Source organism: Euleptes europaea, chromosome 17 (genome assembly GCF_029931775.1).
Source record: "Euleptes europaea isolate rEulEur1 chromosome 17, rEulEur1.hap1, whole genome shotgun sequence".
NCBI lineage: Eukaryota > Metazoa > Chordata > Lepidosauria > Squamata > Sphaerodactylidae > Euleptes > Euleptes europaea.
Genome location: NC_079328.1, coordinates 26,956,649 through 27,100,351, shown reverse-complemented (window position 1 = coordinate 27,100,351; position 143,703 = coordinate 26,956,649). Strand labels below are relative to the sequence as shown.

Below are 143,703 nucleotides of genomic sequence, written 5' to 3'. Positions count from 1 at the left end.
AGAAAATGCTATCAGGCCTGGTTCCATGTTTGGGGGTGGGGCCTGGGTAGAGAGGAGGGTTGCCAGGGGGTTCGTTTCAGCGGGCAATTGTCCGCCAATCCACCCACCTTCTTTACCCCTGGAAGCGCCACATTGCTGCAGTTGCTGTAGCACTTTGGGGGACTGAGTGCTAAAAAGGGTCGCGGCAATGCGGCGCTTCTGGAAGTAAACCTGGAAGTGACATCATCACGTGCACCCCAGCCCCGCCCCTCAAACCTCTCACCGATCGAGAGGGGGGACCTGGCAACCTTAGCAGAGAGTGCCCAGGGCTTCCCCATGCCCACTACCAGGACCCCCTTCTTGCCTATCTGCCCACTTGCCCATATGCGCCTGTGTGTCTTTCCCATGCCCACTTGCAAGCTCTCTTGTCACACTGTGGTCGCAGCTGCCCACACTGCCTATGTGCCTGCTCCCTGATGGAGATAGGCAGCGGGTGCAGCTGGGAGTGCCATTGCCACAGCCACCGGGCACACTTCTGTTGTGTGTACCACCCACATGCCCTTCCTCAGCAGCACCAGGCAGATGAAACCATGGGGGCCAAAGCACTGGCAAGAAGGCAGGGGAAGGATATGAACACGGGTGTCAGAAGATGTGTGGGGGTCAGCAGCAGTGGGCCCCACCAGAAGCTCTGGGCCCCGGCAGCAGCCCAACTCAGGGTATGCTGATGCCAGACCTGAGTTCAACGTTTCATGCTTTAGAATTGGCATTTCACCTTCTGCTTCCTTTCAGGTTATCTGAGAACAGTATTGGACCTGAAACGGTGACAAAGCTGGCTGCAATTCTGCCTTCTGTGCACTCCTTGAAGGTCCTTCAGTAGGTGTCTCAGTTTAATCTGGTATTCATCGAATCCTAGAGTTGGAAGGGACCACCAGGGTCATCTAGTCCAACCCCCTTTACAATGTAGAAAATCACAACTACCTCCCATCCCACACGCACCCAGTGACCCCCACTCCATACACAGAAGATTCTCTCTTAACCTTTTCTTCTGTACCGTTGTGTCACCTCCTCCTACTTACCTACAGCTCTGCTTATTCTATAGCTGGATCGTACACACAAGTCCATCACTCATTGATGGGAACTTCCATTCATGGCCTGAATGTGTGAGTTGTCCAGCAGAAGACTAATCACCAGAAACGCCATTTTCATAAACAGCGAGTGTCAATTCAAGTGTCATTGTTTTTAATAGAGTCAATTCGCACATTCAGCCATGGTCACCCAGTGTGTAGTATTCAAGTGCAGAGAACTCGGGGGATCGACTTGAATATGTGAACTGAACACAGTTAAAGGTGTGCGGGGGAAGGGGGGTTCTCATGTGCAGCAGTTAATGGCTCTGAAGGTGGAGATGCTTCCCTGACCTGTCAAAAGATGCATCCAGGCAGTTCAGTGGAGCCCAGATGAACACTGCAGAGTGGATGCAGATGTGCCAGTTGTACATGGAGAATGCTTCCAGCAAGCATATTTCCTTTCGCTGCTGGAGCAGCACAACTGTGTCTACTCCCATTCTTTCTGGATGTTCTCAGTCCTTTCCCTCCTATACCTTTTGACTGCAGTAGTTCACATAGTGGGTCACACGGGAATATCTCAGCACTCACCACTCAGAATAACACCCCCCAGCTGTTTTTCTTCCAATGGGGGAAAGAAATAGGGTCTGTGTACTTGGGAGTGGGGTGATCTTGAGCGGACAAATGGCAGGAATGGAAAGGGTAAATTAATTCCTCTTCCCCACCACTCCTCTGAACACATGAAGCTGCCTTATATTGAATCAGACCCTTGGTCCATCAAAGTCAGTATTACCTACTCAAACTGGCAGCGGCTCTCCAGGGTCTTAGGCAGGGGTCTTTCACATCACCTACTTGCCTAGTCCCTTTAACTGGAGATGCCGGGGATTGAACCTGGGACCTTCTGCATGCAAAGCAGAGGCTCTACCACTGAGCCATGGCCCCTCTTCACTGGAGCCCTGAAAGCTACTTTTCAGTAAATAAATGGTCAGGAGTCAACAGCATCATAGGTGGCCTGGGAGTGGTATTGCAGTGACCAGATCACCAGAAGTCAGCTGACAGTAGGAGCCAATAGATATCCACTTGGTCACCTCCCAAGTACATTTTCGGCTAAGCAATGGATACCATGTGACAGTCATGTGCGTCTACTGCAAGCCATTTTTTCTTCTTGTCTTCCCAGCCTGTCTTCCTGCAACATTGACTATGAAGGAATTTCTCATTTAGCCAAAGCTCTGTCTGACTGTCCACAAATACAGGAGCTCAGGTAAAAAAAGAAGAAGAAAAAGATGGCTGCCTTTCCTCTTCAGAAGTTATTGGAATAACAGGGTTTTCCAGAGTGCCATTGGTCATTTATGCATGCTCGCTTTACTCTTCTTTATTCCCCGTTTCAGCCAGGATCAAAGCAACCCGGGTTGGGGAAAACTGTATGCATTGGCTGGAATGATCAGGGACGAAACTGTGTGCTAACGGAGGCATGAATACAGAAAAGCAGTCTCCCAAGTTCAAATCAAGTCTCACCCCTTTAAATACTGCTCTGTAATTGGCTGACTTCGTAGTACTTACCCTGAGAGATTTCCCCCCCCCAACCCAACTGCCACATAAAAAAGCATTTTAAGAACAAAAAACGGAGCAATCTGAAAGAAGCCGGGGAGAAATCCAAGCCTTGCTTTAAAAAAGCCTTTCTTTTGCTCAGAAAGAGCTCCAAGGTAGCAGGAAGCACTTGAATCCCTGTCTCTTTACACACTGCTTCGTGGTTGGCTGTGAGAGAAGCCAATCTTCTGTGCTTCCCCTGATTGGCTATCAGCACGCTGTCTTGAAGAGGGGTTTGGAAAAGGGTGGGGCGAAGCTCAACCCAAGAAAGGTGTACGCTCGCTCCGTGGCTCCGAAATGAGCTAGGATCCACGGTTTGATTCAGGCAAGAAGAGGAATGGGGAAAGCCGGGTTCGTTTTGCGTTGAAGCAGCGTTGAGCTTCCAAGAAATGAGGTTACGTGCATACAGAAAAATTTGATCCTGGCTGAAACGGAATAAAGGAGGGTTAAGTGATCATGCATAAAACACCATTATCACAAACTGTAGGGGTTTAACCTTTGAAAGACTGGAGAAGATCCAAATGCTGCTTTTGAGGGATTGGGGAGGGACCCTCATAAATAGCATGAGGGGAAAATTAGGGGACTGTAACTAGAAGGGGAAACTAGTGGAAATTACACTTCTTCTTCCATTATGGGAAAATTTAGTCTGGATCCAAACCTTTAACTTTATTATTAAATTTTAAAAAAATTAAAAAGCAGGCCTACATTTGAATGCTAGTCCTATGCCTTGAGCAAGCAGAAGTTGCTCTTTGGATATTATGTTGGTGTCCTTTCTGCAAACAGCATGTCTCAACTTTGCAAACAAAACTTGTGCTAACGTAATGGCTTCTGCCCTAGTGGATGTGGCCCGCAGGATACACACCATTCATCAGTTTTAAGCAGTGGAAAGCAATTATTCTGGACATGTAATAAGTACTGAAAAATGGGATACATCAACCTGGTCATCTTTGTTGATCTTGCAGTTTGTCAGAAAATCACATTGAGTACAAAGGCATCAAGGCCCTTGCAGAAGGCCTGGCACAGTCTTCACAACTGAGGAAGATTGAGTAAGTCCTTCACTTCAGTAATCTTCTTTGCGAGGAGACAGTATAATTTTGGTCACTTGTCTATAGTTTGCTTGGTATCTCCAGAATGATCCCATCTTTATTTTAGGTGTTTCTGTGTACAGTATATCTTTTGCACTTACATCCTGCCTTTTCTCTAAAAGACCTCTGGGTGGTATACATAGGGTTTCTATTTTCTCCTCACAACCAGGAGCCAGAGTGGTATAGTAGCCGAACTAGGATCTGGGAAACCCAGGTTTGAATCCCCACCCTGCCATGGGAGCGTGCTGGGTGACCTTGGGCCAGTCACATGCTCGCTACCCAACCTACCTCACATAGTTGTTCTCCTCTCCTCCGTTTTATCCTCACAACAACATAAGCTGCTTTGGGTCCCCGTTGGGGATGTAAATAAATAACCCCCCTGAGAAATTGGTTAAGTCAGGCTGAGAGGTGATGTGACTGGCTCAAGATTACCAAGCGAAGGCTGAGGAAAAAAAATCGAATGCCAAGATTTTCTGTTTAGGGCCCTGCACACTAGCCCGAACTTCATACTTCTATCTTCTAGTGCTTATGCCTGCTAAGCAAAGGCTGATAACAGGATGGCAACCATGGAGAGCAAAACTCTAGGGCAGTGGTTCCCAAAGTGGGCAGTACCACCCCCTGGGGGTGGGTGGGATTACCTAGGGGGGCACTAAGAGGGAAGGGGGCAGCAGGGGCGCTAGAGGTGGGCCCCTTCAACTGTGTCGTTGGATAGGGTAGGGGGCGCTGGGGATGAGTTTGTGGTACCAAGGGGGCGGTGGCCGAAAAAGTTCGGGAACCACTGCTCTAGAGTCAGAGGTCACTTTGAAAGCCTTCTAGAAGAAGAGTTGGTTTTTATATGCCAACTTTCTCTACCAGTTAATCAAACCGGCTTACAATCACCTTCCTTTCCTCTCCCCACAACAAGCACCCTGTGAGGTAGGTGGGGCTGAGAGGGCTCTAAGAGAGCTGTGACTAGCCCAAGGTCACCCAGCCGGCTTCATGTGTAGGAGTGGGCAAACAAACCCGGTTCACCAGATTAGCGTCCGCCGTTCATGTGGAGGAGTGGGGGATCAAACCCGGTCTTCCAGATCAGAGTCCACCGCTCCAAACCACCGCTCTTAACCACTACACCACGCTGGCTCTCAATTGCCTCCTTAAAAACCTCTAAAGGCAGCTCCTTTCCCCCCACCTCAAGAAGCTGATTCCATAAGATGAGAACCACTCTAGAGAAAGAACAGGCTGCAGTAGACAGTAAGCGGGGGGGGGGGGGGAACGGGACGGGATAACAATGAATAGGTGGCAACCAAAAGACCCCGCCCCCAACTGGCATTCAGTGATACATGGAGAGAGATGGTCCTTCAGACGTGATATGGCCACGAGTGTCAAACTGGCTCAGATGTCCAACTTGTGTTCTTTTCAGACTGAAGATGTGCAGAATCGCTGACTCGGCGTCCAAGCCCCTTGCCTCTGGAGTTAGCCGCTGTGCTCTGCTTGAAGAGATTGTGTGAGTACAAAGCAGGGAACGCAGGCAGCTGTCTCATGGCTTAGCCGTGGAGCCTGCTCATAAGGTGCTGCGTCAGGAGTTGCGTTCTCACGGCTGCTTCCCTTGAATTCTTGATGCTGGAATTCATCGGCCTACAGGACCATGGGAAAGAATCCGTGTGGTTCCTGTCTTTGGATATTATGGGAGTAATGTGGGAAGCAGCTCCGCAGAAAGTTCTCCCGTGGCATGGTAGCACAACATAGGAACTGGCCTCTAGTTTATCCTCAGGTTCAGCAAGGCAGTGGCATTGGGTGCTACTAGAACCTGTCTCTGACTAGCTTATTCTCACTGCTCTTGGTTTTTCTTGCCCTCTTTAGCCTGTCCTGGAACACACTTGGTGATGAAAGCACCCTGGAACTGGCCAAGATTCTTCCAGGGATGGAGAGACTGAGAATACTGGAGTGAGTAGGAGTCATTGTGAGAGAAAGTCCTGCAGTAATGAAGGGACAGCTGGGCTGCACCACTCACCACTGGATGTTGCACTGTAGCTGTAATCATTTGCACCTCTTTCCCGTACAAACAGTCCAATCCAATTGCAAATGATTGCTGTAACATAACGGTAGTGCAGTATCCAGTGATGTGTAGACGCAGCCCTCGATACCAAGGACCACGGTGGCCAGGAAATTTTGCTGCTCTGAGCAAAAAACACTGTGGCTCAATCCAAGGTGTGCCCCCAACTGCCCCCCCCCCGCTCAGAACCCTTGCAATGTCAAAGTCCATTTAGACATGGTCAATTTTGATGCTTGCTCAAAGCTCTTTTTTTAAAATGCGACTTTAAAAATGACTATCCATGGTCCTGACGCAAAATTCCACCCCCCACACACTCTCCTGCTCCTTTGTTCCTGTTTGCATAGTCGTTAGCATGTGCATAGCTAACGCGCCGCTGTTATTTTGCATGGTTCCTTGAGGAGATTCTTTGGGGCAAACACCAAAGGTCGCGTTAAAGGGGCTCTTAAGTAATGCAAAGCAGGTATGCGCCAGCTTTGTAGTCACTTCCGGAATGACAGTTCATTGTGAAAAATTCAAAAAAATATGCGAGGCAATTCAGCCTGGAACGCGCTGCTAATTACCATACATAAATGGCCCAAGAGTTTGCTGGAACATAATGTTTTGGTGCAGCTTCAGAAATCCTCTCTGGCGTTGCAAGGGGGTTCTTGGGTGCACCTCATGGATTTAGTGGCATTTCTTAAACTGCTGCTGATTAGCGGGACCGCTTGGATCAGTGTCGGGCTGACTGAGCCAGTTATGAACCTTACCACGGGACGACGACCGCCAGATGGAGATAATCCACCCTCCTGAGGTATCTGGCTGTGTAGTGAGATTAGTTTACCAATGTCTGCCCCTTGACCGATTGGAAATGTGAGGGAGCAGATACAGAGGGAAACTGGCCATACTGTGCGGGCCATACAGTATTGGTGACTTCGTTTCTTCAGTGAGTTTCTTTGCCCTTTCAGATGCATATACCAGCCACTCATAGATCCTGCTGATATGCACAGTTGCCACGCTGTGTGATCAGGGGCAGTGCACATATTTACCATGTTCATATAGCTGTAGTACACACAAACTGACCACTGGATTTTTCAGGCTTTGTGTTCAAAGCTAGTGAGGCCACATTTGATACTGTTTAAACCCTGCTCATCTGATAAACAAGGATGTGACTGACTTCTCTTCTGTTTGAAAAGTCTGGACCACAACGAAATCACAGATCGCGGTGTCAGAAATCTAGCTGAAGAGCTTGCGCAGTGTCGAAAGATCCAGTCAGTACGGTGAGTTCACAATGAATGAAGGAGCAGCCTCCCACCATTAGGGGGTTCCAGATTTATTCCATGCTGGCAAACTCTGGTTTGTTATGCCTGTCTGGTAAAGGCTGAATGAATTAACGTTTGGGTGCATGCTGCTTGTTGTTTACAATCCTTTACAGAACTTCTTTTTCTTGTAATGCAGAATGTAAACAAAACTTTGAAGTTTTCGGCTCAAGCTAAGGGAGCTGAGTTCCCAGATAGTCTGCATGACCTCATAGGGGTGTTATGGGAGCAAAATGGAGGAGGGAGCAACCAGCTAGGAGGTGCTGGGGACATGGGGGAGGGGTGGCATCAAGGCAATGGCATTACATCACTTCCGGGGGAAACCCCAGAAGTGACATCATTCCACTCAAGGAATCGCTGGAAACTCTACAGTAAAAACCGGTTGTGATGTAACACCATTGTGTTTCTGTAGTTGCAGCTAAGGAGCTGTGCCTCATAGGTCAAGGGGTGGAGCCTCATGGGATAGGGCAGAACCTAGTGGATCCTGGCAAGAAATAACTCCTATACGTCAGGGAGCAAAGCAAGGCTATGCTTGGTGGCTCGGCATAGAGCTCCCAAAGGTCAAACCAATAACTTGCTTCCTTGTAAAAAAGTTGAAGGTCCCCTTTGCAAGCACTGGGTCATTCCTGACCCATGGGGTGACGTCCTGACATTTACTAGGCAGACTATGGTCATTTTTTCACGGAGGTTTGGCACGGTTTCACTTTTGTTTTGCCCCGCTGCTAAGTTTTGATTTTTCATGAACGCTTCGAATTTTAGCAGAAAAATCGCATAAACCCCGCGTCTTCTCAAACCTCTGTTGGTCCGTTCTTTGTAGTTGCTACGCGGTTTTTGGCTCCATGAAAAACGTTCCTGGGTTCTGACCAATTGTCCCTGCCCATGTCAGCTAATTTCTCCTCCCCTGTGAACGGCGATTGGCTGGGAGAGTTTCATGCCCGGGGTACAGCCTCCCTCCAAGGCAGGACAGATCGGCATGCTGTGAAGGGAAGGGAGAGTGTTTGGCCATTTATGCATGGAAGGTTTTGCCTTGGGTTTGCCACTCTTTAGATGCACATTTCCCCATCCAAATTCTCAAAACTCTGCTTTGGGGGCTTATTGTTGAGTTTTGAAAATTCGGATGGAGAAAATGTGCATCCTGAGAGTGGAAAATCCAAAGCAAAGCTCCCTCCCATCACCCTTCTCAAGAGGGGCAGCTGGTCTGCTTTGGGTCTGCCGGGGCGAAACAGCCACGGCCCAGCTGCCAGGAGGTCCCGCTGCCCGGCGTCAAGGTTGGGGCAGGGAGTGCACGGCTTTCCCTCTCTGTTTGTGGCGCCCCCTCCATTGTTTTCCATCCTACGCATGCTTTCCCTGCCGGTGCGTTCCTGTGTGCGTGTGTTGGGGGGGACATCGTGAGAGCAGCAAATCCAAGGCAAAACTCCTGTCACCCTTCTGAAAAGGGGCAAATCCAAGGCAAAACTCCTGTCACCCTTCTGAAAAGGGGCAGCCAGTCTGCTCTGGGTCTCCCTCCTCTCTAGATGGAAGTTCCTGGCAATGGATGGCCGGAGCTCTACCGGGGTGGGGGGCACAATGATGACTGTCTGTCAAACTCTGGCAAAGTGGGGGCATGGCCAAGTACGGGGGGGGGGAACGGGGAGCATGGTAAATAGACAAGTTATATAAGGAAACCAGAGGGACTGGTGCTTTTTTTTGCACTGGGGCCGTGCCCACAGAGGTGAACCGCACAAGGTAATCCGCTGGGCGGAGTTGGGGCGGAGTTGGGGGCAGGCATAAACCATGAGCTTTTCAGAAGGGGACAGACCAAACCGTTGTAGAATACTGCGTGCTTTGTTCCCATGAAAAACCAAAACTACTTCTGGATTGACGGGGATATGAAAAAATAAATTTAAAGCACGCCCATGAAAAATAAATTTAAATTGCTTTTTTCCCCTCCGCGGCAAGAGAGCATCAAAATCGTCCGTGAAAAGTGGGCCTTTGTTTACGGGGTGGTTTGCCAGTGCCTTCCCCCAGTCATCTTCCCTTTACCCCCAGCAAATTGGGTACTCATTTTACCAACCTTGGAAGGCTGAGTCAAGCTTGAGCCGGCTACCTGAAACTGACTGCTGTCGGGATCAAACTCAGGTCATGAGCAGAGCTTGGACTGCAGTAGTGCAGCTTACCACTCTTGCGCCACGGGGCTCCCTTGATTCTCACCTATATACCTGACTTCTCCTGAAGACCCTAACTAGAAGGCTAAAATCTTGGAACGTTCAGTCAAGATGCTGAATCAGTGCAGGAGGGGTACCCTGACAGTTAATTACTGCACCCACTTGGCTCCACAGGTGGGGCTACATAAATTAGACCAGATTGTCATCCCTTTTCTGGTGGGAGAAGGCCCCTCCCAGTTCCAGCCACGCCTGCTCCCTATGACAGGGAGATTTCAGAGCTGTTGCTCTGCTGTTATTTTTATCCCAGAAGAGAGATGAGAAATCACTAGAATTCTTTCCGTCCCCCGTCTTATTTTTTTAAGGAGGCAAAGGAGCTGGGTTGCTTCATCTAATGCTGCCACATTGCCCCTGAAGCAGACAGATGTTTCACAGCAAAAACGGCTGTGGCAAAGGGCTGAGCTTTAATGAGGCATGGCAGGATGCGTCTCTGAGAGCCAGGGAGCCCAAGGGGCATCAGACTGCAGATAGATCACGTTCCTTAATGCTTCTGTATATTTTTTTTAAGGGACATTCCTCCCTGTAAGTAGAAAACAACACAGCAGGGAAACATGGAGAAATGCTCAACGGTGGTATTTCCTACCTGTAGCTGTCAGCAATGCAGTCTATTCATGCAATTTCATTCACCTGCAGGTTCACAATCAGTTGGTGGCTCTCAAAGAGGTCTTGATCCGTGACTGCATGTGCAGTAACTTCAAGTGTGATCACAGAACACCTGTATCCCATACAGATCACTGGCCCAAATTAGCATCTTTGTACAAGAGAGCCAGCATAGTGTAGCGGTTAAGAGCAGCTGACTCTAATCTGGAGAACCAGGTTCAATTTCCCACTCCTTCACATGACGGCTGCTGGGTGTCCTTGGGCCAGCCACGGTTCTCTCAGAACTCTCTCAGCCCACGCGGAGGCAGGCAATGGAAAAACCACCTCTGAACCTCTCTTGCCTTCAAAACCCTATGGGGTCGCCATAAGTCAGCTGTGACTTGACGGCACTTTCCCCCACCACCAATCACACACAAGCAAGTCCCTGCTTGCTTATGTAAATATAACCCCTGCACTGGAGAAACTCTGTTCCAGTCATAGCCCTGTTCCCGCCTCTTTTTCTTCAAAAAAAAAAAATGCAGCTCTTCTGAAATGGATCTCACTGGAAAGAAGGAAGAGGAACCGACTTGGGAGGGGAATCTAATTGGCTCCTTTTGTCTTTCTAGGCTATGGCACAATAAGATTTCCAAGGAGGTGGAGAAGAATCTGAACAAGGAAGAGCCTCGGCTGCATTTCTCGGTTTAAGGAGGGAGTAAATGAAGTTGCAGGGGGATGTAAAATGGGATAGGATAGCCCAACCTTGTCAGATCTCGGAAGCTAACCTGGGCTGGTACTTGGAAGGGAGACCTCCAAGGAAGACTCTGCAGAGGAAGGCAACAGCAAACCACCTCCGCTTAATCACCTGCCTTGAAAACCCCACCAGGGGTTGCTATAAGTTGGCTGCGACTTGACGACACTTTGCACACACTCACAAATGAGGCTGCATTCCGCTGCACCGTCGCCGTTGAATAAGAGGAAAAGCTACTGCCAATTGCAAAGAAAAGCAGACTATGAACAAAAGGGTGCATCAAAGCACAGAAAAATAACTCCTGTTTATACCATCAGCATAGTTAGGAACAAGGAGCTGACTAGGACAACGCAGAATTTTCACTTGGAAGAGGCAGGATTTGGGCTTTTGCATGATGGGAAGAGTTTGCTGAAATCCCGACCCCATAGGGGTGCCAGGTCCCTCTTCGCCACCGGTTGGAGGTTTTTGGGGTGGAGCCTGAAGAGGGTGGGGTTTGGGGAGAGGAGGGACTTCAGTGCCATAGCCTCCAGTTGCCAAAGTGGCCATTTTCTCCAAGTGAACTGATCTCTATCGGCTGATCAGCTGTAATAGTAGAAGATCTCCAGCTAGTACCTGGAGGTTGGCAACCCTACAACCCCACCACTCGTAACATCATAAGAGAGAACAGGGTTCCGCCAGAGCTGAGTTTATCAAAATTCTTCATCTGGGTAACCCAAACTCTGCCAAGAAAAGCTACATTCTCCAAAGTTGTGTAAAGTTTGCAGATTTGCATGTATTTACTTATTTTATGTAATTTATTTTTGCTTTTTCTAGTTACAGGGAAAGTCAAACAGCCTTTGGAAAGCATGGAAGGTCAGCCCCCCCCCCCCCCGAACACTGGAAATACTCAGTGACCCTTCTGGCTTCTGAGGTTTTGCCAGGATGGGCCCAAATATTTCCCAACTGATCTTCAAGCGTGATAAGGGCTACAAACTTCGGTTTTTTAAAAAAAAGGAACATTGGGATTCTCAGGAAGCTGGCTTTTGTGTTGTTGTTGTTTTTACTGCACTTGCATAAATTTATGCACAAGTTTTAACTTGCTATTCCCTGTAAGGTTTCCCTGTATCCTGATCTAGGCAGCATAGCAATGCAAAACTGAATTATTCAAGGGGGCTTTTCTACAGGTAATAGGATTGCACTGAACAAAATGTCTTACAAATTTACTTGGATGAATGATAAAGGCCTGTGCTATATACTACTGTATATACAGCATAATGTAAGAAAGATCCTACTGTGTAACTTTTGCACTGTTTAATGTGTTAAATTCCGGATTTTTCATCTCACTACAGTTGCTAATTTTCTGCCCCCAGGCATTTCCCCTCTGCTCTAATCATGCTGATTAAAATACAAATTGTACCTTTGCATCTTTTACAAGCATTCTTTACAAACCTCTCCCACGTTCTGACTAGGATAAAAGGACTAGGATCTCCACTTCTATTCTACTGTGTCTGAATGGAGCCTTGACTCTTGAAAGCTTACTTCCTGAAAATCTTCGTGGTCTCTAAGGTGCTACTGGACTCTCACCTAACAATTCCAGTGTGTGGAGCAATTTCCTAACAGTGCACCATTAGGAAATGATCTAATAAATCTAATAAATAATAGCACTTGCATATTTATTTATTTAAAATATTATATGCTGCCTTTCCACAATGTCCAAGGCAGCTTACACAATATACCCATGCACAGTTAAAAACATAGGCCTTTTATGCATGGGTAGTTTCCATTGGATATGCTGCTCTCTCGATGCACAGTATTTGAACTTAAATTCTCAAATCACTATGCACAGGGGCTTTCCCCCCTGAAGAAATTCCCGGAGTACTTGGAGTTAAATTTATGCATCATCAGGGAAAATGCTTCAGAACTGATGGCGACATGTTATTCCCCTCCCTCTTCAAATTTTGCTTTGTGATTGGCTGTAGTATATATTTTTAAAATACATCACCAGCACCCATCAGCCATGTGGCGGGATTCTTTCATTTTAACTGAACTGAGTAGCCACAATTCACCACAAACCCTCCCCCACCCAGACTTTTTCCTCTTTTTCTTTTCCTGGTCACTAACTGTTGTTTAAATCCCCCTTGGCTGCCCTTTTGACCAAGTGCTGCCCTTCTTCAATGCATCTGTGTGCATTTGTGTTTGTGTGTAGGTTCTCTGCTCTCTGTTTGAGTGTCTCCATATCAGCTGGCCTAGGTAAGCCGTTTTCTCACACTTGTCCATCCGGCGGAGGTCTGAAACTGACACAGTCGCTATGGAACTGACCAAATAAGATGCATAGGTCATTTGTGATTATTTTGGTATTCTTGCTAGTTGTAAACAAAAAAGCCTGTTTGATCAAGCTGAGGTCTGAAACTGACCACACTCGCTGTGAAACTGACCAATACGCATTATTCCGGCTTTGAGGGGAGACGTTGGATGGGAGGAAAAGGCAAATGGAGAAGCGAGAATGTGGGCGCACATACAACCTGTGCTCCACCAGCTGCAGTGGCTCCAGATTGAGTTTTGGTACATTTTGGATCAATGTTTTGGTACTTACCTTCAAAGCCCTAAATAATCTGGGACCATTGTATCTGTGGGACCACCTCTCCCGATATACCCCCCAGAGAACATTACGTTCTACTGGAAACAACTGTTTGGTGATTTCTGAGAACTATCCGGCTTTCATCGACAAGGGCCAGAGCCTTTTTGGCCCTGGCTCCAGCCTGGTGGAACTCTCTGTCTAGTGAGACCTGTGCCCTGTGGGACCTAACTCAGTTCTGCAGGGCCGGTAAGATGGAGATGTTCCGCTAGGCATATGGTTGAGAATAGCAACAGATTTGTAGATCAGTTGGCCTCCCTTTCCCTCCTTTTCCCCTCTCTCCTTCCCCCTCCCCATGTTCTTCCTTTCCCCCCTCTTTTCCCTTTCCATTCCATCTCCTTCTATCTTCTCTTCCTTTTCTGGACTTGCAAGTCCTCTGCTGTTGTTGGTCTCCCTATTACCGTCTTCTGGACCAACTTCACTCATTGAGGACAGCCCCACCTATATTGGGTGGCTGCGTAGCTCAGGATGACATTTGTATTTTAGATTAAGAATTAGGAGAAGAGTTGGTTTTTATATGCCGACTTCCTCTACCACTATCAAACTATCTTACAGTCCCCTTCCTCTCCTGACAACAGACAACAGGTGGGGCTGAGAGAGCTGTGACTAGCCCAAGGTCACCCCGCTGGCTTCATGTGTAGGAGTGGGGAAACCAACCCGGTTCACCAGATTAGAGTCCGCCGCTCACATGGAGGAGCAGGGAATCAAACCCATTTCTCCAGATCAGAGTCCACCGCTCCAAACCACCACTCTTAACCACTACACCATGCTGGCCCTCATAAAATTATGGTTTTAAATTATATGTTTTAATCTTATACTGTATATTATTGTATTATTATTATTGTTGGAAGCCGCCCTGAGCCTGGCTCTTCTGGGAAAGGGCAGGGTATAAGTCGAATAAAATAATAACCCCTTCCTGAGATTTTCTTGGTGAAAAAAGCTACAGCCAAGGTGATTTTACTCCCACTGGGGGAAAACTCTGGGTAGCTTTTCCCTAGTGGGAAGAAAAGCAGCTAAGGGTGGCCTTTTCCTGTGAGAAAATGGCAGGGGAGGGCAGGGTTAAAGCAGTGATAATCCGTGGCTGGGGAGCAACGTGTAGCTCTTTTGACATGCCACCGGTAGCTCTTCTGAGCCCTCTGCCCCAATGTGGCATTGACTCCGTGAGCCAGGAAAGTAAGCAAGGCCATTGCCCAGCTGGGAGTGGGTTTGGCAGACTGTTCTCACCTTGAAACAGCTGCCCCCATGGAGACTGGAGGACGGGCAATCTGTGAGTCTCCCTGAGCTACAGGCCTCATGTCAGGGAAGTAAAGGACCCACATCCCGTCCAACAACCCCTCGTCCTCCTCTACAATCTCTGCATTCTCACACAAAGGAAAAGAGGAAGCTGGCCTCTGTGGGGTAGTGGGGGTGGTTCCACTCCCCTTCCTCCATGATCAGCTTCCTCTCATCTGGAAGCCATGGCAAACCCCCTCTCTCACCTGAGCTGCTGTGCCTCGTACTGAAGAGAGAGCAAGAAGGAAGCCCTTCCCCTTGTTCCAGGTACACAAGGGCTGGCTAAGGTTCAACAACCGTACATGCTCGGAAAGCATCTTGAAATTAGGTTATAGTTACGCACTGAATATTAATAGCAGTCTCTTATATCATTGTACGCGCGTGCTTGGTCGAAAAATGCCCAGGGTATACTGCAGTCATGTGGCTCTTTTGGATGAACATAATTGCAAATGTGACTCTGCAATCCACAAAGTGAGGATCGCTGGGTAAAAGTTTCCTTCTGCCCTATGCTGTTCCCCTCAGTAAAAACCAAAACAATATATCCCTATGCTGTTCTTTATTTTTGAGTGCTCTCCTCAGTAAAGCAATCCCAGAAGCTAAAAATCATTGAAATGGTTGTGGTGCTGGAAAGTACTGTTAAATTCCAGCTGACTTATGGCAACCCCATAGGGTTTTCAAGGCAAGAGAAGTTCAGGTGGTTTGCCATTGTCTGCCTCTGCACAGCGACCCTGGTATTCCTTGGTGGTATTCCTTGGTGGACTCCCATCCAAATGCTAACCAGGGCCGGCCCTGTTTAGCTTCTGAGAACTGACAAGATTGGGCTGCCCTGGGCCATCCAGTTTAGGGTCATTTAAAATGAGCACTGAAGAAATTGGACGGTGTGATTTGAAGCCTTACCTACCACATCCCACTAGAGGGAAGCATGCACAGAAGATGTGCCCAAGCTAACATTGCCAAATTATCCCCTAGTTGCCAGAAGCCATTTGAGCATAGACATGTAGGCTATGAAGTTGTCTTGTTTTGGCGTGTCTTAAATAATATACTAGATGAAGCAGAGCAGATGCAGGGCCTTGTTGGGGTTACCACAGGTGGCCTGTGGGGACCCCTTCCAATTCATGTGAATTATTGAACCATCTTCAGCTGGATTTGAAGGATGGGGTGCTCAAATACCAGTCTTAACAGTTAAGTTTATGGGAAGTACGATTGTTTGTGGAGATGCTGGAAAGAAATGTCTCTTTTTAAAAATGATATCAATACCGATTTATTGAAAACATTCATCGCATACAGACCTTCCAGTCAGTGCACAGCAGTTTAAATCTACCATTTATGATAAACACAATATCACATGATAAAAAAAGAAAACAAACTAAATTATTTCACATATTTCTATCACACTTTTTCTAATTATCAAAGCAGCGAATAAAATGTATGCAGATCACGAAAAATAACGCTGAATGATTAAAGCCCAGCAGTTAACTTAGAGCAAGGTGTCAGTCTTAAAACTGAGAGGGTTTGGGGGCAAGTGATTAAGCAGAGGTGGTTTGCCATTGCCTTCCCCTACAAAGTCTTCCCTTGGTGGTCTCCTGTCCAAGCACCAACCCTGTTTAGCTTCTGAGATCAGGCTATACTATACCCTTCCACACACCTCTTCCTTGAAAGTTTATGCTGGAATAAATTTCATTAGTCTTTAACGTGCCACTGGATTTCTGTTTAATTCGTCCAATCAAAGTTCAAGAGTTGGATACGCCCTACCAAACCATACACCTCACCATTCACCACATGGTGGCGCATTCTGACAATATATTAACCTCATTCCATTTACCAGTAACCCGCGGGTTCATGATGCGTCTTAAGTGTGTAGGCAGGCAGTCGTCTATAGTTGCTAGTCTGATTGCATGATTAAATACCAGTGTTACCACCAGGATCCCTCTGCAGCTGTTCAGAAACCCAGGGAAACAGAGGGATGCTTATGATGGGTTTAAAGCACATGGTCGGAAGCCCCAGTCTGCCAGAGGGCATTTCACAGAGTAGCAACAAACCCAGTTGGTCTCCAAGGGGGTTTCTGCCGGATTCTTGTGTGCCTAATGTGACACACACAACTTTGGCCATTTATGCATGGGAGGTTTTGCCTTGGATTTGCTGCTCTCTAGATGCACATTTTCCCCATCCAAATTCTTAAAACTCAAAAATAAGCCCCCATGTAGAGTTTTGAGAATTCGGATGGGGAAAAGGTGCATCTAGAGAGCGGCAATTCCAAGACAAAACCTTCCATGCATAAATGGCCTTTGTCCCCAGCGTGCTGTAGTGGTTAAGAGTGGTGGACTCTAATCTGGAGGACCTGGTTTGATTCCCCACTCCTCCACATGAGCGGCAGACTCCAATCAGGTGAACCGGGTTGGTTTCCCCACTCTTCCACATGAAGCCAGCTGGGTGACCTTGGGCTAGTCACAGCTCTCTTAGAGCTCTCTCAGCCCCACCTACCTCACAGGGTGTCTGTTGTGGGGAGGGGAAGGCCAGTTTGATTCTTCCTTAAGTGGTAGAGAAAGTTGGCTTATAAAAACCAACTCTTCTTCTTGTTGTTGTTAATTACATTTTTAGGCTTGCCCTTAAAAAACATTGGGTGCAGCAGCCCTGAGAGAATGGCCTGTGGCTCCAAGTAGTGTGACTCCATGCCTCTGAAAAACACACGTGTAGATCTAACTGCAAGTTCCATGAGTCTGAATTCCTGTTAAGAGTCCAAGTCCGACAAAGAATCAGTCGGGGGTGGGGAATCCCGTTGTTGTGTTGCTATTTCATGCGGTCCGGGGTTGGATGTCGGTTTCCCTTCCCAACCCACTCTGTACTGGAAGGCCACAAGGTGGGGTTTTGCCCTGGCAATCGCAGAGGGGCAAGTAGCCTGGTCAGTCTGTCGTTGCAAAACCAAGCCCTAGTGGGCATTCGGAAGGCTAACAAAATTCATTTAAAGATGAGCTTTGGTGGGTTGCAGTCCATTTCTTCAGGCCATTTATGCAGGGTGTTTTGAAGCTCGCTCAAAGCTCTTTTTTTAAATGCGACCTTTAAAATAACTATTCACTGTCCTGACAAAGGGAGAAATTCTACCACCCCACACTCACCTGCTCCTTTGTTCCTTCCATTAGCTACTCACCGTTTGCATAGCTAACGCACGGCTGTCGTTTTGCATGGTTCCTTCAGGGGATCCTTCGGTGTTGGGTTAGTTAGAGCAAACACAAAAGATCGCGTTAAAGGGGCTCTTAAGTAACGCGAAGCAGGTCTGCGCCGGCTTCGCAGTCACTTCCTGAATGATGGTTCACCGAGAAAAATAAATAAATAAATAAATATGCGGGGCACTTCAGCCTGGAATGCGCTGCTAATTACCAAGCATATGCCATTTACGCATGGGAGGTTTTGCCTTGGATTTGCCTCTCTCTGGATGCACATTTTCCCCATTCGAATTCTCAAAGCTGCAAAATAAGCCCCCATGCAGAGTTCTGAGAATTCAGATGGGGAAGCTGTGCATTCAGAGAGCGGCAAATCCAAGGCAAAACCTCCCATGCATAAACGGCCATAAATGGCCTGATAGATGTGTGATGGAAAGTCAAACCGGGGAATGTTTATGGGGCAGATTGGGGGGTAGGGGTGGTCAAGGCTTTGTTTTGCCTTTATTCTGCCTGTCGCCTTGCAGGAAATGTGCGCTGCAGCTCTAAGCTCGTTTACTCAGAAGCAAGCACCGCAGCGTCTCCCCTGCCAGCCTGCCCAGGCCTGCAGCCCGATCCGGCGCCGTGCCGAGAAGTCCCGCTGCGATTTCCACAGACCAACTCGCTCAGTAGAAAAGGGCACGAGTCCAGTAGCACCTTAAAGACGAACAAGAATATTTTCTGGTAGGGTATGAGCTTTCGTGAGCCACAGCTCACTTCTTCAGATACAGCTAGAATGTGAATCCATCTGTCTTTAAGTAGAGGAGAGTGAATTCAGACAAGCATTAGTATGTAAATGTGAACAGTATGTCTGGTAGGGTATGAGCTTTCGTGAGCCACAGCTCACTTCTTCACATACAGCTTAGAATGTGAATCCATCTGTCTTTTAAGTAGAGGAGAGTGAATTTAGACAAGCATTAGTATGTAAACGTGAACAGTATGTCAATGTGAACAGCAGGCGTGATGGGATTAGGGGTGGTATGCAGGAGAGTCTATGATGTCCGGGAGAGAGATGGGTGTGGAGAAATCAGCACTGGTCATGAGCCATGAATGCAAGGCCTTTATCCAGCCCAGATCAATGCATTGCCTTGAGTTGGAACATCAACTGTAACTCAGCAGTTTCTCTTTCCAATCTGAAACGCCTTTGTAAAGAGAACTCGCTCAGGAGAGCCTGCGGGGCCGCCCCTTCGCGCGCGCCGTCGGCCAACCCCACCAGGCCCGCTCCGCCGGGGCAGGGGGGCCGCCAGCCGGCTCCCCACGGGCGGCGTGGGCGCCTGCCGGGCGAGGAAAGCGGCCCGAAGCCCGGGTCTTGCGGCCGCCGCGCTGCCGTCGGTCCCGCTGCGGGGCTGGAGCGGGCGAGGGAGGGAGGGAGGGAGGGAGGGAGCGGGCCGTCGGTTCCGCCCCCTGGGCTGGGGCCTGGCTGGCGCCTCCGCCCGACGGCGGACGGGCGGCAGGGGGCGGCCCCCGCTTGGCGCGCCTGCAGCCCGGACGGACGGACGGACAGACGGACGGGGCGGCGCCGCGCCCTGCCCAGCCCAGCCCAGCCGCCGCCGGAGCCGCGGCGAGCCCCCTTGCCCGGCGGGGGGCTGTGCCTCCGGGGAGCCCCGGCGTCCGCCGCGGGGAGGAGTCACCCGCCGCCTCTCCCGACGGGCGGTCGAGCGCTCCATCGACGGCCGCGGCTGCGATGAGCTCCCCGGCAGGGCTCGACTGAAGCGGGCGGGGAAGTCCGGCCGCCTCTCGCCGGGGATGCTGGCGGCGCCCTGACAAGCGCCGGGACGTCGAGGCCGGAGCTCCGGAGCTGTAAGTGGGGGGCCGCGGAAGGGCTGGGGGCGGCCCTGCCCCGCCCCGCCCTGCCCTGCTTCGGGGGTGGCCCCTGCCCCGATCCCGCGCCGGCCTCTCCCTGCCGCCGTCCCCCACCCCACCCCGGGCGCTCCTCGGGAGCCCCGAGGGTCCGGGTGGCGCGCGGTGGCCGGGACTCGCGTTCCCACGTCCCGGGAGGGGTCGCCTGGGGTTTGCCGCTCTCTCGAGGCACTTCTCCCCCCCGGCCACGTTCTCGGAACTCCGCAACCGGCCCCCGGGCAGGATTCAGATGGAGCAGATGCGCGTCTAGAGGGGGGCGAATTCAAGGCCAAGCCTCCCGGGCGTTTCCGCCCCTGGTGTCGCTGGCGGTCTGGCCGCGGAAGAGAGACGGTCGAGCCCGATGCGCGGGTTGGGAAGCGCAAGTGGAGCCCGGCTTGCTGTTCACACGTGTCGTTTTAAAAACCCGTAAAGAACAGGTCGAGGGGGGGGGGATGCTTTTCCTGCGCAAGGCCGTTCTGCTGGGGCCCGTCTGGTCCGCCTGCTGTTTTCCGCGGCCGCTCCGGTTCTGGAGCACGTGAACTCATAGTCGAGAAGAGTGCCTCTGAGCAGGTGCAGAGTATCTCCGCAGTAACTGCAGGCAGCCCCCCCCCCCGGTGTCTGTGGTCATTTATACACGGGGGGGGGGGTTGCCTTGGATTTGCCATTCTTTAGATGCACCTTTGCCCTGACCTGGATGGCCCAGGCTAGCCTGATCTCGTCAGATCTCAGAAGCTAAGTAGGGTCAGCCCTGGTTAGTATTTGGATGGGAGACCACCAAGGAAGTCCAGGGTTGTTGTGCAGAGGAAGGCCCTGGCAAACCACCTCTGTTAATCGCTTGCCATGAAAACCCCCCAAAAGGGGTCGCCATAAGTCGGCTGCGACTTGACGGCACTTCACACACACACAGATGCACCTTTTCCCCATCCAAATTCTCACAACTCAACAATCAGCCTCCATGCAGAGTTTTGGGAATCCGGACTGGGGAAAGGTGCATCTAGAGAGCGGCAAATCCAAGGCCAAACCTCCCGTGTATGAATGGCCTGCGTTAAAGGCCAGGTAAGAATCGGATGCAGCTCATTTGAAAACTCGAGGGGTGGAACCCCCTCCCATTCAGACAAACCTTTTGATTCGCTGCTGTATTGTTACAAGTGATTTTTAAACATAAAATACACTGCTAGGAAAGAAGACCGAGGCGGCAGCAGCCTCCTGAGAGAAGCCAAGAATGCAACTATACAGGTAGCAGCCAAGTTTAAAAAAAAAATGGTTTTATGATGGTGGGATTTTATAGCAAGGGCTGGCGTGAGACCCATCTGCCTCCCCCCAGCCCCACAACAGGCTTGGCAATGGAGCGAAACGTCTCCTAGCGGACACCTGTGGAACTGTAGGCATCTCTTGCCCGCAGAAGAATTGACTTTGCTACTTGGCAAAATTGCCTTTAAAATTACTTTGGGGGCGGGGAGGGGGGGGAAGTACTTACTGTTAGTTTTGTTCTATTTCAGTTCTTCATTTTTTTTCTCTTTTTATAAATGAAACTGCAGGCTGATCCTGGCATTCCGGGATGGAAGCCCAAGGGAGCAACTGTTCAGTGAGGAGCTAACATTTAGCGACATTAGGTCAAGGAGCTGTAAAACGTAGAACGAAATCCTGTCTCGGACCTTAGAGAAGGAACAGCCAGATTGACGCAAAACATTGCGCAGGCTTTCGGGCTCACCAGAACTCTTAATCAGGCTGGATGTTACTAAACAATTTAAAAAGAGGGCAGGATGGGAAGCTGATTTTTCAGGCTGAGATCTTGCAGGCATGCTCTGTGAGATGCAAAGCTGGCAATGAGCTTAACTTCATTTCTGGGGGGAGGATTGACATGCAGCACGTTCGCTGGGAAGCTGTTTCCAGAGGTGATTCACATAAGAGGAAGCGAGGTCTCTGCTGGCGTAGCGCAGAGGAGGGCCAGCTACCCCAGGGGTGAAAGCCGGGTTTCTCATGAACACTTCCTGTGCCTGACAAGATCTATACATATAAAATAATATATGGCATGGTTTCGCTCTCAAAACCAGCCTTTTGGACAGCTTATCTGGTTGATGCAAATCCTCAGCTGGCAGTGGATAAGGCAGAATTTATTTGGATTTGGGTGAGAAGTAGAAAAGGTGTTGTTTATATGCCAATTTTCTCTACCTTTTAAGGAGGATCAAACCAGCTTACAGTCTCCTTCCCTTCCTCTCCCCACAACAGGCCCCTTGTGAGGTAGGCGGGGCTGAGATAGTTCTAAGAGGACTGTGACCGGCCCAAGGTCGCCCAGCAGGCTTCATGTGGAGGAGTGGGGAATCGAACCCGGGTCTCCAGATTAGAGTCCACCCCTTTTAACCACTACACCATGCTGGAGGTCGAGCTTAGGGGCATAGACAGTTTCCTGGTAATCTCTGCTGATTATTCTCTCCCTGGCCATACATATGAGAGACGGGGTAGCATAGTGGCTAGAGTGTTGGACTGGAATCCCCACTTCTACCGTGGAAGCTTGCTGCTTTACCGTGGGCCTGTCACAAACTCTCGGCCTGGCCTACCTCACAGGGTTGTTGTGAGAGAATGGAGGCTGGAAGAATGGTGTTCTAAGACACTTTTGAGTCCCAATTGGGGAGAAAAGCGGGATGTAAATAAATAAAATGCAAATGCATATCCAGTTTGAACTGAGAGGTTTTGTGCTGTTTCTGGAGGTGACCAAGCCCTGGCTTTGGTGAGACCCCGGGGGAAATGGAGGGATAAAGGCAACTGGATGCATCGATGGTATTGGGGAGAGTATTCCTAGTCGGATTGTGGCATTGGGCAGGGAAGGCAGACTCTGGGGGATGGTGGACCCAGGGTGGTGAGTAGAAAGAGGCTGTGGATAGTCAGGTTGTTCCGAAACAAAATCTGGAAAGAGAAGCCGTGTACTACCTTTCATTAAGGCTAACAGCAAGGCTATGAAACAAGGTGTAAACTTGGGAGTTCTCCAGAGCTCTTTTTTTTTTTTTTTTTTTAATATTTTTTTATTATTTTCATAATAAACACAAAAAAAAGAAAAAAAAGAAAAAAAAAGAAATACAAAGTACATATACATTTAAAAAGAATAAAAAATAAAAAGAAAAATTACAAATTCAGCGCACTGTTTCTCCACTAATACAATATTCAAATCTCTCTATAAATCATACCGTGCCCTGAATCCAAACCACATCCCCCCACCACAGTGCCCTCCACCAATTGACTTCCGATGGAGTGTTATGACATATCAGAAAAAAATTCTATTATTATATCATATTTAAAATCATATTGTACTATAATTCGTTAACTATACTTTTAAAATCCGTTTTTGCCACTTTATCCCAATATGCGGTGGCCTTTACCCATATACATTTAAATTCCTCCATATCTTTATCTTGTAAAAATGCTGTAATTTTGGCCATCCGCATATACATCCATAATTTTTCTCGCCACTCTTTGATTGAAGGTTTATTTGTTAGCTTCCATTTTTTAGCAATTACAATTCTTGCTGCAGCAAAGCTATATTGGCATATGACTCTATCACCTTTATCTAGATCTCTTTTTGGAATACCCAAAAGACAAAAGGCGGGGACTCCAGAGCTCTTCATCAGACTGTGTGTTAAACAACAGGGGAGAGGCCATGTGTTTCCAGCTGTGGTGTTAAGGTATCTTTTTGTCTGTGAATCCTGTCGGTAAGATGTCCATAGGATGCTTAGCTAGTTCCAGGGGGCACAGGGTGTGGCTGGCTGGTACCCAATTGTTCCCTGGCTTCCGGGGGTGGGGGGGAGGGAATGGAACCGTTCTTTTAAAAATACAAACACCAGATTAATGTCTCTGTGATGGCACACAGATCCATTAAATGGCCAAGAGCAGCGGGCAGACATGGTCATGGTTGTATGAGTAGTGGGGGAGATTAAGGTTAGTTGGTGCACAGGGCGGAAGGTGAATGGAAGTCAAATTGGATTGCCTTGCTTTGCATGGCGGGGTGGGGGAGCCTGTGCTTTGCATTGAGGTCAGAAGGCAATTGGGTGCAGGATCTGGAGTGGCGATGCGGTCCGAGGATGGAGGAATGGATCCTGCACGCGCCAACGTGGAGTAAAGGATTATGGGAGGGGGTTCTCTTTGCTGCTCCATGGCTTTCTGAGCCCTCTCCCCCCCCTCCAAAATGGGATTTAGCTCTAGAATGCTAATTCGTACAGTAGATCACTGTTTTTTTTTTACTTCCCCCCACCTCAATATGCAACATTACCATCAAATGCCCCCCCAAAAGGATCTGAAACAGCACTCCAACAAAGCAGCTTTATTTTTAGAGGTATCTTTATGATATATAGGCATATGATGTTTGGATCTTTGCATACTTTCAGTGAATCCCTTGTGCCTGGTGATCCTCAGCTAAGCTTGATTCCTATTTGCTTGGTGCTGCTTTTTGAAGGGGCCAGGAGAGGGTGAAATCTGGGACTTTATCCTCAGTGTGGGGTGAGCAGAATGAAACAGATCTTCTCTGCTGGCTGTCGGAAGCCGTTGCAGGCAGGGAGGCAGTCTGGCCAAATACCAAATGCCTTCCAAAGTTCTGAACGCCCCCCCCCCCCGCAAGGTTTGTCAGTCATCCCTGGGTGGGTGTATGCTCCCTCCCCCTTAAGAAGAAGAAGAAGAGTTGGTTTTTATATGCTGACTTTCTCTACCGCTTAAGGCAGAATCAAACTGGCATGCAATCACCTTCCCTTCCCTTTCCCTACCCACAACAGAAACCCTGTGAAATAGGTGGGGCTGAGAGAGCTCTAAGAGAGCTGAGACTAGCCCGAGGTCACCCAGCTGGCTTCATGTGGAGGAGTGGGGAAACCAACCCGGTTCACCGGATTAGAGTCCGCTGCTCATGTGGAGGAGTGGGGAATCAAACCTGGTTCCCCAGATCAGAGTCCATTGCTCCAAACCACCTCTCTTAACCACTACGCCATGCTGGCTCTCAGAATCACTGAATTTAGATCTTTGTGATTATTTCTGTTGTTACTTGAATGTGTGAAATGGATTTAATCATTTTGGGATCAGGATCCCCATACTGGCAGAGGAAAGGGTAGGGACTGTGTAATTTCCAAATGCCAGATTGATCCCGCTCATTTTAGCTTTTAGAGCTTTGAACGTTGGCTGCTTACTGTTGAAAGGTAGGTCAAGGGACTCGGGAGCCATTCATACTTTGCTTTGGGCCAGCTGTTCCCAGACTGTGCACCATGAACTGCTAAATGTGCCATAGGGAAATAACTCTATTTGCATGATAAAAGACTAGTGGGAGCCCAAAACGGTTGAGGAGGCTGATCCATGCAACTCTGCATGATTTACTGCTCTGGCTTGCCTCCTTCCAGTGAGCCTCTGCTGTGGGGAAGGGCAGCAATCCTGCGCTGGATCACTTACAGTGCCATCTTGCACAGAATCACTCCAGTCTAAGTCCATTGATTTCAATGTCCTTAGACTAGGAGTAGCTCTGCAAAGGATCGCACTGTTAGTCGCCCAGAGATGTAAGAATGACCCACCCCAGAGGAAGAAGCTGCCTGTTGCATCTCTGCATGAGTTCTGAGCTTACCTCCTTTCATTGAAGAGGCACACCCATATCAGTAATTTATGCACAAACAGGGTGTGATAGGTTTTCTAAGGAGCAGTAGTTCATTCTGCTCCTTAAAACAAACCTTTTAGGCTCAAGGGGAAACGATACCTTAGCTATATGGAACTCTAGGGAAAAAAATGCTCAGAACGTTGAGGTCTCGGTTTTCTTTTGCATTTGGTCTGATACTGGGAAACTGGTGTCTGGGCTCTGTTTCTTTGGCCCACCAGAACTGCTACTGTCTGTCGCTCCTTTTGTGGCCGGGTTCTGCTTTAGCATTAACCTCAGGTTGTACCAATATTGTCTTGGTTAAATTGCCTCCCCCTTCCCCGTTCTGGAGACTGTTTTTTTTTTTTTCTGTCACTGCAAGGGAGGTGGTTGTAGGAAGGGTTCATAAGAAGCTGTTTGCAACAGGTACGTGTGGGGAGGCCGCAAACCAATCGCCCTTTTCCTCTGCTCTTGCGCTAGCGAATCAGCTGCTCCCCGAGATCTCATGTCCCCGTGAATCCAACCTGCTTTTTCCTTCGTTTCTGGAAAACTGCTGTAATTAACGTTGCTCTCCGCTAGTTATCTGAACAGTATGCAGACAGTTACCCAGATCAATGGCTGACTGGCTGAAAACGGAGCATTTGGAGACGTTTAAAATTATCTTTAATGTTAATGCCTCCCTTTAAATCGGATTCCATTCCATGCTTAGCTGAATGCAGGCAAATCACACCTCCTTCTGCAGCTTGTGGCTGCATTGGAGTCTTTCCCTTTATAAGTGCCTTTCTGAATCTTTCTGGACCATTCTGTTATAGTATAGCCTTATTAAAAAGGTAAAGGTCCCCTGTGCAATTCTCTCAGCGAGAATTTGAACTGGCTCTCTTCATCCCCATTCTAGCATTCTAACCACTATACCAACCCCCCACATACACCTTGTGATTTCTGATCATTGCACAAGCTGTTGAGTAAAGCACAGCTACACAAGTCAATTGAAAAACTGGCAGCCGTACCACCTCCTGCGTAATTGGAAACAAAATCTGGGATAGATACACAAACCCAAAATGTTACACACACACACACACACACACACACACACACAGTTGCCTGTTAAACTCATCTTGGTTAGGTAAAGGTAGTCCCTCTGTGCAAGCATCGGGTCATTCCTGACCAATGGGGTGACGTCACATCCCGACGTTTACTAGGAAGACTATGTTTATGGGGTGGTTTGCCATTGCCTTCCCCAGTCATCTACACTTTACCCCCAGCAAGCTGGGTACTCACCTTACCGAACTTGGAAGGATGGAAGGCTGAGTCGACCTTGAGCCGGCGACCTGAAACTAACTTCCGTCGGGATCGAACTCAGGTCGTGAGCAGAGATTTGGACTGCAGTACTGCAGCTTACCACTCTGTGACACGGGGCTCTTAGTATAGCCCTATTACCTTGATAGAAATGCCTTCCTTATGTGTTTTGCGGAATGATAGAAGCGTTGGGAGCCTTTCTGGCCACCTTAGGCAGGCCATTCCATAAGGTGGGGGCCACAAAAGGATGTGCGAGCATAGGAGGTTGTTGGTCTTACTCATTTGCAAGGTGGCACCGACAGAAGGCCCTGATCAGATGAGTGAAGCTGTCAAGATGGAACATAGGAGGCTGTTGTGTAGATATGACGGGCCAACACCATGAAGGCCTTTCTATGTGACAGTCAATACCCTGAATTGATCCCAATAATTAAGGGCACCCAATGGCATTACTGCAGAAGAAGAAGAAGAGTTGGATGTGCCAGCTTTTTCCACCACTTAAGGAAGAATCAATACTTGCTGGTCAAATGACTGTAAATAGACTGAACTGAACTAAGGAAGAATCAAACCGGTTTACAATCACCTTCCCTTCCCCTCCCCACAACAGACAGACACCCTGAGTAGGTGAGGCTGAGAGAGCTCTAAACTAAGAGCTGTGACTAGCCCAAAGTCACCCAGCTGGCTTTGTGTGGAGGAGTGGGGAAACCAACCCAGTTCTCCAGATTAGAGTCCACCGCTCCAAACCACCGCTCTTAACCACTACACCACACCGGGTGACCCACCCAGCTCCTGATAATAACCTAGCGGTGGCATTCTGCACTAATTGGAGCCTCTGAGTTGACTGCAAGGGCCGACCATGCAGAGTGCATTGTGTGTGTAAGTGCCGTCAAGTCGCTTCCGACTCATGGCGACCCTATGAATGAAAGTCCTCCAAAATGTCCTATCTTTGACAGCCTTGCTCAGATCTTGCAAATGGAAGGCTGTGGCTTCCTTTATTGAGTCAATCCGTCTCTTGTTGGGTCTTACTCTTTTCCGCTGCCCTCAACTTTTCCTAGCATGACTGTCTTTTCCAGTGACTCTTGTCGTCTCATGACGTGACCAAAATACAATAGCCTCAGTTTAGTCATTTTAGCTTCTAGGGTCAGTTCAGGCTTGATTTGATCTATAACCCACTGATTTGTTTTTTTGGTAGTCCACGGAATCCGTAACACTCTCCTCCAACACCACATTTTAAAGGAATCTATTTTCTTCCTATCATCTTTCTTCACTGTCCAGCTTTCAGAGTGCATTACAGTAGTCTAATCTTGAAGTTACGAAGGACTGGATCTGGCTTGGCGATCTTCTTTAGGGAGGGGCTGTGGCTCACTGGTAGAGCACGTGCATTGCATGCTGAAGGGTTTCCGATTTGAGCCCTGGCATCTCCAGGTAGAAGGATCAGGTAGTAGATGATGTGAAAGACCTCCACCTGAGACCCGGAAGAGCCGCTGTCAGTCAGAGTTGGCAAGACTGACCTTAACGGACGTGCGGTTTGACTCAGTAGAAGACAGCTTTGTGTGGTGCGTTCAACATCCGAAGAAATAAGCTCAAAAATAAAAATGGGGACCACTGGACTAGATGGGAGCTGCCTCGGAGTTGGGGGAAGAATGGGGGTACAGGCAGAAATGTTGCCGCAAATCGGGTTGAGCTTTCCCGAGCCCTTTAATGACCTTCATCAGGTGCTGGCAGACAGTGGTTGTTGCTTCCGGGAGAATTTTGAGTAAGAGCGGCAGCTGTGAGCCAATGCGCAGGTGCTCCGAGCGCCGTGTTTTGAGTCTTGGATGTTCTGTTGTGTTCGCTCTCATGGGAGATCAGTACTATAAAAGCCGCTGTTTGCTTTGTATTGTCTGTCCCTCTGGGAGGCAGCTTGGTGGGCGTTTGAGGATACTAGCACAGGAATAGGTAACCCCCCCCCCCCAGCACGCGTACTGAACAGCGGCAAGCCATTTTTCTTGGTATGCAGGGCCTGTTCTCCATACGAAAGGGCACTTTCACAAAACCTGAATAATGGACTTTCAATCCACTTTCAATGCACTTCAACTATTGTTCGCAGGTGGATTTTGCCGTTTCACACAGTAAAATCCAGCTGCAAAGTGCATTGAAAGCGAATTGAAAGTGCATTATTTGGCATGTGTGAACACATTTTTGCATGGTAATTAGCGGCGCGTTCCAGGCTGCTAATTTTTTCATTTTTCACACTGAACCGTCATTCCGGAAGTGACTGCGAAGCCGGTGCAGACCTGCTTCGGATTACTTAAGAACCCCAATAACTCGACCTTTTGTGTTTGCTCCACCCGCAACTGGGAAGAATCCCCTGAAGGAACCATGCAAAACAATAGCAGCGTGTTAGCTATGCACATGCGAATGCCTATGCAAACAGGAATGAAGGAGCAGGCAAGTGGGTTTTTTTTTTTTTTAATTTCTCCTTTTGCATCAGGACTGTGAATAGGCATTTTTAAAAAGAGCTATGAGCGAGCATCAAAATTGACCATGCATAAATGGCCTGAAAGTGCCCTTTAAGACAAGCCCGGGGGGCGAGGCTGGTAGAACTGCTGGAGTTCAGCTAGCGCCCAGCCTATCTAACCCAGTACAATCCTTGTCTTCCACCCGCCCCTGCTTGCTGGCCTGCTGACATCTTTATAGGGAAATGTTGCAGGTTTTTTTTTTTGGCTCTCAGGCGAAGAAGGTTGCCCATCCCTGCCCTAGAGTCTCAAAAAAAAAAAAAAAAAAAAAAAAAGCATGTTAATTGAAGGTCTCTTAAAATAGACTGCTTTGGGCAATAATTAATCTTGAATGTATTCAGGGCTGCCCATCTAATATCACTTCTGCGAATCTCTCCCCCACCTTTAAGCAGGCCCTCAGAGGTAGCAGCCTGTTCAGAACCTAAGCAGTAACCATGCACTTGGAAAGGTCTACAGGGTTTGGCCTTTGCGGTGCACTCCTGACAGCTGTAGTGCTCAGGGTTGGCCGCAGTTGGCAAGCGGCTTACTCTGGAGTCGTGCTACCCACTGGTCTGACGTTGCCGCACGCATGGTCTGTTTCTAGCATCTCTTCAAGGTTCCCAAGCGTTCTTTACTTTTAGAAGGGCTTTTAGCCCATGGATCAAGTGTGTAATTACATTTCACTACACCAGCGTGGTGCAGTGGTCAAGAGCGGTGGTTTGGAGTGGTAGACTCTGATCTGGAGAACCAGATTTGATTCCCCACTCCTCCACATGAGTGGGGGAGGCTAATCTGGTGAACTGGATTTGTTTTCCCACTCCTACACACGAAGCCAGCTGGGTGACCTTGGGCTAGTCACTCTCTCTCAGTCCCACCTACCTCACAGGGTTAGGGTTGCGAACTGCCAGGTAGTAGCAGGAGATGTCCTGCTAATTCAACTGATCTCCAGCTGATAGAGATCAGATCACCTGGAGAAAAATGGCCGCTTTGGCAATTGGACTCTATGGCATTGAAATGCCTCCCCAAACCCTGCCCTCTTCAGGCTCCACCCCCAAAATCTCCCGCCGGTTGAGAAGAGGGACCTGGCAACCCTACACAGGGTGTCTGTTGTGGGGAGGGGAAGGGAAGGTGTTTGTAAGCTGGTTTGAGTCTCCCTTAAGTGGTAGAGAAAGTCAGCATATAAAAACCAACTTCTTCTTCAACGTACAAAAGAAAAAGAAGAAGAGTTGGTTTTTATATGCTGACTTTCTCTTCCACAAGGAAGAATCAAACCAGCTTACAATCACCTTCCTTTCCCCACAACAGATACCCTGTGAGGTAGGTGGGGCTGAGAGTGTGCAACTAGCCCAAGGTCACCCAGCTGGCTTCGTGTGTAGGAGTAGGGAAACAAATCCAGTTCACCAGATTAGTGTCCGCCGCTCATGTGGAGGAGTGGGGAATCAAACCCAGTTCTCCAGATCAGAGTCCACCGCTCCAAACCACCGCTCTTAACCACTGCACTTTGTCAAATGTGCAACCATCAATTGTGATCGGTTGAGGCTCACAGATACACATGGATGTGTTCATGCACATCAGAGCCCCATGAACCACGCAGCAAAAACAAAGTCGACCTGTTGTGGAAATATCTGCCCTTTCCCCTGTATCTTGTGAAATGGCACCAGCCCTGCCGGTGTTCACAGGCTGATCTTTTCAGGCTGGAGTTGCCCTCGCAAAGGCATTCCACTGGTTTCACATCCAACATCCTAATTACAATGCTCTCCTGCCTCCAGGGAGAGAAGCATGCATGCATGCATGCATGTGTTTAATTCATTAATGTCCATTGAGCCTTCAGCACATAAAAGGCATGCTCCGTCGGCGCCAAATATTGTCATTAGCTACATATGAACAGCAGCGCCGTGGTGGAGGGAGTGCTTTGAGCACAGTTAATGAGATTGCGCTTCCTGTTCCTCTGGGGCCTTTCAAAAGCACTTTAAAGAATCAACAAGGTTTGAGGGTGGAACACCTAGAGCCCCCCCCCCCCCCGAATCCCAGAAAAATTAGTAGGAGATGCTTCCATTTCAGTGTGTTGTGTGACTATTGAGCATTAATACAGAGTTGTTGCATAATGCTGCAGGGTTTCATTTCCTTTGGGTGGGGGTGAGAGCACTGGAGACTTGCAGTATTTCTGTCGTATTTGCAGATATGTAATCAGAGCATAGGGGGAAGATCTGGAGGCATTCCAGCGAGGCAGCTACCTACCGGTTTCCTTGCTGTCTTTTCAAAGCTGTTTTATGATCTGCTCCTAGCCGAAGGACCTTGAAGACCAACAAACTATTTCAGTCTATATAAGCTTCCGTAAGTCAAAGCTCACTCATCAGAAACGACAATGGTGTTATCTGTCGAATCATGAACTCTTTATCCACTGGAAACTTTTGTTGGTCTTTAAGATGCTGCTGTACTCAAATGTTGTTGTGCTTCTGCAGATAAGGTTGCCAGTGGCACTGTTAAGTCCGCGTGGGAAGGATTCACGAGGTCAGAGACGGAGTTCAACAACAACCGCTTTATTGTATCTCAGCACAGAACTGGTTAACACAACGAGCAAACCCTGTTTATATGCCCCCCTGGCCGCCTGCGGCCACTTCCCCCTTGATCCGTGATAGGGGGAACATAACCTCCTGGTGACCAATGGTACATGTTGGCTTAGAGACAATGGGGTCCGTTTGCTCAACCAATAGGGCGAGCAGGGGCTAGGATCCTTCGTGCAGAACTCAAGCTCTTCAGTCTCCCCTTGCCTACCACCCAACTATAGACATACACAACAGCCAGGTTGGGACATTCCTGGAGATTTGGAGGATGGATCCAGGGGAAGGTGAAGTTTTGGGAGGGGAGAAACCTCAGCGGTGATGTGAAGCCATAGAGTCCACCTTCTGAAGTTGCCACTTTCTCCAGGGGAGCTGATCTCTGTTGTCTGGAGATCAGTTGTAATTCTGGGAAAACTCCAGCTCCCTCCTGGAGGCTGGCAATCCTAATTACAAACTAGCACAGCCCCCCCCCCATGCACTTTTAGGCTGCTATGCTATATGCGCTTTATGCCCACTGCTTTTGCTGGCTGTTTTGATTAGCATGTTTTTTAATTTAACGTGAGTTGTTTTATTGATACGTTTTTATTGGCGTGGCATTTATTGTTTTATTGTCTGCTTGTTTTTTTTTAATTGTCGTGAGCTGCCCGGAGAGATGACATACCAGCGTTCTAAATAAAGGAATAAGACATTTCTTTTTCATCGTACCTGTGATGGAGTTCATCTGCTGACTTGCTTTCGTGATGAAATCAGAGCTTGTTTCCGTTGTAAGCCCGCTTGGGTGACGTTGTTTGTCCTGATAAGAATCTGTGTGCAGCCAGCGGGCCCATCCATTTTACCATCCTGTTCCACACAGTGGCCAGTCAGATACCCTGGAAGACCTACAGGCAATCATGGCAGGGGCTGTAGCTCAGTGGTAGAGCGTCTGCTTGGCATGCAGAAGGTCCCAGGTTCAATCCCCGACATCTCCAGTTAAAGGGACTAGGCAAGTAGGTGATGTGAAAGATTCACATCACCTACTTGCCTAGTCCAAGGAGATGCAGTTAAGACAGACTCAGGGATGGGGAAAACCATTTGGTCCTTGTGGAACTGCCTGAGGCTAAGGACAAGAGCAAGGCCTGGCAGGAATCACCTGGGGCTCAAAGAGTATAAACTGGATCTTCAGTGAAGGATCTACACACAACAGGGGAGGGACTGTGGCTCAGTGGTAGAGCATCTGCTTGGCATGCAGAAAGTCCCAGGTTCAATATAAACTGGATCTTCAGTGAAGGATCTACACACAACAGGGGAGGGACTGTGGCTCAGTGGTAGAGCATCTGCTTGGCATGCAGAAAGTCCCAGGTTCAATCCATGACATCTCCAGTTAAAGGGATGCGAAAGACCTCTGCCTGAGACCCTGGAAAGCCGCTGCCGGTCTGAGCAGACAATACTGACTTTGACAGACCAAGGGTCTGATTCAGTATAAGGCAGCTTCATGTGTTCACTGTTTCTCTTGAGGTTGCTTCTAGCGCAAGCGTTCATAGGCTAACCACATCCCCCGAATGGAGCAACCCTAGCACCGCTGGGATGGGATGTTAACCAAATACATGTCACATTCAGTTTCCGGTGTGTCAAAGCCCTCGCTCCCATCCAGAGTCGTTTTAGGCAGAGCTGGATTGGCAGCCGTCAGACAGCAGGCTTGTAACTTCTGGGCTTTCTTAAGAGTGCTCACACCCTGTTCTCCTTCATTAGCAGAATGTACACAGTTTTGGCAAGCATGGCCGCAAGGGCAGAGAGAAGCTCTGTGTGTCTCGGGAAGCCTGGCCGCGTGTGATTTCTGGAAGCGTTCTGCCCCTCCACACCCTCCCTCTTACGTGAGCAACTTTTGAGGGGAATGGGGTTGCTACCAGGGTAGTTCCCTTAAGGAACTCGCTACACATTACAAAGTCCTTGAGCTTGTTTGCAGGACAACAGGTGGACTTGTTGTCAAAACATCCCCTCCCCACGGAGGGAGGGGGTCCTCATGTTTGGTGTGGTGTGTCCAGTGTGCAGAGGAACCAGGGGAAATTAGCAAGCCCAAAATGTCAGGCTGGACTCTGCCTACTTTGCTTGAATACAGCCAAAGCTAAATTGGCACCCGTATCTTGAAATACTCATGATTTTGAGACCAGGAGTGAAATTGGAGAAATCTTAATCCTCTAAATCAGTGGTTCCCAAAGTGGGCAGTACCACCCCCTGGGGGGGGATTACCTAGGGGGGCACTAAGAGGCAAGAGGGCAGCAGAGGGGTGCTAGGCCCCTTCAACTGTGTCGTTCACTAATTTACAATAGATCAAGCTATGGCACCATGCCGGCAAATTTGGTGGAAGCTATCAGCATTTTTCCCCCCGAGTTTGAAGAGCTGGTACCACTGGATCAAGTTCCATCAGTTTTGTTGAACACATTTCAACTAGAAAGTATTAATTTGATTTTGAATAGATGTGCAATTAATTGTTACTGTTTTGAAATTTTATTGTTATTATCTTCTTTAGTGCGTCATGCAAACTCCTATTTTGAATGATGCTTTTTATAGGGTAGGGGGTGCTGGGGTTGTGAAACCAAGGGGGCGGTGGCCCGAAAGGTTTGGGAACCACTGCTCTAAATCCATAGTGGGGGTCTATTTAGGACCTTCCTTTGTAGAAAAAAGAAGGGGGGAACCTCTAGATCACATAACACCCCCCCATGTCAGGAATGGAAAAACTTTTTTTATTTTTCATTCCGCAGTGCAATAACACTTGTGTGAATTGTAAAAACCAAGATGAAAAAACCCTTCAAAAACATGCACAAAATTATTTTGGCATGCAGTGGTTTAATCTTGAATGGGGGGTATTTCTCCTTTGGTTACAGGTGTATTACTATTCTACTTTGTATTAAACAACAGGGAGGGTCTTGGCATAAAAAGGGGGCGTCTGTGGACTGAGTGGGTGGCAGCAGTAGCGAGCTGGGTGGGGTGGAGGGTGCGTAGATGTCAAATGTCATTCCAGCACTGTTTGTTCCTGCTGTCATGGTGGGGATGCATCCCTCCCCATGAGGAAGCCACTTTGGAGCACTTTCTCATGGATTGGAAAGATGCCCTCCAGACCACTGGCCATAATAGCCATGCCTTGCAACACTTTATAATATATGGTCTTTCTTCTAAAGTTTCTCTGCTCATTTCATAGAATCATAGAGTTGGAAGGTGATTGCAAGCCGGTTTGATTCTTCGTCAAGTGGTAGAGAAAGCCGGCATATAAAAACCAACTCTTCTTCCTCTTCTCGCTCTTCCTCCTCTTCCTCTAGTCCAACCCCCTGCACAATGCAGGAAATTCACAACTACCTCCCCCCCACCCCCAGTGACCCCTACTCCATGCCCAGAAGATGGCCAAGATGCCCTCCCTCTCATTTGCTGGGTTCTTTCTCCCCCCCCCCCAATTCTTTCATCCACAAGAGTTGCTCTCAAATAGCTCTACTGGATAGCATTCATTAGCTCAGTGTCCCATGAACTGATCTCTATCGGCTGAAGATCAGTTGTAATAGCAGGAGATCTCCAGCTACTACCTGGAGGCTGGCAACCCTATACTGTCTGCAAGTCCTGGGAGAGTTGTGGCAGCCTCTCTCAACCATTCTATAACAAGTTGGAAAAAGCTGGAGCTTGAGGACATTTGAAGCCTTCATGGCACCAGAAGTGGTCTGTAAAACAAGTATCTCAACACCCACTCCTTGAACTTCACCAAAGATCTAGTTCTCCATGTGGGCTACTGAACCCGCAAAAGGGGGGGTGTTCCTGCCTTCTGCTCTGGTCATGAGTGCTTGCTGATTGCCAGGGACTCTGGTTGCAACAGGGGGCTTGTTCAGGTGCCCCAAGAGCCAAACTGGGCAGCCTGTACTTTTTGCCTGAAAAGGTTAGCGTGGGAAGGTGGAGGGTCTCTACAGACTCCTGTGGGGCCATAAATTTACATGTGTGAATGGGGCACATGGAGGTGGCTGCCTCTGTTGCATTTAGTCTGTCCCCAGCTCCCAACAGTGTGTCCTGTCGATCCCGATCCCGACAGGAGTCGGTTTCAGGTAGCCGCCTCAAGGTTGACTCAGCCTTCCATCCTTCCAAGGTCAGTAAAATGAGTATCCAGCTTGCTGGGGGTAAAGGGAAGATGACTGGGGAAGGCACTGGCAAACCACCCCGTAAACAAAGTCTGCCTAGTAAACGTCGGGATGTGACATCACCCCATGGGTCAGGACTCAGGAATGACCCGGTGCTTGCACAGGGGACTACCTTTACCAGCTCCCTACAATTCTAGTGGACTTCAGAGTGGAACTTGCAGATCTGGAGAGCGTGAATTCGCAGTGCAGGTGAGATCTGTGAGTTACTTAAATTGAAGGGAATTGGCGGTGTGAGGATAGTCATACTTCCACATGTTAATCCTGTGCTGGTAGAGGAAGAAGCATCTGGATATCTGATAATGGAAACAGAATGCTGGTAACTGTATGAGAGTCAGCGTGGTGTAGTGGTTAAGAGCGGTAATTTGGAGCGGTGGACTCTGATCTGGAGAACCTGGTTTGATTCCCCACTCCTCCACATGAGCGGCGGATACTAATCTGGTGAACCGGGTTGGTTTCCCCACCCCTACACATGAAGCCAGCTGGGTGACCTTGGGCTAGTCACATTCTTTCAGCCTCACCTACCTCACAGGGTATCTGTTGTGGGGAGGAGAAGGGAAGGTGATTGTAAGCCGGTTTGATTCTTCCTTAAGTGGTGGAGAAAGTCTGCATATAAAAACCAACTCCTCTTCTTCTTGCGCTGAGTATTTCCTTTCTGCTTCTAGGGTTGCCAGATCTAGTTTGGGAAAGAACTGGAGATTTTGTGGGTGGAGCCTGAGAAGGGTGGGGTTTGGGGAGGGACTTTTGCCGGGTATACTGCCATAGAGTCCAGTTGCCAAAGCAGCCACTTTCTCTCGGTGAACTGATCTCTGTCGCCTGGAGATCAGTTGTGATAACAGGAGATCTCCAGCCACTACACCTGGAGGATGGCAACCCTACCTGCTTCACTGGCTGGAGTTTTACGGGGCAGGGATTCTGGCAAGGTGATGATGCCTCATCTCTTGCTTAAGCTTGCCGGTTGTTACAGAGGAGAGGCCAGCCGGCTGCTTTGTGGCTTTGGTCACATGAGCTCTCTTAATCATTGGCCATTAAGGCTAGCTGAGTTGTCTCTTCTTTGAACAACGACTTGACTGGAATGTGTGTGTGTGCCTGTACCCCTCTCTGTCTGGACATACATTGTACCTGGTGAGCAAGTCCTGTCCATCCCTCTCTGAAAAAGGCCTTCAAACGCAGACCTCGGTATTGGAAGCACAGTATCTGGTTTGGTTGGACGGCATCAGATGCGGAGAAGCTGTTACTTGCTGCGGCTTATTGCTATAGAGACCGCCTAGTACCATTCTGATATTTCAAACGAGCGAGAGAATTTATGGAAACATCTTCAGCGCTCGTTTCTATGGCGTGCCGGGAGACTGCTGAAGGCCTCGTGTTCTCGTGGCTTAGACAACCTACTCTCTTTTTAAAAATCAGGTGCTGTGCTCATCTCGGGCTGACAGAAAATTCCATCCATATTATTCATTGATCTGTATGGATCTGCACCCACTGTACTCCGCTAACATCTTTGAAAATCCACTTGTACTGCCCAGGAGAGAATTTTGGGTGTGTTCTAGGCTATGTTGCAAGGGCCTGATCCTCACTGGGCCTGCAACACAACTGGCTGAAGCACTCTTGTCTCCAGTCACGCCTTATCAAGTGAAGAAGAAGAGGAGGAGGAGTTGATTTTTATATGCCAACTTTCTCTACCACTCTCTACCGGCTTCCCTTCCCCTCCCCGCAACAGACACCCTGTGAGTTAGGTGGGGCTGAGAGAGTGAGACTAGCCCAAGGTCACCCAGCTGGCTTCATGTGTAGGAGCAGGGAAACAATTCCAGTTCACCAGATTAGCGTTCGCCGTTCATGTGGAGGAGTGGGGAATCAAACCCAGTTCTCCAGATCAGAATCCGCCGCTCGAAACCAGCTCTCTTAACCACTGCACCACGCGGCACCCTCCCTCACCACAGCTGTGTTGGCACTTCCCCCCCCCCCCTTGGAGCCTGGAGAGGGAGTCCAAGAAGAGCTGTACCACTGGATTGAGCTGGTTGTGCAAACTGACCCTCAGTTCTATAGTAAGGAATCCACAGCTGAGTAGCTTTCGGGTGTCCCGGCTTGCAGTATTGCTCCACTAGCCAGTCGAAGATTGGACTTCTGGACCTTTAACAACGCCCAAATTCACATTCAGGCCTCTGGTGTGTTATTAGTACCGTTGAAAACTCTGTGTTGCCCGGCCACAAGCGGTGATTATCCACTTGAATGCTATAACTCAGCGTTTCCATTGAGCAAGGTTTACTTTTCCTTAATTACATATTGAAAACGGTCCTGAGGCTCCGTTTTCCTTCCCTGCCCGCCCCCCCCCCCCATATCTTTCTTCCCTCCCATGTACAAAGCTTTGCTGGCAGGCAGGCTTTGCCAGGTATGATTCGTGGAGCCTCCTGCCTGCCAACTCGGTTGCCGTTAACTGGTCCAAAAGCTCCTTGACAGCACACGGGGAGGCAGGATGTGCTCCATCTTTAACTTGCAAAAGTCCATTGAGATTGAAGGTGAGTCCTGGAACGCTTGGGTTCCAGAGGAAACAGCCGATTAGCGTGTTGCGGGGAAAATGTCGTAGCGCCTCGAAGAGTTTTAATTCCGGCCCCTTGGGGATGCTTCCCGACCCTCTTGCTTTGTTTCAGCAAAACCAGTGACGCTTGTATCTTCACTCCGGGAGCAGCTTTTGAGAGCTACTTTCTAATCCCTAGTTAAGTCTACAAGCTTGTCTCCTGGGGAGCCAGCGTGGTGTAGTGGTTAAGAGCAGTGGCTTGGAGCGGTGGACTTTAATCTGGAGAACCGGGTTTGATTCCCCACTCCGCCACGTGAGCGGCAGACGCTAGTCTAGTGAACCGGGTTGGTTTCCTTGGGTTAGTCACAGCTCTCTTAGAGCTCTCTCAGACCCACCTGCCTCACAGGGTGTCTGTTGTGGGGAGGGGAAGGAAAGGTGATTGTAAGCTGGTTTGATTCTCCCTTAAGTGGTAGAGAAAGTCGGCATATAAAAACCAACGCTGCTGCTTCTTTCCACAAAATAGACCATATCAATGCTTTTTGTTACACGCCCTAATGTGTGGAATTTTTTGGTTGCTACTGCAATCGAGGTGCTGATTTAGACATTTGATTTAGACAGCCTAATTAAAGCATTAGCTATTGTCATGGCATTTGTGGGGAGGAGGGGACAGTATTAATGAATCTTGTCTGATTTAAGTTCCTGAAATAATGAAGCTACTTTGCATCAGATATCTAGTCTAGGAGTGCCTGCTTCTGGCAGTGGCTATTCCGGGACTTGGGCAGGGACTTTTCCGAGGCCTTCTTCCTGGGATCTTTTAGCAGATAAAGTTTAGGATTGGATCGAGGCCTGATCGTGTACAAAGCAGGCTCTCAGACTTGTTTTACTGATAGTTTCGCTTTCAGATCAGCGCATTCTGATCATTTTTGCTTCCTGGTTTTTTACTAAAATAGCCTAAATCTTCATATCAAACTTCCGGATTCACTCATGCGCCAAGCAATGTGGGGGCTGTAAGCGGAGCCTGGATTTATATTGCGGGTGGAATGGTATCGGCTAGATGTTAGGAAAAATTTTTTACAGCAAGAGTTGTTCGACGGTGGAATCCGCTACCTAGGGAGGTGGTGAGCTCCCCCTCGCTGGCGGTCTTTAAGCAGAGGTTGGACAAACACTTGTCAGGGATGCTCTAGGCTGATCCTGCATTGAGCAGGGGGTTGGACTAGATGGCCTATAGGGCCCCTTCCAGCACTATGATTCTGTGCTGTGTGAGAGAGAGGGGTACAGGTGTCATACCAGCCAACATTTCAAGCTTGCTTACGACTCAGGCCCCCCCAGAGCCCCCCTCTTCCTTGCTATTTTTAGACTTTTTGTTCAGTATTTTCATTGCTCTTTCACATGTGGGTATTCTGCAGCATGATGTTCAACAGGTAGTCAAATTCTTAAGTATTTATGTACCACCATCTCATATTGGTGGGCCTCGTTTGTAGAGGAAGAAGGGATAACGTAGCAAGCACCAAATGCCACACTGGGCAGCATCTGTACTACAAGCATACCTTGGAGATATTGCGGATTTGGTTTCAGACCACCACAATAAAGTGAACATCGCAACAAAGCAAATCACACAAGTTTTTTTTTCATTTCCCAGTGCATATAAAAGTTATGTTTATGCTATGCTGTAGTGTAGACTATTAAGTGTGCAATAGCATCATGTCTAAACAATGTACTGTAATAATAATGAAAAAGTTTGAAATATTGTGAGAATTACCAACATGTGACAGAGACATGAAGTGAGCACATGCTGTTGGAAAAATGGCACAAATGGACTTGCTCAAAAACACAGTATCTGCGAAGCACAATAAAATGAGGTATGCATGTACTTGTATACTTCAAAAGCTAAATTGGGACTGTTAAGTTGTAACTGTCATGGTTTTAGGAGCAGGAATGAATTTGGTGGTACCTCGTTGGTGTTCAATGACACCCTAAGGAATTTCAGAGTAGAGCTGGATGGGGTGTGTGGCTGTTTCCACACAGAGGTCGTGCTCCACCTTGGCTTCCTTCCAGTCACACTGTTTTCGGAAGCATTGGCATGACATTGTCCTCTATTCATCCTCTTTCTGTGTTTTCCCCTACTTTGCTGTGACCTTTCCCAAACCTGGTTTGGTACCTCATTTAGGCTTACCAGGTCCTGTGGTTCCATCGGCAGGAGCTTTTCTGTGGCGTGCGGTGCGTGTGCGCGCCTGATGCGATGCGTGTGCGTGTCCTGCGCGATGCGCTGACGTCACTTCCGGATTTACTCAGAAGCGACGTGGACACTCTGTCAATCTCTGCCCAAACTCTATGGTTTGCATAGAGTTTCTGCAGAGGTTGCTAGAGTGTCTGCGTCACTTCCGGGTAAACCCTGAGGTGGCGTAGGTGCGTTGTGTGGGCGCGCGTGCACGAGTTGCCCGCCGGCCCTCAGCTGGTCGGCGGGCAGCCCGGTGGATTGGCGGAATTTTACCTGCCACCACCAGGCATTTAGAACGTCCCTCTCAATGTCCTCTTGCTCATTTTCTCTTAGACCTTTTAGATCTGGTCTTAGAAAACAACATATTCCGTTTCATCAATCAACTATGCTTACAAAAACACGGCGTGGCGATGGGCTGTGCCTGTGCACCCTCCATTGCCAATATTTTTATGGCCAAATATGAGGAAATGCATATTTTTAATAACAACCCTTATGCATCCCATATTATCTGGAAGCATTACATAGAAGACATTTTTCTGGTCTATTATCCAGCCCACAATTTTCAAGATTTTCTTACTTGGATTAACTCTCAACACAGTAACATCACACTCACTAGTACCCGTGATTTTCACACAATCAATCTTCTAGATGTATAGGTTTATGTTACACAGGAACTTACCTTGGCAGTGAAACCTTTTAAGAAAATCACTGACAAAGGATCCTTATTACATTTTCAGTCTCACCATCCAACACACATCAAAAGAAACTTACCTTATGGACAGTTTCTCTGTTTGAAACGGAATTCCACATGTATCAATGATTATCATAAAGAAGCAGATAGTCTAAGTGACACTTTTAAAATCAGGGGCTTTCCAGACAGTGTGATCCAACATTCTTGCAACAGAGCAAACGCAATACAAAGACCCACTTTATTTTCAGCACAGAACAGGAATAATACAGAACAACGCATTACAAATCTTGCTAATACCATCAGGCACTTGGCAACCCTAATGTGTGATTTTTACTTTTTTGCTTCAGACACAAAATTGTCTAAACCCAGTTTGGGAGTTGTGTGTATGTGCGTTCTTTTAGCACAGCAAGTTCCTTTCTGTAAACCTCCGATTGCCCGTATGGTGGGGGATAACAACCATCTCTTGAAGCCCTGCTGGGCATGTGGTTCTGGTGGCATGGCTTTTTGTGCCACAGAGAAAAAGCAGCTGAAAAGCCAATATTTCCCCTAGAAGAAGAAGAGGAGTTGGTTTTTACATGCCGACTTTCTCTACCACTTAAGGAAGACTCAAACCGGTTTACAATCACCTTCCCATCCTCTCCCCACAGCAGACACCTTGGGAGGTAGGTGGAACTGAGAGAGCTCTAACAGAGCTGTAACTTGCCCAAGGTCACCCAGCTAGCTTTGTGTGTAGAAGTGGGGAAACCAATCCAGTTCACCAATTTAGCCTCCGCTGCTCATGTGGAGGAGTGGGGAATCAAACCCGGTTCTCCAGATCAGAGTCCACTGCTCCAAACCACCACTCTTAAGCACTACACCACGCTGGCAGAAAGCGAGGAGGGGGGAGTGGCTGCTTGTTGAATGGTGCCACATGCGTGACTAAGAAAGAGGCGAGCTGGCCATCTGGAAGTCTGTTATTAAAGCCAGGTGCAGCCCAGCAAATCTGCCAGGCTGTGAGTGAAAAAACATGCTGCCCTATAAAAGAAGAGCACATCCTCCGTGGCAGTGGCTTGTAGCTTTGTTTCTCCCTTTCCTTAAGCGCTGAAAAGGAATTTGGCTGGGGAGACGAATTTGGGGGTGGGGAGAAGAGGTAAAGGAGGATGACCTTGAGGTCCCAACACTTGCGACTAGTGCCTGGTGGGAAGGGGGAGGATTTGTACATGGTGCATACCTGTTAATTCTTCAGAATGTGCACCGGATGCGCCCTAAAGCTGTTGCTGGACTCTAGTAATGTACTGAACTGTGACACAGTGGAGTGTCCTGGAAGAGGAGAAATAGTGCTCCCGGGGTGATCCTACGCAGGCACCACGTCAATGCTGCACCATGCTGACTCTGAGCCTGTTTGCATTGCTGGTGCATGCAGACTAGGGTGCAGTTTCCGCAGTTGGAGAGCATGGGACCGGAAGATTGGTGGTACAGTGTTGGCATAGCCTAAAAGGCCTATGATTTCAAGACCTGTCTACAGAAGTGAAGAGAGGAGCATCCAATGGGGTAGAATGAGAAACTGTCTACTGAACTGTGACTTAAGTCAGGTCCGGAGGACTCTGGTGGAAGGAATCAGTACATAGTTTGAATACATTCGGTTAGTCTGTATAGCTTCTCTTCTGTGCTCATTGGGAGTTGGAGGGGGACAGCTCTCCCTCACCTGCCATGCTTCCAGTGGTGCTGGAGTGCCAGAAGTGTCTGTGTGAACGCATGTTTGGCTTGTTTAGTGTCTGAACAAGGGCTTTTTCCAGGTTTTTGGAGGGGCCTTAGGCAGAGAGTGCCCAGCCCTACCACCAGACCCTCTGCCTGTGCTTCCTCTCTTGCCATCCCAACCTGTTCTCCTGCTTGCAAGCCCCTCCACCCCACTCCTCTTGCTCACAGTCCAGTCCCAGTGCAAAAAGAGCTCCTGTATGCTGATGAGCATTTAGGCGTAACTTGGTTGTAACATTCAAGGCAGCTGTTAAGTAATAAACTACAGATAAAGTAAACAGCCTTATCTTTACCAGACAGCAGATAAATTAAATGGTAATTGTGAGAACAAACAGGAAAGTGTGAAATCAATGGAGTGATAAATGATGATCTTAAAGAAGAATATAAATCTTAACTGAGTCAAAAATGGGTAAGTGTTTCTGTCTTTCCCTTTCCACACGGGCAGACTCTCTGATCTATTGGACTGTCTAAGAATCTGCCAAATAATTCGTTGAGAGGTAAGGCATTGTGTCTGGCCAAGAAGAAAAGTCTTTGAAAGGTTGGAATAGTTACATAAGAACATAAGAAAGGCCCTGCTGGATCAGACCAAGGCCCATCAAGTCCAGCAGTTTGTTCACACAGTGGCCAACCAGGGGCCTCTAGGAAGCCACAAACAAGACGACTGCAGCAGCATTCTCCTGCCTGTGCTCCACGGCACCTAATATAATAGGCATGCTCCTCTGATACTAGAGAGAATAGGTATGCAGCATAACTAGTATCCATTTTAACTAATAGCCATGAATACCCCTTTCCTCCATGAATATGTCCACTCCCCTCTTAAAGCCTTCCAAGTTGGCAGCCATCACCACATTTGGGGCAGGGAGTTCCATAATTTAACTATTTGTTGTGTGAAAAAATACTTCCTTTTATCTGTTTTGAATCTCTCACCCTCCAGCTTCAGCAGATGACCCCGCGTTCTAGTATTATGGGAGAGGGAGAAAAACTTCTCCCTGTCCACTCTCTCCAAACCATGCATAATTTTATAGACCACTATCATGTCTCCCTTTAACTGCCTTCTTTCCAAACTAAACAGCCCTAGGTGTTTTAACCGCTCCCCATTAGGAATTTTAGTTAGGAATTTTAGATAGTCTGGAAGCACTGGAAAAGATGGGGTGTGCTCACAGTCACCTGCACCATCTAACACCGTGCTGGGAGTGCTGCCTCCATGGCTGCCAGAAGTGCTGCTGCCGCTGTGCACTACCTGCATGTCCTCCTCTGGTAGCTCTGAGCATTGTGTTCAGCCAGGAGTCCAGGTGGCACTGGCTCGAGAGCAGAAGCGGGGGGGGGAGAGTTCATGGTAGGGAAGGAAGATAGGTGGGGGAGCAGGAGCCTTGGAGCCTGCTGGAAGTCTTGGGCCCCTGCAGCTGCCCCAACTCAAGGTATGCTGATGCATCAAAGATGGTGACCAAGTCCTATGGTCTGGAAACCAAGTCCTATGAGGAAAGGTTGAAGGAGCTGGGTATGTTTAGCCTGAAGCGGAGAAGACTGAGAGGGGACATGATAACCATGTTCAAGTACTTGAAGGGCTGTCATATAGAGGAGGGTGTTGAGTTTTTTTCTGTTGCCCCAGAAGGTCGGACCAGGACCAACGGCTTGAAATTAAATCAAAAGAGTTTCCGTCTAGACATTAGGAAGAATTTCTAACAGTTTGAGCAGGTTCCTCGGTGGAACAGGCTTCCTCAGGAGGTGGTAAGCTCTCCTTCCCTGGGGGTTTTTAAGCAGAGGCTAGATGGCCGTCTGTCAGCAATGCTGATTCTGTGACCTTAGGCAGATCATGAGAGGGAGGTCATCTTGGCCATCTTCTGGGCATGGAGTAGGGGGTCACTGGGGGTGTGTGGGGGAGGTAGTTGTGAATTTCCTGCATCGTGCAGGGGGTTGGACTAGATGACCCTGGTGGTCCCTTCCAACTCGACAATTCTATCCAAGATATGCATTTGGTCCTCTTTGCATGACAGGTAAAGATCTTGTGCAGACCTGACAGGCATTAGAGCACAGGGCAAGTGCACCAGGCTGAATGGTTGTATTATCACTTGGGTTTTGCTTGAAATGCCAAGATTCTGAAGTATTTCAAACTGGCAAAGGGTCTTGAGCAGGACGGAGGGAAGCTGAAGCTGAAATAGAGCCCCTGTTTCTGTCTGCCAAAGATTTGAGGCTGCTGAAGCCACCTGTTTTTTTTTTAATTCAGAAAAAAAAAGTTTTTGGGGAAAACTGAAATATATGCAGTGCTAGCTTTCCTGTCAAACCTGTGTTGCTGATATAACAACATAAAATGCTTAACTGGTAACTCTGAAGAATGTAAAATTGTATCAATTGACATTTATGGAATGTAAAAGTATGAAGTTTTTAGTTTTCTACAGCCCAGATTACAAATATACCCAGTATCAAAATGAGAGCAAGCGGCAAGCTGGTTTACCCTATGCTGTCTTAGCACATTTTGTGCATTCCAAAGGGGGGGGGGAAGTTTCATAAGAGTTTTTTTCAATGCTGCCTGACATTTCTTCAGACTTTTTCATGCCATATCTTGTTAGTAATTAAAACGTTGTCTTAAAAAAGCATTTCACTAATTTCAGGTGTTTTTCAAAGCATTTTTTCAGCATTCCCCAAAATTTCCCAGTTACCCAAAATGATTTCGTTTTAATACTGTACAATTTGAGAAAGAGAAACCTTGTCTGATAAAGTATTTTTGTAATTCCAAAACCAACAGAAATTCATATGAAATTTGTCCAGTGCTCCCCCAAATTTCCCAATGGAAACTTTTTTTTCCCTTTGGGGGAAAAATGGAGACAAACATACCCCTCCCCCTCCAAATCTTTTTTCCAGTTTTTTCCCCAAGGCCTTCGGATCTCTAACTTCGTGGCAGCTCTCATTCTGGGGAGTAGGCACAATGCATGTGAAATTTGTATATGAACTGGTACTAGGGTTGCCAGCTCTGGGCTGGGAAATACCTGGAGATTTTGGGGGCAGAGCCTGAGGAGGGCGGGGTTTGGGGAGGGGCTTCAATGCTGTAGTGTCCAATTGCCAAAGCGGCCATTTTCTCCAGGTGAACTGATCTCTGTCGGCTGGAGATCAGTTGTAATAGCAAGAGATCTCTAGCCACCACCTGGAGGTTGGCATTCCTGACTGGTACCGCTAGAGGCAAAGCATAGGGGTAATATAGTGTTCATGTGCCCCCTTGCCTTCAGAGGGTTAAATTAATTCAATGTGTTGATGTTCCGGGTTTGACCAAGTACTGTGGATTGAATCCTGCACATCCATTCTACTAGCGTTGTGGCTTCTCCGATGCGAGGGGCTCTTGTGTTAGGGCAAAGCCCCACCATTCGTGGAACAGATCCACGGTGTCAACCCACTAGGTTGCAGATAGCAACCAATACAACCCTTTGCAGTTGAAGTCCAACGAAATCAGTGGGTGTGGAGTGTGTGGGACTGTGCTGCAGGTGACCTTTTGCCTGTTCACCTGTGGTTAGGGTTGCCAGGTCTCCACTGGCCACCGGTGAGGTATGGGGGGTAGCGTTGCCAGATCCAGGCTGGGAAACTCCTAGAGATTTGGAGATGGAGTCCGGAGAGGACAGGGACATTTTATGGCTCTTTGACAGCCTACAATAACCGATTCTGACCGATAGCCTAATATGATTTTTATGCACCATAGGTAGGGATGCCAGCCTCCAGGTGGGACCTGGGGATCCCCCAGAATTACAGCTCATGGGGTACAGTTCCATACTCCACCCTCCAAAACATCAGTTTTCTCCAGGGTAACTGATCTCTGTAGTCTGGAGATGAGCTGTAATTCCGGGGGATCCACAGGTCCCACCTGAAGGCTGGCATCCCTACCTATGATGCCTAAAAATCATATTAGGCCATCAGTAAGAATTGGTTATTGCAGGCTGTCAAAGAGCCATGAAATGTCTGATGCAGGCAAAAATGGGTTAGTTTAAATATATGTAGGTGGATCCGTTTTTCTAGAGTTATTAGCAAGGCTGATCAGGAAGACGTGCCTTCTTGCTGCTGCCCCTCCCCATCATGTTTTTCTGCTGGGTCAGATTCCTCCTTGGCCTGCCCAGCATTCCCTTGGCTCTCTTGCTTGAATTGTGTGTTGCTATTTACCCTGCCCTGCCCTGGCTGGCCCAAACTTGTCAGCTCTTGGAAGCGAAGCAGGGATTGCCCTGGTTAGCACTTGGATGGGATTCCACCAAGGAAGTCCAGGGTTGCTACGCAGAGGCTGGCAATGGCAAACCACCTCTGTTCATCTCTTGCCTTGAAAGCCCTATGGGGATTGCATAAGTTGGTGGCACTTTCCACCACCTGAAACCCTGAAAGCTGCAGATATTTTCTCAGTGGTCTGAACTAAGTGGCTAGATATTTGGAAGGACTGGTGGGTGGACATAGGGTGGCCAGCTCTGAGTTGGGAAATACCCGGAGATCTTTGGGGTAGAGTCTGAGGAGGGCGGGGTTTGGGGAGAGGAGGGCCTTCAGTGCCATAGAGTCCAATTGCCAGAGCAGCCATTTTTTCCAGGTGAGCTGATCTCTATTGGCGGGAGATCAGTTGTAATAGCGGGAGATCTCCTGGAGGTTGGCAGCCTTAGGTGGACAACATGTAACCAAATAGCTTTTTGGTTTCCTTCCAACTTAATGATCTCCCCACATTTTTGGATGAATAATCCTTCCTCTTGGATAGGGTTACCAACCTCCATGTGGGGCCTGGAATTCTCCCAGAATTACAGCTAAACAAGATCAGTTCCTCTGGAGGAAATAGCTGCTTTGGAGGATAGCCTCTACGACATCACATCCCCTCTGAGCTCATTCCCTTTTCCAGACTCTGACCTCCTCAGTCACTGTCCCCAAATCTCCAGGAACCTCCCAAGCCAGAGTTTGGCAGGTTGGCAACCCTAACCACACCCTTTCAGTCCTTTCTCCAAGAGATAAGGTTTATGCCAGTACAGCTGATTTGGTTTTGGTCTGGGCAAAGACAGCATGTGATATAAAAAGAACAGACCTACCTATTTTAACTCTATGTGTGTTATTTTTTTTAAATGTTGGAAACATGTCATGCCAGTGTGGAATATTTTGAGACTTTAATGGGACTGTAAAAATATAGCCCTGCAGGTTTCTCCTAAATTGAAGGGCTGATTGATAATCCTGTGGTGAATGTCATCATCATTTTTTCCCCTTGTGTCATCTATATCTGTATAACCAGTTTTGCTCGGCCTGGCCCCGCCCCCTTTACGAACAAAACCCAAAGGATGGGGAAAACTCGGAGGCTGATTTCCGTGGCTGAAGCTGAAGTTCGGGTGTGGGTGTCATCTGGATTGGGGCCCACATCTCTGACACACCTCTGTTTTCTCTTGCCTGTCTTACCCTGCATGTCCGCACAGTTTTGAATGGTTGCAAGTGTGACCCCACCCCTCCATTGGCCAGAGGTTCAGCTTGTAATTGGGAGAGCCATATTAAAATCCCTCTTTGCCTCCAGACTTTTCATTCAGATCATATGTACTAGCAATCATATGTGCTAAAATTGTTGAGGTGGGGTTTTTTTTTTTTTTTTTTGCAGTCTGTAACACAATAGGAAAAAAGTAAGAATGTGTATTGCTGTTGCTAGCCACTTGATGATTATTTTTCAGTGTGTTGGTTTCCCTGAGCACATCATATCATCTGCATCTAGGGTTGCCAGGTCCCCCCCTCTCCTCCGGTGGGAGCTGATTTGGTGGCCCGGGTGGTGAGCGGGGCTGGGCTGGCCAGCTGAGCATCGGGGCGGCTGGCCGTGGTGGTGGGAGCATCCTGGGGCCGGCGGGTGGTGGAGAAGCCACTGCGGCACCTGTCCTTCCCCGCGGCGGTGCGTAATGGCGTCCAACATGTGCGGGGGCTGGGGCAGGGCTCTGCCGCACCTGCGCTGTCCTCCTGCACTTCCTTGGCCCCGCCCAAGTTCTGTGCTGTGGCGTGCATGCGCGCATATGCACACATATGCACATTTGCTGGCCGACCCTCAGCTGGTCAGCGGGCAGAGGGGCAAATGGCCGGGGGTTTGCCTGCCACCACTGGGCACCTGGCAACCCTATCTGCATCTTCCTTGCATTATTTTTCAGTGTGTTGGTTTTACTGTTTTATCGGTCTTGGGTCTCGGTTTTATGGGAGAGAGGCAGGCCTGCAAGTATTTCAAAAAGAAGTAGAAGCTTGGAATGGAGAGTCCCCTTAAGCAAGTACAGGCTGAGCACAATTCGGCAGAGTCATCTTGGCCAGCTGCCGTATTTGTGTATTTCTGGAGTGACTTCTGGGCAAGCCGTTTTCCCGCAAACCAAACCCTGCTGACGCTTTGCTTCTGTGTCTCGACCCTTTCTTCCCAGCTGAACCATGGGAATGACAACTCTCGGTTGGCAAAATGATTTAAATTGTGACTGGGAGGGCCTGGGTGGTTGGTTGGAGGGCAGCTTGAATAAAACACTGACCCTTAAGAGGATGAAGACCACAGCTGTCAACAGCTGTATGTGTGTGAGTGGCGAGAGAGAGTGAGAGTCAGGGAGTGCGTGTGCTCTTGGCCATTCATGCTTTCTACAAATAGAAAGAAGCTGTAAATCAGGTTTTAATGCTCAGCCATATGGAAGGACACATGGTTTGGGAAAGATGATGCTTAAAATTTTAAGCTGGAGGCAACGGCAGCCCTGTGAACTGTAGTGTGAAGGTTCTTCCAGCTGTCCCTCTGTTGCAAAGATGAAGGTATAAAACAGATCTTGGATGGTCCATGAGAGTGGGTGGCTCCTGCCTCTGGCCTCTTCTGCTAGTCCAGACAGCTGAACAATCTCCACTGCCCACCTGGCCATTGCAGGCAAGGGCACCTGCTTTTTCTTGCATCGCTTCCAGTTGTGGTTAGAGTCTCAAAATAAGATGCGAAAAACCATTCCTTGGAAGAGCAATGAGAATACTTAGGGCTTCTTTGTGTAGTTCATTGTCAGGTGCACACTTAAAAAAAACCCCAAACCTGTGCTTTCCATCCACATCCTTGTAAACAGGAGTATTGTACAAAGCCAAGACTGGTTACCTTGCCTATGGGATGCAGACTTTTGGGGCAAACCCCCTTTGGCACTGCATAATGTATGAAAAATTTAAGCAGTTATGCTTAAAGAAAACATATATTTTGCACTGGCCAGGTCCAGCTGTAAAGATGACCTCATTTTGAGAACAAGCAGGGGAAGCTGTGGGTTATCATGTTAGTCCGCCCGGTGTGGTGCCTATGAACACCCTGGCACCCACAAGTATGTTTTCTCCCCCCAACATTGCAGTTTCTGCAAAACAAACATCCAGTCCTTAATTTTGTATAGTAAGTGCTTTGGACGAGCCCAAGAGGCATCATCTTTGTGTCTACACAGATTTGCCAGGCGGGAGGTTTTGGGGCGGAGCTTGAGGAGGACGGGGTTTCGGGAGGGACTTCAATGCCATAGAGCCCAGTGGCCAAACTGGCCATTTTCTCCAGGCGAACTGATCTCTGTCGGCTAGAGATCAGTTGTAATAGCAGGAGATCTCTAGCTACTACCTGGAAGTTGGGAACCCTATACATGGAGCAACCGTTTGGCTGCCTTTGTCACAGCAAAAAACTTGGCTTGGGACTTCCCAACGTTTTGCTAGTGGGCCCGGCCCCCACAGCAGCCATTTTGGTGCCATGCCCGCTACTTAAAATTCCAAAAGTCCCTGCAGGTTGAACAAGGTTGGGGACCCTGTCAGAACCCCCAAATTAAAGAACTAGTGTCTCAGGGAAGAGTGAGCATACGAACGCTAAGCTCCCCATGTTTGTTCCTGTGGCGCCAAAGAGCAAACCATTATTTCAGTACTCTTTACGACAGCCCTGTAAGAGAGGCCCATATTGTGATCACTGTATTGCATAGCAGAGGCTGAAGAAGAGTTGGTTTTTATAAGCCAGCTTACTCTACCACTTAATGAGGAATCAAACCGGCTTACAATCACCTTCCCCTCCCCACAACAGTTACCCTGTGAGGCAGGTGGGGCTGAGAGAGTGTGACTAGCCCAAGGTCACCCAGCTGGCTTCATGTGCAGGAGTGGGGAAACACATCCAGTTCACCAGATCAGCGTCCGCCGCTCATGTGGAGGAGCGGGGAATCAAACCCGGTTCTCCAGATCAGACTCCACCGCTCCAAACCACTGCTCTTAACCACTACACCACGCTGGCTCTAAGGCTATCAATTTCCCCCAAAAGCTGCCCCCCAGAGTGGCAAAGTGAAGATGGTGGCTTGCCAGAGGTCACCTAATGAGCTTGTAAAGGCACTGAGAGTTGAACCAGAGGCTTTTCTGCTTGTGATTTTGCCCATTTTTAACCACCCCTGTAGCAAGTGCTATGAAATTCTTGGAAGAAGGCATCTCTTAAATGATGTCCTTATTGTTTGACTCCTCCCTTTTAACTACTGTTTGTCTCTTGCAGATTTTCGGGAGCTGCTGCTGCCTGAGCCGATGGCGTACACCATAAGCCCAGCACCCTCTGTGCCCGTGGGGCCCCAGTACTGCGTCTGCAAAGTGGAATTATCTGTGTGTGGTCAAAATCTTCTGGACAGAGATGTGACTTCTAAATCCGACCCCTTCTGTGTCTTATTTGTGGAAGTAAATGGGAAATGGACAGAGGTAAGGCTCCAGAATGTCACTGGTTTTCTTCCTAGCTGGTGTCCTTAGCTTGTCTTTGGTCTGACAAGCAGCCTTCTGTGGTTAAAACTGGAAGCTGGCAGCCGAACGGAGCTTTGGACTTTGAGAATCTGGGCCCTGATCTCAGTACACCTTGGTTTGACCCACCTATTTCCTACTGCTTCTCTCCAGCTTTTCTTCCATTCACAATAATACGGCCTGTGCCCAGTATTTAGGACTGTCTGTAGATACAAATGTTTGTAAAATTTGTGAATCTCTATCCTCTTGCGGGGATTTTGGGGGAGTCCGGCAAGGGGAGGTGTTGGGATTCCTGGGGAGGACACATTCCCGGCTGTCTGACAGAGGAAGAGTGACCCCAGACAATAGGAAGATGGTGTCAGCGGTGGGATGAACAAACTCTCGTGTGCAAAGCTTTACCCCATGCAACTGTAAATGCCACTTGTGGGGGGGATTGACAGCCTTATGCTATTTAATTCTAGGAAGGGGGATTCTTCATTTTACAAATTGTTATAACAATGGTGTGGTAGTAGATGTTGGATTTTTATTTTTTATTTTTGCCTGTGAAGGGTCAGGGGGACGCATCTGTGGCAGTTTCCACATGGAGATGATTCACCGTTCTCCCATGGGCACTGCAAATGCAGGGGCATTTGGAGACGCAACAGAGCTTCCACTTGGAGGTATTTCCCGTAGTATCTTCTCACATCTGCCATTCCTTCCCTCCTGCCACCGGAGTGGATTTTGTTTGCGTTTTTTTTTTGAAAAACCCAGTAATAGCGATATCACTATAGCTTAATGATGCTATAGTGATCTATCTACTATCAAGAACCAGTCAGCAAAAAGCCTGCCAGGAGTATGTGCTTGTGTATAGTGGCGGGGGTAATGGGGCTGGATGTGGGCAGGAAGGTGCAAAAATCTGCTCACCCTTTCCCCAGGCCTGTACCAAAGCAGTGGTGTAGAGGTGTAAGAGTGGTGGTTTGGAGTGGTGGACTCTGATCTGGAGAACCGGGTTTGATTCCCCACTCCTCCACATGAGCTGCGGACTCTTAATCTGGTGAACTGGATTTGTTTCCCCACTCTTCCACACAAAGCCAGCTGGGTGACCTTGGGCTAGTCACAGCTCTCTTAGAGCTCTCTCAGCTCCACTCACAGGGTGTCTGTTGTGGGGATGAGGAAGGGAAGGTGATTGTAAGGCAGCTTGAATCTCATGGTGTCACTAGACGGGATAAACAAATAAATTTCAAGTCCCTTTTTGGTGTGTTTCAGGGCTGAAAGTTTATTCTCTGGGCATGCTCAGGAGCGTTTCAGCTTTTCTTTCGCAGGTGTGTCAGGATCGATAGCAAGTCTGTCACACATGCTTGGAGGAGATTTTGACCCCCTTTCTTTTAAGGGCCAGGAGCATTTATACTGTCGTATCAGCGTGGTGTAGCGGTTAAGAGTGGTGGGCTGGAGCGGTGGACTCTGATCTGGAGAATCAGGTGTGATTCCCCACTCCTCCACATGAATGGCGGAGGCTAATCTGGTGTACTGGATTTGTTTCCCCACTCCTACACACGAAGCCAGCTGGCTGACCTTGGGCAAATTTTGTAGGGGGGAAAAAGGACGTTACTCCAGTCCCTTATGTGGGGCAATATCCCGGCACTCACTTGTTGCAGGATATACCACCTTTGTAAATCAGCAGAGTTAAAAACAGCCAAAAGCTATGTGGAGGAACATTCACAGCACATGTATTTAGAATAAAGACAAGAGTATTTGATAAAAGTTTATAAGGTTCCGTAAATAAACATTTTCTCCTTAAGAGGTTTGTACTACTTTTCTTATATTAACTGAAACATTGTTACTTCTTCTTGAGTGTGAGGCAGAGAGCGAACACAGAGTTACTTGGAGACTTCTGACTGAATCCAAGTGAATCTTGAGTGAATCTGACAGTTGGAAACGTCCGTTAGAATTAACTGCCACCTGAAGGGAGGGGCCGACTCCACAGGAGCACAGAGCCCCCTGCCAATCAAACTAGGCCCAGCGTTAAACCCAACAAGTTACAGCTCTCTTAGAGCTCTCTCAGCCCCACCTACCTCCCAGGGTGTCTGGTTTTTTTTATATAAATATTTTTCTTGATTTTCAGTAATAAATAGGGGTACAGAAGGGAAAAAAAAGAAAAGGAAAAAAAACATTACATAAATATTGTTCAACATTGATATGCCTAGTACTACCCCCTTGTTGAATATAGTAATACATTAACTTACTAGCAGAGTGGATTTGATCTCCAATTTAATCCTGCTGTAGCTCATAGAGTTTAATTGTTATTTTTTGGTTTTAATATATTCATAGAAAGATTTCCATTTGTCTCTATTTTGTTTTTGAGTATCCTTTTGTAATGTTTCAGTTAATTGTGCCATTGTTATGTATTCGTAAGCTTTATCAATCCAGGTCTCAATTTTTGGTATTCTGTTTGTTTTCCATAAAGATGCTAAAACTACTCCCAGGGTGTCTGTTGAGGGGAGGGGAAGGTGATTGTAAGCCGGTTTGAGTCTCCCTTAAGTGGTAGAGAAAGTCGGCATATAAAAACCAACTCTTCTTCTTCTTCTTTAGCAAAACACTTAGTGGAAGGTGGACGAGCATACAACCATGTCACGTTAAAAGCTTGCCCAAAACCTTTGTAGAATCCTGGAGGGGAAGGTTTGTGGCGGGTGGATTTTCAAACTATTCTTGCCTCCCCATAAAACCCCTCCAGCTTATTTTCAACATAGTATAATGTTATACTTTATTGTTGATGGGCCAGTGCTTTGGAAGCTCCCGGGCTCCCCCTCCCTCTTTCCCTTGTCCAGAGCTTGGGGAATGAAAATATCCACATTCCCACCAAACTGGACTTGTTTGTTTGGCCAGTTGTGTTGAAAATACAAACATAAATACAAACTCTAGTTGGTTGTAATGCTGGATTCTTCCTTTCCTGTGTGGGGTGCCAGAGGAGGAGGGACACCGAGCCCGTGGATTTCCAGGTCTCCTTTTCGTAACAATTGAGCAGGATTTACTGCATCCGAATGTAGCCTGAAGCAACCCAGCAAGGTGCGATGGAGAAGGGAGGGAAGATTTTTGTTCCCATCTCCCCATCATATTTGGTTTAGGGTTAAAAGTGGCACACCTTGCTTTACACATAAATTTGACAACATATGCATAGGCTCACATCCTCCTGTTGCTCTCGTTTGACCTTAAATTCCCTCTTCGTGAACCTACTGTTTTTAATACAGGTTAGGGGAGAGCTCAGAGCCCTGTTAAATGCATTAAATGGTAATGTGTTTGGCCTTGAGTTTGAAGAACCCGCTTTTCATTTTATGCCACTGAGAGCCGTTTTTGTCTGCTTCATCTGTAAAAGCTTCCTCGCCGTTAAGGTTTTCAGCTCAATGGCATTACTGTTGGAGAGTCTGCGGCTTGGAAAATGTGTGGTTTTATTTTTGCCTTGTCTATTTTTAGACGATTGCTTTACAAAATAACGCGACACAGAATGAAAGCGAGAGGGGGGAAAAAGAGACTTGAATGGACAGTCTGAGAGAGATGTAGCCACCGCTGGGATTCTGCAGGGAGGTCAGAACGCTGCCGGAGTTAGCCATGGGGGGCGGAGGCGGCATTTACAACTTCGCAGCTAGGGCCTGGCCTGCCTCCAGATTGCAAAGAACAAGGAAATAGCCATGACTTCATCTTGAAAGAAGGCTTTCGTGCGAAGAACCTCTGGCATAGGGGAACCATCTGAAAAGTATGCCCTATTTTTTAAAAGGCTCCCTTTCCTCAATTGGCGTTTGCTATTGCCACATGGATCGTGTGTTTGCTATTTCCATGACAGTCATTCCCCCCCGCACATACACACCTGAGAGATTTTTCAGGTTTAAAAAGTTAGGAATTGATACAGCATTCCTGCAGTCTAGTGCAACAATGTACTAATTCCCAGACTTCGTTAAAAAAAAAGTCTCTAGCCTTTACCTTAACTCTGCACCAATAAGGGCTAGAGACTTACTTAAAAAAAAAAAAGGAAATCTGGGAATTAGTGCATTGTTGCAACAGATCATTAAAATCCTATAGTGATCTAGCAATTTCTGTGTTTAAAAAGGTTCTCTGGTGTAACAGGAGGAAATGGTAGTTTGAGGCAAGGAACAAGCAGTGGAAACAGCAGTGTGGGCACTTAAGTTGTTCCCTCATGGGTAGGGCTGCCAACCTCCAGGTACTAGCTGGAGAGCTTATGCTATTACAACTGAACCCAGCCAATGGAGATCAGTTCACCTGGAAAAAATGGCCGCTTTGGCAATTGGAGTCTATGGCATTGAAGTCCCTCCCCTCCCCAAACCCCACCCTCCTCAGGCTCCGCCCCAAAAATCTCCAGGTATTTCCCAACTTGGAGCTGGCAGCCCTATTCATGGGGACAGGTTTGTAGGGTTTCCTTGTTGTTGGTGCTGGGGCTTCCACATGGAATAGTTGAGCTAGAAAATGAGCAAAGGCAATGTAAATATGGGTAATAAGCCTAAAATCTTTTCATTAATTTTGAGAAATGAAAAAGACAAAATGCAGTTAACCTATCCATGTGCTCGCTGGCCCTTTTTTGCATCATGGCTAACAATTGGGGCATCTCACACGTCCGCTTTTAAGCCAGTTAACTGGATGAATAATGGTGAACTGTCCCTGGTTCTGTTATTAATGTTTTAAGGAGGAAAAGATGTCTCTTGTTTAAACTGTTAGTTCTGGGCAAGCTTTCCTCATTAAAATAGTTTCCTTATTAAAATAGCTTTCACAGAAGCAAATAACAAATGATTCACTTAAGCAGTCGCATATGGGAAGGTAAACCTGTTGCTTCAGGTAAACCTGAAAAATTTCTTCATGCACAAGTGGAAGGGGCTGGAACATATGTTGAGACTTCCTCAAAACTATGCCTAAAATACAAGCCATTTTAAGCCAGCATTATTTAAAAGCACCTAAAATCACCAGGTACTTCCAGTAAGAACATTAGGTTCTGTTTTGTTTTTTAATTTATCCCACTATAGTTCAGAATAGTGGTGGGCAGTGGTGCCTGGAGGTGGGACACCCCCCATCCCTACTGGGTACTTAGCAGCCCTATTGGAGGGGCTGGATTAGTTGCGTTGGTGAGTCCCAGTGCAGGAGCCAGGCCAAGGCATCTTATTTAGAGACTGTGAGACACGTGGTGTAGTGGTTAAGGGTGGTGGTTTGGAGAGCCAGAGTGGTGTAATGGTTAAGAGTGGTGGTTTGGAGCGGTCAACTCTGATCTGGAGAACCAGGTTTGATTCCCCACATGAGCGGCGGAGGCTAATCTGATGAACTGGATTTGTTTCTCCACTCCTATACATGAAGCCAGCTGGGTGACCTTGGGCTAGTTACAGTTCTATTAAGAGCTCTCTCAGCCCCACCTACCTCACAAGGTGTCTGTTGTGGGGAGGGGAAGGGAAGGTGATTGTAATCCGGTTTGATTCTCCTTTAAGTGGTAGAGAAAGTCAGCATATAAAAACCAACTCTTCTTCTGTTTTGACAGCAAAGGTAAAGAAGGTAAACCTAGAGAACAGAAGGTGAAATTGCTCTCCCTGTTGCTGTTGTCATAGTGGGAATTGCACAGTCGTCCCAACATATGTCCGTAACTGCTAAAACAGAATAACAAGAGCATTGAAACGTAGCAGTTTTGATGTCTCTTTCACTGAAAGGCGAATAAGTGTCTCGGGCATTGTCACTAAGCACTGTATGGCTCGTTCCGCATGATCCTAGTATCTGAGCTGGGCCGCTCAGCTTTGGCACCTGGGTGGTTTGCCACATGGAGAAGGCCTGCTTTGGACCATGATAGATTGTCATAGTGAATATGTGAGGTATATGCCACCATCCTGCTGTGTTGGCACTAGGGTTGTGCATATTGATAAACCTGAACTGAAAATAAACCCAAAATTAGCCGTTTCGGTACTTTACGGGTTTTGGGTTTACCAAACGCCAGAACCTGGGGGTTTCCCTGAAGCCGAATAGGTGATTCCCGAAAAAGCCGAATATTCAGCTTTTTGGGTTCAGCTATTCGCCTTTGCTCAGAGGCATGGCTCTGTGCTTTCTCCCATTTTTAAAATATTTTTTGAGACCCTGGAGAGCTGCTGCCGGTCTGAGTAGACAATACTCACTTTGATGGACCAAGTGTCTGATTCAGTATAAGGCAGCTTCATGTGTTTATGTGTTCACATGTATTAAATTGTATACCAGGAGAAAGTACACTGCTCCGCTGCTCGTTCTATGTGCCTTACTTCTAGGTCAAACTAGGGCTACATTTTCCTTACGAATATGGAAAATTTACTCTTTATTTCCAGGAATGTTTTTGACTTGCTGAAAAGCAGAGACAGGATGTTTATCTAGGAACAGCAGTGATGTTACTGTTTGGAGTGAGGCAAATAGCGATGGAGGGTTCTTGTCCCCACGTTCAACCTTTGGGGTTCTGGAAGAATCTGGCTGTGGGAAGCAAGATTAATTCTAGTGTGACACCCATCTCCTTTTGGGTGTTTTAATTGTGTTGAGAAAAAATATTTTAACAGATGGTTGCTTTTCTTTGAGTTTCTTGCTGAAGAAAAGGCAGCTTCTCAATTCTTAAATAAATGTAAACATTTTCTGAGACTTAATTTAAAAAATAACTTGTGCCGGGAGGTTTTTCTTCTCAGTCATGCCTCTGCATGCATTCCAAAAGAACCAGCCGCATGTCCAAATGATTATTACACTTGTTTCTGAAAGCAAGTAAATCTGTCCCTTCTTTCTCCATTTGCAGTGTGGCATGGGGACAGTTTGCACCCACGTTATGGCCATAATCCAGGACAGAATCAGGCGTAAGCCTATACTGAAATTAGTGGCTTTAAGCATGTCTTAAGTCTGGAATTGGATAGTGAGCTGTTTCTTTCCCTTTCTCATCCAGAGTTTATGGAGTGGATGTTGTATTTTAATCCATGGCGGAGGATTTGGCGAGCTGGGATGTTTTCATACAGATTTAAACAGATTTATTTAAAATCATTTTCCAGTACAAAACAAACCGTGTGTAATTGCAAGTATAAAATGTGCCTTGGCTGGTGTGTATGTTATTGTGCTTACTTTGGAATTTTTCCCCTGGCTTAATAACTAATATTAATTTAATTTTTGTGATTAAGTTGCAGCTGATTTATCGTGATCCTGTGTGGTTTTCAAGACCAGAGATGTTCAGAGGTGGTTTGCCATTGCCTGCCTCTGCATCACAACCCTGGTATTCCTTGGAGGTCTCCCATCCAAATACTAGCCAGGCCTGATCCTGCTTAGCTTCTGAGATAAGAGATCAGGCTATCCTGGGGCATTCCAGGACAGCGTCAAAAATCATGAAAAGGGAATCAGATCACTTCTTGGTGATGTGTATGAAATACCTCTTAATCCTAGTGGTGCTTGGCTGTGCGCATGAACTCTAAAGGTGCTGCTTATGCAAAGTGAGTTACATTCTTCAAATTAGCTGTAGCCACCCCTATCCCAATCTCCCCCTCCCCAAAAAAGACTGTAACTCTGTGAGGGCACTCAGAACGTGAAGGGGTTCCCGGGTGGCTTCACAGAACTATAATTCTCAGCATTCCTTCGTTAACGGTGCTGATTAAAAATTAAAATGTAGATTAAAATTAGATTAAACATTCCTCTGTGTCGGGCCACAGTTTCTTTAGATCAGTGGTCAACAGCCCACGAGATGAGACCTGTAGGTGGGTCACAGGGTTGCCAGGACCCTCTTCTCCATCAGCAGGAGGTTTTGGGGCGGAGCCTGAGGAGGGCAGGGTGTGGGGAGCGTAGGGGAGGGACTTCAATGTTATCGAATCCAATTGCCGAAGCGGCCATTTTCTCCAGGTGAACTGATCTCTATAGGCTGGAGATCAGTTGTAATAACAGGAGATCTCCAGCTAGTACCTGGAGGTTGGCAACCCTAGCAGCTATGGAGCTGTCATTTTTCTTTTCTTTTGCAGTTTTGTTTGTGGCTCGTGCACACGCACTAGCTGGCACCCTGGCAGGAGAGTTCAGACAAGCAGTTTGGCATTGTGACAGTGTTGAAATTGTGTCACTGTGTTGAGGTGACACTCTTGGGTGAATCCTAGAGTGTTGTGCTGACCCAGTGATGTCTCTTCCAGTTTCATACCAGAAGTGACATAGGATGCCAACCCCCATTTCCCCCTGAGGCCCTGCCCTCAAGCAAGTGGCCCGATGTCACCCAGTAAGCTTCCATGGCAGAGTGGAGATTCGAACCTGGGACACCCAGATCACTTTTTACCACGGGCAGGTTCAGAGACGCCCCCTCCACACAAAAATAAGCTGTCCTTTGTTTGTCTCCCTGTGGCCTGACCACTGCGGTCACATCATTTGCCTTGTGCTTGCAACATGGAGCTCCCCTCCCTACTGCTGAACTCCTTATGCCGTCCTTTCCTCTTCCTTGCCCCAGTATCAGTATGACTTCCTGTCATCCGGAAGTTGCTTAATGGGTCCTAGGGCCTGTGAGGTTGCTTTATATAGGATACAATGTGGCCATAGAAAACACTTTTGAACTTGACAAGAAAGTATTAAACTTTGGCCTCTCTAAGGATACCTTATTAGGTATGGGGGAAAGTGAATCTATATTAACCATCAAGAACGATATTAAAAAAATTAGATTACTCCAGCTCTATAATGCGTGCTGGGAGAGTATGCTGTACCCCAGGGGTGTCAAACATAAGGCCCAAGGTCCAGATCTGGCCCCTTGAGAGCTCTTATCCAGCCCGCAAGCCAGCCAAGGCAGCCACTCTCAATCTGGGCTGGCCTGTCCCAGCCAAGTGACATTTATGTAGGGTTGCCAACCTCCAGGTGGTTGGAGATAATAAGCAGCACCACGGCTCACTTGATAATATAAAAAAGAATAATATTAGTACAATTTTGAAGATTAGTTATGAGGTAAGTTTGTATTTAAATGCAGAAAAGCAATATCATACACTTTTGTAATGAACAGAAAATAACAACTCAATCAAAGACCATTGAGCAGAGTCCAAACATAAATAGGTTATTTTCACCAACAAGATATGCGCAAAAGTCTTTTCAACATGGAATAAGTCCCAAAACTTAGAAGTCAGTCATGGAAGATCCAAGGAATATTTGAAAAACAAGCTAATCTATCCGTTCTCACTAAATGGTTCCGTAAAGACTTAGTTTTTCTTATAGAGATCAGTTCCCCTGGATAAAATGGTTCCTTTGGCAATTGGACTATGGCATTGAAATCCCTCCCCAAACCCTGCCCTCCTCAGGCTCCGCCCCAAAAACCTCCTGCCCGTGGTGAAGAGGGACCTGGCAACCCTACATTTATGTCACATCTGGCCCTTGTAACAATTGAGTTTGACACCCCTGCTCTACCCAGTTCTTGGTTATCCTTCCATCTTTGCGAACTCCAGCTAATTTTAATACCTTAATAGTCCCTCGTTACTGAGGACATTTATGCTTTCTCGCCTGAATGCCGCACCTTTGGCGGTGTTAAATGGAAGATATGGCAGTTTACCTTATTCAGATAGGCTTCGTCCATGTGATCTGAAGAGAGTGGATTCATTATCCCATATGATGTTGGAATACCCCCCAATAGAATTCTTATCGCAATCAGTGGCTTGTGCGTGTGTTTGTGAAGTGCCTTCAAGTCGCAGCCGACTTATGACGATCCCTTTTGGGGTTTTCATGGCAAGAGACTAACAGAGGTGATTTGCCAGTGCCTTCCTCTACACAGCAACCCTGGTATTCCTTGGTGGTCTCCCATCCAAATACTAACCAGGGCTGACCCTGCTTAGCTTCTGAGATCTGACGAGATCAGGCTAGCCTGGGCCATCCAGGTCAGGGCAATCAATGGCTTACTGCTATCTTAATCAAATTACCTGCCATCGTAACAAAAGATAAAACAGTCCCCTTTTTGCTGGCGGATAGAGACCCAAGAACAACATTGGCGGTGGCCAAGTATCTCTCCACCATATTTTCCTTAAAGAAATAAAGGCTCCCCGTTTACTGCTCGAGACCTTTGGGTCAAGGGAGCTTGAAGGAAAGGAAAGGAACTTTTGGTCTCGGGCCTTGTTCTAATCCTAGTGAAGCCACGGATTTACCGGATGACTTTAAACTAATCATTTGCTCTCAATCGTACAGTTTGACGGGGTTAACGTTACAGTATGAATGGGCTGTGAGGGAGAATGAATCGAGCAATACGGTGGCATGTGTTGTGACTTAGTGAAGAAGGGCATGGTACAAATTCTGCTAAAATGAATCAAAACATACGAATATGGCAAAAAAAGAGAAATGTTAGAATGCATCCTACTGAGCTGCAGGGAAATGCATCATTCACTGTAGCACGAAACAAGTAACAATCAATTCTGAGTTCCTAGGTTGTGCTATGTAATTACTACTAATACGTAGCTGATTATTTGATTGCTATCCTCCCAAAAGATTGTGTAGGAAGCTGTTTTGAGGAGATAACATTAGTTTTCTACTTTCCTCCCCGACAGCTGGTCCACAGTTACTTGCTGTTCCATTTCCCTACCAATCTTCCCTGTATTTTTAGCAAAATTACCATATTGTTGATGTGCATTTCCAAACATTTCTCCCATTTTTAAAAAAATAAAATTCAGCAGAGCTTCACTCCTTTCTCCCCCCCCCCCGTTTGATTCTCTCCCCGCCACTTCTTCCTCACTGAGTAACTATTCATAGCTTTCAAATATTGACAGTTTGGGTTACATATTGTTTCTTCCCCCTTCACCAGAGCTCATAGACTGCCGACTTAAAGGCAGAATTGTACACTCAATGAGTGCTTTATAGCTGGAGGGAGAGGAAAACCTTAGTGGTTAGAACTCAGGAGGATCGGATGTTGTTTAGAGATACTCTAAATGGTAAGCCCCAAAATAGCTTTGAGATGACATGACTCAGGTTGAATTGATTCTTAGGGTTCTTTGACTCTGAATGGAGATGCTTGTTGGCTATTTTAGTGTAAGGCCTCCAATTTACCTTCCTGGGGTGGGGAATTACCAACCCCTTGCTCAGTTTCCCTCCCCTGAGGAACTGAGGAAAAATGGCTTCTACCTAGTGATGCACTAGAAATTTCCTCTAGTCTCTGTTGGATGCATTAGCATTTTGCTTTTTCCATAGGGTTTTATCATAGAGTTTTGGCGAAATGCTGGAGTCCCCTATGTAATGTCTGGATGTGACAGTGTGCCAGCACAATGCTACTGCCCATTCATTCCGCCATTTTTCACTGGTGGGTAACAATATGGAATGCTGGGAGGCCTCCTGCTATAACGAGAGACTTGGCATCCATAATGGGCAGCTAGCCTGGGAAGTGACCTCACATCCTTCCTGAACCCCACCCTCCCAGAGCACCACTTCCTAAATCTCCTGGCATTTGTCAAGGCAGTGTTGGTAACCCTAGTAAGGCAGAGGTGGGCAACCCCCAGCACATGTTGACAGTGACTCACCAGCCAGTTTTACTTGGCACCCAAGGGCCATGTCTGTGCTCAAGCAACTGCTGGGCCAGCTGTGGTACTGGGACCAGTGGTTCAGAAGGAGACATGGCTTATGCCCGTCATCACCTTGCAGGCCTGCACAGCCATGAGCTGAGGGCAGGGCAAAAATGCTAGCAGTCCCAGTGGGGCATGGCTTCTTCTAGGTATGTCTGGCCACATATAACTCTTGCCTCTCTCCCTCCCCATGCGTTGTTTTGCTGATGCACCAATACCTTCACAGGTATTTTTTGACACATGGCTAAAAAGGTTGTCTATACCTGGTGCAAGTTCTTCTTGCCTTTCCTTCCACTCTCACAGTCTAAGCATAATGGTACAGCCTTCACGGAGATGAACCACTTCAGGATGCAGGAAGGGTGGGAGTTGTGCAACTGTTTTCCATGTCGAAGACTCCCTGTCTGTGGAAGTTAGCAGGGTAGGGAGAAGGTCTTAACAAGGACCTTCTCACTGTAACACTAACTTAGAAGGGATGTGGGGTGAGGATAATTCTGGTGCCTAGGGAAAACATTTGATCCTCCCCCACCTCTGCATCTGAAGTGGCATAGTCTAGAGAAGGCAAGTTTACCATGAGCATTTAAAGTCTGCTCCTTAGTTTATCTCTTACATTCTACTGAGCTGTTCATATTGACTGTATGAAATGGCTGGACGTTGAGTCAGGCCATGGGGTCATCCAATTCAGTATTGTCCACTCTGATTGGTAGCGGCTCTCCAGGGTTTCAGGAGAAAAAAGGTCTTCTCTATTGCCTTCTGCCTGACACTTTGTAAACTTAACCCAAATCATTTTGTCATGCAAAAAATGTGCTTTGCTACCGAGCCTCCCCATATTATGCTTCCAGCTTCTCCTAGAGCGTAACTGAATGACTTTGTGTGTGTGTGTGTGTTATGTAACATAGAGTGTAGTATATCGTATTAGACTTAATCGGACGCCTTCCGGGCTTGAGTTGCAGCTCTGTGGGTGAACATTTGCTTTATGTTTATTTAAATTTACTCATTACAAACACAAATCTGCCTTTCTCCCAGATAATGGGGCTCAAGGTGGGTAACATCAATAAAAACAGTGTGAAACATTAATCCCTGAAAACTAAAGAATTAAAACTGCCATTTTTTTAATGTCATGGGCAGTCATGTGGAATCAGTCATGGATAGGGTTGCCAGGTCTCTCTTCCCCACCGGCGGGAGGTTTTGGGGCGGAGCTTGAGAATGGAGGGGTTTGGGGAGGGACTTTTATCTCTATCACAATAGAGTCCAATTGCCAAAGCGTCCATTTTCTCCAGGTAAACTGATCTCTATTGGCTGGAGATCAGTTGTAATAGCAGGAGATCTCCAGCTAGTACCTGGAGGTTAAGCAACCAAAAAAAAAAAAAAAAACAACCTGTGCCAGTAATAAGTAAACTTCAGAAAAGAGGCAGCACGAAGGCTCCTAAATTGATGGTCTGAAGATGGTAAATTTTAAACCGCAAAATGTCATTTATTTATAGGCAATTACAGCATTACCTCATGCTGTTGCCAAGACCATGAACCAAAAATCAAACAGTTTAAACATAAATTGCTATCTGAGGATCTAATAGTCAGATAGCGATTTATGTTTAAACTGTTTGATTTTTGGTTCATGGTCTTGGCAACAGCATGAAGTACCTGGAGGTTGGCAACCCTTGTAGTGAGACAGACAGCTAAACCCTGGGGCCTTTTTTTTTTTTTTTGCTGCCGAAAAACGATGCGGGAGGGAAGGAAGAGAAGGCCGAAGCCCGTGTTGGTGCTGTGCCATGCTCCACAGCTGATTTGGTGCCCCCTTCCAGCAGTTTTCAAGATGAGTCCCAATCAGACGTGTAATGTGGATCGTGTTGGGGGAACCCCCAACCCAACTTCTCAGGTTCTCATTACAGATGCAAGGTCCCAGATGCAGTCTTTGACATCTCCAGGTAAAGGATCTCTGGTACAGGGCCTGGGGAAGATCCTTTCTCTGCCAGAGACCCTGGAAAGCTGCTGCCAGTCAGAGTAGCCAGTGCTGAGTTAGATGCACCATTGATGTGCCCTGTTGGTTTGTATGATATATTTTGGGCCCAACCCTGTCCATCCGTTGGTTAGGCCAGCCTTGATTTTGCAAGTGTTCTTAATTGGACAGGAAACGTAAGGGTCCATAGGTTCTGAGAGTCAGCAATGCCTTCCCCCGCACTTCATTTCCTTAAGGGGAATTGTTTGGCTGCCTTCTTGCTGTTGGTTCATTTTTATAGCACACAAAAACAAAGCTCCGAACCAAGTCATGCAAGTTTGTTATGAGACAAAAAGGGCACTTTCACACATGCTGACTAATCCACTTTCAATGCACTTTGCCGCTGGATTTTCCTGTGTAAAACTGCAAAATCCACTTGCAAACAGTCGTTTAAGTGCATTGAAAGTGGATTGAAAGTGCATTATTCAACATGTGTGAAAGCACCCAAAGAGAGATGGTATCAGGGAAACAGGACAAAATAATCACAGTCCTTCAGGGTGCTTGTTTTTCTATGACCCCCACCCCCGAAAGGCTATACACCCTTTAGCACGTTGAACCAAACCTACCACATTAAGTATTCATGTCTTAATGTACCACTTGTTTCCATTTTAGAAGCAAGTGACTCTGTGTGCAAAGATTTCCGGGTGGGAAAAGGGCGCCTGAGGTGAACATATGGAGAACGGTCATAATCCAGTAAAAGAAAGTCCCTTGCTTTCTGGACAAGCTCCACTTTGTTTTTGCTTCTGGAAGGGAACGAAAAGCGATACGAGCGGGTTGTATGGTAGCGCTGGGTGGTAGAGGTGTGTATTTAATGAGTTTTCTCTGGGTACCAGCCAGACCTTGACCCCTCTGAACACAGTTCATTTTCAGAGTGGGGGGAAGGTATTGGGGCCGAAGCAACTGAGTGGGCCTCAGAAATGTCATAGTTTTCCAGGGCCTTCCGCCAAGAAAAGCGTGTCAGGACAGGAGGCCCTTGTGCATTTCGGAGCTTTTTGGCTCAGACAGTAAAGAGCTGCGTTAATCCAAAAGCTCCAGCCCGGCACGCACCGCACCTCGCTTGGCAATCGGCGCTCCTCTGGGCTCGCGTTCTTTTCGTTCGAGTTGCATTTGACGTTTTGATAAAATCGCTCCTGCAATTTTCTGTGTTTAAGAGCTTTATCTTGGGATGATTGAAGCGGAGTGGAAATAGGGCCGCTGCGTCACTTTTTCCTTGAAGCACTTTTTTTTTTTTTTTTGCGGCACGGCTTTGTCCTTCCCAGGTATCTCAGCAACAAGACTTCGGAAGGCTAATAAGAGAGGTGCTGGAATGCAAGCTTTGTCGGGAGCCAGGGTAGGGTTGCCAACCTCCAGGTACTAGCTGGAGATCTCCTGCTATTACAGCTGATCTCCAGCCGGTAGAGATCAGTTCACCTGGAGATAGGGTTGCCAGGACCTTCTTCGCCATCAGCGGGAGATTTGGGGGGCAGAGCCTGAAGAGGGCGGGGTTTGGGGAGGGGAGGGACTTCCATGCCATAGAGTCCAATTGCCAAAGCAGCCATTTTCTCCAGGCGAACTGATCTCTATCGGCTGGAGATCAGTTGTAATAGCAGGAGATCTCCAGCCACCACCTGGAGGTTGTGCAACCGAAACAAGAGCTAGTGCCCCAAATGTGACTACTGGAATTCTCAAGCACTTATGGCAAAACAGACAAAAATATGCTGATAAGGCAATCGTTATATTGTAATTTCTTCTTTGAAATTATTTGTGTATATCACTGTTTTGCATTTTGCGGTTTGTATGCACAATATAACGATTGCCTTATCAGCATATTTTTGTCTGTTTTGCCATAAGTGCTTGAGAATTCCAGTAACCACCTGGAGGTTGGCAACCCTACCTGGAGAAAAGGGCCGCTTTGGCAATTGGACTCTATGGCATTAAAGCCCCTTCCCTCTTCAAGCCCCGTTCTCCTCAGGCTCTGACCCAAAAACCTCCCACCGGTTGTGAAGAGGGACCTGACAACCCTAAGCTAGGGTGCTCTCTGACCAAGAAGTAGCGTGACAATACCGCAGGTTTGGGAATTTGGCCCTGATTATGAGTGCCTGTGGTTTTTGCGTGCACAGAGCTGTCTCTTATCGTTACTTCTCAGCTAGTATTGCCTCAGCCCATGTGTTGAGTGGCCAAGGGGCATCAGGTGTTGTGCAACAACAGGGTCCTGAGAGAGGGTTACTGAAAGGTAGGCCAGACGATATTGGTAGAAAGTTTCAGAATTGGCCTTGCCACTGTGAAGGGATTTCCAGGACAGGCATCCCTACGGTGGCAACTCCAGATTGGGAAATTCCTGGAGATTTGGAGCTGGAGCCTGGGGTAGGGTTGCCAGGACCCTCTTCACCACCAGCGGGAGGTTTTTTGGGCAGAGCCTGAGGAGGGTGGGGTTTGGGGAGGGGAGGGACTTCAATGCCATAGAGTCCAATGGCCCAAGCGGCCATTTTCTCCAGGGGAACTGATCTCTATCGGCTGGAGATCAGTCGTAATAGCAGGAGATCTCCAGCTAGTACCTGGAGGTTGGCAACCCTAGCCTGGGGAGGGACCTCATAGGGGTATAATGCCACAGAATCCACCATCCAAGGCAGCCATTTTCTCCCAGGCACCACCCCAAATCTCCAGGAATTTTCCAAGCCAGAATTGGCAGCCCTGATGCAGTCCTGTCTTCAGTGGTTTTAGTGACCTGCTTCTCCTTTCAGAGCAGACATGTTTGTGAGCAAGGCCAGCCATGGAAGTGATATTTGGTTACTGATCCCTTCAATAATGTTACATAATCATGTTTATTTAATTATTAGTGCATTTTTATCCCATCCCTCCAAGGAGATTAGGGCATGGTTCTGCCTTCTTCCTTTTTGTCCTCAGCACATTCCCCCCCCCCACCCGTACCTTACCTCTTCTGTAGCGTGTGGTGTTTTTGAATGCTTGCACTAGTGTTGTAGAATTATAATGTGGGTGTCTCCAAGCCAAACATGATTTTAAGAATGGAATCAGAGAAGAATGGAATCAGAATCAGTTCTAGACATAAAAGCTTTAATAAAGAAGCGATGCATATCCAGGAAAGACATTACAGTTAACATACAAAGCACACCTATAGGTGGAAAGAAGAGGGACAGATCCCAAGTGGATCTGAAACCAATTCCCTCCTCTTCTACTCCATGGCAGGGGGCTCAGTCTTTTATAGGAATGGAATAAACAACATTCCATTTAACTCTTGACTCTCTCCCAAAGTCATGATTAAGAGTGTTTAGAACTAGATGTCAGGCTGACCCTCTAGCAGGGCTTTGCTTTTGCCAAGTACATTTATTTCCTTAAGATCATGTTCATATTTATCCCTTATTAGGACAGAGTTTGTTATTTGGAGTCTGGAATATGTGAGAAAGGGTGTTAGAGAACGTTTTGCGAGGCATTACGGTAATGAAAATCTCTTAGCCTTTTCTTTGGTCAATCTTGCAAGGGCTTAACTAGGTCTTAACTAATATTTTCTACCACACTAGCACGGGAAATCTAGTTGGGTACCCAAGAAACTGTCATTCTTCCCACTTGACTTTTTCTAGGGATGCGAGTACCATTAAAGAGCTAAGCCAATTACATGAAAGTGAAACTTTGCTGTGGCTCTCTCACTCCCCCCCCAGTTTCCCCCTCCCGCCTATAGTTGAGCAGGCGCCAGCTAGGCAGATGGAGCAAGCGGCATCGGTACCAGTTCTAGGAAGAGGCCCTGCGCTAGATCCCCGCAAAATCCTGCCACCGGCGTGACAAGAAGTGGGAGGTGTGAGGGATTTTGCCCCTTCTCCTCTAACTGGTTCAGTTTTAAAAGTGAGCATGCAGAGAAGAATTAAGGCACTCTCTCAAGCCAGGAAAGCGGATAGCGTGGAAGTGCGTTCTGGCATCCGCAACAGCTCTGGCATGCAGTAGATGAAACTCACCGAATATTGGATGCTGAGTTTGGAATGGCACCCCCCGCTTGGGCTGTCTCCAAAACTGTTTGCATTCAGTCGCTTCTGACAGAGGGGAGGAAAAAGAGAGGGACAACCAACAGTTTTTTGTTCTCTCTAAACGTAAGGTGTGTGAATGTCTCTCATGACTAAGAGGGACCTGGTTTCCATATGAAAACCTGGCCAAGCAAGGGACTTCGAACAAAAGGAAGACAGGAAGGTGCCAGAGAATTTTAATCAGCAGCAGTTTGCCAGGAGAAGAGAATGGAAATGCTAGGCAAATAAACACCTGGGCGCATTTAAAAATTTCTTCGGAAAAAACTGTGTAGTTTCTGACCCTCAAGAAGAGAATAGGCCTCAGCAAGACTGGGTCACACAGATGCCACCTGTCCTCCCACACTAACACTGTATGCCTGGAACCCGCCCTCCCCAGCCAGCCACATGGGGCCATTTCTCTCTTCCCCTCTCCCTTTCTCTCTACTCCTCTTCAAAATTGACCTATTTTGTGAAGCTTTTGGCTTCATGCCATTGTTCCTATCCCGAATCACAGCTGACCTTCAGACTATAGATAGGGTTGCCAACCTCCAGGTAGTAACTGGAGATCTCCTGCTATTACGACTGATCTCCAGCCAATAGAGATCAGTTCACCTGGAGAAAAATGGCCGCTTTGACAACTGGACTCTATGGTATTGATGTCCCTTCCCCAAACCCCACTCTCCTCAGGCTCCGCCCCAAATACCTCCCGACGGTGGCGAAGAGGGATCTGGCAACCTTATCAATATACATGTCCTTTCCCCCTTCCCAGAAAAAGTTTCTGTTTGTTTGTTGCAGTTGGTTCCAAGATAGCTACTGAGTGGTACGCTGGTCCCCTAAGAGCCTTTATGGAGCAGACACATGGGGTTGGGGGGCACTGGGATGTCACTGTACTGTTATAGGCCAATCCAGAGCAGATCTGAAAGAAATACCAGAAAAGGTTTTCAGTAGCATATTACACATTGAAGATTGATCCTCATAACCAATAGTAATCAGACTGTTAGCCCAGCTTGGTCATTTTCAGGGTGAAGAAAAGTGTAACATAAATAGAGGGCTTCCCGTGGGCCTGTCGATAACAGTGACAATCTGATTTCCTCCCAACCTTTGCAGTTTGCACTGCAGAGGCATCTAAAGCAAATCAAAAGGTGGTTCCAATTGTCAGTGTTTCACCACCTTCCCATTCACCATGGGTCAACTACTTTAAACTAAATTTAAGTGCTGCATGTTTATTTGTTCATTCATTTATTGTTTTGTTTTTAAACATTCAGAACTGCTTTGGGGATTGGGTCATGGTTTCTTGGTAGGGTTGCCGGGTCCCTCTTCACCACTGGCGGGAGGATTTTGGGGCGGAGCCTGAGGAAGGCAGGACCAATGCCATAGAGTCCAATTGCCAAAGCGGCCATTTTCTCCAGGTGGACTGATCTCTATCGGCTGGAGATCAGTTGTAATAGCAGGAGATCTCCAGCTATTACCTGGAGGTTGGCAACCCTATTTCTTGGTGATAGGGTTGCCACCCTGGGCTAGAAAATTATTGGAGATTTGGGGGGGGGGGAGCCGGGAGCCTGGAGATGGCAGGGTTTGGGTAGGGGAGGAACCTAAGTGGAGTATAATGCCACAGAAACCACCCTCAAAAGCAGCCATTTTCCCCAGCAGAATTTATCTCTTGTTGTTTGGAGATCAGTTGTAATTCCAAGACATTGTCAGACCTCACCTGGAGGTTCGTCAACCCTACTTGGTGATATGTGCTGTTCTTCACTGGACTTTTCTCCAAAGCTGCAACATTGCTCTTTTTTTCTTCCTCTCAAAGCTCCACTTTGGAGAGGAAAGGTATGCTTGGGGTGAATCCCGTAAAGGTGCTTGGAATCGGCCTCATTGTTCCAAGAATGTGTTTCTTCCCCCTTATGTTTTTCAATGGACCCATTGATTAGCTCACTTCTCACTCTCATGCTTTCCTTGTAGATGGACAGGACAGAAACAGCCGTGAACAACCTTAACCCAGCCTTCTCCAAGAAGTTCGTCGTCGATTACCGCTTTGAGGAAGTCCAGAAGCTGAAATTTGCCTTGTTTGACCAAGACAAGTCAAGCATGCAGCTTTACGAGCATGACTTTCTGGGGGAGTTTTCCTGCACCTTGGGAACGGTGAGTTGTTGCTGCATCCCAGAATGCCCAAGTGTTTCACCTCCGCTTCCTTCAAGCATCACAGGCCCTTTAGCAAATTGATCGAACAGTTCGGGCAATGAAAGAAACTGTAAAGCTGCTGTGTGTAAGGGGGCTGTTTCCACCTGGAGACAAGGCTCCCGGTGACTTTCATTGCCACTGCAAATGCAGAGCCATTTGTGTTGGCAACAGAACGTCTACAAGGAAGTTTCCATCGCACTTCCTTTGCTTCAGATACCACAGTTGCTGTTCTTTTCTCCCACAGGCTTTAAAAAAATATTCACAGTTGCAAGATTGTTATAACAGTTGCAAGATTGTTATAATGCTATAGCCATAATATACATGTTCCCAACTTACTTCTTAAAAAAATTGAAACTCCCAGAGCGCTTCTGGTCCCCAGGTAGAGTTGCCAACTGCCAGGTAGTATAAAGTAATAGTATGAGGCTCTCAATGCTTATCAAAATCTGTTTGTTGCAGATTAGCAGCCAGCCGGGCACACTGAGAACCTGAACCACTGAATAATTCTATACCTTAGTTGATGGCAAATAAGGAACAACAATATATGTGAAGCTATTGGCTGAAGAAGCTGCCTTTGGTAGTGAAAGCACGATTGTTCATCCGGAAAGCGTTTCCATTTTTTTCAATATGCTTCCTTCCATGTTCCCTTGAAGAAGTTGATGATTGAAACAAAATTTATAGAAGAAAAGAAAAAGTTATTAACTGAACTGAAATATAATTCATTTTGATACTATTGTAGCAAAGAGATATAGCTACTTCGTTTCTCTGTCTTTATGTTTTGTATTGTCTTAGTTGTCACATTGTATAGAATTGTATTAATTTGGACACTCTGTACGTATTCACCACATGTTTGTAACAAGTATAATATAGCATTTTGATAAGCATTGAGAGCCTCATACTATTACTTTATACAGCCTAGCCCTATAGTATTGGTGTTTACCTTCTCTAGCTAACTGCCAGGTAGTAGCAGGAGATCTCTTGCTAATTCAACTGATCTCTAGCCGATAGAGATCAGATCACGTGGAGAAAAATGGCCGCTTTAGCAATTGAACTCTATGGCATTGGAGTCCCTCCCCAAACCCCACCCTCAGGCTCTGCCCCCAAAATCTCCTGCTGGTTGAGAAGAGGGGCCTGGCAACCCTATCCCCAGAACCTGGCAGTGACACGAGGGCAGTGAATGATGTAGTTAGGCCCTTGCGCCTGGAAAAACACAATCTAAAAGCCCTCCAACCCCACACAACTCTGAATCAGGCCCCTGTACTCCTGTTAGCACAGCCTTCTCAAGGGACTGCAGCACCTTCGTAGCAGCTCCTTTGTAATGACCTCTGTGAATATTTTTATCCAAACCTTCTCTTTGAGAAATTAATTTCTTTTCTTTTTTTAGTGTAATTTTTTTTATTTTTATAATATAAAACAAAACAAACAAATACAGTAACAACAAAAAAACATAAAAACAAAATACAAGAGTATCAATTATAATTATACAAAGTTATAAAGTTCAACAAAGCAAAAATACCCTTTTGACCCTCCACCCACCTTAAAAAGTGACCCATCACCTGACGTCCGCAGAAGTGTCTAAACAGTTTTGAAAGTTGTTAATAGTAATAATAGAAAAGTAAATAAACTTGTTTCTATAACTCACTAACTAAAATAGTAAAATCCATTTTTGCCCGTTTATCCCAATATGTGATGGCCTTTGCCCAAGTTTTTTTGAATTCTTCCATATCATTTCCATGTAGGAATTCTGTTAATTGGCCATCCTCATATACATCCATAATTTCCCTCTCAGAGGAGTTAATTTCTGAAGCGGGGCGTGAGGAGAATGGACAGTGCGCTGCGCTGAACGTTTTGTGAGGAGTTTGCTTGGTTGTATTATGACCTTTACTCCTTGGCTTTCTTAAGATTTTCCTTAATCCTTCCTCTTATCCGGGGGTCTGTGAGCCTAGTGACTAGCCTTCAATGTGGATAATTTGGCAGCGGAGAATGTCCGATTTTTCGATCTTTTTAATTTTGCGTTTACGTCAGACTGCTGTCGGCTTAGTTGGGTGGTTGTGATGCACCTGATTAATTCTGTGGGGGGATTATGAGGAGACACTGGCTCCTTCTGTGACCCCCTAGCAACCTCAGTAGCCAAGTGAACTAGAAAACCAAAGAGTTGGGGGCGTAAATCCCTTGGCTTGAGGCATGAGCTGCCTGCCTGATCAAGAAGAAAAGTCTGAACTATGTTATGAAAATATCCCCTGTGGAGCTGTACTATAAAAATGTCTACTCCATTGTAGTCTTTCTGCCTCTCTTCTCAGCAATTGGCAAGCCTGAATGTTTTCCACACATCTCAGATTAAAGTGATTGAAAATGGACTTCAGAACTGGGCATATTGAGTCCACAGCACGTCTGAGGCTACCCAGGCAAACATGTAATTGAACAAGGATCTTAACCATGCTGGATGTCTTACTCTTTAGAACAAACTTGGTGAATGCCTTTTAGTATGTTACACACTTCTGTTTTCTGTTCTTTTTCCTTAGATTGTCTCCAGCAAAAAGATGACAAGAGCCCTCCTTCTGGGAAATGGGAAACCTGCTGGAAAGGGAATGATTACGGTATTGTATCTTGGAGAAGGCTTGAATTCTGGATTTAAATCTCAGTTCTGAAGTTGGAAATCATTCAGCAAAGTAGAGCATTGTTTTGGCATTGTTTTTATTTAAAAGGTGTGCTTTATTTCTTTTTTTATCCTTACGACGTGGGCAAGGAAGGTTGGATTCATAGCAACTATGTCAGGGGGATGGAGATACATGTGGGAGATGTAAGGCTTGAGCTGTAACTCTCCCAGGTAGGGGAAAAAACATACTTTGATTACCAGAAGTTACTTTCAGACCCCAAGTATATCCCTCTTATATTTCACTTGTATGATTTCCTCTTCTGTCTTCTTATTACATGAAGCTCCTCTTCTGCTATTACACTGACCTTGCAAAAGAAAAAAAATACACTTTTGGGAGGGATACAAAAATGCCTGATGATGACTTGAAATGAGCGCCAAGCTAGACGTTCAGGTTTTAAAGAGAAGAGTCGGTTTTCTCAAAGCGGCTTACAACTCCTTCCCTTCCCCTCCCCACAACAGACACCTTGTGAGGTTGGTGGGGCTGAAAGAGTTCTGAGAGAGCTGTGACTAGCCCAAGGTCACCCAGCAGGCTTCATGTGGCGGAGTGGGGAAACAAACCCAGTTCACCACATTAGAGTCTGCCGCTCACGTGAAGGAATGGGGAATCAAACTCGGTTCTCCAGATTAGAGTCCGCCACTCTTAACCACTGCGCCACGCTCCCAGCACAACACAGCAGCTGTAGGGAATGGCTTTTAAAAAATAAAGGAGAACCCAAATGGGCTCAGAACATTGCCATAGGGGGAGGAATGGCCTGCCCTCCCCCAAGTCATTTTCCTGCACCAAAACAGTGCTGGGGGGTTATTTCCCCATTTTTGCTCCTCCATATGCACAGAATATTCCACATAGAAGCAGCAAAAATGGGGAAATAACTCTCCTCAGAACTGTGTTTGTTCAGGGAAATGACTTGGGGAGGGCAGGAACCTTTCCTTCCCCTGTGGTGGCATTGCAAACTCCTTTGGGCTTCATTTCCTGCAGCAACTGGAAACCCAAATTTGGTCCAGGAAACCCAGACCCAACTCTTCAAAACACCCAGCATCTGTAGAGTTTGGCTTTGAAGAAAGGTGGGTCCATGGGGCAAAGGTGAATGCAGAATTTTATGGCAGGGAGAAGGTCTATATGTGTGTCTGGGCTTCCACATGCATAAGGAACCCATGTATGGGCATGACTTGCATAGCAGGAATGCGCCCGCACATTATTCATTACACTGAAATGTTTGGGCTTGGAATTTCTATTTGAGAGTGCAGAATTTGGGGTTGTTCAGCAGGGTGATCCATAGGGTTGCCAACCTCCAGGTACTAGCTGGAGATTTCTTGCTATTACAACTGATCTCCAGCCAATAGAAATCAGTTCACCTGAAGAAAATGGCCGCTTTGGCAATTGGACTCTATGGCATTGAAGTCCCTTCCCAAGCCCTGCCCTCCTCTGGCTCTGCCCCAAAATCCCCCACCGGTGGCGAAGAGGGACCTGACAACCCTAGTGATCCAGAGCTCAGGCTTATTGGCTTGTATCCTACCACTCAGCTCAGCAAAACTGGGCGCCTACCTCCAGCTGAAATCAACACGTCTCCAGTTTAAGTGTGTGTGTGGAGGGGGAAGTAGGGTTGCCAGGTCCCTCTTCGCAACTGGTGGGAGGTTTTTGGGGTGGAGCCTGAGGAGTGCGGGGTTGGGGGAAGGGAGGGACTTCAATGACATAGAGTCCAATTGCCCAAGCAGCCATTTTCTCCAGGTGAACTGATCTTTATTGGCTGGAGATCAGTTGTAATTAGCAGGAGAGCTCCAGCAAGTACCTGGAGGTTGACAACCCTAGGAGGAAGGCTTCCAACTTTGCTGAATGAAGTTGCACCCAGGCCATTTGTCCTCAGTCTTGAGTTATGCCTCACAGCACTCCAACAGTATGCAAGAAATCCAGCCACATTTCAACATTTTTAAGCTGCAGCAATTTGGCGGAAAAAAATTCCTACACTTTGGTTTTCCACACTGGGAATAGCTGTTAGGCTTTTCACTGGAGGGTATCTAAAGTCGTTACATGATTGCAATAAAATCTTATTATTCTTGTACATGATTGCAATTTTTAAAAGAAACCATATGTAATTATATCAGCATAAAATCATATAGAAAGACGCATACCCAAACACTAATACATTTCCTGTTCAGATTGTTGTGCACTCTTCCAAGAGACTGCACCAAGAGAAAAGGCCTGATTTGTGAGGATGTTAGCCAGCCTGTTCCTTGTGATACAAGGGCCAGAACTTCCTACCTAGCAACAGGTCTCTTAGCAACAAGTTGTCTTCTCTTGGTCACAAAACTACGCCTTTTCCCATTGTAGACGTACTTGGCTAGTTCTGCGACTGAACAGAAGCAATTTCAGCTTCTAAAATATATACTTACAAAAATGAGGAAATGGGCAGCTTGTTCCACACCTACAGAATAAATATAATGAGTTCATAGGGTGCTGTGATGTTGTACATATTTGACTGGTGGTCCTTACATAATACCCTAGAGTTCACCAGTAGTTTTTCTCATTTCCTAACACGGTATTGCAAAATAAAATACGGAGGAGCTAGAAATATGTTTGATGTTTTAACCACATTTTGAACCACAGGCTATTTTCTTTTTCAGTTTTACTTTTAAAATGCAAGCTGGAATGTGGCTTGCATCTTCAACCGTAGAAGCTACCATGGTGGAACTTTCCAGGACATTTCTTACTTCTGTATTTGGGCGCATATGTGCAGGCATGTACATACAAACAATTTGCAAAAGGGAGCTTTTGCATGGTGACAGTATCAAGGGGTTCTGCATTAAGGTACAGGCACCTGATTTCAGCAAAGACTGTTTAAACAGAAATACAGGAACCCCACTGTCTTCTCCTGTTGGCTCCAGATCTTGTAGCTGGATCAATACATTTGTCAGCGCATGCCATCCCCCATTGGTCATGGTGTGGCTCTTAGTGGACCCATGACCTGGAGGAATGGCGTGTAAATGCCAGCTTATCAAGTGGCATCTCTGCATGGAAGATGTTGTAGAGTCCTTGCTGCCTTTGTGACTGTAGCAGCTCTTTGCTTCAAACAGGCACTGTTGTACAAATGATGGAGGCCACAGTCCAGCACAAACAGTCATAAGGTTTTGTATGTGGGGATCGGGATTGTGCCCGCAGACAGCTTCCCCAGCTTCCATGCAGTCAAGGCCCTTTTTGCATTGGGGGAGGGGACTAATTATGAACTGCCGCCCTGTTTTTTAAAGGTATGAATTGTGCGTAGTTGGCAGCGCATGCAGAACTGTGAACACCTGGAAATTCAGAGCAGAGTCAGCAAGCATGATAGCAATTTTGTCTGTGGGTTTTTAAAAAAAAATTATTTTAATTTTTACATTTATAACCCGCCCTCATTCCCAGCAAGCTCGGCTCAGAGCGGGTTACAGCAATATGATATCAAGCAACAATTAAAACTTACTTAAATCTCCATTAAAACACTGTTCCATAATAATAATAAAACAAGATGGCATACAATAGTCACGAATAATCCTAAATAATATTAAATAGTGGCCATTGGAAGAACCTGGCCAGGCAGTGAGCCCCCCATAAACAAATTGTGGGGAAGTTTGGGGAGGCCAGCAATGGTGACAGTGAAAGGTAACCTGCGGCTGCCCTCAGTTGTAAGCCTGGCGGAACAGTTCTGTTTTACAGGCCCCGTGGAACTCATTTAGGTCCCGCATTTCTCATTTCTAGGCTCGGTGACTACACAGACCTATTGAACACATGAAGCTGCCTTCTACTGAATCAGACCCTTAGTCCATCAAAGTCAGTATTGTCTACTCAGACCGGCAGTGGCTCTCCAGGGTAGAGGCAGAGGTCTTTCACATCACCTACTTGCCTAGTCCCTTTAACTGGAGATGTCATGGATTGAACCTGGGACTTTCTGCATGCCAAGCAGATGCTCTACCACTGAGCCACAGTCCCTTCCCTGTTGTGTGTAGATCCTTCACTGAAGATCCAGTTTATACTCTTTGAGCCCCAGGTGATTCCTGCCAGGCCTTGCTCTTGTCCTTAGCCTCAGGCAGTTCCACAAGGACCAAATGGTTTTCCCCATCCCTGAGTCTGTCTTAACTGCATACCCTTGGACCTGGCAATGCACAAGGAATAGGTTTACTTAGCACAGTTCTACGTGCACGAGATTTGTGGAACCCCTGGGGCTTTCCTCCCTAGATATTACAGTGCCCAGAAATCGGTAAGTGATCTTGGGCAAGCGAAAATGCAAGTGGGGATACAATATGCTTGACTTAGTCCAAGTGGTCACCACTGTCTTTTTCTTCCGCTTGCATTTGCACAAGAGCTGTAACACAAGGGAAATTTTTTGCTGTGGATCCAACCCAGTGTTTCCCCTTACAGAAACGCTTAGCATGTTATGATGATGTAACAACTATTAGAACTATAACGTTTCCAGAAAGCTTTGAAATCATGGACAAAACTGGGGTGGGGGATGTGATGTTACTGCATTGCCAGTGATATCGTGACCCCTCTTTGGGTAATTCCTCCACCAGTTGCCAGCCTGGGGCTGGAAACCCTAGTTCTGCCCCAGCAAAAGTTCATTGAACTTTTTAAAACGTCGCACTGAGAGAAAGACAACTTGTGTACATAAATTTGCAGAGGGACAATACCCTGCTGTTATTTATTTGAAAATATTTTTGCTGTTAACAAACATCCCTAGAGACACAAACTCACAGTTTGAGAACAGCAGAACTGAGCATCTCAGAGGGTATCTTTCAGATTGAGTGCTGAGTCCCATTGGGAAGATGGAAAGATTAGCCTGAATAATCTGTATAGAAGCCTCTGAAACCCCATTAAAAATACTTTTTCCCTTTAAAAAATCACTTTAAATTCTGATTTTTAAAGAAACCATTGATTTTGCATCTACCCTAGCAGACCAGCTTTACTATCCCCCCCCCCGCCCCTGTGTGCGGATTAAAGCATTCTTTTCCTCTCCTGAACATCTGATAGCTGATATTCCCCCCCTTCTTGGTCTGTTTTATTTCAGTGGGTTTGTTTTGATGGCTTTATTCATTGTACACTGCCTCGAGGGCTTTATTATCATTTTTAATGATGTGGAAAGGTGGGATATAACTGGTTGGGAGAACACCTGATAGATATCAACCTTGCTGAAGCGAAGCATGACTGGATATAGTACCTGGATGGCAGGCTTCCCACAACATCTCCTGCCTTGAGGGCCACAATGAAGGAAAGGAAATAAAATACCAACTAAGCAAATAAATAGATGCATTTTGGGAGTGTTGCAAGTAGATTCTTCCCCTGTAATATGGTGGGGGTCTAAATAATGTTTGTAAGTGCCGATAAATGCAGCGTGCAGCAGTCAAAGCAGCTGTTGTTAATTTTAGTCCATCTGGATGGTGAATTGGAAAGTTTGAATGGATGCCTATTAATTCCTGTTCCTGTGGCTAGAAAATCTCAATGGCGTCTTAGCCAGTATATTACTGATCACAGATTTTGCCATCTTGAAACTCTGTGTCCAGATGCTTCTTGAGCAGGTGGGCGTGAACTTGACTCTCCCATTGCCAAAGAAGTGGGTGGTATAATGAACAATCCTATCCCCACTGATTTGGGATTAAGCCCCATTAAACTCTGTTGTGCTTCTAAGTGAGAGTGCGAAGGGGGTCACCCTCCAAAGAGGGCCCCCTTCCTCAGTATTTGCAGAGCAATCTGTGTGTGCTAACCTAGAACAATGTTGTGCACTGGAAAAGGAGGAATCCCCCCCATTTAATTAATTAATTAATACCCCCCACCATTTAATTCCTTCTCAATGGAAGGGCAGAAATAAAACCCATTATCTACATCGACTGTGGTGTCACCTGCCAGGTGAATGTGAGAGATTCAAAACAGATAAAAGGAAGCATTTCTTCACACAGTTCATTGTTAAATAGCGGAACTCCCTGCCCCAGGATGTGGTGATGCTGCCAACCTGGAAGGCTTTAAGAGGGGAGTGGACGTGTTCATGGAGGAGAGGGCTGTCCGTGGCTACTAGTCAAAATGAATACTAGTCATGATGCATATCTATTCTCTCCAGGATCAGAGGAGCATGCCTGTTACATTAGGGGCTGTGGAACACAGGCAGGACAATGCTGCTGCAGTTGTCTTGTTTATGGGCTTCCTAGAGGCACCTGTTTCCCTCCAAATACCTCAGTGAGTGCTAAGGTTCACTTTTTTGAAGTTTGTTGTCTGACAGTTGTTTCCTTTCCTTTTCCTTTTATCCCTTAGAAGCTCTTTGATCAATTGATCTTGAGCAGCATATATCTAGTGTTGGAGGGATATAAGGACTGAAACAAATCTTGCCACTGACAATGTAGCCTTGGGGTCCCTATCACTTAGTAAAAAAGTTGTTTCCTAAATGGATTCCTGCTTTAGTTCCATTGCTTTTCCCCCCATTGGGATATCTTTTGCCTTCCGAGAGTGAGTCCAGCCACTCAGGGATCACATACTGAATATGGGAATTCCAAACGATTACCTAGAGCCCCGTGGTGCAGAGTGGTAAGCTGCAGTACTGCAGTCCAAGCTCTGCTCATGACCTGCGTTCGATCCCAACGGGTTGGTTTCAGGTAGCCGGCTTGCACAGGGGACCTTTACCTTTAGAGGCACCTGGTTGGCCCCTTTGTGAACAGACTGCTGGACTTGATGGACCTTGGTCTGATCCAGCATGGCCTTTCTTATGTTTTTATGTTCTTATGAATGTGGCCCCTGATGGTAGTTTCATGCCCAGTATTTAAGATTTCCAATACTGCAATCCTTCCCTCTGTTGCAGTGATTAGTTTGATGCATTCTGTGTGCCAGGAGTTCAGGAGGAAGCAGAAGACGCACACACAATATAGTGGGTAGGACCAGCTGTGATGGTCAGAGCATGGGCACTGCCGCACACAATTGACAGCATTCCTTTGGAACTCCCTGGCCTAGAAAGTTCCCATTATCCCCTTGCATTTGGCCTTCCAATGTTCTCTTAAAGCTGTTTTGTTCTAGAGGGAATTTGTAAGATTTAAATTGGACTTTTCTCCTGGTGATTCTTACTGAAGTTTTTTATTAGTATATTTCTGTTTTTTATTATTGCTTGCCATTGTGCTTGCTAGTACTTGTTTTGATGTTAGGATATTATCTATTTCCCAAAGCATCGCTTATTAATGTCCTTATGTACTGCTGATGTTAAAAAGGTAAGGGGCAGATCTTAATAAACCTCAGAGGTCATATTTTTCAGCTGGACAAGGGCAGAGGAGCCAGCAACTTTGTCTCTGTGCCCCCTGACCCAAATCTTATTCCTCTTGTATTTATTAAAAGATGGAAGTCCCAGCTTTACTCATGAGCCCAGAACTCTTTAACCCATTCTTTCCCCCGCCAGTGCAAACAGCAAGAGGGGCTTGGCCAAAGCCTCTACTCACTGAAGCATCAGTTCCTATGGAAAAAAAATGGTTGCTTTGGAGGGGGCACTTTATGGCAGTATACCCCACTGAGGTCCTTCCCCTCCCTAAACCCTGCCCTCCCCCCTAAATCTCCCGAAAATTCCCAACCTGGAGCCGAGTAGTGACTTGCAAAACCTTCTACTGGAATAAATGTTGTTAGTTTTAAAGGTGCCACTGGACTTCTGCTTGGTTTTACATTTTGATCTGCCCTTCGACTTCACTGTTGATTTCATAGACTAACAGATAAAATGTCAGTCATCAATACATGTACTGCATGATGCTAGTTCATTGACACATGATAATGTGGAAAAACCTGCATACCTTTGACTGGGAAAAATTCAGTGTGATGAAAGAGAAAATGGCATATAAATAACGGATTGTGGGGTTGATTTTCCCAACAGAGAAGCAAAAGCCAAATGGGTTTGCAGGATCCAAGCAGTCAGGATGAAAACTTGAGAAACATCCCTATCCCTTCCCGAATCTGAAGGCCAAGCTCTCGGCAGGTCTTTTGTCCAGATTGGGCCTGCTTTGTGATGCAAATTGCTGCCCGCTCTGATTTGCCTGTGCCATGGCGGGCTTTAATCCCTTTTCCTGATCAGGTATGCTCGATTAATGCCACTTCTTCTCAGCATGGCTTCCCCCTGCACACAGTCAGTTGCCAATCAAGCAGGAAATTGTACTGGTTGGAAACAAGCCTAACTTGCATAAATGTTTTTTTTCCCTAGTGCCTTGGCAAGTTCAAAGCCAGCTGCCGAGTTGTGAAACTAGTTCACAGTTCAAGAGTTCAACAGAGGCCTTTGTTTTCCCACCCAGTGCCCTGTATGGAACAGGAGCCCTGATCTCCTTGCAGGTGGGGAGCTAAGGTGGATGGCTTGCGTGGTGTAGTGGTTAAGAGCGGTGGTTTGGAGCAGTGGACTCTGATCTTGAAAACCGGGTTTGATTCCCCTCTCCTCCACATGAGTGGTGGAGGCTAATCTGGTGAACTGGGTTGGTTTCCCCACTCCTCCACATGAAAGCAGCTGGGTGACCTTGGGCTAGTCACAGTTCTCTTCGAGCTCTCTCAACCCCACCTACCTCACAGGGTGTCTGTTGTGGAGAGGAGAAGGGAAGGTGATTGTAAGCCAGTTTGATTCTCCCTTAAGTGGTAGAAAAAGTCGGCATATAAAAACCAATTCTTCTTCGTCTGTATCACCTTGATCACAAAAGCTTTGAAGCTACTTACAGAGCAGAATATACTTAAAGGCAGGGGTTGGTGGAAGGGTCATTGTTAGATTCCATAAGTCATGTGGTTCATATCACTAAGGTTGCCAACCTCCAGGTGGTGGCTGGAGGTCTCCCGCTATTACAACTAATCTCCAGCTGATAGAGATGAGTGCACCTGGAAAAAATGGCCACTTTGGCAATTGGACTCTATGGCATTGATGTCCCCTTTCCAAACCCTGCCCTCCTCCGGCTTTGCCCCCAAAATCTCCAAGTATGTTCCAACCCAGAGCTGGCAACCCTACATATCACACACAGCAAGCTTGGGTGGGCAAGTAGCGTGGCCCACATTCAGAATCTCTTACAAAATGTTTAATAATTAAATATATGTGGCTCGGAGAGCAGTGCCTTTCTCTGCCCTGGCCCCTGCCTGGTGGAATGGCCTCTCTAAATGAGACCAGGGCCCTGTGGGACCTTATGGCTTTCTGCAGGGCCTGCAAGACAGAGCTATTCCAGCAGGCCTATGGTTGAGGCCAGCTTTGGTTCTTTTTTCCATCGATTGCTGGCCTCTACCCTGCCCGACCCCTGCTGAAATTACTACCTAATAGGGGTTGCAACATAGCAAGCCTTACTGTGGCAAGTATGTCGCCAATTATGTGTGCCATCTTATACTTGACATGGGTTTTCTATATATGGATTTGGGGAGGACAGATTTTAATCATGTTTGATTGATTTTATTGTGTTTTATTGTGCAATGGGCATTGTATAAGCCGCCCTGAGCCTGGTTTTACTAGGGTGGGCAGGGTAGAAGTAAAATAAATTTAAGAAAGATGTAGACAAACTGGAACGTGTCCAGAGGAGGGCAACAAAGATGGTGAGGGGTCTGGAGACCAAGTCTTATGAGGAAAGGTTGAAGGAGCTGGGTATGTTTAGCCTGAAGAGGAGAAGACTGAGAGGGGATATGATATAACCATCTTCAAGTACTTGAAGGGCTGTCATATAGAGGAGGGTGCCGAGTTGTTTTCTATTGCCCCAGAAGGTCGGATCAGAACCAACGGGTTAAAATTAAATCAGAAGAGTTTCCATCTAGACACTAGGAAGAATTTTCTAACAGAGCGGTTCCTCAGTGGAACAGGCTTCCTCGGGAGGTGGTAAGCTCTCCTTCCCTGGAGGTTTTTAAGCAGAGGCTAGATGGCCATCTGTCAGCAATGCTGATTCTGTGACCTTAGGCAGATCATGAGAGGGAGGGCATCTTGGCCATCTTCTGGGCATGGAGTAGGGGTTACTGGGGGTGTGAGGGGGGAGGTATTTGTGAAATTCCTGCATTGTGCAGGGGGTTGGACTAGATGACCCTGGTTGTCCCTTCCAACTCTGATTCTATAAATAAATAAATAAATAAATAAAGTTGCTGAACCCACAGCTCTCTCCAGTTGTAGCTGTAGAACCATCCTCTGGACATCCATGTTGCCCCAGTGCAGCAGACAGGTGATTTATATCTCCCTCCTTCGGCTAGCTATTTTAGTGGCATTGAGGATCAGATGCCTGCTTCCCCTAATTCCCCAATCTCCACTTTGGCTCCCCTTACAGCAATTTATATCAGACCTCTCAGTATTGTCTCTTCGCTCCTTTCCCCGGGCTCTGCCTTCTTAAGCCTTTTGCTCTCCTCTGTTTACACGCTTTCCTCAGATTGCTAGGAACAAAGTGGAGTAATAATGGATGGCTTAGTTTGAGATGAGGTGGGGGGAGTAAGACCTTTGTGGTTTCGAGCCAAGATGGAAGCGCTCTGCCTCCCTTTCTCTCTCCCCACCGCACTAGTGCTGAAAGAATGACTGTTCTGCCTTCTGAGTGCTTTCCCCCCTCACTGGCTTGTCTTTCAACAGTGCTGCTTCAGGTGTCCCCAAGGTAGCAAAAGCTTTAATGGAGACATTCTCTTAAGAAAGCAAAAAAGGCTTGCAGGCTGGCATTCCAAATGCACACAGGGCACAGCTCTGCCACGGATGCTTGGCCTGCTGATCAAGGCCGCATCTCCCTAGCATATGTTTGGATGGCACATTTGATTTGCTGCCTATTCCATGGTCTTTGTTAGGAGTAGATTGCATATCTTAATCTGGAGCAATTGGATTCATCTCCTGAACATCTAGAATCCTGACTTGAGGCTCAGATGGGAGCAGATGAAGCCCTGAGGGTGGCAATGAAATCCTTGCTGAACACAGAGCCTAGGGGGTCCCAACCCCCCCTGCGCAAGTTATTGGAAGTAATAGCAAGGAGAACCCCAGGAACCATTAGGACAGATTGAAGTCAGTAGAGAACCTTTTTAAAGTGGGCTAAACTTTTGATGAACCCCCATTTTGGAGGGGGACCAACTTCACCAGCAAGGCGTAGTGGTTAAGAGCGGCGGACTCTAATCTGAAGAACTGAGTTTGATTCCCTGCTCCTCCACATGAGTGGTGGACTCTTATCTGGAGAACCAGGTTTGATTCCACACTTTTCTACACGCAGCCTGCTGGGTGACCTTGGGCTAGTCACAGTTCTCTCCGAACTCTCTCAGCCTCACCTACCTCACAAGGTACCTGTTGTGAGGGGGGAAGGGAAGGTGATTGTAAGCTGCTTTGAGACTCCTTATGGTAGAGAAAAGCTGGGTATGAAACCCAGCTTTTCTTTTTGTAGAATGCCATATTTCCTGGTCTTTTATCATATTTGCCCTCACAACAATCATGTGAGGTAGTACGCTGTTGTTCCTGTTCTATAGGTGAAGAGCTGGGGCTGTTAGAGAGTGAAAGCCAAGGTCTCACAGTGAGGTCATGAGGACTTCATCAGAGCTGCTCTTAAGCAGTGGGCTACAGCCAGCTAAACTAACTGGAGACAAAGGGTGGGGGGCTGATGGGCTGCTAAGCCAGGTCCACAGAAGGTCGCAGTTTCAGGCTAAGATCCAGCCCTCCAGCTAGGACAAAAAAGGGGGCAGAGAAGAACAGAGGTACAAATAGGGTTGCCAGTTCTGGGTTGGGAAATTCTTGGAGCTTTGGGAGGGTGGGATATGGGGATGGGAGGGGCCTCAGCAATGTGTAATTCCATAGAGTTCACCCTCCAAAGCAGCCATTTCCTCCAGGGAAACTGATCTTGGTCATCTGTAAATCAATTGTAATAGTGGCAGATCTCCAGGTGCCGCCTGGAAGTAAAGTTACTGGTACCAGAGAAACCTACAAGCAAAGAGACCTGGGCTTGGAATCCGTGTAGTCTGCCCAAGAAGCAGGCAGTAGGAACTGGGTAGCAGAATACTGGCTAAAGAATCACTCTTGGAACTTGAGCCTGGAGCTGCTCGAATGCCTGCTGGTTTGGCTCATATCCTGCTTGCTGGTCGTGAACAGGGAGCCAGTTTTTTGATAAACAGTTCAGCTGCTTGTCAGTCTGTTAATGGCTGTTCAACAGGTTGCCTCGCTGTATTTCCTCCTTACCATCTAAAACAGTGCAGTTGGCTTTTTTCTCATGCGGGTTCTTGCATGGTCCATCTGAGTTCTGTTAACCTTGTGGCTGCTCGTTAAGGGAACCACTCCGCAGCCAGTTGTCTAAACAGACATTAAATCAGTAACAGATCGTGTAGATGTATGCTGTTCATTATTTAAACCCTACCCTTCCGTGTTCATCTGAGTTAATTCCCCAATAATGCTTATGGCTGCCAATCAGTTTGAATCAGCAGCGTCTTTGCGCAAATACAGTTTTTTGGGGGGAAACCCGATGCAAAACTTTTCGGTTGGCGTTTGTTGGGCATGAACAGAACAGACCAGGTGATTGGCTCATGCCTGATCAATACCTTCAAATATAGTAACTTTGACAGTCGAACATGTGTGACAAAATTTGCAAATCCCCACTTGAGCTAAGGCCAGGTTGACTGTTCTTGCTGAAAAAAAGTTCCCACATCTGACCTGGAAGTATTTGAAGTCAGGGACAGGTCAGGAGAGGTCAGATACGTCAAGGGAAACCAATCAGCTGCCTGAGGGGGTGGGGTCCGGAAGAGTAATATCATCCCGTTCTTTTTCTTCTCTACAACTTTGAGTGGCTTACCTTGATGGGAAGAGGATCCTGCTATGCAAACCAGTAAACAGCCCCCCCCCCATACACCTCTGGTGATCAAACTCTTTGGCAATGTGAGATGCGGTATATCATCATTTCAGCGTCGTGTTGTGGTTAAGAGCAGCGGACTCTAATCTGGTGAACCGGGTTGGTTTCCCCACCCCAACACATGAAGCCTGCTGCGTGACCTTGGGCTAGTCACAGTTCTCTCCGAACTCTCTCAGCCCCACCTCACAAAGTGTCTGTTGTGGGGAAGGGAAGGCAATTTTAAGCTGTTTTGAGACTCCTTAGAGAAGAACCAATTCTTCTTCATGACTCTCGCTATAAAGATCTTAAAAAGGTAAAGGTCCCCCGTGCAAGCACCGGGTCATTCCTGACCCATGGGGTGATGTCACATCTTGACGTTTCCTAGGCAGACTTTGTTTACGGGGTGATTTGCCGGTGCCTTCCTCAGTCATCTTCCCTTTACCGCCAGCAAGCTGGGTACCCATTTGACCGACCTCGGAAGGATGGAAGGCTGAGTCAACCTTGAGCCGGCTACCTGAAACCAGCTTCCGTCGGGATCAAACTCAGGTCATGAGCAGAGCTTGGACTGCAGTACTGCAGCTTATCACTCTGCACCATGGGGTTCCTACTCAGATCTTACACTCTAATAAAACACTTTGGTCCCTAAGGTACCGTTTTTCTTGTACTGCTAGGTTTTTTAAAAATTTGTCTGTGAAATGGTGGCACAATCTACTTGGAGGGCAAGCGGTTGTGCTTTGCACGTGAGAGAGCTCTGCTTCGAACTCTAACCCCGGTGTCCCACCAGACCACATCTCTGGCAGCTCTGGCCAGCTGTCGAGAGAAAAGATGTGTGGAGGCTTATTAGGAGAGGGCAGCTAAACGGCCAGCTCTTTGGAGATGGTCCATGCTGAAAGGAAGCCACGCAGTCAGGCGCCTGCCAGCATGCGTAGGTGGCTTGGCGGCGTGCGAAGCAGGCATCGTGGAGGCTAGCCGGAGAAGGCCAGCAATACAATTGCCTCCTCCAGTGCAGGCTGCACTTTCTGTGTCAGCAACCATAACATTGCCGGTAAAGTCTTAGAAACTGAACGGTTCCTCCCTCTGAATGAGAACCCCGAGAGCAAGTGCTTTTCAGAGGAGCTGGCAACTTTGGAAGCACGCATCTCATTTTTTTAAAAATTGGAGCACAGAGCCAGCATGTATTGGTCAGGGGCTAAGGTGAGGGTTGGTAGCACTTGAAGAAGACCTGAAGAAGCATTTGAAGAAGACCTTAGGCAGATTGTGAGAGGGAGGGCACCTTGGCCATTTTCTGGGCATGGAGTAGGGGTCACTGGGGTGTTTGTGGGGGGGAGGTAGTTTGGAATTTCCTGCATTGTGCAGGGGGTTGGACTAGATGACCCTGGAGGTCCCTTCAACTCTATGATACGATGGCTCTGTGGTAAAGCGCATGTCTGAGTAGACAATACTGACTTCAATGGACCAAGGGTCTGATTCAGTATAAGGCAGCTTTGTGTATTCATGTGTTCATGTGACTGGGAGAGGCTGAAATTGGGGGTGGGGTGGGGATGGCAGAACCACAACAAGAAGGCAGACCCTCTCAAGGTGCAAGCAACAAGTTATGCATTTTTATGACAGTCTAGGGTGTGGGATTAGGTCTCCACACTCACTTGATTCCCAGGCCCAGGAGAGTTCCGGTAAGAGAAGACTGAGAGTGGATATGATAACCATCTTCAGGTACTTGAAGAGCTGTCATGTAGAGGAGGGTGCCTAGTTGTTTTCTGTTGCCCCAGAAGGTTGGACCAGAACCAACAGACTGAAATTAAATCAGAAGAGTTTCCATCTAGACATTAGGAAGAATTTTCGAACAGTTAGAGTGGTTCCTCAGTGGAATGGGCTTCCTCGGGAGGTGGTAAGCGCTCCTTCCCTGGAGGTTTCTAAGCAGAGGCTGGATAGCCATTTGTCAGCAATGCTGATTCTATGACCTTAGGCAGATCATGAAAGGGAGGGCATCTTGGCCATCTTCTGGGCATGGAGTAGGGGTCACTGGGGTGTGTGTGGGGGAGGTAGTTGTGAGTTTCCTGCATTGTGCAGGGGGTTGGACTAGATGACCCTGGAGGTACCTTCCAACTCTATGATTCTATGACTCTATGATTCTAAGTGGTATTAGTGCTCTGGCTTGAACTGCCTGCAGTCCCTTCCTTCAACCAGCAGCCCTGGTGATGTAAGCAATGAGGAGTTGGTGGTGCATGACACCCCCATTGGCTCCTGGCTCAAGTAATGCAGTGTCTGGCACTTCTGTGGTCAGCCTGCCTGCTACTGCTCAACATCTGTTTAGCAAGAAGGGGTGCTGTGCCAGACAGAGAAGTGACAGGCAGTTCCGGGCTTAGTGGGTGGAACAGAAGAACATGCCAAGACGTTGGCAAGCATTCTCCAGGATCACTGTCCTCTCGAGTGAGGACAGAAATTCCTGCATGCAGAAAGGAGGTAGCATGGTTCTCTTTGAACTCTCTCAGCCCCACCTACCTCACAGGGTGTCTGTTGTGGGGAGAGGAAGGGAAGGCAATTGTAAGCCTTTTTGAGACTCCTTAAAGGTAGAGAAAAGCGGGGTATAAAAACCAATGCTGCTTCTTGTTCTTCTTCACTTTCCCCTTCACACACATACTGCTGGGAGTGCAGTATGTGTATGAGGGGCATCCATGCCAGTCTGCCAAAGCCGCTTGCTATTCACCCTGAGATAGAATGGGTTAAAAGTGGCGAAAATGCAGGATTCCAGGCAAGACCCTGGAATCAGAACGTAAGAAAAGCCATGCTGGATCAGACCAAGGTCCATCAAGTCCGGCAGCCTGCTCACACAGTGGCCAACCAGGTGCCTCCAACAAGCCCACAAACAAGACGACTGCAGCAGGATCCTGCCTGTGTTCCAAAGCCTAATATAATAGGCATGCTCCCCTGATTCTGGAGACAGTAGGTATGCATCATGACTAGTATCCATTTTGACTAATAGCCATGGATAGCCCTCTCCTCCACGAGCATGTCCACTCCCCTCTTAAAGCCTTCCAAGTTGGCAGCCATCACCACATCCTGGGGCAGGGAGTCCCACAATAACTCTGCGTTGTATGAATCTCTCACCCTCCAGCTTCAGCAGATGAGCCCATGTTCTAGTATTATGAGAGAGGGAGAAAAGCTGCAGTACTTTTTGTTTTGCTCAGTGTTCCCCTAATAACTGTTATTGGCCCTCCCCCTTGGTTGTATTGTTACGTGTGTTTGTGCGTTGATATGTTTTATTTAGCATAGGGATCCCCAACCTTTTTGAGTTTATAGGCACTTCGTGAATTTTCAGAGGGTCTGATGAGCAACATATGAGCCCCGTGGCGCAGAGTGGTAGGCTGCAGTACTGCAGTCCAAGCTCTGCTCACGACCTGAGTTTGATCCCGACGGAAGTTGGTTTCAGGTAGCCGGCTCAAGGTTGACTCAGCCTTCCATCCTTCCGAGGTCGGTCAAATGAGTACCCAGCTTGTTGGGGTAAAGGGAAGATGACTGGGGAAGGCACTGGCAAACCACCCCGTAAACAAAGTCTGCCTAGGAAACGTCAAGATGTGACATCACCCCATGGGTCAGGAATGACCTGGTGCTTGCACAGGGGACCTTTACCTTTTTATTAGCCAGTAAAAACACATGGGTCATTTATATTTTTTTAACTTCAGTTGCTCTTGTTTTCTTTCCTAGTATGGTAAATCGTGCCCCCACCCCATTTTCCTAACATTCCTCTAACTTAATTCTTCATTAATTCATCGAGCCAATGTTCTGAAGGTGGACCCAAATAATAGCCCTGGTAGCTGTTCTAGAAATTCCCTGGCATGCCTAGGGGTAAGGTTGCCATCTCTGGGTTGGAAAGTTCCTGGAGATTTGGGGACAGAGTCTGGGGATGGTGGGGTTTGAGGAAGGGAGGGACCTCAGTTGGGTATAATGCCATAGAAACTCCTCTCTAAAGTAGCTGTTTTCTCCATTGGAACTGACCTCTATAGTTAAGGTTGCCATGTCCCTCTTGGCAACCGGTGGGAGGTTTTATGGGTGGAGCCTGAGGACAGTGGGGTTTAGGGAGGGGAGGAACTAAAATGCCATGCAGTCCAATTGCGAAAGTGGCCATTTCCTCCAGGTGAAAGGATTTCTATAGCCTGGAGATCAGTTGTAATAGCAGATCTCCAGCTACTACCTGGAGGTTGGCAACCCTGCCTATAGTCTGAAGGTCAGCTGTAATTCTGGGAGTTCTCCAGGCCCCACCTGGAGGTTGGCAACCCTACCTGAGTGCCAGTTTTTCTCAGAATCAGACCAGCAGACAGAAGAGCCTGTGACCTCAGGCTGGAGGTCAGTTTTGCACTGTGCCTGACCTGGGATCATGACCACAGCCCCTACTGCTTCCCCGATTCTGTTTCCAACCCTGCACCACTAATGAGGGGAAAAAAGAAGAGGCAATTACCAGCTCCTTGTGGGTCATCTCCACCAACAAAGACTCTGTGACTCACTGCTTTTTATTCAAATCATTTTGGAAAGCAAACATTGCTAACAGAGAAAAGCTATTTTCAGCCATGGTCAATGTCATATTTCTTCCCCCCACACCCCAGGCCGCACGCCGTACCCTGCCTGCAGTGAAGCGAGACATTTCTCCATAATGTCACTTTTTTTCTTTTACTGCCCATCATAACCATAGTTTGCCCTTAAAATCTACCAGTGTGTGATCAGATTAGTGGGGGAGGGAGTCAGGGCTGTGGAAACGGCATTTTTAAAACAATAATTGCAGTTCTGTGCAGAGAAAGGCCCAACTGTGCAAGCTGAATAAAATGTACAAATTAACTGGATTAGTTCAACAATGAATGAAGCATACACACTAAATAGGTTTGCATATTAAAATTAATGCAAATTATAATGCAAATTAAAAGCTGATTTGCATAACTTGTTCTGTATTTGCTAGTCAGGATGTCATTATGGGGAGCATTGGAAGCCCTTCTGACCTCTGGAAGGAATAGGATTGCCAGGTCCCTCTTCTCAACCGGCGGGAGATTTTGGGGGCGGAGCCTGAAGAGGGCAGGGTTTGGGGAGGGGAGGGACTTCAATGCCATAGAGTTCAATTGCCAAAGCAGCCATTTTTCTCCAGGTGATCTGATCTCTGTCACCTGGAGATCAGTTGTAATAGTAGGAGATCTCCAGCTACTACCTGGAGGTTGGCAACCCTACCCACAGTGCCCGCAAGCAAGGCACAAAGGCAGCTGGTTTTGCTAGCTCTCGCTGCTTCCTCTGAGCATGGATTTAATTTGATTCAGTCATCATGACTAATAGCTGCTGATAAACCTGCCCTTCCTGTATTGTACTGTATGTTTTCTAGCTTGCAGCAAATAGCTTCTGTGTGTGTGTGTGGGGGGGGGGGGATTTGCATAAGCAAAATATGTGTGGATTTAAAACACACCTTTTTGCCAGCTCCATCTGAATCATTCCCAGTCCCCTGTGTTGTCTTCTAAGTACGGTAGTTTAGGTAGGCTGCTAGTCTGTGCAGAGGGCAGGCGGGCAAAGAGAAGCTATAACTAACCCCACTCCTCCACACGAAGCCAGCTGGGTGACCTTGGGCTAGTCACAGCTCTCTTAGAGCTCTCTCAGCCTCACCTACCTCACAGGGTGTCTCTTGTGGGGAGGGGAAGGGAAGGTGATTGTAAGCCAGTTTGATTCTCTCTTAAGTGGTAGAGAAAGTCAGCATATAAAAACCAACTCTTCTTCTTCTTTCCCCACTGGTTGTTTTTCTTCTCAGTTGCCCGCTACCATAGGCTGCTTCCACCCCACCCCCAGGGATAAATGATGTGGGATCACTGTATGTTTTGCCTGTGGATGAAAAATCAGCTTGGGGAATGTGATTTTAAGGTGAACATTTACTGTGGGGAGGGTTAACCATCTCTCGCCACTGAAATGCACAGTTTGCCTAGGTTGTGTTTTTCTATTCAGAGTTGCCACCTATAAGCTGCATTTCCCCCAAGGGAGACGTTGGAGTCCCCATATGTTTTGCCTGTGGGTTATAAAGCAGTTTTGGAAATATGATTTTAAACTGAGCAACTCTTGGAGAAGTGTTAACTCTCTCTACCCACCCCTCTTGCACTCAGATGTGCAGTCTGCCTAGGCTATGTTTGGCTTTTTAAAAAATTAAAGAATCACAGAGCACCTTGTAACATGTAATGGAGGATCTGAGTCCACAGTGGAGCGTTTTAGCTTATGCAAAATACCCCATGCATAGCTGATCTCCAGGTAACAGAAGCTGTTAGATTGGGTTCTCTGATGCCTGGTCCAGGATTTTGGACAAAGCAGTTGTACTGGTTGGCTTAATATGGAAGAGGTGGGGCACACGAATGGAGCATCCTGGTGGGGCAGAGGGCGCTTGGTAACTGGAGTCCCCAGCACAATACCCAAACACGCTTCCCTTTCCCTGAGAGCTTCTATGTAGGGTTCATGGCATTTCCTTTTATAGGGAATAATAAACTGTGTCATTGGTTTCCTGTTGTCTTTCAGATAGCAGCCCAAGAACTATCAGATAATCGAGTGATCACTCTCAGCATGGTTGGCAGAAAGCTGGATAAAAAGGTACACCTTTTGTTCCAAACTAAAATCCATATCCTGTCCATTGTGTTCTAGCAGATCGTCAGATCTTCTCTTCCTACAGTGAAACCTCACATACTTTTAGGCCTATGGCACACACACCCTTTTGGTACTGTGGTTCGGTGAATGTGCTGCTGCAGAAATTGAGATCGGAAGGTCCTTGTGGCAGGAAGCTGACCCCTGAAAAGTGCCGTCAACTGATAGTACGATATCGCCAATTGCCCAGCCTGAATTGCCCAGCTTAGCCTGAGCTCACCAGAGCTTGGAAGCTAAGCAGGGTTGGTCATGGTTAGTCCTTGGATGGGAGACCACGAAGGAACAATGGGGTTGCTGTGCAGAGGCAAGCAATGGCAAACCGCTTCTGCTCATCTCCTGTCTTGAAAACCCCAAGACGGGTCGCCATGAATCGGTTGCAACTTGACAGTCTGTAATCATTATTATTATATCAAAAGTGTATGAATTGTGTTTCAGGAGGTCAGTGTTCAACCTCTGAACACACTAGCACTGTTATCTGAGATTTGAAGCTAGAGACCCATAATGCACTGGAGTCAGCCCTTGGTTTCATAGGCAAAGATAAAGGTAGTCCTCTGTGCAAGCACCGGGTCATTACTGTCTCATGGGGTGACATAACGTCCACTTGCAAACGATCGTTAAAGTGCACTGAAAGTGGATTGAAAGTACATTATTTGGGCTGTGTGAAAGTGCCCGTTCTAGGCAGACTGTGTTTACGAGGTGGTTTGCCACTGCCTTCCCCAGTCATCTACACTCCACCCCCAGCAAGCTGGGTACTCATTTTACCGACCTCAGAAGGATGGAAGGCTGAGTCAACCTTGAGCCGGCTACCTGAAACCGACTTCCCTCGGGATCGAACTCAGGTCGTGAGCAGAGCTTGTACTGCAGCTTACCATGCTGCACTAGAACTGTTAGCTCAGATTTGAAGCTAGAGACCCATAATCCACCAGAGTCAGCCCTTGGTTTCATACCTGTATGTTTTCCTCACCCCAGAACTACATGTGATGAGGCGAGCATGAGGTTCCCAGCCACTGACTGGTCTTGTTACGCAGAGCTGATGGTGGTGGGATTTGCAAGGGAGAATCTGTGGGCAGGGGGGGGGGGTGCTGACCCTTTCCCTAACCACTGATCATTCCCCCCTGAAAATGCCCTCTGGGACATTTTAAGCTATTTCTCTTATAGCTAAACTCCCTGACTGAATATAAGACAGATGGGGCAACCTAAAGGACGTCTGTAAGGAGAATCAACAGGGACAGACAAGATTTGCATCCCCCTCAATCCACTTTCAAAGGTTGTTTATCCGTGGGTATTTTCACTCATGTTTGCCCCTGGTCTGTCTCAGTTGTTCCTTGGAGTTATGCATTAGTTTTCCATCCATTAGAGATGACCTCACTGCCAGCCATCACAAATCCCGGGACTTCCTTTCCTCTGTTAACCCGATTCTTCCCTCTCCCCTGAGCTCAGCCTGGGTGAAATCCCTGTGCATAAGGCAAAGCACGGGACACGCAAGCTTGGTTTCTCTCACAGCCAGTTACAAAGCAGCGTGTAAAGAGGCGGGGATTCAAATGCTTCCTGCTTCCTCAGAGCTCTTTCTGAGCAGAAGAAAGGCTTTTTAAAGTCCAGGCTTGGATTTCCACCCCCACCCCCTTTCAGATTGCTCAGTTTTTTGTTTTTAAAATGCTTTTTTAATGCAGCAATTGTTTTTTTTTTGTGGGGGAGTGGTTTCTCTCACAGTAAGCTCTACAAAGTAAGCCAATTACAAAGCAGCATTTAAAGGGGTGGGGATTTGATTTGAGTTTGGAGACTGCTGGTGCATAGATTCCCAACAGGGAAGTGTGGGTCCAGCGAGCAGTGAACCTCAGGTAAAACTCCCATGCGTGAACGACCTAAGCGTATAGCATTTGAAAAGTATACATGAAAGAGAGTAGATGTAGAGAAGTAGCTGTTAACAAGGTGTTTTTTTTCAGGCACACAAATCCAGCTTGCCACCTAGCCTGTTTGAAGCCCCCCTCAACCTCCCTTTCATCCTGTTCCATGCAGGTTTCATCATCATGAGGTCTAGAATCTTGCTGAAAAGAAAACCGGGGTTTTGAAAGGGCTGTATGATAACCCCAGAGCACGCATTCCATGCACGGAAGGCAGACACCTTTGTTTGCGTTTAGTCATGCTTGGATAAATATATGCAAGCCGTTTGTGTGTTTTTCCCCCCCAGAAAGACTGCGTGTATTATAAATAGAGTGTGCAAACTGACAGAAAACAAGCAGTCCATTTAACTAGGAAATCTCTAAAGAATTCTTAAAAGAAACCACATGGAAATAGTGCTTACGGTCAGGTTTATTTCCCGGGCTCTTTGATGCGTTGTACGTCAAGGCCGTCTAGCAACTGCTGCAGAGAAAGAGGGAAAGGAGCTGCTCTGTACTTGATTGTGCACCGTTGTGTGTTTTTCCTGAGACATCCATGCGTTTTGTTTTATTTTTCTCGAGTTTCACAGGATTTTCTTTGCTGAAGTATAAATTTGGCAGTCTTTTCAGGCCTGCTGCTTTTATGTTCAACTGCATCTCAATTCCAGTGAACATCTTTGTCACCAGCCAGACTCTTAGTTGCTTAGAATAATGATCGGTACTTTAAAAGCCACTGCGTGACTGAAAGGCTCTTGAGATAGCTGAGGTCTGGTTTTAAATAAGATGCTGCTTATGAAGAGAGAAATCTTGCCCCTACACGGTTCCATGTATGTGGTGCCTCCTTTAAACCAGGTTTCTGTGACTGTGTATGCAGTGTTAGCACACCAGGGTAAGCGCTCCTTCCCTGGGAGTTTTTAAGCAGAGGCTTGATATCCATCTGTCAGTAATGCTGATTCTGTGACCTTAGGCAGATGATGAGAGGGAGGGCATCTTGGCTATCCTCTGGGCATGTAGGGGTCACTGGGTGTGTGTGGGGTAGGTAGTTGTGAATTTCCTGCACTGTACAGGGGGTTGGACTAGATGACCCTGTGGTGTCTTCCAACTATGATTCTAGGGTTCTTTGGCATAGGAGTACCCATCAGTGGTAGGGTTGCCAACTCTGGGTTTGGAGATTCCTGGAGATTTGGGGGTGAAGCCTGGGCAGGATGGCCTTTAGGGAGGGGAAGGACCTCATCTGTGTATGCCACAGAGCCCTCCCTCCAAAGCAGCCATTTTATCCAGGGGAACTGATCTCTGTCATCTGGGGATCAGTTGTAATTCTGGGAGATCTCCAGGCCTCACCTGGAGGTTGGTGACCCTAACCAGTTGGTTTATTGATTGGCCTCATGTTTAAAAGAGGTGTAACACGTCACCTGAGCCCAGTGGCGCAGAGTGGTAAGCTGCAGTACTGTAGTCAAAAGCTCTGCTCACGACCTGAGTTCGATCCCGACGGAAGTTGGTTTCAGGTAGCCGGCTCAAGGTTGATTCAGCCTTCCATCCTTCCGAGGTCGGTCAAATGAGTACCCAGCTTGCTGGGGGTAAAGGGAAGATGACTGGGGAAGGCACTGGCAAACCACCCCGCAAACAAAGTCTGCCTAGTAAACGTCGGGATGTGACATCACCCCATGGGTCAGGAATGACCTGGTGCGTGCACAGGGGACCTTTACCTTTTTAACACGTGACCTGACCTAGATAGCCCAGGCTAGCCTGATCTTGTCAGATCTAAGAAGCTAAAATGGATAAGATATTTGAAATGTAAGATGAAATAGACTCCCCGAAGGAGTTCAAACTGTGGGAATGTATGTGTATATAATTTGTTTGTCTTTTCTTGAAAATGTTAATAACATATCTTTATATATATAAAAAAAGATCTAAGAAGCTAAGCAGGGTTCACCCTGGTAAGTATTTGGCTGGGAGGACACCTCTAAGGAATACTAGGGTCGTGTCACAATGGCAAACCACCTCTGAACATTTCTTGCCTTGCAAACCTCACCAAGAGGACCCCATAAATCAGCTCTGACTCAATGGCAAAAGAACGGGTAAAACTTAACGAAGCAAACAGATATTAAAATCACACACACACAAACAGCAATTAAATGAAATTTGGCAGCAGCAACATCCTAAATGGCTTTCTGGAAAGGAAGTTTCGTGCAACTGTTTTATTAAATGAACAGGCCATATGAGCTCTGCCAGGAGAGCCACAGTCATAAAATATCTTCTGTTTAGAGCCGGCCAAAATACTGTGAAAGAGCATGTAAGCTGCCAAGATCCCCAGAACTTTTCATCAGGATAGACATTTCGTTTACCTCCTTTCAATAAGTGGATTTAAAAAAAGACGTTTCAGGGTATGATGGAGTTGCCCTCTATCTCAGGGCTGAAACAGACAAGCTGCCATCACATCACGCTTCTCATTGGGTCCATAAAATGCAACTTGCAAACCTCAGTTTGCCTCTAGGTCATGCAGGGAAGAGAGAGACTTTTAACCCGTCAACCTCTGTGCTCCCTGTTTTTGTTGCTAACATTTTAAAGGGGAGAAAGGGATGAGCTGTAAAGGATACATCTTTTCTTCTTTAAGATGTTGATAACAAAACTGATAAAAGGAAATATTTCAACACACAACGCATAGTGAAATTGCGGAACTCCCTGCCCCAGGATGTGGTGATGGCTGCCAACTTGGAAGGCTTTAAGAGGGGAGTGGACATGTTCATGAAGGAGAGGGGTATTCATGGCTACAAGTAAAAATGGATACTAGTCATGATGCATGCCTATTCTCTCCAGGATCAGAGGAGCATGCCTATTATATTAGGTACTGTGGAACACAGGCAGGATAATGCTGCTGCAGTCGTCTTGTTTGTGGGCTTCCTAGAGGCACCTGGTTGGCCATCGTGTGAACAGACTGCTGGACTTGATGGGATTTGGTCTGATCCAGCATGACTTTTCTTATGTAACAAAGGAAGGGATCCCAGTTTGGAACAAAAGCTTGTGGGGTCTTCAAGTGGAATACAGGGAGTGTTGCAGACATGGACCCTAAGTGTATGTTACAAAGCCCTTATGTCCCCCAAATACCTCCCTAGTTCTGTCACTCAGATGTACTCTGGAGAGTTCCGTTTTCAGGCCTTAATTCCCAGGTGTGCAGCAGCCCAACTTGGATCAGGACTTCAGCCCTGGGGGAGGGGGCAGAAGGTCCCCAAACACACATGCACCATTTCCCCAACCTGACAGCCCCAACGAGTTGCTCTTTACCCTGTTGGGAAAGTTTACATGTCCTGATGAGTAGCTTTTTTGTCCACCAGTGAGAAAGCAATTTGTGGAGAAAGCTGATTTTGACCGTACACACAGCAGGAAGGGAAAGAGTTGAGCAGTTCTTCCCTCCTGCCATTCTTCTGTTTCTGATGATGCTTTTAGATTAAAAAAGGAAAGAAAAGAAAAACCAAAGAAGAGACATCCTGGGTCTGCCACCTCTCTTTGAATCTGGCTGTTAGTTGATACACATAGGGCCGTTTCCCCAGTTAAGCTTCCTGAACCCCTGACAAATTTTCTGGGATCTTGTATTTTATGGCAAAGCCAGTCTTTTGGATATCACCTCCAGTGGCTGGTTTCTTACCAAGAAGATTTGTTGCTTTTTTTTTTTAATAAATTTTTATTGGTTTTATATCTTTTCCATTAGACAAGCAACAATTTAAAAATATATATACCATTTAAATGTCTAGGTATGTTGCTAATATTCTAAGTACATAATAATAGAAAAAGAAAAAGAAAAGAGAGAAATTTTGACTTCCCCTTCACCTCCGTCTGCCTCTTAATTAAATGGTTAAATTCCGTCATGATGGATTCTGATCCTAATTCTTTCCAATAAAACCATAACATTTTCCTTCCTAAGCTATATCATCTATTCAATATTAATTGTTAACATTATTATTATCACATGGATCAGATTAATAAGTATTCTTCCATTTTTCCCAGTCTTAATTTATGTTTACAGTAATTCATCCAAACCTCCCACTCCCCCATAAATTGCTCACTGTCCTTTTGATTTAAAGTAGCTGTAAGTTTCGCCATTTCCACCAGTTCAAACATTTTTATAATCCAGTCTTTTTTTTCAGGAATATCTGCCCCTTTCCATTTAGCTGCATACAGCAGTCTTGCAGCTGTTGTAGCATAGATCAAGAATGTCCTTTGTAAGAAGATTTGTTGCTTTTGAAGGGTTCTGCTGAGGTTTGCTACCTGCTTGTACTTAGGAGTGCTGAGATTGACAGTTCTGGCGTTTCTCATTAATTTGAATTGTAGCACCGGGAGAAGGTAACAAAAGTAGTTAGGTGCCTATGATTTATTACAGCTTCATGGCAGTCTTTTTTCCCTCCTTTTGATGACAATCCATTGCATGGTTATCCTAGGCAGCGATACAGAAATTGTAAAAACCTTGACCGTGGGTTTTTTCCTCTCTTCACAGGACTTGTTTGGAAAATCAGACCCATTTTTAGAGTTTTACAAACCAGGGGATGATGGGAAATGGATGCTGGTTCACCGAACAGAGGTAAGGAAGGCAGCTTGTCATCATGAATGAACTATAATACGGAACTCTTTCTGTTCCAATGATATTCTTCTTTTGCTAACCGATTTAGGATGTATTTGCACAGAAATTCATTGCATTTGTAGTTTGGTCCTTAAAAATCCCTAATGGATTTTTTAAATGTTGTACTCTCATGAATGCCCATGCTGCGGGCGGGGACAAGAACCGATGTTAGGGTTGTTTGCATATATCATTGATTCATGCATAATGGCAAAAAATATTATTTGCTTTTATGGGGTTAACTCTTGGAATTTCTTGAGCTGCTGGCAACTTTGGCATTTGAAGCTGTGCACTTGTTCTCTTTCAGGCCAATCCTGAATGCATTAGTTGGAAGCAAGTTTCATTGATTGTTTGCATTCCTTGATCCTCTAAATCCTTAAAATATTTAAGAAGGTCTCACTACCCAGACAAATGGTGGTTTCAAACCATCTACTGAGGATGGGACCAAGCATTGATTGGTGGCTGCGTCCATGTGCAAGGATTCTCTGTTCTGCATTCATTGCTGCTGCAAATGCAGAAGCATTACAATTGGCAATGAAGCTTCCAGTTGGGAGTTTTCTCTGCACTCTTTGCACTCAGTCAGCTGCCAATTTCCCTGCATTTTCCACCCGTTGCACCTCCAAATGGCTTTTTGAGGGTTTTTATAGCACTGGGAGCAATTTACTGATTTTCCTTTTTTAAGTACTCGAAAAACAGTTTTGTGTTGTGGTAGGGAAATTGGAGAAAGAAAATGGGACCAATGTGGACCTTTGAAAATGCCCACCTTCCTGTCCACATGGCGCACTAATGTGCTTGGGCTATATTTCAGTAAAGAGCGTAGTAAATCAGGTTTGAGAGATGGTTCCATCAAGATATAAAAATGATGGGCATTTTTGACAGTTCTGAGCTAAAATAGGTTTTAGTGCATTTCCAAGAACAAGATTTCATCCTCAGTAGAGTGTCTGAATGAACGCGTCATCACCCCTGCTGGAGAAAATATGTGGTCCTCTTTTTCATTGTGGGGCAAAAAATAAAAGCCTTGAGAATTATTTTCTGCAGAAAAACTGCACGGAAGAAAAGGTAGAGGAGCCCCCAGTGCGGAAGAGCTGCCTCCTTCGCACAGATTTGTGTTAGTACTGACACATCCATAAAGTGTGAATCTTGCATGTGGGGTTGTAAGCATGCATCCTTCCTTCCGCCCACACCAGGGTTCGAGTGTCTGACGGCATCTTGGTTCTACATCGTTCCAACTGTATGTGTGGAGGTTTTCTTCTTGATCCTTCCGACCTCATGTAGGAAGTGTTTCAAAATCATTATAATGTTAAGAATTAATCCACATGATAAATGACAGCGCTGTGCTCCGAATGAGGGACCGTGTATTCTCACCCCTTTGTGCAAAGTTGATCCTCCTTTGATCGCTGTTAGATGCAAAGTGAGGCTGTCCTTTCTTGACTGGAAGAGCAGTGACGTTTATCAATCAGGTTGGGGTCTGCAGGCTGGAATGGGTGTGGGTGGCCACCTGGGAAAAGGAAACCAAAGTCTGCATATCTTTTCGCTCTGGAAATAAATAGACATAGAAGGGCCTTCTTGCAAGCCAGATGCTCTGCCTTCCCCTCAGCACTCCTAGAGGGTAGATATTTAAAAATCTCCATCTCAGAGAGATTATGCCAGTGTGGTATACATAGAAACCATGGAGCATAATCTCATCCGCTGCCCTTACTATGAAGAGATTCATGGCAAATTTATTCGGCCTTGGACTAACAGGCTCTCAGTTAACTCAGAGTCTGAGAGGGCAAGGAAGTTGCTCTCAGATGAAAATCCAAGTGTTTCTGTTGACACTGCTAAATTTTCTGCCGCCGCGTCCAAAATTAGGTGCAAATTGTTGGGAAGACCTGCCTTATTATCTATGAACATAGTAGTGTCCTCTTAGGGTTTTATGTAGTCTCCAGTGTATTTTATACTTGGAATTCCTGGTTTTAATGTTTAACATTTTAACGTTTTTTTGTATATGTCTGGCTATGTGCCGTATCAATAAATGACTGACTGGCAGAGAAACCAAAGTCTATAAATCAACAAATGCAAGTTGGCAGCTCACGTGAAGCAGTGGAGGGGGGGGGGATAAATGATTTGGAATTTCCCCAAGACCCAAATTCCTTTCCCTCAGAATACCCTAAGCTTGAAGGGCCTTCAACAGGCTGCAGTTATCTGCTCTTCAGTTTTCCTGCCTTCCCTCCCCTGACATCTTCTATCCCAGAACACTGTGGCCGAGTTGCGTAGTGCTGACGGCTGGGCTGCGTCCAGTTGCACGGTGGGGAACCCACAAAGACTTGTGGGGGGCACCTCTCCTCCGTATCCCCCTTCCCACAGGCATCCCCCATATCCTCACCTTTCCTTGCTTCCTTCTTTCCTTGCTGCTCCCAACCCCGCGTATCTTTTACGTGCCTCTTGTCTTCAGCTATATTTTTTATTTACTTCATTTATATCCCACCTTTCTCCCCAGTGAGGTCCCAAAGGTCATTCTCCTCTCCTCCGTTTCATCCTCACAACAACTCTGTGAGGTATATTAGGCTGAAAGGGTGTGACTGACCCAAGGTCACCCAGAAAGCTTCCCTGGCAGAGTGAGGATTCAAAATGGGGTCTTCCAGTTCCTAGTCTGAAACTGTAACCACTACACCACACTGGCTTTTGTGGGTAGCTGTTGTTGAACAGTAGCAAGCAGCTAGGCCTGGATCATGCAAGTCAGGTGGTAGCAAGTTACCTGGTGGTTGCTGGAAAGGCTGATGAGTCCTCCCTCGAAGGACAAAACAACCCTAGATACTTGACAGTTAACAGACAGTTGATGCACATAAAGTTACGACTAAAAATGAGTTAGATTAACAGAAAGCAAGAAATGTTAGAGTAATTGTTTAATAATAGTGATATATAGAGAAGATTCAATTGACAGATAACAGACAGTTAAAAATATTGAAACAAGATTGCTATGAAAAGATGGAAATAGTGAAGACCTGTCCTGAATGCCAACCCTGTACAATGTACTATAACTGTTCCCAACCCCCTTTCCCTTCTTTATTCTATGTTATTCTGAAAAACTTAATAAAATATATTAAAAAAACAACAACCCTAGATACGGTCCTCCCTATCTCATCTTTTACTGACAGAAACCAAGCTTGAAGGCTGGCAATACTCTTCTGGCAGCCACAGAGGGTATTGTTTCTTAAAGCTACATGTGCTGCTTCTAATATTTGGGTTTTTAAAGACCCCATTTATTTATTTGTTTATTTATTTCAATTTCAGAAATTTCTGCAAACCTGGGACTTTTTTGTGGTTTGTAGAAAAATCTGTATCATCTGTTCATGGCTACAGTTTCCGGATTTACGTATTCACTGATTTGGTCATATGAGAATTAGATGTATTGATGATGGGTGTATTCAGCATTGTGCTGGGGCAGGGATGTCTTTTTTAACTTGATAAGATTTTCATACCCAGGCAGTTTCCCAAGTATACAGAAACTTTATGTGTGGGTAGCCTAGTTTCACTGCCCTACTGTGAGGAGCGTCTTAGCTGTCCAGCATCTAGCATCCTGCTCTCTTCCTATCCTGGAGCAATCAGAGAATGCCTACATTCATTACATATTAGCAACACATTTGAGTAAATTCATGAAGAAACACAACTATGCAAACCACATCCTGATCTCATTTGAGACCATTATACTTAATATTTACTCTGACCAGCCTTGGTGTTAGCTGATAATTTGCATCACTGTCTTGATTCTGTGGGAGGGAGGTGTTAAAAAAAATTGATTCACATCACCTCATTCTCTGGCCTGGAGCATCTGTTGCCAATTTCTGGTACGAATTTGAACTTTATCATTTACCTGTTGCACAAAAACATTTCTGCCTCTTTCTGCATTGCAGGTGATTAAATATACGCTGGATCCCGTGTGGAAGCCATTCACTGTGCCTTTAGTATCGCTGTGCGATGGGGATATTGAAAAACAGATCAAGGTAATGGCGGCCGAATCCTCCTCCACTTGGGTTACTGGGTGTATAAGGGTAGATGTACCATTGGGATTCTCTCATTTTGGGTTGTCTCCCTCCCCACCTCCAGCGTTTGTAGCCCATTTGATAGACATACCAGCCAGCAACAAAAGGCTCTCTTCCCCCTTCCGTCAGTTATGGAATCTAATTTAAATCAAAATGTATGTCTTCACTCCACTCTTGTTCCATCAACACTGGTTCTCAGTTTGCTTCCAGACCCAATTCAAAGTGCTGGTATAAGCCTTTAAACCCCTGTGGCAACCCACTCTGGTCATCTTCAGAGGCCCTGCTTTGGGTGCCCCCTCCATGAAAGGTTAGAGGGGTTGCGACCCAAGAAAGGCCCTTCTCAGACATGGCACTAAGACTTTGGAAACCCCTCCCTGGGGACATTCTTTTGTATCCTTCTATCGTTGTCCACTGCCAGCAGGTGAAAACTTTTTGTTTTGCTCAGTGTTCCCCCAATAACTGTTACTGGCCCTCCCCGTCGGTTGTATTGTTATGTGTGTTTAAATGTTTTATTTAGCATAGGGATCCCCACACCTTTTTGAGTTTATAGGCACTTCTCGAATTTTCAGAGGGTATGATGAGCAACACCAAAAATGGTGGCTGTGGCAGGTAGACCCAAATCCAAAATGGCTTCTGTATGAGGCAAATGCAATACCCTCCTCTTCACAAAAGAATCGCAGAAAGGGAATAAAAGTATTTTATACATAGTTTATTTTACATTTTCTAATGTCTCAAATATTTTAATATTGAAATATGTTAATGTTTTGATGTTCACCACCTTGGGGCCCCTATTTGCTGTAAAGGTGGCATAGACATGTTTTAAATAAATAAATAATAATATTTTAATAGGTTTTATATCATCAGTTAAGCACCTGGATAGCCCAGGCTAGCCCAATCTCGTCAGATCTCGGAAGCTAAGCAGAGTCGGTCCTGGTTAGTCTTTGGATGGGAGACCACCAAGGAATACCAGGGTTGTGATGTCGAGACAAGACAATGGCAAACCACCTCTCAACGTCTCATGCCTTGAAAACACTACGGGGTCATCATCAGTCAGCTGTGACTTGACGGCACTTTCCAGCACCAAGCATAAGTTCACCTGAATCAATTAAAACTGATTGACTTCCTATACCAACTCCAAACAGGAAGTTTTCTTTCTCGAGAGCCAGCATGTTGTAGTGGTTAAGAGCGGTGGTTTGGAGCGGTGGAGTCTGATCTGGAAAACTGGGTTTGATTCCCCACTCCTCCACATGAGTGGCGGAGGCTAATCTGGTGAACTGGATTTGTTTCCCCACTCCTACACACAAATCTAGCTGGGTGACCTTGGGCTAGTCACAGCTCTCTTAGAGTTCTATCAGCCTCACCTACCTCACAGGGTGTCTGTTGTGGGGAGGGGAAGGGAAGGTGATTGTAAGCCAGTTTGAGTCTCCCTTAAGTGGTAGAGAAAGTCGGCATATAAAAGCCAACTTTTCTTCTTCTTCTGCAAATTAGCATCCTCAAGAAGTTTCTTCAGCTAGCATGAACCGGTTCTGATAACAGTTGATATAACCACTCATGAATAGCTGTTTGTCTGCCATCATAAATCCCAGGAAACAGAACAGTGATACTGTAATTGACCACATTTAGCCTTCACTGTATTATCAGTTTGAGCTCAGAAGGGTAATGTCATGAAATGGACAATTCAGAAGGACAGATATGCTAGGAAATGTGATTTTCACCCATGTACTCTGTATAAGTTCACAGCGCTATGTGGCGTATAAATTTCTCAGATCTGAATTCAGCGAGGATACCTTTTCTGAATAATCTTTTGATAGTGTCAGTGTCATGCATTCTTATTTACTCAAAATGACTTTTACGTATGCCAGTCTGATTTGTGTCTTTGAACCTTTTTAATGTATTTTTTATTTTATTTACTACTTTTAAATAGAGTTTTTTGACTAGAACACTGATTATTGGCAGGGGAAAGCAAGCTATTCACATTGCACCTGGAATTAAAAACAACAACAATGTATGGATGAGGACACACCTGAGCTACGCAGAATCCTCAGTGCTCTCTTGCTTTTTCTTGTCAGGTTGTGTGTTTTGATTATGATAATGACGGGGGGCATGACTTCATCGGGGAGTTCCAGACCTCTGTGACTAAGATGTGTGAAGCCCAAGATGCCTTTGTGGTAAGCACTGGAGCGCACCATATTCTGAAGTGCACAATGTTTTCTGAGTCAGAGCGTTGCCCATGTAGCCCGGTAGACTGTCCATGGTACTCCAGGGTCTTAGGCAGAGAGAGTCCTGCTGTCTAAGATGCTCTCAAATGGAGATGCCAAAGATTTGAACCTGTTAGGAATTTTCTGCTTGCACTCTTCCTGAACTCCTAAGAGGAGCTAATATGAAAGGCATTACTTCCCTTGGCAAAGATTTTTTTTAAAAAATAAAAGGGAATCTCTTCCCAAGTGACTCTGGTTCAGGATATTGACCTTGCGAACATGTAAGAAATGGGATCCCCATTTCCAGTGAAATGTCCCGACATGGCAGCATTACTACTAGTTAGCCTCATGGTGACTCTGAGGCAGGGTCACCTCAGATCGCTTTTGTGGCCCCCATTCTCACTCCTGGTGTAGATGAGGTTGGGGTTTTGTAGCTGTTGCATATTATTCTTATTGGGGATCAGGGCTCGAGTGCTGCTGACAGGATTGATCCCCTCTGACTTGGGTGCCTTGGATCTGAGAAGGCCGAAATAAACAGTGCATTCTTTTTTGGCTTTTAAAAAATGTTCTGAGTTTAGTGCTGTAGCACCATAGCAATCCTATGCATTCGAATGGTGTTGCTATAGCAATTCAGTGCTACATCACCACCATTTGGATGCATTGGATTGCTATGCTGCTATAGCTCTAAAGCACTAATCTTAGAATGTTTTTTAAAAAGCTGAAAAATAATGCAGCATGAAAAAAGGTGGGAGGAAAAGCATGGCGCTGTTTGAAATGGCCAGAGCGCTTCAGAGTGCTTTAGAGACAGCTCATTAACAGATTTAAATCAGCTGTATGAAACCCAGTCCCTGTTTCTCTTTACTTGGAATTGGGCCAACAATTGGATAACATCTGGTTCCTGATCACATAAAGCTGCCTTATACTGGACCATACCCTTGTTCCATCAAATCAGTATTGTCTACTTAGACTGGCAGTGGCTCTTCAGGGTCTCAGGCAGAAGTGTTTCACATCACCTACTTGCCTAGTCCCTTTAACTGGAGATGCCAGGAACTGAACCTGAGACCTTCTGCATGCCAAGCAGATGCCCTACCACTGAGCCACAGCCCTGGTTTAGAGCAGTCATCTACAAGGAGTCTTAATAATGGCCCAACCAGTTAGAGTTTTAAATGGTCAGTATTGATTTCAAAACTCATTGAAGCCAGTAGTAAAATTTCAGTTTTCTCTCTTATGCAAGACATGGGGTAGATTTTTTTTGGGGAGGGTTTGTGTGTGTGTTTATTTATGAGAGAGAGAGAATGCGCTTCAGGGTGGAAAGAGAGAATTCTTTTAGGGAGATAGCTGGGGTGCTTCTGCACATAAAGCTTAAAAATAAAACCAGGTACACGCCTTTGTTTACCCAGCAAGTAATCAACATCGCTCCACCACCTACTTTTCCCAAGCTCTCCATCCTGCTGCGCTCATCTGCTGTTTCCACTTTTGTCTCTGTTGGGTACTGGGGGCTTCTAAACGTAGTCACTTGCTTTAAATAGCTCGGGAAGTGCCTTTCCCCCCCCCCCCCACCTCAGGCACTAAAGTTGGCTGCAGATGCATTTCCAAGTTTCCTTGCCTGGATGCCAGCCAGGGCCCACCCTGCCCCCAGCAATACAGTTTAGTTCAGATGAACAGGACCCCCTCCCCCAGCTTTGCCGGCCTTCCCTCAGTCCTGTGTTTACCAAAAGTGTGGTAGAAGGGACCTAATATTTCTTAGTCTTTTTTTTATTATTCATAATTTCTGTTGCTGCTCCTACAGTGTAAATATAAAGCTCCTCTCAGTCAGGCAAACATCAGGCAGAAGAGCGGCTTGGTAGGAATCGAGAGAAGCTTCCCTCAGTGACAAATTGCACCACAGGAGGGAGGGCAGCGTTTCTTGAGCAAACAGGGGAGGGCGTTGCCTGATCAGGCTCCATCTGCACATTACAAAGGCCTCGTGTTTGTTGGGGACAACACGAGAACTTTGTAGCATACGTGGGATGGGAGTTTTGTGCCTCCCAGTTGCACAATGGCTCTTTTCTGTTTGCTATGATGAAAGACTTTCCTCTGGCTAGAGGAAATTTTTTAAAGATACTGTTGGGTCAACAGTGCAATGTCACTTCCAGAGAAAACCCAGAAGCGACATCAGTCCTCTGTAGGAATTGCCAAAAACTCTATGGTTTCACCTTTGTGATTCCTAGAGAGCAGTGATGTCATTTCTGGGTTTTCCCCTGAAGTAAAGTCATGCCATCACCGCTGGTGTTCCCCCATGTCTGCATCCCTGACTCCCGCTGTTTGCCTGGCAACCTACAGCACTCAGGGAGAAGCAGCTGTAGCATGCCTGGAGCCCTTGGGAGACTTGGAGGTAGGGCATGGGAAGTGAAGTCACCCATGCTGGAACCCAGACATGACATCACTGGTGCTCTCAGATTTTGCCCGATCTCTGTGGTAAAAACCATAGAGAAGATTCCTAGAGCATTGCTGACTTTGTCCTCCCCATTTTCTCCCTCCACTCAGTTGTGAACCAGCAGGGATGGTGGAGCATCAGCAGGAGTTTGCCTCTCAATAGCAGGCAAATGACAATCCTACCTCCTCCTGCTGTTTTCACATCCTCAAACCACTCTACAGAGCCACTATCATCTCCATTGTGAAACTTATGCATAACTACATAAATAGTATATTTTTTCACAATGGAGCCAATAAGTTGCTCTGTGGGCGGTTCGTGGATTCAAAAACAGAATGTGGAGGGAGACTACAAAAACTTCTCCCTGTGTGACTGGGAGGCACAAAACGTCCGTTGCACATGTGAAGTCCTTGTGTTGTTCCCCAACTAACACAGGGACTTTGTTATGTGTAGATGAGTAGATGGAGCCTTAGGAATTAAAAAAAAGATGAAAGTTGCTTGCTGGGATTAGCTGAAACTGGGAAGAATCAGGGAGAGGATCACAAGAACACATGCAGGTGCCTTATACTGAATCAGACCCTTGGTCCATCAAAGTCAGTATTGTCTACTCAGTCCGGCAGAGGCTCTCCAGGAAGAAGCCATGCAAATTGCTGTCTGTGGATTCGCTGCCTGCTTTGAGGACTTTGCACACTTCTGACCGATTCTAGAAGAAGAAGAGTTGGTTTTTATATGCCGACTTTCTCTACCACTTAAGGGAGACTCAAACCAGCTTACAATCCCCTTCCCTTCCCCTCCCTACAACAGACACCTTGTGAGGTAGGTGAGGCTGAGAGAGCTGTGACTAGCCCAAGGTCACCCAGCTGGCTTCGTGTAGAGGAGTGGGGAAACAAATCCAGTTCCCCAGATTAGCGTCCGCTGCTCATGTGGAGGAGTGGGGAATCAAACCCGGTTCTCCAGATCAGACTCCACCGCTCCAAACCACTGCTCTTAACCACTACACCACACTGGCTCTACTCGTGATATTTATAGATAAAGTAAATATTACAAAGATACCATAACTCTTCAGCACTCGTTTCTTCCAAAGCCAGCTGAATGCTGAAGTGCCGCTTCGGAGATTTCTCAGCACTTGTGGAAGTGAGGCACATACTACAACGCTGATAGCCTGTTCTTCTGTGGGCTCCCAAAAAGCTGTCATGCAAGGGACCGATCGGGTCCCTACCTGCTCAGCAACGCTACACCTACATATAAATGTTTCTTGACTTTTCACCGGGCTCCGAAAATCCCAGATTGTTCATCGTGTACATCTTGAGAGCAAAATAATTTCAGCAAAATATGACAATTGTTTTACTCTAAATTCACAGCTTAGGTTCTGTTTGGTCCAAGTAACTGAGGCTCTGCCTAGGGCAGCGAGTTGCTGTGGCACATTACTACCTCTTGGCTGTGGCTCAGTAGAAGAGCATCTGCTTGGCAGGCAGAAGGTCCCAGGTTCAATCCCTGGCATCTCCAGTTAAAGGGACTGGGCAAGTAGGTGATGTGAAAGACATCTGCCTGAGACCCTGGAGAGCTGGTGCCAGTCTGAGTAGGCAATACTGACTTTGATGGACCAAGGGTCTGATTCAGTAGAAGGCAGCTTCATGTATGTGTAAGCCTTTGGTAGAGGGGAGAATTTGTTTTCAGAAAGCCTTTACATTTGCTGCTTTCTGTGTATCTTTCTTACAGGTAGAATTTGAGTGCATTAACCCCAAAAAACAGAAGAAGAAACGGAGCTATAAGAACTCTGGCATCATCATAGTGAAATCCTGCAAAGTAAGTGTCCTGTGCAAACGGTGAAGGTTATACTCAAACATGTGTGTTAAAATCCTGACAGCTGCATCTTGTAAGTAAAAGTAGTTTTGGTGGGGAGAATAGAAGAAGGGGAGGTAGACTGAGAAAGAGAAATGGCAGGAATTGGATTCTGCCACTTTTCTGCCTATAAGTAGGGTTGCCAACTTCCAGGTACTAGCTGGAGATCTCCTGCTATTACAACTGATCTCCAGCCAATAGAGATCAGTTCCCCTGGAGAAAATGGCCGCCTCAGCAATTAGACTCTATGGCGTTGAAGTCCCTCCCCTCCCCAAACCCCGCCCTCCTCAGGCACCACCGCAAAAACCTCCCGCCGGTGGCAAAAAGGGACCTGGCAACCCTACCTATAAGGGTAGAAGTTGTAGCAGTGAAATTGTGATCAGGGAAGAGTTAAGCGTTGCCCTCCCACTTCTCTGCTCCAAATTCTGTTTTTTCTTGAATCAAGTAACAATTGGTGGTTTTAATACATGCTTTTGTGTGTAGGATGTCCATAAGGCACTGTCAATCTCTTGTAATCAGTGATTCAGACGATGACTTAAAAAATGTATCGTAAGTCTTGAATGAATTCTCAGGTTCCAGAAAGGCTGCTTCCACACAAAGGTTTTCCCTCACATGGAAAGCAGATCAAAGGGTATGACTGAGCATGGTTGCTGATGTTCCCAGGGATTTACCCTCTGAACTGAAGAAAAACAAACTTGGTTTCAAGGAGGCCTCTCTCAGAGAGGACAGTCCCTCCATTGGTGCTGTAGAGGCAGGGCAGAACTAAGTCCTGCTTTCAAAGTGGCATGGAGCAGCTTTCTGCCACAGGACTCCCCTTCCCTCCTTTAAAGAGCTTTCCCCTCCCTCTTCCCCTGCTGAGTTGAGCTGAGTTGTGTGTGTGTGTGTGTGTGTGTGTGTGTGTGTGTGTGTGTGAAGTGCTGTCAAGTTGCTTCTGACTCATGGCGACCCAATGAATCAGCGTCCTCTAAAACATCCTATCATTAACAGCCTTTCTCAGGTCTTGCAAACTGAGGGCCATGGCTTCCTTTATTGAGTCAGTCCATCTCTTGTTGGTTCTTCCTCTTTTCCTGCTGCCTTCCACTTTTCCTAGCATGATTGTCTTTTCCAGGGACTCTTGTCTTCTCATAATGTGACCAAAGTACGATAGCCTCAGTTTAGTCCTCTAGAATCCGCTTATTTGTCTTTTTGGTAGTCCATGGTATCCGTAACACTCTCTTCCAACACCACATTTCAAATGAATCAACTACTGAGCTGAGTTGGGTAGTGATAGGGAAAGTGAGGGGGTGGGTTCCCTTATGAACTTGGGTCTCCCAGATCCTAGCCCCCACACTCTAACCGCTACACTATGCTGGGTTTGCCCTGGGGTCTTCCACTTTTTGACCTCACATTATCTTCCAGTCCATGTAACTGGCTGCAAGAATGAACTAGGGCTCAGTAGGAGTTGCCCATTCAGCATGGGGAAGATTGTGCCAGGGCTCCCATGCAGACGTTCCCTTGGATGTCAATTGCTTATTAGTGAAATGTCCCTTCAATAATCCTTGCTAAACATTCCACTAACTTGATTTCCCCAGCAAACAGCTGTAGCCCCATCTGATGAAGTAGGCAATAATTGCAGAGTTCCTGCTCTGTAAATAATTAGATTAAGAGGTACAACCTGGTTTCCTTAATGTTGTTGCCTTTTTTCCAGAATATGGAATTGGCCATAATGGGCAACCAGATGGCCTTGTAAACAGAGGTTAGTGGAATCAAGAAAAAAAAACTGTTAGAGAAGAGAAACCCATTATGATATAGGGGTTTTAGGGCTGAAGTCTAGTATTTAAAAGGTTCTCTGAACTGGATGGGCTTGGCTAGCCTAATCTCATCAAATCTCGGAAGCTAAGCAGGATCGGCCCTGGTTAGTACTTGGATGGGAGACCAGCAAGGAAGCCCAGGGTCGCTAGGTATAGGTAGGCAAAGCAAACCACTTCTGTCTGTCTCTCACCATGAAAACCCTATGGGTTTGACAGCATTTCCCACCTCCAATTCACCCTGCCCAGGAAAGAATTGTGTGCGTTTTTTTAATCTATGGCAAAACCGGATCGTTATTCCACTTGAAAACATTCTAAGCATTCTGCAAAAGGAACCTGGTATTTACATTAAAATTATTCCTTCTTTTCTGTCCCCCTTCCTTTCCCCATCTCTTTAAACTCCTTTTAAGATCACCAGAGATTACTCCTTCCTGGACTACATCCTTGGGGGCTGCCAGCTAATGTTTACGGTAAGGACTCTGCCTTTTTCATTCATTTAGCTGTCATAAATATGGCAGTTTATTGAGGGGGGAGGTGCTAGGTTAAAATCTTAAACACTCATTCAAGCTTTAGGGATGCTTAATGATTGGAAATCGGTTTGTCTAGGCCGCCAGGCAGAAATAAGCCTTCTTCACACACCTCACTTGAGTGCCCTTTTTTTCAGTTTTAATCCTATGAAGCCACCCAGTGCTATGAGGGCTGCTTCCATTCGAGGGGGGGGGGGATTTTCCATATGTTCTTTCAGAGCATGATGCATGAGGCTCCCGGGGCTTTTCCCTTTAAGCCTGGAGCAAAAGAATAACCTCCTTTCTCCAGTTTGCAAGGGGAAACAGAAAGGTGACTGCAGTGGAAGCTTTGCCACAGCCAGTCCTAAGCGCCATCTTAAAAATGGCAGAACTTTATGGACTGGAGACTACTGGCTCCTGAACATCAGAAGCAGTGGATTCTGAACAGCACAAAAGGCGGTTTGCTTACTATCAACAGTTTACAGTTTCAACTTGGGGGACAAATAACCATTTTTGTGCAATGATACGATGGCTGTAGAATGCATTTGTTGTACTCACTTGGATTGAGGCTTGTGAACTATTTCCAGAATGAATGGAAGTGAAAATATACCATCCAGGGCCTTCATTTCACCCAGCAGTTTGACTTAATCCAATTACAGACAGAATTCAGCTGCCCAAATAGGAATAATTTGTGGGTATGAAATGCTGCTGGAGCGGCCTGGAGGAGTCTACAAATCCATTGAGTAGGCAAACGTTGTGGATTTCAGAGTTTGTCTCCTGTCAGCCCTTATTCCAATTACAAACAAAGCATGAAGTAAAACAACTCACAACATCCATCCCTGTACTGTGTGTATACAAAACACCCCCACCCTGTTAGTCAATTGTAATTTCTTTCCCGATTTTGCTGCCCAACGCTGAAGTGTGAGAAGTCCAACCACATCACCAGTTTCCTCGTAAATCTTGATTATTTCAGGAATGTTTCCCTGGTGAACGATTCCTTGATGACCTTGTTACATGAGCAAATGAGGAACCGTGTCCCAATTAGTTTGGCGCACGTGCAAGAAGACATTTTGGTGCCTCCGAAGGAAAATCAAAATGTCATCCCCCATGTGCTCGCTAATTAATCCACCTTGAGGTTTTCTTGCACAGTCTTCTTTGCAATGCACAGAAGACGCTATTTTGCGAGGCTTGTGCAAGAGATTGTCCCGGTGGATTGTGCCTGCTTGAAATCTGCCACTCTGCTGCCCTTCATATGTTGGTCATAGTCTGTAGTCCTCTGCCTCACACGCCATGCTTCTTACTCCAAGGAATTGGGGAGTGTATGCATTAGGTGTGTTCTGGGCTTTGCAGAATATTTGTGTTATGTGCTGTCAAGTCAGCGACATATGGTGACTCTGTGCATTAATGGCCTCCAAAATGTCCTATCTGACAGCCATGCTCAGGTCTTGCAAACTGAAGGCCCTGGCTTCCTTTATTAAGTCAATTCTTCTCGTGTTGGGTCTTCCTCTTTTCCTACTGTCTTCAACTTTCCCTAGCATTATTATCTTTTTGAATGAGTCTTCTCATGGTGTGATCAAAGGACAGTCGCCTCAGTTTAGGAATTTTAACTTCTGTTTCGCAGAACAGGCCTACAGAACACACACATGGCAAATGTGCGCCTGGTGATGGGCTTTCAAAGAACTGCGCATTGAAACAGTAAAAGGTTTAGAAAAGAGGCACTGTTGCACAGAAGGGGATTGCCTTGTTGACCTTTCCTACTTAAATTTTTTTTGAGTGCCTGATTCATGTAATGCAGATGCACACCATTTGTGGGTATTTTTAAACCCTTAAAATGTTAGAAAATTGCTTCACCATTAGACTGAGTCTGTCATTTGTCTTCACTTGTGTCGGAGAGAGCATCTGACTCATACAGCCGTGGCAAAGATTCACACATCCTGTCCATAAAAATGCAAAATGCCGCCTCAGTTTGTCGTGGGGCCATGCAGGAAAGGTTTTAACACTTGATTTTGCTGTTGGAAACTGGGCTCCCTGTTTTGTTGTTAGCACTTTAAAGGGGGGGAAATGCCAGTTTTAAGGAATATTTTTTTCTCCTTTAAAATGTTAATAACACATCAGGAAGCCAAGTTGCAAACCAGGCTGAAGGGATCAAATCCCCCTGTCCCTTCCCTGCATGACCCAGAGGTAAATTGAGGCTGCCTGAGCCTCAGGTTTGCATTTTATGGATGGAGGGAGATGTGTAATCTTCATCTCATCAGATTGAGGCCTAAGAAGACATTTGGCCCTGTTTTGCGCACCAGCCACCTTTGCAATAACCATGCCATCAGTGGGAAGAATCCCATTCTCTGGTGTGTAAGATACTTTGCTTTGTGGGTCCAGAAATTGAACTCCCAATCCAATACAATTCATAAGCCACCAAGTAAAGCATAGTCTGCTAGGCATGGCTTGTGGTTTGCCAGAATCTTGGCATTCGATAGCAGCATCCCTTTCGCAGGCCAGCAGCAGGGAGTGGAGTTTTATTGCGCTTCCAATGTTTGCCTCAGAGCATCACATGGAGCTATCTTCTACTGAATCAGACCATTGGTCCATCAAAGTCAGTATTGTCTACTCAGACTGGCAGCGGCTCTCCAGGGTCTCAGGCAGAGAAAGGTCTTTCACATCACCTACTGCCTTATCCTTTAACTGGAGATGCTGGGGATTGAACTGGGACCTTCTGCATGTCAAGCAGATGCTCTACCACTGAGCCACAGCCCTTCCAATCAAAGCTTCTGCAAGCCTGCATTGTCCCCAACACCAAATTTCCACCTTAAGACCAAGGGCCCGAATACCATGCAACAGGCAATGTATCTCTGTACAAAATCCAGAGGGTAGAAAGGTCCTGACACTTTGGAGATATTAATCCAGTAGGCCTATCCCCTGTTCTTTTTGCATGGCATGTTATTGAGGATAAGCAGAAGCAATAATTCTGTCAGTGTAGTGCAGAATCATTTGACATCTCAAATGAGTGCTGGAGTTGACCCAAAGAAAATATCATCCTTCTGGTTCTTTTCCGAGGGGGAATCTCTGGTTCATGGTTGGCCTGTTATTAATGTTACTGAGACAGCCTTTATGAAAAGTTCAGTGTCCTCCTAAGAGATTCGCAAAGTGTGTAACTTACATGCAAAGAGGGCAACAAAGATGGTGAGGGGTCTGGAGACAAAGTCCTATGAGGAAAGGTTGAAGGAGCTGGATATGTTTAGCCTGAAGAGGAGAAGACTGAGAGGGGATATGATAACCATCTTCAAGTACTTGAAGGGCTGTCATATAGAGGATGGTGCTGAGTTGTTTTCTGTTGCCCCAGAAGGTCGAACCAGAAACAACGGATTGAAATTAAATCAAAGGAGTTTCCGTCTAGACATTAGGAATAATTTTGTATGAGTTAGAGCGGTTCCTCAGTGGAACAGGCTTCCTTGGGAGGTGGTAATCTCTCCTTCCCTGGAGGTTTCTAAGCAGAGGTTAGATGGCCATCTTTCAGCAATGCTGATTCTATAACCCTAGGCAGATGATGAGAGGGAAGGCATCTTGGCCATCTTCTGGGCATGTAGTAGAGGTCACTGGGGGTTTGGGGGGTAGTTGTGAATTTCCTGCATTGTGCAGGGGGTTGGACTAGATGACCCTGGTGGTCCATGCTATTAAGAGACATTGCATCCCTCTTCCTGCATTCACTACTTGGCAGTTCTGTTTATGGGATTTGTGTCGAGACAGGTTCGTTGTAACGAGAGTTTTGTACAATGTTCCCTCTCCCTCAGTTTTTGCAAACTTCTGTTTCTGAATTTAGCACACAAGGTTTTGTGTCTACATTTGCACACACATGCACACTCTGAGCATTTAAATTTTTGTTTGTTGTTTTGGTCTACAGAGATACAAAGGGGAAGGGAGAAAGAGTTGCCATAGAAACGGGATGAGTACAAGTGCATTACACACGCAGCCAAACTATTGCATCAAGGCTTGCTGGCATAAAAGGGGAGAATAGTAGCTTATCTGACAGCCAAATAAGCAAGTACCAAAAACGGGAAATCATCAGTCCAAAGCTTTAGCTGGTGAGGAACCGGACTGCCTTTGTGGCAGATATCAGGGTCATGCAGTAACACTGTATTGTCCAACTTGGTGTTTGTGTGTGTATGTGTTAAGTGCTGTCAAGTCGCTTCCGACTCATGGCAACCCTATGAATGAAAGTCCTCCAAAATGTCCTATCTTTGACAGCCTTGCTCAGATCTTGCAAATTGAGGGCTGTGGCTTCCTTTATTGAGTCAGTCCATCTCTTGTTGAGTCTTCCTCTTTTCCTGCTGCCCTCAACTTTTCCTAGCATGACTGTCTTTTCCAGTGACTCTTGTCGTCTCATGATGTGACCAAAATACGATAGCCTCAGTTTAGTCATTTTAGCTTCTAGGGTCAGTTCGGACTTGATTCCAACTTGGTACCCTTTGTCTTTCTGTTGGTCAGTGCAAAGCAGTGGTTAATGCTGTGAATTCAGAACATAGCGAAGAAGAGGTATATAAATGTAAGAAATGAATATAATACAGTTCCAAGTTCTGTTCTCCAAGAGGGGCGGAATTGAGATTGAACAATTAAACCACCATATTGGAAGCATCCCTCCCCGTCTCTCGAAGTGGGAAGACATGGACACCTCTTTATGGACACCAGCCAAGGAAGGGTCTACTAGGATTTATTAGGAAAGGGATTGTAAATAAAACAACCAATATTGTAATGCCCATGTTTGGAATCCTGTGTGCAGTTCTGGTTGCCGTATCTCAAAAAGGATATTGCAGAGCTGGAAAAAGTATTGAAGGAGATCAGACAAGATGATTACCGGTAGAGGTTGGAGCACCTTTCCCATGAGGAAAGACAGTAGATTATGGAACTTTTCAGCCAAGAAAAAAGACAGCTAAGGGGAGACATGATAGTAGCCAATAGGCATCCGTCATAGTCACGGCTTTTCCCTGAAACTTGCAGAACTGGTTTTGTCAATAAAGCAGCATACTTTTTTTAAAAAAAGTCATCTTGGAAACTTCAGTTCATTCAAGATGCAACAGCCTGTATTTTAGCTGGTGCGCACTGGTGTGAACATATAGCATCTGCATTCAAACTACTTCACCGGTTACCTGTTTCCAAGCTCGATTTAAGTTGCTGGTCCTTACCTTCCAAGCTCTTCAAAATCTGGGGGTTACGCTCCTGAAGATCCATCTCTGCTGCTCCTAGTCTGTACAACAGCTCTTGTTACCCTCCCATCACATGGGATGGAAGGATCATCCTTGGCTCAGACTAGGCCTTCTCAGTTGTGGCCTCATTTCTCTGGAACAGTCTCCCAGAGGAGCTACAATGAGCATCTTCCTCCTGGTAGGAAGTGCTGTATTGCAGTTCATTTTCAGAAGATTGTAGACTGATTTATGGATGAGTGTAATGGGGCCATGACCTGGATAGCTCAGCCTAGCTCAACCTTGTCAGATTTCAGAAGCTAAGCTGGGTTGGCCCTGATTAGTACTAGGACAGGAGACTGCTAAGGAGGTCCAGGGTTGCTGCACAGAGGCAGGCAGTGGAAAACCACTTCTGTTCATCTCTTGCCTTGAAAACCCAATGAGATCGCCATAAGCTGGTTGTGACTTGACTGCACTTTCCACCATTAATACTGTTGAGAGCTTAATGATGTGGGCCTGCAAGCAGTTATGGCTATTTGAGGGGAAGGATTTGGGTTGGGTATGTGGACATACATGTAAACCATGTTGGGAAATTTTTTATGGAGGAAAGGCATGGTATAGATTTTAAATAAGATCTTGCTCTAGGACTTTAAAATGAACAGATGTTCTCAGGTTGGCAATGGCCTTTTCGAACCCACTCTGCTGCAATTAAAATGTGACGTCAGTGTTTACTATGGCACATCCAAGTTCAGATCCCAATTTCAGCTATGAATTTCTTCCCGAGTGACTTTGAGCAAGTCAATAATACTCAGATTAGCTCCAGCGCCAGATAAGTAACTCTTTTCAGATTACAGAGCTTGCTACAGAGATAGCCTGCAAATAAGGGTGGCTTTTGTCCTTCCTTTCAGGTCGGAATTGACTTCACGGCATCCAATGGGAATCCCCGGGACCCCACCTCTTTACACTACATCAACCCCATGGGAACAAACGAATACCTTTCAGCCATTTGGGCTGTGGGGCAGATCATCCAGGACTACGACACGTACGTTCCTTTTCCCCTGCTTGGGCCAGCCTTGCAAATCCATGAAGGAATAAGTCTTATCCATGGTTACCAGCCATGAAATTCAAGCTTCTAGTACTGAGTTCTCTTTTATGATAATTTTTACTGCTGATGCTTTAGTGCTTTATGATGGTTCTGTTGCTGGTTTTATTGCTGGTGCTTTAGTGCTTTATGATAGTTCTGTGGATGGTTTCGTTGCTGATGCTTTAGTACTTTATATTGTTTTAATACAATATCATTTTAAATTATTAGCCACCCCAAGCAGGCTTCTGGAGAGGCAGCATATGAATTTTTTACATACAATAAAAACAAATAAATACATTATTTTTCTGGTTTCGGAGGTACTATACTCAAATATCACAGAAATAAACCACTGTGCCCTGCCTGGCCATTTTGGCAAGAGAACCCTAGTCTAGATTGATCTTGCTCTGTGCCAGGAAGCATCTTCTTATATTCCTCAGTTCCCCACTGAATTCTACATGCTGCTCCTAATCACAGTAGACAGCCCATCAGCACTATTTACAGAGCTCTGTGTATTATTCGTTTTGGTTATACCTTGCTTTTCAGCCGAGTTTAATCTCCAAAGCAATTTACAGCAGTTTACCCATCTTGGAGATATGTAAAAGATGTTCATGGGTCTTTGTATTGCATTTCAAATTTATTATCTGGCACACTATTCAGAACAACCTTTTCTGATCCCCTGCCTCCAAAGTTTCTAGCTCTTATCATAGTGGAGAAATGAACAAAATGTATAACTGGGTTGCCAACTGGGACTGGCAGCCATATTGCAGCAGCAAGTCTAAGGTTACCAGGTCCCTCTTCGCCACTGGCAGGAGGTTTTTGGGGCGAAGCCTGAGGAGAGTGGGGTTTGGGGAGGGGAGGGACTTCAATACCATAGAGTCCAATTGCCAAAGTGGCCATTTTCTCCAGGGGAACTGATCTCTATTGGCTGGAGATCAGTTGTAATAGCAAGAGATCTCCAGCTACTACCTGGAGGTTGAGTAATCAAAAACTGGCTCCAAGTACACAAGGAAGGCAAGGAATCAAAATAATGCACTTGTATAGCTAACAATAAAAGCTCAGACTCAAACTGAAATGCAATTAGGTCTATTCAAAGGAACAACCTTAATTATAAGAATAAATACGTGCTCAAAGAGCAAAAGACAAAAATCAAACAAAATTCACAGTTACAGTATCCCAAAGGTAAGTATAAGTATACAATTTCTCTAAAAGGTATAATAGGCCAAAAGTCCAAACATCCAACTGGTAAGTATGCACAGGCAACGGAGTAGATATAAACCACAGGTTTATAACTACTCCGTTGCCTGTGCATACTTACCAGTTGGATGTTTGGACTTTTGGCCTATTATACCTCGACTTACCTTTTAGAGAAATTGTATACTTATACTTACCTTTGGGATACTGTAACTGTTAATTTTGTTTGATTTTTGTTTTTTGCTCTTTGAGCACGTATTTATTCTTATAATTAAGGTTGTTCCTTTGAATAGACCTAATTGCATTTCAGTTTGAGTCTGAGCTTTTATTGTTAGCTATACAAGTGCATTATTTTGATTCCTTGACTACCTGGAGGTTGGCAACCCTAAGCAAGTCCCTGGTGGCAACTCCTGTATAAAAGCACAGCAAGTACCCAATGTGGATTGGGACCATGGCCGGGGGTGGGGGCAGTAGGGGATCCTGCCTTCCCTGTACAATTTCATGAGGAGAAATAGGCTGGGGCCATGTGGGGTGTTATTTGCCCTCTCAGGAGGCTATGCAGTACAAACATGTACAGCCTAGGGTTGCCAGTCTCCTGGCAGGGAATCCCCCATTCCCATCTTTTGTTTCCTGATGCCGCTCAGAGAGAAAAAATGACCATCACTTCCCTCTAGGAATTGCTGGAAACTGGTAAAACCTGAAGAGTTTTCAGCAGTTCCCAGAGAGGATAATTTGACCCCACGAGTCCTTTGGCTTGTGCCTCTGGGCAAGGTCAAGCATAAAAAGGTAACCCACAAGAAAGGGGTGGGGCAGAGAGTCAGCTATAAGGTCTTGCAGCAGCTGGCTGTTTTCCCCCCAGTTAACTCCTTTCCTGAATGCCAGCGTGGTGTAGTGCATAGGAGCTGCAGACTCGAATCTGGAGAACTGAGTTTGATTCCTGACTCCTCCACATGAGCAGCGGACTCTAATCTGGAGAACTGTGTTTGATCCCCCACTCCTCCACATGAAGCCTGCTACGTGACCATGGGTCAGTCACAGTTCTCTCAGCCCCACCTCCCTCACAAGGTGTCTGTTGTGGGGAGAGGAAGGGAAGGCAATTGTAAGCTGGTTTGAAACTCCTTAAAGGTAGAGAAAAAGCAGGGTATAAAAACCAACTCTTCTTCTTGTTTGTCTTCTTCTTCTATATTTCTGCACAATTTATAATTTTCAGCATTAAGCTTTTAATGCCAAATGCATATAGTTTTGTAACTGAAATAATCTTATTTTATTCATGATATTGTTTTGAGGATAGGGTGATGGGGAGACATCTATAAATCCACATTCATTATCTTTCTCGTTCTTCTATATCCCCCCCCCCCCCACACTTACTTTGCAGAGATAAAATGTTTCCTGCCTTGGGATTTGGTGCCCAGTTGCCACCGGACTGGAAGGTAAATCTGCTTCCACAACTGTTTATATTTTAAATGCTTAAACTATCCAGATCTTTATGCGGGCCCTGAATGAAGTTTTCAGCAGCTTTTTCTGAATTCTGCGGTCAAGCAATTAAGCACTGAGTGCATCTGAGAGAATGAGAGTTGAAAAATTCATTCTGGAGAGAGAGGAGAGGGTGAGATGTGAGACAGAGGCCTTTGTTATCTAACACAGGAATTCCCTCTCACCCCCTAATAGAACTACCATGGGTTGATTAAGCCCTGGGCAGCCTTCACACATTCCTGGGATACTGTGTTACATTGCATGACAGCGATCATTCGCTACTGGATTTTCCTGTGTGGATGAGGCAATCCAGAAGGTGAATGATTGTGATAGTACAACAACAGCACAATATCTACTAATGCATGGATGCAAACTTTGTTCATTGTGCAGGCAGTCTGACAAATTGGGGTTTTCTTAAAGTGAGGTTTGTAGCTGGCTTCAGAATTGCAAATCATGCCAACTGCGGTTTGCTGAGACATATTCGCAAACCACAGTTTGTTGAACAGCATTGCCCTTGGTAGTTTCCCGGTAATGGAAATGGTAGCCTAGAGAGAACATCCTCCTTCTGGGAGATGGAGAGGGGGCAAGGGTCAGGCATGCCATCTCTGGGATTTCCTGTTCTTCCAGCTTCTAACCTGCTATCTCGGGGCCAAATGAGATGTTGACAATTGAAGCCGTTCTACTCACTCCCCCTCCATTTTAGTCCTGATCTGGATCAGGCCTCTGCAACACATCAGGAAAGTTTGTAACTTGAATGGTTCCAGATTTTGCTTCAGGCCCTGCCAAGAATGCAAAATGTGAAGGAACATAGTTTTATTGCCTTGCCCACAGGTCACAAGTGAAATTTGCACAGCATAATTTAAATAAAAATCTGTAGAACAGAGCAAAGATGTCAAGTAATTTCTTTTAAAAAGATAAGTCTCCTTAAGACAGTCTGTCAAAGGAATATTCAGGTCAATCCCATCAGAGCTGCATCCTTCTAAATCTGCTGACTTCTGGACTTAGAAAGGTATAACTCGGTTTAGGATTGCCCTGCTTCTCAAACTGCCGTCTTAATCTTTCAAGACACAACAAGAGGAGATGTGGGAGAGCTGTGACAAGATTTCCTTCATTTTTATTTGCTGTATTTTATTAGAGAGCCTGCCCCTCCCCGCCGCCTCATTTTCCAGTCTGCAGTACTGGGAAGATAATACTAGCTCACCTAATTAGGCTGTTGCAAAGATTAATATGATAATAAATGTGAAGCGTTTGTACACTGAAAGTGCCATATAAATGTTGAGTATTGTTATTTATTAAAGCACCTGGGGGAGGGTTGGAGAAGGACCAAGCATTGGTACAAAGGCATTAGGCTTTTTTTTCTATGCCGCGTCCCATATATAAACCCCCCCACACTTCTAGTTCTAGACTTGCAAAAACGTCTCATTATATAGCTAGTTTGTACGGGGAGGGCAATTTCCCATTTTCTGGGAAAAATACCAAGGGAAAGTGTTAACGCTAACCCCCCTCCCAGGCTGCTTTCAATTAGAATTTGGAAACCAGCATGGTATTTTGATTAGAGAGTTGGGCTAGGATCTGGAAGTCCCAAGTTCAACTCCACACTCTGCCATGGAAGATCACTTGGCGGCCTTGGCCCACTCATTCTCTCGCAGCCTAACCTACCCTGCAGGATGGTTGTAAGAATAAAATGGAGGAAGGGAGAACAATGTAATGAGTTGCTTTGTGCCCCTATTGGGGTATAAATATCTAAACACATGAACACATGAAGCTGCCTTCTACTGACTTGGTCCATCAAAGTCAGTATCGTCTACTCAGACCAGCAGCAGCTGTCCAGAATCTTGGGCAGAGGCCTTTCACATCACCTACTTGCCTAGTCCCTTTAACTCGAGGTGCCAGGATTGAACCTGGGAGCTTCTGCATGCCAAGCAGATGCTCTAGAACTGAGCCACAGCTCCTCCCCTTAAATGAAGATGCTGGAAAACCTGAATGCAAATTTCCTGGGCCTTGATTCCTTGTATCTTCATTTAACGCTGGAAAAGATGCTACCTTTTTATGACGTGTATCTATATATGAGAAAGAGAGAGTAAATTGGGCTGAGAGTCAATCAGAGGAGAATTGGAGAGAAACCAATATACTTTCTTCAACATGCAGTTCAGTACACATATGAAAATGTGCTCCGTGGGCATAATTTTGTCAACTCTCAAGACCTGTTTTTGCTCATTGTAGAATTTTTAAATGAAAATTGTAGTGAGGAATCCAGCAACCCATGAATGTTATTTTTAATAAGTCACTGTGAACTGTCTCTCCCCCTTCCTTTTATGAATGTTTGCTTTTAAATTTTTGCTGCATCCTTGTGGACAGTACTCTATGAATCCGGTGGGCAATGCACGGCAACACCCAAATGTGTGACTACTGTACAGTGGGCACCGGCATAGAAACTGGGGATGATCATTAAAGATAAGAGACATATAAATCGCGCTTTGTTCTGCTGATGCTCTTGTTGCTATGGTACCGCAAAACGCTTTCAAAGAAATGATATGAATAAGATATTTTGCACGCCAAAAAAAATTTAAAAAGTCGCTTTGGAAATGTCAGAGAACATCTTGAAATGCTAACAGCTCTGTAAAAAGAAACCTCAAGCGAGCTTCTCTGGAGGAGCCAGGAGGAAGGACTGCAAAATCTTGCAAAAGATTCTCATAGATGTTAAAAGAAAAAATGTGTATGTGCGCTCCTCCCCTACAGGATTCATGCTGTAGCGGAGATATCCCCACCCTAGGGGAAATAGGGACTGTGCTCACTTGGCTATGTGACAATTCTCTTTCAAGGTGTGTGTGTGTCCTTTTAACTGGCTTAAATATATCAGGGTGTGAAAATTCTGGGCTTGATCCTATCAGCTTTTCCTCTGGCGATAGAGGGAGGAAGGGTCTACACTAAAAGGTAGGGTTGCCAACCTCCAGGTAGTAGCTGGAGATCTCCAGCTATTACAACTGATCTCCAGCCGATAGAGATCAGTTCACCTGGAGAAAAGGGCTGCTTTGGCAATTGTACTCTGTGGCATTGAAGCACCTCCCCAACCCAAACCCCGCCCTCCTCAGGCTCCACCCCAAAAACTTCCAAGTATTTCCCAACCTGGAGCTGGCAACCCTACTAAAAGGTTTGTGCTGAGGTTAATGGGACCCATCTGAACAGAAACCGTGTGGGATGGGGCTATACTGAGGTGCGACTGAGTAGGATAGCTCAAAGGCCTCAACACTCTGTGTTCAATAAAGAAGGAAAAAAACCCTCTAAGCCTGCAATTCTGGGAGGGAAGTAGAGCATATGTATGGGAAAAGATGAGATTAGTGTTTTGTTAGCTTAGGGATCAAAATGTCATGACCTGCAACTAAACCGCCATTCTTAAGGTGTATTTATGTGGCAGTTTCTGCAGCCTTCAGTTTTGCTGAAGCCCCTTGGAAAAGAATGCATCTTAAGAGGTGAGGTCACAGTTGTGCTTGACAGTCTCTATTCCCTCCATGTTGCGAGATCAAGCTAATGGAAGCCGAAGATTTTCTGATGCCATATTACCTGATTGTTTTGGGATACAGTGGGAGGCAACATTTCCTGAGACCACTTGGGAAGACTTTCCCTAGAAGGTAGATGTCACTTGCATTTCCATCTGCCTCTGGCAAGGCAGGTAGAGTTAAACCTCTTCTTTTTCTTTTCCAGGTTTCTCATGAGTTCGCCATTAACTTTAACCCAACCAACCCATTCTGCCTCGGTAAGTTTTCTGAGATACCATACCTTTTTAGATTTACAACTTAACACCAGACTACAGGGATCAGTCTCCCTAGAGACCGTGACAGCTTTGGAGAGTGAACTCTGTAGCATCACACCCATGATGAGCTCCCTCCCCTCTTCAAACTCTGCCCTCCCCAGGCTCTGCCCCCAAATCTCCTAACCCAGAGATGGCAACCCTACTTGTAGAACTGCACGGACCGCTCAGCTTGGCTTGCTCCTGGGCCGTTTGACTCATTGTGTGATTGTTGAAGGACCGGCCTTGTTGTGTAAAATGAAGCTTACCTGAGTTTGGATTTGCGCATCACTGAGAATCCCCAAAGCTGACCCGGACCTCTTTTCTTTTTTACTGCCAAGGTGTGGAGGGCATTGTCCAAGCCTACTCCAGCTGCCTGCCTCACATACGTTTTTACGGACCGACCAACTTTTCCCCCATCATTAACCACGTGGCTCGGTTTGCGGCCCAGGCAACCCAGCAAGAGTCGGCAACAGTGAGTGTTCTCCTTTTCGACTTTGTTGTTTCCGGCACGGGATTTCAAAGCCAGACTCGAGGTAATAATACATGTTACACCTGACACGTGTCCAGTCACGGGGTGCAAGCCAACTCACAGTACATCAGAGTAGCTCTCCGGGACTTAATAGAGATCTGGAGTTCCTGTCTCATTACCAATGCTGATTTCTCCACACCTACTACCCCTCTGCGTATCACCCCTAATCCAATCACGCCTGCTAAATGTCATTTACTTGCTTTTGACATTTACATTGCCATTGTGTGTCTAATTCACTCATCTCTACTTAAGGATAGATAGAATCACATTCTAGCTGTATCTGAAGAAGTGAGCTGTGGCTCATGAAAGCTCACACCCTGCCAGAAATTTTGTTAGACTTAAAAGTGCTACTGGACTCTTGCTCTTTTCTACTGCTAGTGACAGACTAACACGGCTACCCATCGTGATCTAACTCAAGTTTAACAAGGATTGTTTGCTCAGAACTGCGGAAGAGAGAGAAGGGGCTTCTGGTTTCCATCCTGCCCAGTCTTTTGCCAGTAGAAGCAGCATGGGGAAGGAGGCTTTTCGCCTCTTTTCTCTGGCTTCAGGTGCCCTAAGAAGGACATGTGGAGCCAGAGAAAGGGGGGGGGGAAATGTGCCCGCCTGCCGATTCCGCTGGTGAAAACGGGTTGAAGGATAAACAGGAAGTTCCTCCTCCCCTCGCAGAGCTCCCTCGCAGCATTGAGTGAACGAGCACTGTTTAAGGTGAGTCCCCCCCCCCGATTTACATCTGACTGTGAGTCAGGTTGTGCACCTGTGACCTGACATGTGTCAGGTGTAATGTGTATTTTGGCCCTCATAAGCTTGGCGTCTTGCTGCTCCTCCATGGCAGAGATGGCAAGAGAGATGAAAAAGGCCTATTTGATCCACATCTGTTTCCCACTAGTGCAGGATTCAAGTAGAGGGAACTGGCAAATGCCTGTTTTGAAAGCACCAGCATTAACCCCTGCTTAGGAGAGAAGGGTGGCTGTGCTGGTTGGGTCTTGGCAAATGAATGAAATTTGGGGAAGGGATGTGGCTCAATGGTAGAGCATCTGCTTGGCATGCAGAAGGCCCCGGGTTCAGTCCCCAGCATCTCCCGTTAAAAGGATCAGGACAGGTGATATTGAAAGACCTCTGCCTGAGACCCTGGAATGCAGAAGGTCCCGGGTTCAGTCCCCAGCATCTCTCGTTAAAAGGATCAGGGCAGGTGGTATCGAAAGACTTTCGCCTGAGACCCTGGAGAGCCGCTGCCAGTCTGCGTAGACAATACTGACCTTGATAGACCAATTATCTGATTCCATATAAGGCAGCTAAACATGTACACTTTCTGCAGAGGAGCCATAGCTCAGTGGTAGAGCCTCCGCGTGTCATGGAGAAGGTCCCAGGTTCAATCCCCCGCATCTCCAGTTACAAAGGACCAGCTAAGAAGTGACGTGAAAGACTTCTGCCTGATACCCTGGAGAGCTGCTGCCATTCTGAGTAGACAGTACTATCCTTGATGGACCTATGGTCTGATTCAGTATTAAAGGTAAAGGTAAAGGTCCCCTGTGCAAGCAACGGGTCATTCCTGACCCATGGGGAGACGTCACATCCCGACGTTTTCTAGGCAGTCTTTGTTTGCGGGGTGGTTTGCCAGTGCCTTCCCCAGTCATCTTCCCTTTATCCCCAGCAAGCTGGGTACTCATTTGACCGACCTCGGAAGGATGGAAGGCTGAGTCGACCTTGAGCCGGCTACCTGAAACCGACTTCCGTCGGGATCGAACTCAGGTCGTGAGCAGAGCTTTTGATTGCAGTACTGCAGCTTAACACTCTGCGCCACGGGGCTCCTGAGTCAGTATTAGGCAGCTTCATATGTATGTGTAGAGGAAGCAACTACCTTTTTGGTGGTCTGATGCACTGGAAGAAATGCAAAGGAGCATGTGAGCTTATATAACGTGCTGCTGGCTACAACTTGATCCAGGCTCGCTAAATCTAAGAGTCTGTTCCAGTTTTGCTAACCAGGAAGAAAACTCAACCTAGCATGAGCCTTGGGGTGTGTCCAGACAGACATAAGTGCAGTGGTGAGCCTGCCGCAGAAACACACTTGCTAAAGCTGCAGTGCATCTGCTGTCCCTCTCCCCTCCCTCCTGCTGCTCAGATTGGCTTTAAGGGAAAACTCTCCCCCCCCCTTGAACAGAAGCCAGATGGGCACAGTGCTGATTGGCCACTCCGTGGTGTCAGTCACAAAGCCTTCCACCCCCAACCCCTTCTCGGAGCAGTTTGCAAAGTGTTTTAAATAAAACAGGACGTGGAAACCCTTTTCGAAAGAAGCATTGAACAAACGCTTCGAGAAGCTAGCCAAGCAGGCCCTTGATAAAAGCAAAGGGAACAGCCTCCTTGAAGCATGGAGGTTTCATGTGTGGCAGAGTTTGGTCCCCCCCTTTTTTAAAAACCACACCCGCTCCATACATAGCTTTAGATTCTCACTCACTGCTCCCCTTGTGCCCCCCCCCCCAATATTCTCACAGCAGGAAGAAAAGAACAACTGATCCAGGGTTTGTACCACTTTGGGTCTGAAGTTGTTTGCTAATCATTTGCTTTTAAGTTTAAAATGGAAAATTGTGCTCTCTTTCACACCTTTTCTCACACGCTCCCTGGGAAAAAGAATGCTGTAGTGGCAGATTTGTTCCAACTTCCTCACCTCTGCTTCAGCTTCTCATTGTGGTTCCCAGTTGCAACTCCCCTCTCTGGCAAAATGCCTCCTAGGAAATTGGATAGAATCTCCAGGTAGCCACACTGGCTGAAAGCAAAATCCATGCAATCTCTTTTTAGTAAGGGCAAACCAAATGGCACAAAATGGGGTGCAAGCTTCTGAGTTCTCTAGGACGCTTCATTGGGCTGGATGTTAAAAGGGGGATGGGGGGAATAGAGAAAACAGGCCACGACCTTGAGGCTTTTTGTTTGCTTCTGCAGGGACAGTGTGTATGTATATTGATTTTTAGGAAAGTAATATACCAGTCTATGCTACCTTGTACCTTGGGTAGGGGTGTGCTTACTTTGCATATTAGTCTTAATTCTGATTTAATTCATTTTGCATTCATTTTCAGTCTCTTCTCCACTCACAGAATTAAAGAGAAGTTTGGGGGAGGGGATTACTCTGTAGGTATAGCAAAGCTAATTAGATGTAAATTGCACCCTCCCACTTTGGCACCAATCTGTTGCTTCCAAGGGAATGTTTAAATGCCATGCAGGAAAAGAATAGAGCTCTCCTAGGCAAGCCCTGAGCTGGATCTTTGGCATTCAATATTATTAAGACTTATTCCCTAAGGATTTTTTTTTTAATTTTGCTTTCAAGAGTGTTGCTGAACAGCTTTCATAGACTAGAGCCCTCTTCTTCATATGCTATGAATCTCAAACCAATTGTTGGACGTTGTTTTGGCATTGCTTTAGGGGACGGGCCGTGACTCAGTGGTAAAGCGTCTGCTTGGCATGCAGAAGGGCCCAGGTTCAATCCCCCGCATCTCCAGTTAAAGGGACTAGGCAAATAGCTGATGGGAAAGACCTCTGCCTGAGACCCTGGAGAGCCGCTGCCGGTCTGAGTAGACAATACTGACTTCGATGGACCAAGGGTCTGATTCCGTATAAGGCAGCTTCACGTGTTCATGTGTGACTACCTGCTATTTCTAAAAGCAATGCAAGCCTTTTTGCTAGGCAAGGCCTGCTCATTCACGCAGGGCTCCAGTCCACAAAAGCTTATGCTGGAATAAAATTTTATTAGTCTTCAGGGTGCCACAAGACTCCTGTTTTATGGGGAGGATTTGCTACAGTGAACTATTACTGTTACCCCTCTCGAATCAGGCGTTGCTGTTTTTTGTGTGTGACCTTCCTTCTGGTATAGTACAAGGAAGAAAAGAGTCTCTCTCCCTGCTTTCTGCACAATGTTCATAATTTTTATAAACTTCTGTTGGTCCCTTGTCTGTGTCTTTTCTAAGCTGCAAATCCTGACATTCTCTCCCCTGCAGGATACTTGCTCTAAACCCCTGATCATTCCGTTTCTTTTAAACCTGGGTCTGCTTAATCATATAGAAGGCAGGAGGGGGGGGGTCCTGAATTTTAGAGCAAAAAGAAATGTGCAGGTTAAATGGAGATGAGTCCCCCTCCCCCAGCTCTCCCCAGTGGCTTTTCTCCTTAGCCAAGCCTCAGTACTGGAAATATGTCTCATGGCAGGCTGAAGGTCACAGGTACAATCCCTGACGTCTCTAGTGAAAAGGGCTGGGTAGGAGGTGATGTGAGACCTCTTCCTGGGATTCTGTACAATCTGAGTAAACAATACTGACTTTGATGGACCAAGGGTCTGATTCGGAAAAAGGGAGCTTTCCTGTGTGTTCATGTGTACGTTCACACAACTCTTCCTGGAAGATCTGGAATAAACTTTAAGGTCCTTGGTCATTTGCATATTTGCTTTTTTTTATCTCCATTTTTTCAAAAGTCACGTTGACAATTGGAATGGTCTCTAAAGAAGATCTGTAGTGACTTGACTCCTTTGGCCTTTTCTCATCGAATCAATCATTCCGATAGCTTACCTAAGGCCAGAATTCCTCTCGGTATGAGATGGAGCCAGAGTTTGGGTTGGTTTTGTGTGTTTTTTGTTTTTAGATGTGCATGTGCTTTCACCGTAGCAACATGGATTGCAAAGGAGCCAACCACCCGTAAAGGGATTGAAGCAGAAAATACATATTTGAGAGAGACAGCCACAGCTATGGGGTAGCAATTACAGCCTCAACCCTTAGCGGATGAGGGCTCTGCCTTCTCATCCCAAAAAACATCTGTGTACAGACCCCAGCGCTGCAGAGTAAATACAAATAGATACACACAAAAAAAAGCCATTCTTCATGCCATTTAGAAATGTATGGAGCTGCCTCATACCAAGTTAGACCACTGGTCCATGTATTCCAGTATTGTCTAGTCTGACTGGCAGCAGCTCTCTGAGATCCCATGCAGACAAATGTGCTATGTGAGATTGAAGATTCTGCATCCATCACAGAGCTAAGGTCCACCTCCAAACAACCGTGAGGAGTTATTGACACATACACTTGGCTTCTCATTGGCTGACCGGTCGCTCCTGGCTGTCTCTTAGCTTAATGAATGATGGTAGAAAGTGTCGTTAAGTCGCAGCCAACTTATGGCTATGGGTTTTCAAGGCAAGAGACAAACCAGGGTGGTTTGCCATTGCCAGCTTCTGCATAGCAACCCTGGATTTCCTTGGTGGTCTCCCATCCACCAGGGCCAAACCTGCTTAGCTTTGGAGATCTGATGAGACCAGGCTATTGGTTGAGAGTTGTCGGCACATACGTATGTACATAAAACCCTAGTGGCAGAGGAGGTGCCCATCTGTATCAGACCAGTGGTCCAGCTAGTCCAGCATCCTTTTTCACACCGCAGCCAACCAGGTATCATGACTGTGCCTCATTTAACTGAGAAGCAAGAATGCCTCAATGCTAGTTTTCATTTTGGAAGGGCTTGAGAAGGAGAACATCCCAGTGGATAGAGCTCCACCATGGGCCAAATTGGTCTCTCCCTGTGCTTTACCATTTCTAAGAGAACCCATCACCTGTGGTAACCATCACAGCTAGCCCCACAACAGGACGGCCCCCATAAGTAAGACTGTTCTGTCTCCAGTTGAGGTAGCCCAGCCTTTACCCAGGCCTCTAACATGAGCACACTTGAGTCCCTGGTCCAGCGTGGTGTAGTGGTTAAGAGCGGTGGTTTGGAGCGGTGGACTCTAATCTGGAGAACCGGGTTTGATTCCCAGCTCCTCCACATGAGCGGCGGAGGCTAATCTGGTGAACTGGATTTGTTTCCTCACTCCTACACATGAAGCCAGCTGGGTGACCTTGGGTGATTGTAAGCCGGTTTGAGTCTCCCTAAGTGGTAGAGAAAGTCAGCATATAAAAACCAGCTCTTCTTCTTCTAATTCTTTTTTGTTTCTTTCCCCCTCTCCTCTACTGCGTCTCTTTAGCAATATTTCATCCTCTTGATCATCACCGACGGCGTTATCAGTGACATGGACGAGACGCGACACGCCGTGGTGCAGGCCTCCAAGCTGCCCATGTCCATCATCATCGTTGGGGTGGGGAACGCAGACTTTGCCGCCATGGAGTTCCTGGACGGGGATAACAGAGTGCTCAGATCCTACACGGGAGAGGAGGCCATGCGCGACATCGTCCAGTTTGTGCCATTCCGCGAGTTCCGCAGCGTGAGTTCTGGAGGCTTAGTTGGAGTTGTCAAGGGGGATGATGGGAAGGAGGGGGGGAATTGCCAGTCTCCCAGGGATGGTACCTGGTTAAAGCAGCATCTCCAGGGTGCAAAGATACCAGAATCTGAGGTAAATCTTGTCTATGTTTTCTTACAGCAGATAATCCCATATCTAGTATAGTATAGTATAGTATAGTATAGTATAGTATAGTATAGTATAGTATAGTATAGTACAATACAGTGTGTATTTATATGAACTTAGGCAGTTCATGAGAGGGAGGGCATCTTGGCCATCTTCTGGCCATGGAATAGGGGTCGCTGGGTGTGTGGGGGAGGTAGTTCGAGCTTTCTCAGCCTTGGTGGTTGTTGTGGGGAAGGGAAGGTGATTGTAAGCTGGTTTGATTCTTCCTTAAGGGGAAGAGAAAGTCGGCATATAAAAAACAACTCTTCTTCTTCTTTTTATACCTTCTTTTCCTTCAAGAAGCTACAGACAGGACCCCTGTCTTATTTTTGTCGCAGCCCTGTGAAATTGGTTAACCCAGTGGTACTCACTCTGCAGCTTATGGAGAGCCACATTTGCGGTTACCATCAACCAAAAGAGTCACATTTCCTTCCATCCCTGGCTAAAGGCCTGCATCTCAAGGAGGTCCACAGTTTACCCAATCCTCCTGTGGCTCATGTTTTCATGGTGGGACTCATCTGCCTACCAGAAGCCCCACCGGACAAGGGTCTTGCCCGCTTTCCTGAAACACGGGACAGGTGCCACATTGGGCAATGGTGTTCAGAAGAGCCATAAGTAACAAGTCAAAGAGCCCCACGTGGATCCCGTGCCACTGAGTATCACTGGATTGGGCAGGGGTTATGGTTGGCCCAATGGCACCCAGAGACTATCATGGCATAGTATTTGTTAATATCTGTTTTTCACCCCAATGGGGACCCAAAGCAGCTTACAATATGAAAATTCAGCAAACTGTAGAAGATGGTGCTCTCTCTCTCTTCCCTACCACCTCTCTCTCCTTTCCTCCCTCCCTGCCATCTCCTGATCACACCCAGGCTTTAAGTAATTGTAAGCAGAGGAGAAACAAACTTAGCCAGATCTTGCTCAGCTGCTGCTAAGTCAACTAGTAGGGTCTTTTCCACTTCCTCCCCTGCTGCAGTCGGGATTGGAACCCAAGTCATCCAGATCCTAATCCAGCAGCTAAGCCCACGTCATCCAGATCCTAATCCAGATCCTAAACCACTACACCACACTGGCTTTGCTAGGGTTATGAACTGTATGCAAACTGAACCTGTGATAACCAACCAACCAACCAAGACCACTCAGTATTTATTAAGGGTGATAACAAATAATGTCCACCACCTTATTCGGGTGAAAAAGCCTCATTTCTGTTGTTGGACTTTAAAAAGCAGCTGCGTTCACACAAAAAGCCATTCTTCATGCTTTTTCACACAAAAAGCCATTCTTCATTTATGGAGCTGCCTTATACCAAGTTAGACCACTGGTCCATATATTGCAGTATTTTCTACTCTGACCAGTAGCAGCTCTCTGAGATGCCATGCAGACAAATGTGCTGTGTGAGATTAAAGATTCTGCATCCATCACAGAGCTAAGGTCCACCTCCAGACAACCGTGAGGAGTTATTGACACATACACTTGACTTCTCATTGGCTGACCGGTCGCTCCTGGCTGTCTCATAGCTGAATGAATGGTGGTAGAAAGTTCCATTAAGTCACAGCCAACTTATGGCAACCCCTTGTACGGTTTTCAAGGCAAGGGGAAGGGGCTGTGGCTCAGTGGTAGAGCATCTGCTTGGCATGCAGAAGGGCCCAGGTTCAATCCCCGGCATCTCCAGTTAAAGGGACTAGGCAAGCAGGTGATGTGAAAGACCTCTGCCTGAGATCCTGGAGAGCTGCTTCCGGTCTGAGTAGATAATACTGACTTTGATGGACCAAGGGTCTGATTCACTATAAGGCAGCTTCATGTGTTCATGTGTTCAAGAGACAAACTGAGGTGGTTTGCTATTGCCGGCTTCTGCATAGCAACCCTGGATTTCCTTGGTGGTCTCCCATTTTCCAGGGCCAACCCTGCTTAGCTTCGGAGATCTGATGAGACCAGGCTAGCCTGGGCCATCCAGGTCAGGGCATTGAAAAGTATATTGAGATGTCTGAAGTTCTGTCTGTGCTGTTTGTTGCACATACAAAGGGATCCGTCTTGGAACAGTGTTGTGCGAACCCACCTTTGTCACGCTTTCCTTTCTTGTGTTTCAGGCACCTAAAGAGACCTTGGCCAAAGCTGTCTTGGCGGAGCTCCCTCAGCAAGTGGTCCAGTATTTCAAGCATCAAAACTTGCCGCCCATCAATTCGGAGCCTGCCTAGGGCCCAAACCGTCGTGCTTTGCCTGCATGTGTCCCATTGAGCTCGTCAGTGATAGAAGGTTGCATGTCTCGCGTGGTTTCAAACAATTTGTTCTTTTCATTTAACAAATTGATTTTAGAAATGCCAAGCCCCACCCCTCAAGCCCTTCCCAAAAGCGAAACTTGCAACACAAGAAATACTGGGATCTGCTCTCTCTCGCTCTACATTCCTGGGCCAAGAGAAACCATTGTCCAAACCGGACAAAACTGGACTTCTATCCTTTTCCTGTCTTGAGAACCAACTTTTAAGTATTTGAATGTACTTTGTATGGTTTTTGTGGAACGAGAGAAAGTTTCTACAAGCAAACTTTGCTCCCCACCCCGGTCCATGAAGTTCTCACCGTCTCATTGCCCAAAGAAATGTGGACAGTTCCTGGACGTGTCGTACTTGTACTTCTGATGCTCTATGTACATTTTTATACTGTGGACATGTCATATTTGATATACTCAGGTTAATAAACAAATTTGGTCTCTTAGTTTCACAGACTTCTGTTAAGTTCTGGGCTGGTATCCATTTAGCGGATGGTAGAGCAGTGTAACTTGCGTGGATCCGACAGTCTAGAATGTTGTTGTTTTTTTATTCTAAAAATTTCTACACTGCCTTTCCCCCATCCAGGGTGGTTTATAATAAGTTAATCGATCAAAACAATCAAACCATTAAAACAAAATTTAAACCAGTCCTCCACAGGAATGAAGATCAAGTTAAAATCAGGGCAGGAGTAGTTTGATAGCCAAATTGAGGAGCCTCCAAAGATATCTCTAGCGGTTATACAGGTGGGGAAGGTTGTTCTTGTGCCCTGGTTTCTCAGTCAGTATTGGGCTTTGAATTGTGTCCAAAAACCCGGTGGGAGGTCATGAGTCCCTTGGAGCACTGGAGTTACGTGGTGGTAGGAAGTGCTGTCAAGTCACAGCTGACTTACGGTGATCCCGTAGGGTTTTCAAGGCAAGAGATGTTCGGTGGTGGTTTGCTATTGCCTGCTTCTGGGTGGGCTGAGAGAGTTCTGAGAGAATTGTGACTGGCCCAAGGTCACCCAGCAGGCTCATGTGGAGGAGTGAAGAATCTAGCATGGTTCTCCAGAGTAGAGTCTGCCGCTCTTAACCACTACACCACACTGGCTCTAATCAACTCCCTAGGCCCCGCTGTATTCAGAATCAGGTTTTCAAAGGCAGCCCCACATACAGTAATCAAACCTGGATGTTACTTGGACATAGACAGCCCATAAGAATATTCCTTTCCATGAATGGCCGCACCTGGTGAACTGAACTTAGGAAGAATTTTCTAACAATTAGAACAGTTCCTCAGTGGAACAGGCTTCCTCGGAAGTGGTAAGCACTCCTTCCCTGGAAGTCTGTCAGCAATGCTGGTTCTATGACCTTAGGCAAATCATGAGAGGGAGGGCATCTTGGCCATCTTCTGGGCATGGAGTAGATGTTACTGGGGATGTGGGGAGGGAGTTGTGAAGGGGGTGGAACTAGATGACCCTGGTGGTCCCTTCCAACTCTATGATTCTATGACCCAGTGTTGGAAAAAGACGCTGCAGGTTGCAGAGGTCCCCCACAGACAATACTGGGTCTCAGAGCATCTCTGAGGTGTGATGTTCATCTCTCAGGGTGAGCACAATCCCATCCAGTACAGGTTGAGGACCTTCTCTGTAGTCATGTTTGCAGCCCGTCAAAAGTAGCTTCGTTTTGCTCAGATTCTGCTTCAGTCCGTTAAGTAAGGGCTGGCTGTGGCTGGCTCCAGGAACCTGTTCAGAACGTCCACTGCTCCACTTGCATTTGATGTAAAGGAGAGAGATGGCTCAGTAGCATCAAGATGCTGAGGAAGTCTCCATCCAAGAATCCTGATTCTTTTCATTTCAATATTGATAAGCGAGAGAAGGGCTTAATTTGCTAAAATGAGAGGGGCTCGAGCACACTTCAAACACCACGTCATGAAATCTGGCTCACCTAATCCCAAACGTGGGAAGACTGTTGTGGGGACGGGTAGGAAATGGACCTCTTGTCCCAAAGCCCATTTTACCCTTCCCTGTGGCACAGAGTGGTAAGCTGCAGTACTGCAGTCAAAAGCTCTGTTCATAACCTGAGTTAGATCCCGACGGAAGTCGGTTTCAGGTAGCCGGCTCAAGGTCGACTCAGCCTTCCATCCTTCCAAGGTCGGTAAAATGAGTACCAAGCTTGCTGGGGGTAAAGTGTAGACGACTGGGGAAGGCAATGGCAATCCACCCCGTAAACAAAGTTTGCCTAGGAAACGTCGGGATGTGACATCACCCCATGGGTCAGGAATGGCCCGGTGCTTGCACAGGGGACTACCTTTATCTTTAGAATTTATTTATTCCACTGATATCTTGGTCTTCTTCAAAGGAGTTCAGATCAGCGTGAAAACAAGACTGACGGGTGCAAAGCCTTGGTGCTGATTTGGGAGCTAATGCAGCATATTCCCAAATCATCTGCCAAGACACATTAATGTGCCACAAGAAACAAATGCATTAGAGGTGCCCACAAGCCCTAAAGCACTCGACCGCAGACGAGGCTGCCTGCTGTGTCCTATCAGCCTGTTGGGGGGTGTTATTTTGCTATGTCTCTGAGCTGCTGTGATTGGATAGTCCAATTACTGACTGCTGCAGCTGAACAGAATTCTTTGCCCTTGGATGAAGTTGCCTGTTAGTTTCTGCTGGAGTCAGTGATCTGGGTTGGCTTCCTTCCAATTATCAGCGTGGTGTAGTGGTTAAGAGCGGTGGTTTGGAGCGGTGGAGTCTGATCTGAAGAACCAGGTTTGATGCCCCACTCTTCCACATGAGCGGCGGAGGCTGATCTGGTGAACCCGGTTGGTTTCCCCACTCCTCCACATGAAGCCAGCTGGGTGACCTTGGGTTAGTCACAGCTCTCTTCGAGCTCTCTCAGCCCCACCTACGTCACAGGGTGTCTGTTGTGGGGAGGGGAAGGTAAGGTGATTGTAAGTCAGTTTGATTCTTCCTTAAGTGGGAAAGTCAGCATATAAAAACCAACTCTTCTTCTTCTTATCAAGCATGTCCATATCTGCTAGTAGAGGTTTAGTGTTGGGGAAGGAAGGCAGCATGGTATAGGCCAATCTCAGACACTTAGCGGTGTTGGCCCCAGTCAGAACTTGGACAGAAGACCCCCCAGGGAAGACTGGGGTTAGTAAGACATAAGAAAGTCCACACTGGATCAGACCAAGGCCCCATCAAGTTCCAGCAGTCTGTTCACACAGTGGCCAGCCAGGTGCCTCTAGGAAGCCCACAAACAAGATAAGTGCAGCAGCATTATCTTGCCTTTGTTGCAAAGCACCTAATATAACAGGCATACTCCTCTGATTCTGGAGAGAGTCTGCAGAGGAAGGTACCGGCAAACCACCTCTGCTTCTCACTTGCCTTGCCCCTTACTGGGGTCACCGTAGGTCAGTTGTGACTTCACAGCACTTACGTAAAGTAGTGCTGCAAGGGAGCTCTCCCTCTCTCCCCACCTGATCCACAAATCTTTAATGCCCCCCCCCCCCCAGCAATGCACTGTGCCAAGAAGAGAGTTTAGATTGCTCAAGGCTGGATTATTTCACAGGACCAGTCTGAATACTGGGCACAGCATTTGGTTCTGCATGCAAGATTCCGAAATGTCAGTTTAAGGGTTCAGCTGTCAGGCTGTAAAGGTAGGCTAGGAGGTTGACTGTGAAATCTCCAGATCTGACAGCAGGTGCCTGAGTGAGACTTTCAGTCCTCAAAAAGTGAAAGTGTCAGCTGTCAGAAATGCTTCATGCCCCTGCATCCAATCTGTACTTTTAACTGGCAAAACTTAACACCATTGTAGAACACTTGGCCAAAGTTTGTCTTGTAACATTGCCAAATTCCTTTTTTTCTGCATAAAGAATCATCTGGAGTTTTCTGTTAACCATTCCTGTTTTGGTTCTTGAGTGGCTGATCCTGCACCGTTGAATCTACTTAATTAAGCAGTAAAGATGCCAGGTCAGCGGAATTTACTTCCACCAAACAGCCAGGTCAGCGGAAATTACTTCCACCAAAGTCAAAGGCTACACATAGTCCAGCATTCAACAAAGATAAGCACCCTTAAGCCCATTTGGTTTGGTGGACTTCCTTTTGTGCTGGAATCTGGCATTTGTCAACAATTCCAACTATGTGCAGTAAAAGAATCAGTTGTTAGGTCCAACTGATAAGCTTTCAAATTTGGAAGATCTCCACTTCTGGCTGGATGGTAATCAAAAGGGTAGTGATGGAAAATGCCGTCAAGTCACAGCCAACTTGTGATGACCCCGTAGGGTTTTCAATGCAAGAGATGAACAGAGGTAGTTTGCCATTGTCTGCCTCTACGTAGCAACCCCAAACTTCTTTGGTGGTCTCTCATTGAAGTATGAACCAGGGCCAACCCTGCTTAGTTTCCAAGATCTGAGAAAATTGGGTTAGCCTGGGCTATCCAGGACAGGGCATTTTCAACATTCACCAGCAGCCACATACATGAATGTGTTCACCAGTTTCTGTGAAAGTGTATCTAGCAACATTTTCTTCTCTGATCAGTCCTACCCCACCCCAAAAAAGTGTAAAGTGTAGGTTAGTAAAGAGCTACTAAAAGGCTGCCAATATTTTTCTGGCTGCGGTTCCCATGCCTTAGCTCAATCTGAAATCACTTGTGCTTTGTAAAGTATATGGCTGAAAAGCAATTGTGAATCAACTTCTCTACTTGGCTGTGATTCAAGTGAGGAAGCCAGATCCTCACGGCTTCAGGGATTTTTAAATAAGTGCACACTAATAGCAGAAAGAAGGGCTAAAGAAGTGCTTAAGTGGCACATGTGAATTTAGTCTTGACAAGCAACAACAACAAAAAAAGCAGGTGAAGCTTGGCCAATGGCTACATAGAAACCTCACTTGCTGGCATTTGCTTGCGGCATAAACATGCGAATTCATGAAGCTACCCTCAATCTGTCAAGGTCAGTATGGGCTATTCTAGGAGCAGCTCTCCAGGGTCTCAGGTGGAAGTCTTTCACTTCCTCTCCCACCTGATCCTTTTAACTGGAGGTACCAGGGATCACAGATGGGGCTTTGTGCGTGCAAAGGAGATACTTTCTGCCGCTGCGCCATGGCCCCTCCCGTTAGAAGCAACAAGGCCCTGATAAAATGAACTGAAACACGTGTTTTTTTCTATGAGGTTTCATTTAAAACCAGTTTTTTCTTTTCCTTCCAAGCTCCCATGACCCACATGTCTTGAACACATGAAGTTGCCTTCTACTGAATCAAACCCTTGGTCCATCAAAGTCAGTATTGTCTACTCAGACCAGCAGCGGCTCTCCAGGGTCTCAGGCAGGGGTCTTCCACAATCACCCACTTGCCTAGTGCCTTTAACTGGAGATGCCGGGGATTGAAACTGGGACCTTCTGCATACCAAGCAAATACTCTGCCACTGAGCCACAGCTCCTCCCCAGTTGATGGGGAGTTTTTTATTTTGAGCAGTTAATGAGGAGGTTTTTTTTTCGATTTCTTTAAGGAAAATATGGTGGCGAGATACTTGGCCACTGCCGATGTTATATTTGGATCTCTATCCACCAGCAAAAAGGGGACTATTTTATCATCTGTTACTGTGGCAGGCAATTTCGTTAAAATAGCAGTGATCCGTTGGTCACATGGGAGTTTGAAATGGGGACACTCCAGCATCGTGTGAAAAAGCATATCAATTTCCCTCATATTACATGAGCAAAGTCTTTCTGAGTAGGGTAAATTTCCAAATCTTCCATTTAGCACTGCTGAAGGCACAGCGTTCAAACGAGCAAGCATAAAGGCTCTTCGGAAACCTGGGACTGTTAAATTACTGAAATATGGTGGAGTTCATAGAGGAGGAAGGATACCTAAGAATTGAGTAGAGCATACCCTTTGAGCATGCATTGTAGAGCTGGAACAATCCAATTTTTTTATAGCTCTTAATAATTGATATATATTTCCTTTTCCCCATGCTTAATAAAATATATAAACCAGATTACAATACAACAGCCCGTCTGATTTTAAAAGCTTGAAGAGTTTTCAAAAGCAGAAGAGGGGGCAGGAGGAGGAGGGGGAGTGACCGCTGCATTTTGTACGAAGCTGCACTTGCCAAAATCCCCTCTTCTGCAAAGTTAAAAGATGCACAAAGCCCCCATCCTTTGCTGCTTGTCATCTTGGCCAGACAAGGTCATAGGCACCAGCAGAGGCCATGCCTCCTGCGCTGCTAATGCCCTCTGAAATTAATGGTCCCCAAAAGCTCAGAAAGCCAGAAACTGCATCACTGAAATCTGAAGGGCATTCCAGGTACTGATCCTAAATTGAACTCCACCCCCTGTAATGACCACTTAGTTTTCTCGTTGTCTTGATGTGTGTTTTTCCACAAAAAGGTGTGTCTGTGTGAATCTTGTCTTCATTAGCAGCAGGGTTTCCGATTCACTTTTCTTGCCCTTCATTACATTTTATGGGGCCTGTGGAAGCTGGCTGCAGCCCCCACCTAATCCCCCTTCCCTGAGAAAATGCAAGAATCAAATTTGAAATGTGCAACTTTTCTGGGTGTTTTCTGGCTTTCCCCAGTCCGAGATATAGCAAGTCAGACTACGCTGTCTGTTAGCTGATGTTAACAACTTGTGTCTTTGTTTTAGGGGATCTTTGAGCGCCTGAAGGACTCCCATTCTCTTGACCAACCAGCGAGACTGCCGATTTTTCCATCAGCAACAATTAGGAAGTGACATTTTGCCCAGCTTGGAGAGAATGTTTCTTTCTCTCTGTATGCCGTGAAAAAAATATATAAATCTATTGCATCATTCTCCTGCCTGTTCTCCAAGAAACTCAGGAGGGCAGACAGAGCATGCCTCCCATTTTATTCTCCCAAAAACCCTGTAAGAAGGTTAGGCTGAGAGCAAGAGGTCCCAGGTCACCCCTGGGCCCTTCATTGCTCAGCAAGAATTTGAACTGGCTCTCTTCATCCCCATTCTAGCATTCTAACCACTATACCAACCCCCCACATACACCTCGTGATTTCTGATCATTGTACAAGCTGTTGAGTAAAGCACAGCTACACAAGTCAATTGAAAAACTGGCAGCCATACCACCTCCTGCGTAATTGGAAACAAAATCTGGGATAGAAACACAAACCCAAAATGTTACACACACACACACACACACAGAGTTGCCTGTTAAACTCATCTTGGTTAGGTAAAGGTAGTCCCTCTGTGCAAGCATCAGGTCATTCCTGACCCATGGGGTGACGTCACATCCCGACGTTTATTAGGCAGACTATGTTTATGGGGTGGTTTGCCAGTGCCTTCCCCAGTCATCTACACTTTACCCCCAGCAAGCTGGGTACTCATTTTACCGACCTCGGAAGGATGGAAGGCTTAGTCGACCTTGAGCCGGCTACCTGAAACCGACTTCCTCTGGGATCGAACTCAGGTCGTGAGCAGAGCTTTTGACTGAAGTACTGCAGCTTACCACTCTGCGCCACTGGGCTCTCTTCATCTTGGTTAGGTACTGATTTATTAAGGAGGGGAGAGTTAACGATAGCCTCTTGCTTCTCCTAAAGGACAGCTGCCACACTCCCTTGCCCCCATTGTTTGGCAGGAATGCTGGGTCTTTCATAAAGAGCTTCTCTAAAATCTCCCCCCTTACACCGTCAGCTGTGTGTGTGTGTGTGTGTGTGTGTGTGTGTGTGTGTGTGTGTGGAGAACTTGCGTAGAGGTGGGATAAACCCCCAGTGCCAACACCACATCCCATTCAATTTCATTCATCCCCCCTTTTTTGGTACTTAAATTAACAGAACCACCCATGAGTCGTAGATTCCGCCTCCCCCCAACTTAATTAGAGTTGCCAACTCTAATTTGGGAAATTTCTGGAGATTTGCTGGGGTGGAGCCTGGGGAAGCAAGGTTTGAGGGAAGGAGGGACCTCAGTAGGTTATGATGCCATTGTCCACCCTACAAGGCAGCCATTTTCTCCAGAGGAAATGATCTCTGTAGTCTGGAGATCAGTTGTAATTCCAGGTGTTCTCCAGGTGCCACCTAGAGGTTGGCAACCCTACCTTTCATGTACAGCTTGCCAAGGATGGAGGGTGCTCATTACCCTCCAGAAGGCACAGAAGATAGACAGCAATCGAAGGGGCAGGAGAAGAGCAATTGTGCTTGTGCTTCCACTGAGGCATGTTTCCCTGAACCCCGATTCAACTCCCTACCCCCGTGTTCAGATGCCACACAGGGACACAGAGCCAAGCGCAGTGTAGTGGTTAGTCAGACTAAGAACTGGGAGGCCCAGGTTTGAGTCCCCACGGAGGGAAAGAAACAGGGTATAAACATCTGAATAAATAAATACATTCCCCACCATGCCTAATTCAGAAGTAGAAGAAGAGTTGGTTTTTATATGCCGACTTTCTCTACCACTTAACAAAGAATCAAACCGGCTTACAATCACCTTCCCTTCCTCTCCCCACGAAAGACACCCTTTGAGGTAGGTGGAGCTGAGAGAGCTCAAAGAGAGCTGTGACTAGCCCAAGGTCATCCAGCTGGCTTCATGTCGAGGAGTGGGGAAACCAATCCGGTTCACCAGATCAGCCTCCGCCGCTTATGTGAAGGAGTGGGGAATCAAACCCGGTTCTCCAGATTAGCATCCACCGCTCGAAACCACCGCTCGAAACCACTACACCATGCCGACGGCTTCCTAGACGTCCTCATGACATACCATGGCTGTATTAAGGTTTTACGAATGGACCCCAGCCTGGTTTATTTATGGTCTTATGCCACTCATACACAGACCAGTGCTTGAAGGCATCCTTCTTTGAAGGATAATGCAGTTTGCTGTGCCAGCTGAAAGCAGGCTTCTTAGTCAACCATTTCTTCTCTACCAACCAACCGGGACTTAAAACTGCTCCTCCACTGCCAGTCTATACAAGGCACCACAGCCAACTACGGTCGGAGGGCTGTGAATGACGGCAAGATCCAAGATTTTAAACGCATTCAGGATTTCTTTAATCATAGGCAACACTAAAACTCTGCTACAGCACCATGGCAATCTACTTCTTCTCCATTATACAATAAAAATGATATTTCTCCCCAGAGACAGTCTTAAAGGAAAGAGACACCCACAGAAGACAGCGCCGGTAAGCCATTTGGTATTATCTGAAGAATAGAGACGGATGACGTTGAGCGCTTGGAGGATGACCGGGATGAAGGAAGGGGGGGGGGGAATAAGATTTTCTACCCGAGCACCGGAGGAGTCACGACGAATCCTACAACGGGCCGTCGAAGAAGCTGCTGCTGCCGCGGAACACCGAGGAGACGATCTTGCCGGCCGAGTTGATGGTGCCCTCGCTGTCCGAGCTGGACTCTGAGTCGCTGCTTCCTGAGTAGGCCCCCAGGCCGGGCAGGATGCCGATGCAAACGGCGGCCGAAGGGCAGTGGACAAGAGGATCGCTCGAAGAGCTGCCGCCCAGAGGGATACAAGAGGGCTTTTCT

The 143,703-nt window shown here is 46.6% G+C and overlaps 2 protein-coding genes across 2 annotated transcripts in view; one reads left to right on the top strand and one right to left on the bottom strand.

The window, feature by feature from the left end:
* The first annotated feature begins 51,164 nt into the window (after window positions 1-51,164).
* Window positions 51,165-134,316, top strand: CPNE2 (copine 2). Its single transcript, XM_056862216.1, has 15 exons — window positions 51,165-51,368; window positions 70,838-71,017; window positions 73,576-73,650; window positions 92,979-93,050; window positions 99,468-99,551; window positions 103,481-103,570; window positions 105,679-105,777; window positions 109,940-110,026; window positions 112,260-112,319; window positions 118,435-118,568; window positions 121,177-121,231; window positions 124,977-125,028; window positions 125,403-125,536; window positions 131,574-131,810; window positions 134,078-134,316. Exons 1-15 carry the CDS (start codon window positions 51,201-51,203, stop codon window positions 134,183-134,185), a joined length of 1,635 nt encoding a protein of 544 aa, XP_056718194.1. The 5' UTR covers window positions 51,165-51,200; the 3' UTR covers window positions 134,186-134,316.
* Window positions 134,317-143,477: 9,161 nt separating this feature from the next.
* Window positions 143,478-143,703, bottom strand: part of PSME3IP1 (proteasome activator subunit 3 interacting protein 1) — a 24,601-nt gene continuing 24,375 nt past the window's right edge. The window contains exon 7 of the mRNA XM_056862744.1: window positions 143,478-143,701. Coding sequence (XP_056718722.1) covers window positions 143,478-143,701 — 224 coding nt within the window. The remainder of the gene's footprint in view (window positions 143,702-143,703) is intronic.

What these genes read in the sequence shown, in the direction of transcription:
- CPNE2 (XM_056862216.1), top strand. Translation starts at nt 51,201, where the DNA reads ATGGCGTACACCATAAGCCCAGCACCCTCTGTGCCCGTGGGGCCCCAG. An exon ending in TTTCCTGCACCTTGGGAACG is followed by an intron (nt 71,018 to 73,575) that starts GTGAGTTGTTGC and finishes CTTTTTCCTTAG; the next exon opens with ATTGTCTCCAGCAAAAAGAT. An exon ending in TCATAGTGAAATCCTGCAAA is followed by an intron (nt 110,027 to 112,259) that starts GTAAGTGTCCTG and finishes ACTCCTTTTAAG; the next exon opens with ATCACCAGAGATTACTCCTT.